The sequence below is a fragment of the Podarcis erhardii genome (genome assembly GCF_964252035.2).
Source record: "Podarcis erhardii genome assembly, chromosome: 7".
Lineage (NCBI taxonomy): Eukaryota > Metazoa > Chordata > Lepidosauria > Squamata > Lacertidae > Podarcis > Podarcis erhardii.
In genome coordinates, this window is record NC_138511.1 from 26119951 (window position 1) to 26244030 (window position 124080).

General features: G+C 44.4%; 4 protein-coding genes, 1 long non-coding RNA gene and 1 pseudogene across 8 annotated transcripts in view; 5 read left to right on the forward strand and 1 right to left on the reverse strand.

Annotated features, from left to right (window-relative positions):
- LOC309347151 (arylacetamide deacetylase-like 3 pseudogene) overlaps positions 1-3825 on the forward strand; it is a 6978-nt pseudogene extending 3153 nt beyond the window's left edge. Inside the window, exon 3 of the transcript XR_014161687.1 lies at positions 3369-3825. The product of XR_014161687.1 is annotated as an arylacetamide deacetylase-like 3 pseudogene (transcript). The remainder of the gene's footprint in view (positions 1-3368) is intronic.
- A 7136-nt stretch (positions 3826-10961) lies between these two features.
- LOC309346882 (arylacetamide deacetylase-like 3) lies at positions 10962-87435 on the forward strand. Of its 3 annotated transcripts, none has more exons than XM_081871199.1 (4): positions 10962-11510; positions 82763-82979; positions 85724-85787; positions 86431-87435. In XM_081871199.1, exons 1-4 carry the CDS (start codon positions 11334-11336, stop codon positions 87200-87202), a joined length of 1230 nt encoding a protein of 409 aa, XP_081727325.1. In that variant the 5' UTR covers positions 10962-11333; the 3' UTR covers positions 87203-87435. The 3 variants fall into 3 exon arrangements, with proteins under 3 accessions (XP_081727325.1, XP_081727323.1, XP_081727324.1); XM_081871197.1 differs by lacking the exons at positions 82763-82979; positions 85724-85787; positions 86431-87435 and adding exons at positions 13438-13654; positions 15003-15066; positions 20300-21280 and having other exon boundaries at positions 11258-11510; XM_081871198.1 differs by lacking the exon at positions 10962-11510 and adding an exon at positions 81282-82012.
- LOC309346885 (arylacetamide deacetylase-like 4) lies at positions 33536-40440 on the forward strand. Its single transcript, XM_081871203.1, has 4 exons — positions 33536-34119; positions 34879-35095; positions 38941-39004; positions 39654-40440. Exons 1-4 carry the CDS (start codon positions 33943-33945, stop codon positions 40426-40428), a joined length of 1233 nt encoding a protein of 410 aa, XP_081727329.1. The 5' UTR covers positions 33536-33942; the 3' UTR covers positions 40429-40440.
- On the forward strand, positions 53841-59350 carry LOC309346883 (arylacetamide deacetylase-like 4). Its single transcript, XM_081871200.1, has 4 exons — positions 53841-54571; positions 55318-55534; positions 57858-57921; positions 58570-59350. Exons 1-4 carry the CDS (start codon positions 54395-54397, stop codon positions 59342-59344), a joined length of 1233 nt encoding a protein of 410 aa, XP_081727326.1. The 5' UTR covers positions 53841-54394; the 3' UTR covers positions 59345-59350.
- Positions 87436-114731: 27296 nt separating the features above from the next.
- Positions 114732-122300, reverse strand: LOC309346868 (arylacetamide deacetylase-like 4). Its single transcript, XM_081871161.1, has 4 exons — positions 121333-122300; positions 118489-118699; positions 117770-117833; positions 114732-115871 (listed from the first exon to the last, which is right to left on the reverse strand). Exons 1-4 carry the CDS (start codon positions 121612-121614, stop codon positions 115100-115102), a joined length of 1329 nt encoding a protein of 442 aa, XP_081727287.1. The 5' UTR covers positions 121615-122300; the 3' UTR covers positions 114732-115099.
- Positions 118714-123124, forward strand: LOC309347078. The gene is made up of 3 exons (XR_014158827.1): positions 118714-119813; positions 119904-120147; positions 122919-123124. It is a non-coding gene; the product is annotated as an uncharacterized lncRNA (long non-coding RNA).
- The last annotated feature ends 956 nt before the right edge of the window (positions 123125-124080 follow it).

Genomic DNA, 124080 nt, shown 5'->3' on the forward strand with positions numbered 1-124080 from the left:
CCATAGGTAAAATATATGTGTGTGTGCTTTGCACCCAGCATGTTGTTGCATTTGTTGGTGGCATCCCTTGCCATATTCTTTGCAGGAGAAAAAGGCTCCCCATGAAAGCTGTCAACATTTTGTTCCATGATTGCAAATCAGAGCTTCATGAACCTCAGAAATGAGGATGGTCACTTCCGTGGGGGGACTATGAGCTGGGCATAAGGCCTTGTTTATTCTCCAGTTACTGCCTGTCTCCTGAGGATTGTTTTATCTGTGCTCTCTTGTGTTTTTATTTTTGTGTGTCTTTATGACCTTTTACTGTGTCAATTAGCTTTTGGTGATCCATCAGCATTGGAAGGGCTGGACTGGATGCACACACCTATGTGAAGCAGGGGGTGGACCCTTCAGAACAAGGGTTCAAATGTCACACACACTCAGTCAGCTGTGCCTTTTGCCCGCGGGACTCACGAATAATAATAATAATAATAATAATAATAATAATAATAATAATAATTTATTTATACCCTGCCCATCTGGGTGGGCTTCCCCAGCCACTCTGGGCGGCTTCCAATGTAGGGACAGGATATCCAAAACCTGTCTGTGAAATCACCCCAGGCTTCAATAATCAACCAGGCATCAAAACTGTCCAAAACTCCTTTTGTCTTCTAAAAATCCAAAACAGCTTTTCTCTGCTCTTCTCTGCTTTTCTCACAAGATGCTGTGGCAAAAGGCAAAATGTTACTTTTAAAGGCTAATGTATAGGCTCTGTCATTGCCAAGAATACTCAGGCCTGAGAAACGAATCTTATCTCATTCGGTTGCAACATCTTGGACATGCTGAACCACCAGGGCTCCTCGACCCACCCCCTCGGCTTCTCATTCCCCCTTTCCTGGGAAGAGTCCAATAGTCCCAAGACAGCTTTCTGTTCATGCTCAGAGGAACTCATGGGGCAGGACTTCTGAGGGAGGAGAAAGGAGGAGGGAACTGGAAAGGGGTATATATGCTTGTGCACAGGACTGTGAACTTTGTGCATGCTTTTGTGGACTATCACACTTGCTCCTTCTACGAGTTCATGGATGGTAGAAATAAAACCTTTTTCTCCGAAACTATTCCTTGAGTGTCTGTTGACTCCCACTTCCCTTTCCCAGGCACAATATTTTCCCCACCCGAGGGCAAAGCCTCATAAGGCTACACCAACAAAACACTAAAATACAATAACCTATTAAACGTTAAGAGCTTCCCTAAACAGGGCTGCCTTCAGATGTCTTCTAAAAGTTTGGTAGATATTTTTCTCTTTGACATCTGGTGGGAGGGCGTTCCGCAGGGCAGGGGCCACTACTGAGAATGCCCTCTGCCTGGTTCCCTGTAACTTGGCTTCTCGTAGCGAGGGAACTGCCAGAGGACCCTCAGCGCTGGACCTTAGTGTCTGGTCAGAATGATGGAGGTGGAGACGCTCCTTCAGGTATACTGGGCTGAGGCCGTTTAGGGCTTTAAAGGTCAGCATCAACACTTTGAATTGTGCTCGGAAACGTACTGGGAGCCAGTGTAGGTCTTTCAAGACTGGTATTATATGGTCTCAGCAGCTGCTCCCAGTCACCAGTCTAGCTGCCGCATTCTGGATTAGTTGTAGTTTCTGGGTCACCTTCAAAGGTAGCCCCACATAAAGTGCATTGCAGTAGTCCAAGCGAGAGATAACTAAAGCATGCACCACTCTGGCGAGACAGTCTGCGGGCAGGTAGGGTCTCAGCCTGCGTACCAGATGGAGCTGATAAACAGCTGCCCTGGACACAGAATTGACCTGCGCCTCCATGGACAGCTGCGAGTCCAAAATGACTCCCAGGCTGCACACCTGGTCCTTAAGGGCACAGTTACCACATTCAGGACCAGGGAGTCCTCCACACCCGCCCGCCTCCTGTCCCCCCAAAACAGTACTTCTGTCTTGTCAGGATTCACCCTCAATCTGTTAGCCGAATGTCATTCTTCCTCCCCTACCCAGGCCACACCCTTCTTTTCTGGGATGTTAGCATCCCAAATTCATATATATGTAAAGGGTTAATTGCAAGAGTTATATAACTCTCTGACGTCATACACCCTGTGGCAGTTATGACAGTTATGGCAGTTGGTATGGCAGTGACAGCTATTAACAGTCTTTTGTGTGAGAGCAGCTGAACTGTTGTTCTGCTGTCTGTCTCAGGGTTAGTTAGTCTGTAACAGTTTAATCTGTGTGGCACACTTTTTAAACGTGCATCATTTTGGGACATTACTGACCCCATTCCAGATCAGGGAGTAGCTCTAATGTAAGATGAATTAGCAATTTAAGAAACATTCACCTGCACTGTATATTTAATCTGCAGCTGGAAGTGTACTAAGTACATACCCTCCAACATTTTGCTGATGAAAATAGGGATATCCCATTCCATAATGATAATTTTATTAGTTATACTCCACAAATCTTACTGGGTTGCCCCAGCCACTTTGGGCAGCTTCCAACAGATAGAAAATATTTTAAAAATATTAAACTTTTTTTTAAAAAAACCTTTCTAATGCAGGACTGCCTTCAGACGGCTCAGGGGTTGGGTAATTCCGTACCCAATCAGCTTCTCTAAAACAGGGATGTCCCTGGAAAATAGGGACACTTAGAGGGTCTGTAAGTAAAAGTTGTTATTTAAACTTTAAAAGAGTGTGTCTTGAGTAGTTTTCATAGGAGGAAAAAGAGAATTAATAAAAGGGTCAAACCAGTAAGGGCTGCCTTCCGCATATTCTGCAAATGGGAACTAGTGTCTAATTTCCACATCACTGACCTTGTCTTGTGACCTCCTCCTTTGACCTTATGTGCCTGGAATGTGTCCTTGACCTGAGGTAATGCCCCTTGAAGAGGATTCCGCATGTGTTTGATGGTACACTATCTGCACAGGGTTTTTTTTAAGGGGGAACTCACAGGAACTCACTTCCAGCCCCTCTCAGGTAGGTTCTGGCACCTCTTAGGTGGGCATCGTTGCCAATCATAGAGAATGAGGGAGGTGTTCATCAAGATTTCTGGACCTTTTATTCCTAGAAAAACAGCACTGGGTGTACATCCCAGTTGGGTTGCACATCCCACATGTACAGTAATGCCTGAGCAAGAATTTGGAGGGCTGTCCATGGATACTCATAGGAATGCTGCTGAAGACCAGTTTCTGGAAGCCACAGGCGGGAAGAGGGCCTTGTGCTTGAGCCCTGCTTGCAGGTGCCTCATAGGAAGTTGCTTGGACCTGGTGAGAACAGAATGCTGTACTAGATGGCCATGAGCCTGATCTAGCAGACTCTTCTGGTGTTCTTATGTGATCATGAAAGTGTTTGGAAAAGATTCTGGAAGCTTACCTCTTTGCTTCTGTTTTATTCTGCAGCTACCGCCTGTCTCCTGAGCATCTTCCTCCCGCTCAGTACAAGGACTGCCTTGCTGCTACCATACACTTAATTCAAAATGCAGATTCCAATGGGGTGGATCCTTCTAAGATCATCGTTAGTGGAGATAGTGCTGGGGGCAATTATGCTACTGTTGTTGCCCAGAAATTGGTGGAGAGAGCAGACCTTCCAAAGCTACGGGCTCAAGTACTGATCTATGGGAAATTCCAGGCTATAGACTTCAACCTGCCTTCCTATCAGCAGAACAGCTCAATGCCCCCCTTGTTCCAGGAAAACGTTGCTTACTTTGGAATGAAGTATATTGGAAAGGACACTTCTTTGGCAGGGCAGCTCCTGAAGGGCTCTTTATATATTTTATTAAGTTTTACAAGAGAAAAACAATACAAAAGAAAAACAATACATATCAAACATACAACAGACATGTGCCAGATTCAATGAGGCTGAAATATGGGAAGTGGGTGAGTCCAGACAACATTCCTGAAAGATTTAAGGGGAGAGGCTACAAACAAGTCCCACTTGCTCCTTATGAACCTGAAGTCTATAGGCAATTATCAGAGACATTAGAAAACGATTTTTCTTGGCTTTTTGCTGAGGACTCTGTCATCCAGAAGCTTCCTGAAACCCTAATTGTGAGCTGTGAGTACGATGTATTACGAGATGACACACTGTTGTACAAGAAACGCCTGGAGGACAGTGGGGTGAAAGTCAGCTGGTTCCATGTTGAGAACGGGTTTCATGGGGTGCTAAACCTCTTTGACGCAGGTGTCTTCACAGTCCCTGCTGCAATTGAATTAATGGACAGAATTGTAGACTTTGTCAAAAACCTATGCGAGGAAATCTCTTGAATTTGTGGGTCATTCATAAGGAGGGGAGAATTTGCCAACTTCAGCTACTGATAGTTTCTCATTTTTCCAATCTTATATTCAGTTCTCCACAATTCTGTTGTAATTTGTGGTTCTTGGGGGCAGCGGGGAATTCCTCATGAAAATTCACCAGCACTTTAGTGTGATTTTTTTGTAATAAATAGTTTTACTTTGTATGCAGTATTGACTAATAAATACATAATTCCAACCAATTTGCTCTAATATAATGCATTTCTATACTGTTTTCAATAATATATGAATTTTGTAAATGGACAATTCACCCTTCTATTCCATTTTAGTACTTATTTGTTGGCTGGAGATCTGCACTGCTAATGCTGTTTTAGGCTGTATCAACAGAAGTATAGTTCCAGATCAAGAGAAGTAACAGTTTCACTCCATTTTTGCCTTGACCAGACCCCACCAGGAGGACTATGCCCAGTTCTGGGTTCCACAATTTAAATAGGATAGTGATGAGCTGGAATGTCTACAGAGGAGGAAGACCAAGATGATCAAGGGTCTGGAAAACAAGCCTTATAAATAATCATTGATGCAGCTGGATATGTTTAGCTTGGAGAAGAGGACAGTGAGGTGATCTAGTACCCATCTTCAAATATATAAAGGGCTGTCTCATGGGAGATGGAGCAAGCTTGTTTTCAACTACTTCAGAGGGTAGGACTTGAACCAAGGGATTCAAATGATAAGCAAGGAGATTCAGACTATACATTAGGAATAACTTGCTAAGGGTTAGAGCTGATTAGCATTGGAATGGATTAGCTTAGAAGGCAGTGGGACCGCCTTCATTGGAAGTTTTTCATCAGAGGTTTAATGGTCACCTGTTAGGGATTTCTGGGTGTGATTCCTGCATTGTAGGTGGATGACCTAGATGACTCCATGGGTCCCTTTTATCTCTTTTCAGGTATCTGTTTTGGTTTATTGTCCCATATCAAATTCATTAGCCCATCCAAGGCACAGTCTAACACTTCCACTGCCTTTCCTAATTTAGATGGAACAGAGTGATGGGTTTTCACCCACATGTAGATTTTCCCTCACCCTATCTCTCCTGATAACAACTCCCAGCAACTTGATAGAGATCTTTAAATACCATGAAACACCAGATTCTAGTTTCAACAATTCTAAAGAGTTGTGGCATAAAACTCTGTATGCCACCTTCCTATACATTCACCAACAAGCATTTACCTTCAATGAAATCATTTTGTCTAAATGACACCCACTATCTGGAAGGCTAACCCCAAGGTGCAATATTGTTGACAGGTGGCAAATGAACTGAATAAATAAATTATGTTAAGCAATTATTTACCCATCTTCATAGAAATACTTGTTACGCAGTTGCCAATGAACCGTGAGCAGTTCAATGTAACAAAATAAGAGGACCCTATCTCATGTGCTATCTCACACAACCAGATGACTCACATTGCTTCAAATTTTTATGTGGTTCCACAAGGCATCTTAAAAATGTGAAAACACTGTAAATCCTTAGCCTTTATTGGATGTCTAGATTCTCCTGTTGCAATGAGAAATGTCTTCCAGCCCAACCCCCAGCCATGCAGGAATCTTTCACCCAACGTGGGGCTCAAATCCACTACCCTGAGATTCAGATTCTCTCTCTCTACTAACTGAGCAATCTCAGCACTGTGAAGGAGGCAGTCTTGCAGGTATTTGGGACCTGAGTCACGTGGGACTGTGAACACCAACCTGAACACCTTCAACTGGGTCCAGAAATGTACTGGAAACTCATGCAGGTGTTTGAAAACAGGAGGAGCTATACAATATCTAAACAGAACTGCAGTCAGTAATCCGGTTGCTGCCTTTTACGTTCCTGGACTTCTAGACTAGGCAGTTACATGTCATCAATGGCTGGTAACCATGAAACCTATACTCTTCTTCTACAGTGGGAGGCAGCAATGCTTCTTTATAGCAGTTGCTGGAAGCAGCAGGATGAGAAATTTTCTTATGCTCAGGTCCTGCTTGCAAGTTTCCCACAGGCATCTGGTTGAATGCTGTGAGAATTGGATGCTGGGCTGAATGGACCATTGGCTGGATCCAAATCACTCTTCTTATCCCCCCACCTCCCCACAAATAATAGGACAGAAGAGATAGCTTTGAATAATAATAATAATAATAATAATAATAATAATAATAATAATAGTTTACACCCCTCCAATCTGGCTGGATTTCCCCAGCCACTCTGGGTGGCTTCCAGCAGAATATTAAAATACAATTATTCCTCAAATATTAAAATCTTCCCTAAACAGGGCTGCCTTCAGATGTCTTCTAAAAGTTTGATAGTTTTTTATTTCTTTGACATCTGATGGAAGGGCATTCCACAGGGCAGGCGCCACTATCGAGAAGGCCCTCTTCCTGTTTCCCTGTAACTTTGCTTCTTGCAGTGAGGGAACCACCAGAAGGCCTTCGGTGCTGGACCTCAGTGTCCAGGCAGAATGATGGGGGTGGAGATGCTCCTTCAGGTATACTGGGCCGAGGCTGTTTAGGGCTTTAAAGGTCAGCACCAACACTTAGAATTGTGCCTGGAAATGTACTGCGAGCCAATGTAGGTCTTTCAGGACTGGTGTTATGTGGTCTCAGTGGCCACTCCCAGTCACCAGTGTAGCTGTTGCATACTGGATTAGTTGTAGTTCCCGGGTCACCTTCAAAAGTAGCCCCACATAAAGCGTGTTGCAGTAGTCCAAGCGGGAGATAACCAGAGCATGCACCACTCTGGCAAGGCAGTCCACTGGCAGGTAGGGTCTCAGCCTGCATACCAGATGGAGCTGGTAGACAGCTACCCTGGACACAGAATTGACCTGCACCTCCATGGACAGCTGTGAGTCCAAAATAACTCCTAGGCTGCACACCTAGTCCTTCAGAGGCACAGTTACCCCATTCAGGACCAGGGTGTCCACCCGCACCCTGTCCCCCAGAAACAGTACTTCTGTCTTGTCAGGATTCAACCTCAATCTGCTAGCCACCATCCATCCTCCAACTGCCTCCAGACACTCACACAGGACCTTCACCGCCTTCACCGGTTCCGACTTAAAAGAGAGGTAGAGCTGGGTATCATCCGCTTACTGATGATAAATGGCCATAGGTTAATTTCTAGGTTGTCTCATCCTGAAAAGGATATTTGGGAGTTGCAGAAGTACCAAAAATGGGCAACCAAAATGACCAAGGGAGTGGAAGAACTCCACTACAAGGAAAGTGGACAATGTTTGAGGGATTTTAGTTTAGAGAAAGAGATAGAAGGGGTATGGCTGATGTGTATAAACTGATGTGTGGTGTGGAGAAAATGGATGGGGAACAGTTTTCCTCCCATAGTATGAGAACTTTGGGAACATCCAGTGGAGATGAATATTGAAAGTTTCAGGTCAGATGGAACAAGTTACTTCTTTTTAAACTTCTTTTTGTTATCCTTGAAGAAAAAGTGGTAATATGTGGGCTAGACAATGTTACTGTTACGTGGATTTGTAGCTGTTTGACTTGCAGAACCCAAAGAGTGCTTTCCAATGGTTCCTCATCATACTGAAAAAAAGTGACAAGCTGGGTGTCACAGGGTTCTATCCTGGGACCATTGTTCTTCAGCGTCTTTGTAAATGACTTAGATGAAGGAATAGATTACATGATTTGCAGGTGAAATGAAACAGGGAGGGGGTAGCTGATATGTAAAAACATTTCACTGAGGTGCTCAGTCATGCACCACTTGTGCCTTAGAGTGGTCATTTGATACCTTTTGGAGACTGAAGACCTGGCAAAGGTTGACAGGGGAGCATCTCAATCAGGTATGTTTACTGACTGCACACAAAACCTACATTGGGGAAAAAGGAAGAATTTGAGAAGGAAGACTAAAAGAAAAAAAGATGCAAAAAGGTGTGTGTGTCGTTAACTTATATAAGAGAATGCTGGAAGGGAAATAGTTAAATAGGTTGCACAGACAGGACCAAGGAGGGTGGAGTCAGTGGGTCAATAAAACTAGTTCTGGGAGGAGTTTGTTGGGAGTTGTTGGTGGGCAGTTGGTTGGTTTTAGTGGGTTGGCTGGTTGGGAAAGGCAGTTGGAGAAGCAGTTGTGAATAGAGACACAGTTAGGGCACTGGGTTCTTGAGTGTGGGGAGGTAGAAGAGATAGAGAGAGGAAAATAAGACTAAAAAAGTAAAGAGCAACAATGTTTGGAATGCTGTAAAAGTTTTGTTTGTGTCTGAAATAAAATACACTCTTCTTTATTAATTGAAAAGCTGACTGAGACTGAAGTGATTTTACCAGGGAGGACCTGGTTGGTGGCAGCGTATTAGTGGTGTACAGGTCAATAGTCTGTGAGATGACTGGGGGCTCCGTACGAACGCCACAGTGTGATCTTTGTAATTTTGCATAATATACTTGTTAACTGCCTGAAAGGTACTCCCTGGTGTTTATTTTATATTTAAGTTCCTAGTTTCCAAATGACTGGAGCTGTTCCACCATCCACTATTTCATGACTTAGCCCAAAACTTCCAAATAAAAACTTTGCAAGCCAAAGGCCAAAAGTATATCGCCTAACAGACTTCTTCACAAATACCAAACCCACACCGATACAAGACAAACTAGAGGACATCCGGCTATTCTGGCTAACACTCTATCAATGACATGCCTTCTTAAATAATTCAATAGTAAAAATTAAGCAGCCGCTAGGCCTTTGATCCCCTTCGAAAACCTCCTCCTGAGAGCAGAGGGACATGGCAAGGGAATGGTATCCACAAGATACAAAATACTGCTCCAGAACCCCACCGACCCCCTCTATGCAATCATAAAACAATGGGAACATGACATAGGCTATGAAACAAACTCTACCCAATGGGCTAAATGATGGTCTAAACCTCCCCTTAAATCCATCTCATCCAAAAGAAGGGGACTCATCTTGAAACTTATCTGTAGATGATACTTAACACCAAATAAGTTGGCACTGATAGGCCCAGGAGGTTGCACATCTACAGGCACATACCTTCACATGTGGTGGGATTGCCCCAAAATTCAACACTTTTGAACATCAGCCCTACAATAAATATGCAAAATAACTAAACAGGTATTAGAAGTCACCCCAGAACTAGTCCTATTGAACATTTCCCAAGACTATTATGCCCACTCAACCTACAAAGAACTTATAACCCACCTACACTCAGGTTCCAGAAGCATCTTAGCTAGACACCAGAAGGGATCTCTCAGGAGTGAACATCGACCACTGGTAGCAAACTGTATGGAAAACACCCTTACTATAAAAACTAACCCACAAACTGAAACTAACACGGGGACAAATAAAAGAGGATGCCTTCACCCCGGTGTGGCTCCCTTTTATTACATACACAGCCCAACAAGATAACAGCAAGAAACCACCAAGAGCATCTGAATTGATATGGCTAACAACCCTTCCTGTACACGCGTAAACAAAACTTACGGCAGTCAACTGAAGGCAACCTACCATGCCCTAGGCCCCCCAACTGTAGTGATCAGGTGGGATTGCTATGAGGAATTATAACAAATATAGAGTAAGCCATCTGTGTCAGCAATGAAAGCATTGCGTTGACTGGGTTTAAACTATTTTGATATAATTCTTGATCAATCCACACCTCTGCATTCCTGTTCCATTTCTCTTTCTTGACCAGTCACGTACACTGCCAGTTGCTTAGCCAGGCATGCATCCTGGGCCATCAAAGATAGTGGGCAAGCTTCTTTGATGTAGCTTTCCCAATATGTTAATCTCAGGATGTTGATCTTATGGCCTGGAAATAGTTTCACAGGAAGATAATAAAGATGCCTATCTCCTTGCCATCCTTCCATCCTCTCTTGTTTACTCCTGTTTGTGATCTCCGGTGTTTCTCTAGTCCCTTTTTATTTACTCTCAGATTATGTATGCATGCTCAGAGTAGTCTTTGTAGTTAAAAGAATTTCTTTTGATCTAACTTTGTCCCCACGTGGGGTGTGTTGAAATGCTCAGAAGAAATCTGATTGGTTCTTACGAACACTCTGTAAAAAGTTCTTTTGTGAATAAAACGACCTGGGCCGAGGGATGGAGGGAGATAGAGATTATTATATGCACCCTTCCCAGAGTCTTGCTGGTTCAAGCCTCTGTGTGTATTCTTATTAATCAGAGTTCAATCCTTCCTTTACTTTGTGAATGCTTCACCCAACCTCTCTCAATGTCAATGAAAACTAATAAAAGAAATGAAATGTATTTGGTTTTGTTGTAAATCTATATTTGAAAAATCAAATAAAAACGATAAAAAGGAAAACTAATATATGAAACGTTGAAATGACACGGATACAAAAACATTACACATACAGTATGTACAAGAATGAAGGTTTACTACTCCCTCTTCCCCTCCTCTTCCCCCGCACTACTCTTCTCCCCCAACCTTATACCGTGTACAAGATTAAGGCTCACATTGAATATAAGCGATCTGTAAAAAGGACATTATGATCAGAAAACGGAGGTGATGTATGTGCTTTTGTAACCCAATAAAATCTTTACTGAAAACATTTTAATGAAAACTTCATCTCAACACGGACTTGCTTTTAGCTATGAGGCCCGTACCTCAGAAGAAGAGCCTATGCTTTGAATATGCAAGGGCTTACGTTTCATCCCTGAGATCTCTGGATAGGAATGAGACTCTTGTCTGAAGCCTTGGAAATCTTGGGCCAGGCAGTGCACACAAGTCCTCCGCCACCTCGAACAAGGACTCCCACCATTCCTGACTACAAGCCTAAGCTGGCTGGGGATGTTGTGAACTTCAGGCAATGAACACCCAGTATGTAAAGCCAAAGAGCTCTGGGACAGATACTATGGAACTGGATTGATCAGTGGCCGGACGTGACATTCCTGAGTAGAACATCACACATGGCACCATTGCCAAGAGCCATGAAATTGCTGTTGATCTTCTGATGGATGAAATATCTGCATGGGAGTATGTGTGCTAATTGGGAATTACTTAATTAACCGGTCTACAGCCTACTTAGTAGCGTAGACACCTCTGGTGGAGCCACACAGTAGAAATTCTTCCAGTGTAGACTCAATGTTTCCATTGCACTCTTTGGAACAGTGAAATGGAGCTCCTTCTGGGCCTCCTGCTTGGGGTGACTGGAGTTATAGGGATTCTTTCCCTGTTGCTTCTCTCCTTTGCAATTTATTATGATCTTTCCAGGAGTAAAATCCCATCTGAATTTGACAGTCCATTAAAGCTTCGGGTCATTCACTGGACTGTCATTATGGTGGTCATTATGGTAAGTTGGGGACCTGTTGAGCCATTATGTGATGCAGCAGGTTATTCTTATGATCTTATGTGAAAGGTGATTAAGAAATGATGATGATGATGCTGATGATGCTGATGACAAGAAGAAGAAGCATCTTTATTTTTTTCTTTATGATTTTCAGTTATATGCATTTCAATAGTTTTACAGTCATTTTAACATTTCAAAACTTGCCATTATGGTGAGTTGGGGGCTGGATGAGCAACAGGTGAAGCATGTGAAGCAACAGGTTCTTATGTTCTTATGTGATTAAGGTGATTAAGAAATGTAATTATTCTTATTCTTATTAGCAATCTTTAATACATCTTTAGGTGTCAGGCAAAAACATTTCTAAGTTCTTTTAAATGTGTTTGAGGGAGGGATGTTTTTGTTTTCTATATATTTTATATATACCAGGTGTTTAAAGGTGTTATTGGTTTGCTTTGCACTTCTTTTTATTATGTATTTTGTGTTTTTATCTAGTATTTTTATTCTGCAAACCACCCTTTGATCTTTGTATGAAGGCCGGTATACAAATTTATTTATTTAATAATAATAGTTTATATATTTCAGTAATTCATATACATACTGCACAATAGAGCATGAAATGCGGAAAATCAATGAGTTTACTCAATGATGATGATGATGGATGAAGATATTATCAAATTTAACAAGGGCTTTATTTTTAACCTGTAGAGGGGCACACATAGAGACAAATATATTATTCACACTAATAATATGGTTTGTTTACATCATGGTTTCTTCAGGAAAACACATATGGTCTCATAGGCAAGCAAAAAGATTGTGGATTGTTTCTCTAAAGCTTATAACTGTGCCCCTGAAGGACCAGGTGCGCAGCCTGGGAGTCATTTTGGACTCACAGCTGTCCATGGAGGCACAGGTCAAATCTGTGTCCAGGGCAGCTGTTTACCAGCTCCATCTGGTACGTAGGCTGAGACCCTATCTTCCTGCGGACTGTCTTGCCAGAATGGTGCATGCTCTGGTTATCTCCCGCTTGGACTACTGCAATGCACTCTACGTGGGGCTACCTTTGAAGGTGACTCGGAAACTACAACTAATCCAGAATGCGGTAGCTAGACTGGTGACTGGGGACGGCCGCCGATACCATATAACACCGGTCTTGAAAGACCTACATTGGCTCCCAGTACGTTTCTGAGCACAATTCAAAGTGTTGGTGCTGACCTTTAAAGCCCTAAACGGCCTCGGTCCAGTATACCTGAAGGAGCGTCTCCACCCCCATCATTCTGCCCGGACGCTGAGGTCCAGCGCCGAGGGCCTTCTGGCGGTTCCCTCATTGTGAGAAGCAAAGCTACAGGGAACCAGGCAGAGGGCCTTCTCGGTAGTGGCGTCTGCACTGTGGAACGCCCTTCCAGCAGATGTCAAAGCGATAAACAACTACCTGACATTCAGAAGACATCTTAAGGCAGCCCTGTTCAGGGAAGTTTTTAACGTGTGATTTTACTGTATTTTTGGTTTCTATGGAAGCCGCCCAGAGTGGCTGGGGAGGCCCAGCCAGATGGGTGGGGTATAAATAAATAAACAAATTATTATTATTATTATTATTATTATTATTATTATTATTATTATTATTATTATTATTATTATTTTGCCTCTGTACCTTGGCTGGTGTTTGGGTGGGGGTGGCCAAATAAACCATGATTTAGGAAAGCTTTTGGGTTTCGACATCAAGCCAAACCACTGGATCGCTTATTGTGATCCAGGGCTGCCTCTAATGATAGTCCCATTCTAAGCAGACAGATTGAAATTAATGGACATGGCTAACATGCACTCATTCATTTCCATGGGTCTACTTTAAATAGGACTTATTTGGATACCACCGCCTGTGAATAGGATGCAAATGTGGGCACTATTTTCATGAGACTGTTCCTTTGCCCAACAGGGGAAGAGTCTTGAACTGCTGGGTATCTGCAGACAGGTTGCCTTTATCCGCTTCCTCCAGATTTTCTGGAATCCAAGAGTGGATCCCAGCCTCTCTGCCAAAGATCTGCATTTTGACGGGGTTCCTGTGAGGGTTTATCAGCCCAAAGCACCATCTGCTGGCCCAAGGAAAGGATTTATGTTCTTTCATGGAGGAGCTGGGATGATTGGAAGCATTGGTAAGAGATTAAGGCTGTCAGCCCGTGAACACTTATCTAGAGGCAAGCGCCATTGAACTCAAGTAAGCCCATGTAGAATCATGGAAAAGGAGAGTTGGGAGGGATCCCAAGGGGTCATGTAGACCAACACCCTGCAATGAAGGAATCACCGCTGAAGAAGCCCTGCCACCTTCCAAGGGAGTCCGTTCCCTGTTGAAAAACTCGTACCATCAGAAAGGTGTTCCTAATGTTTAGCTGGAATTTCCTTTCTGGGTAGAAGTGCTTAAGATTTCAATGTAAGAGAGGTTTACTGGGCTGAGATACAAGTATGTTGGTGGTAGTTCCTGAAGGGACAAGGGGCACACGCGTGCTTTGGATTATTTTTATTTATATGCATATATGCTGAGTTAGGTCAACAAGAAGAAACAAACAAATGGAGGCTCTTGTTATCATGGCTTCCCAGACCCCACATCTCTATTAAGGATATTTCGTAAGGTCTTGAATTTAAGCCGCACTTTAAGTTTTCACAGTCGGAATCTGGAAAGAAAGTGTGGCTTACATTTGGGGCAATACAGCATATAATATTTGCTGCTCCTGATCGCTCTGTTTACTAACCCAGCCGCCCTCCCTCCCCTGGCCACCCCCTCATTTACACCTGACCCTATCCCTCACCTCACCCCACCCCACAGCCACCCCACCCACATTTGCTAAATAGGTCAACAAATCAACAAACTGCACTTGCACCAGCTTTCATTTGCAAGACAAAATGTGATTTCACAAGTTAGCCATTAATACTGACACTCTTGGCTACAGAACACAGTGGCATTGTGTTGCAACAGCTTATAAAGTAGCAACCTAGTAATCCCATTGCACCAGAAGTGGTTTTAGTCATGCTGGTGACATGACCCGTAAAGCTGTCCGTGGACAACCGCCATCTCCCTCAGCCTGAAGAGAGATGAGCACCACACCCCATAGTCACCTTTATCTGGACTTAACCATCCAGGGGTCCTTTACCTTTTTACCTATATAGTAGTAACGTCAGGAGGAAGGAAGGCGAGAATCAAGTGGGGACTCAGGAGAGCTTGCCATTATTAGAGACATTGATATTGTTGTGGTGGTGGGAAAATACTGTTCCCCTCACAGAGCTTGCTTTCTGAAATGCAAGAGCCATGATCCCAGACCTTTTTACCATGCTGACTGGAGAAATGTTTTTTGAGGTGGGCATTTGGGGGGTTTATGCCAGTAAAAATTGCATGTACAAATACATTATATATCGGAAGGCTGCTGTTTAAAAATGTGCTTTTAAAGGCAAGACTGGAGGCAGCAGATAATTACCTCCCTATTTAAAATTTCCCTCTCATCTTGCTAGGGTGCTACCAAGATGTCTGCAGCAAAATCGCCAAGGAGACTGATTCAGTGGTTGTGTCTGTTGAGTAAGTAAATGCAACCACGTATCCTTTCAAATGAAAAATGTGTGTGTGTGCTTTGCACCCAGCATGTTGCTGTATTTTGATGGCATCCCTTGCCATATTCTTTGCAGGAGAGAAAGGCTCTCTGTGAAAGCTGTCAACATTCCAATATTAATTTTTATTAGTTTTCAGTTACAATATAATACTTTATTATACCAATGCCAAATTATAATGCAATTAGTAATACCAATCATTCAGATGCCAAATTATACAATTTAGGTACCCTCCTGTGTGCTAGAATTAACGGCTTCCATTTGTATTGACACATTAAATTATTTATAAACTACAGGTGAAGCATTCAAACACTCTACTGGTTCTTCCTGTGTGTTGCAATTATTCTGTCTGTAATGTTTCTTCCTGTCCTTGCAAAATATTATGTCTATATTTTGCCAGTTGTTGCTGTTCCCCATCATGCCTTGGGCAGAGCTAGTGTCCCATTGTTGTTTCAGAAGTTCTCCATTGCTCCATCCTGTGCTTCATTGTTTTGCAACTTTAGCAGCAGCTGCACACATCACACAGTCCCAATAAATATCCTGTTTTCGCCATTTTTCTCTCATCCTTGGAAGGAGAGTAAGCTGTTGAACTTCAAATAACTCAGTAATGAACCTTATCAACTCCTTGGCAAGCTCACAGATTCCTCTCATCCCTCCGTTCAGCCGAAGTTAAGCAATTACACTTCCAATTTAATTAAATTCCAAGTCCTTTTAGCATTATTCAGTTCAGTCTGAGGATAATAAAGGATAGGGAAGAGTCAGCTCTAAGTTTCCATCACAAACCTTTTGCAAAATAGAGCTTCCCTCCCTTTTTTCCTTTTTGTTTTTTTTTTTACACACACAGTTCCATTTGATGTTATATTCCATAGCTGCTATCCAGTTTTCACCGTCTTCATCTGTACATCCATAATTTGAACTAGCATTTCAAAGGAGAACTGCCAAATCATAAATGTATAGAATAAAACTTTATATAAAGAAGCCGTAGGCTCCCCTCCCCCCGCCGTCTTTTACACCAAATGAAGTCTTCTTTCAAGTTCAAACCTTAATGAACTTGCAGCTGCTTCAATTCTGCAGTATAATCTCATCTCTTCTAGCACGTGTCTGTACATTAGTTGAAATTAAACTCTAATTAACAGAAGAGCCTCTGCTTCTTAATGGCGGCATAGGAGGGTTATTGGGAGGCGAAGTGCTTTTGCACTCAGCGCCTCCCTGCCTCTCGCTTTCCATGCTGGAGCGAGAGCCAGGTACCGAGACAAACTGGAAGTGAAGCCCATCCCCCCCTATCCTGAGGGGGGGGGGATTTGCAAGGATAATTACTCTCAATCATCCTTGTTTGCTTCTTCACCAACAATCTCCTGCTGTTGTGGGAGCTGCCTCCATTGAGGCAGACCGGGAATGGAACCCGGAAGCAATCAACATTCTGTTCTGTGATCTCATGCACCTAAGACATGAAAATACTCAGTTCTGTGGGGAGACTATGAGCTGGGCATAAGGACTCGCACAGCACCCCTAACCAGGGCCTCCAGATCAGCCTCAACTTGGAGACCACCCAACCCAGATCCAGCCTACAATCAATTCAGAGATGGGGCTAATAATGTTCAGTTAGGGCTTTTATAGAGTTGCCATATTTCAAACAGGGAAAATCCGGACAGAAAAGTTGTTGAGCTATTTTTATGGGGAAATGGCAGAAACAGCACTGCTGACATGGACTGCCATATGTTCGGATTTCCCCCGACATTGTTTCTGATTTGGGCCCTGACATGGCTGTATTCTGGATGTGCCTGGGAAAATCTGGACATATGGCAACTAAATCTCTCATTAAATTTAGAGTCAGAAAGGAACAGGTAAATGAGAGGTCATGCCCCTGCATCTAAACAGAAGCGGGAGGGAAAGTTGCAAGTGGCAAATGGTATTGCACCACCTGGATCCAATCCTGAAGGGTTCTGCTTCCCTGGCTCTTTTGCTAGCTGGAAAAGTCAGCTTTTTAAGGGCACGATCCAGCTGACTTTCACATGCATTGTATCTGCTATAACTGATCCAGCAGGCTCTTCTTGGAATCCTATGTGCTCATGGATGTGTTTGGAAAAGATCCTGGAAGCTTAAAACTCTGCTTCTGTTTTATTCACCAGCTACTCTCTGCCTCCTGAGCATTGTTTTATCTGTGCTGTCTTGTTTTGATTTTTTAAATTATTGTTACTAGTATTTTATGACCTTTTACTGTGTCAATCAGCATTTGGTGGTTGGGAGGGCAGGATTCACACCCCTGTGTGAAGCAGGGGGTGGACCCTTCAGAACCAGGGTTCAAATGTCTCTCTCTCACACACCCAGCTGTGCCTCTTGCCCTCAGGTCTCACAAATGCCACTCTCCCCCCCCCCCCGCCAGGCCAAACCCTCCCTTTCTAGGATGTTAGCATCCGAGATTCATATATATGTAAAGGGTTAATTGCAAGAGCTGTAGAATTCTCTGATGTCATACACCCTATGGCAGTTATGGCAGTTATGGCCCTTGGTACAGCAGCTATTAACACTCTTTTGCGTGAGAGCAGCTGAACTGTTGTTCTGCTGTCTGCCTCAGGGTTAGTTAGTCTGTAACAGTTTTATCTATGTGACATACTTTTTAGGTATGCATCATTTCGGGACACAGTAATTCATTCAATTAACCAGAGGTTAAACTAACCCCATTCCAGCTCCAGGAGAAGCTCTAAAATGAATTTGCAATTTAAGAAGCATTCACCTGCATTGTATATTTTAGCTGCAACTGCAAGTGCACTAAGTACATACCCTCCAACATTTCTCTGATGAAAATAGGGACATCCCATTCCATAATGATGATTTTATTTTTTATACCCCACACATCTTACTGGGTTACCCCAGCCACTCTGGGCAGCTTCCAACATATACAAAATATAATAAAACCTTTCCTATACAGGATTGCCTTCAGATAGCTCAGGAGTTAGGTAACTCCAAACCCTCCAACATTTATCCAATGAAAGTATGGATGTCCTAAGGGAAAGCAGCACATTACGAGATCAAATCAGAAACCAGGACAGCCGCTCTATTTGTTTAAAAAAATATTTTAAAATTAATTTTCCAAATTATTACAAATCAGACAAAATTCCTTAAATTTAATACAATTTCTTAAAATCAGGTTTCTCGCTCCTGTTGCAAACATGTGTCGATCATTCCTCCCCATAGCTGCATCTTCTCTTGCTTAATGTTCGGTTGTCATCCTTCACTAGACATTAGTCCATCCTTGCAGCTGACTGGTTTTTCCTCCTTACAGACAGTGCCTCTTTTACATCTTATAAATATATAATCCATTTCATGTGTGTAGTCCTTCTTTTACATTGTTGTTTCAGACCTGGTGAGCTGAGAGAATTAATTACTATCTTCCTTTGTTCTGTTCTTTGCCAGCTTATCTGGGTGGTTCGAGGTCACATTCCATTCCTTTCACTGTTCACCAACTAGCATACTGGCTGCAGCCTAAATAACTCACAGAGTACATAAACAATCTCTGCCATTAACATTCCGCCCTGGAGTTCTTCCTCGGCAAACAGTTAAAGACAAAGTATTTTCTCAAGTTCAGTCTCTTGTCAGATCTATTCAGCAGCCATTCATTCTCCCTGCTCCACACCGCTCCCTCACACTCCTGGTCCAATCCAAATATAATTTTAAATAAAGTCCATTCAACCTCGGTTGAGGGGGGAGGGCATAAAAAAACCCATGTTAAATTCCTGTTAAGCATAAGCCTCCCCCCCCCCTTTTCCAAGGTGACAGAATAACAGAGCCAAGGCTACGCACGTCTCTTTCATTTTACAGGGGAGAACGAGAAAAAGAAGACAATTTAGAAACCATATGAAAGCACAAAGCACCTTGTCCTCCCACTTCCTTTCTTGGCTGTTGTGTGGGTTTTCAAGCTTCAGGGGGGAAAAAATTCAGATACCTTCAAAGAGCCAAGCTCCATTCTTTCGGCAACTGATTGATTGCAGCCCATTATCATATGTTGGTCCAGGAGTGCCTCTAATCAATATTCCAAATTGCCTCTAATCAATACTCCAAATTGAGGAGGAACCAACCATAAATCATGCCCAAAACGGAGGCTCAGCCATGGCAGGGACACACTCCCGGGTCGCACCCTTTCTGCCTTTCAAGTTGGCAGACATAGGCTAAAGTGGCACAGCAGGATGCAGTGAACTCCCCAGACCACACAAGGGACATTGCCAGGTTTTTTGCCTCATAAATATGTGAGGGCAGTGGGGAGCGACCACCATTAACTCGTGTCCCAAGTGGAAACCAGGACAGCTTCTCTAAATCAGGGATGTCCCTGGAAAATAGGAACATTTGGAGGGTCTGGAAGTAAAAGGTATATGTTATTTAATTGTTAAAAGAGTGTGTCTTGTGTAGTTTTTACTACACAAGGTAATCCCTCTTGAAGAGGATTCTGCATGAGTTCAAAGGTTAACCATCTGCAGATGGGGTGTACACAGGACTTTTTCAGGGGGAACTCACAGGAACTCAGTTCCAGCACCACTCAGGTGGGTTCTGGCACCTCTCAGGTGGGCACCATTGCCATTCTAAGAGAATGAGGGAGGTGTTCATGATTCATGGAGATTTCTGGACCATATTTCTGGACTTCTTTTTCTAGAAAAATAGCCCTGGGTGTACATCCCAGTTGGGCTGCACATCCCACATACAGTGGTACCTCAGGTTACATACGCTTCAGGTTACAGACTCCGCTAACCCAGAAATAGTACCTCGGGTTAAGAACATTGCTTCAGGATGAGAACAGAAATTGTGCTCCGGTGGCACAGCAGCAGCAGGAGGCCCCATTGGCTAAAGTGGTGCTTCAGGTTAAGAACAGTTTCAGGTTAAGAACGGACCTCCGGAGCGAATTAAGTACTTAACCCGAGGTACCACTGTATATAGTAATGCCTGAGCAAGAATTTAGAGGGCTGTCCATGGATACTTGCAGGAATGCTGCTGAAGACCAGTTTCTGGAAGCCACAGGCGGGAAGAGGGCCTTGTGCTTGAGCCCTGCTTGCAGGTGCCTCATAGGAAGCTGCTTGGACCTGGTGAGAACAGAATGCTGTGCTAGATGGCCATGAGCCTGATCTAGCAGGCCCTTCTGGTGTTCTTATGTGATCATGAATGTGTTTGGAAAAGATTCTGGAAGCTTACCTCTTTGCTTCTGTTTTATTCTGCAGCTACCGCCTGTCTCCTGAGCATCTTCCTCCCGCTCAGTACAAGGACTGCCTTGCTGCTACCATACACTTAATTCAAAATGCAGCTTCCCATGGGGTGGATCCCTCCAAGATCATTGTTTGTGGGGACAGTGCGGGGGGCAATTATGCTACTGTTGTTGCCCAGAAATTGGTGGAGAGATCAGACCTTCCAAAACTACGGGCTCAAGTGCTGATCTATGGGACTTCCCAGGCTATGGACCTCAACACGCCTTCCTATCAGCAGAATGGCTTAATGCCCCCCTTGTTCCGGGAAAATGTTGCTTACTTTGGAATGAAGTATATTGGAAAAGACACTTCTTTGGCAGAGCAGCTCCTGAAGGGCTCTCATGTGCCAGATTCAATGAGGCTGAAATATGGGAAGTGGGTGAGTCCAGACAACATTCCTGAGAGATTTAAGGGGAGAGGCTACAAACAAGTCCCACTTGCTCCTTATGAACCTGAAGTCTATAGGCAATTATCAGAGACATTAGAAGACGATTTTTCTTGCCTTTTTGTTGAGGACTCTGTCATCCAGAAGCTTCCTGAAACCCTGACTGTGAGCTGTGAGTACGATGTATTACGAGATGACACACTGTTGTACAAGAAACGCCTGGAGGACAATGGGGTGAAAGTCAGCTGGTTCCATGTTGAGAATGGGTTTCATGGGGTGCTAAACCTCTTTGATGCAGGTGTCTTCACAGTCCCCACTGCAATTGAATTAATGGACAGGATTATCGACTTTGTCAAAAACCTATGAGAGGAAATCTCTTGAATTTGTGGGTCATTCATAAGGAAGGGAGAATCTGCCAACTTTAGCTTCTGACATTTTGTCACTTTTCCAGTCATAAATCAGCTCTCCACAATTCTGTAGTTATATGTGGTTCTTGGGTGCAGCGGGAAATTGCTCATGAAAATTCACCAGCACTTTTGTGTGAAATTTTCCTAATAAACACTTTTACTTTGCATGATTAGAACCCATTTGCTCTAATATAATACATTTCTATATTGTTTTCACTAATATATATATATATATGACATTTCCCCTTCCATTTTCATTTTACTACACACTGGTTGGCTGGAGTTCTGCACTCCTAATGCTATTCTAGGCTGAATCAACAGAATTATAGGGTCCAGATCAAGAGAAGTAACAGTTTCACTCCATTTTATCTAAACCAGACCTGACCAGTAGGACTGTGTCCAGTTCTGGGTGCCACAAATTAAGTAGGATATTGATAAACTGGAATCTGTGCAGAGGATGTAGGTCAGGCTGATCAAGGGTCTGGAAACCAAGCCTTATAAGGAATCATTGATGCAGTTGTATTTGTTTAGCTTGGAGAAGAGAACAGTGAGGTGATATAGTAGCCATCTTCAAATAGATAAAGGGCTGTCATATGGGAGATAGAGCAAGCTTGTTTTCTGCTACTTCAGAGGGTAGGACTTGAACCAAGGGATTCAAATGATAAGCAAGGAGATTCAGACTATACATTAGGAATAACTTGCTGAGGGTTAGAGCTGATCAGCATTGGAATGGATTAGCTCAGAAGGTAGTGGGACCGCCTTCATTGGAAGTTTTTCATCAGAAGTTTAATGGCAACCTGTTAGGGATTTTTAGGTGTGATTCCTGGATTGCTGGTGGTTGACCTAGATGACGCAATGCGTCCCTTTCAGCACTATAGATGTATGATTCTATAAGCTTTTTATCAATTCATGGGCTGTATTCAATGGTAGTGCTGCTCAGAGGACTCTATGGCATCAAAAATGTAACAATGTTGGGGCCCAATTAACTTTTAAGGAAGAGAATTCCAAAGAACTGGCATGTGAGTGTTCCAAGCACATGCTCAAGTCCCACCATGTTTTACTGCAGGGATACATGGCACCATCAACAGATCTTCATCCAAAGTACTAAGTAACCAGGGTTGGATGGGAAAGGGAAGAATTGTCCTCTCATACCCTGTCCAGAACCAGAACCATCCTATAAAGTACAGTGCATCTCCCTATTTTGTGGAATTTTGGGCTTGACCTAACCATGCGCACCTCCAAGGCACAGCCAAACACCTTGACTGTCTTTCTTAATTTAGATGCAACGGAGTGATAAAGATGGGTATCACCCACATGTAGATGATACTTCACACCATCTCTCCTGATAACAACTCCCACCAGCTTAATAGAGATGTTCATATAACACGGAGCAGAAATTCCAGTTCTTAAGCCACCAGGCAGTGTCCTCCCATAAGTAGTTTCAAAAAATGGCTTTGATAGTAGGAGTGGAACCATTGACACACAGTGACCCAACCCACACCTCTTTAATATGCTCCAAAAACATACCATGGTCAACAGCAGGACTTTTTTTTTAGCTGCAACTCACAAGAACTCAGGTCCAGCACCTCTCAGGTAGGCCCCATTTCCATTATAAGAGAACAAGGGAGATATTCCTGGTGAATTCCAGCACCTCTTTTTCTAGAAAAACCACACTGGTGAACAGTATCAAAGGTGCTGTGAAATCAATCAGAACAAGGAGGATCACACTCCCTATATCTTTCTTACAACAAATGCCAGGGTCACCAAGGCAGTTTCAGTGCCATGGCTAGGCCTGAAGCCAGACTGGAATGAAGCCAATTAATCTGTTTCTTATGAGGATATGTGGAGCTGCATTGCTACAACCTTCTTTGCCCACAGAGGGGATATTCAGCACTGGTAGCGTTGCTGTTGTCATGTGTCCTCTTTTTCCAGGACACGTCCTCTTTTTCAGGGGTAAAATTTGATACAAGTTGCCTTTATTTGCTTTTAATGGCCGTCACAGCATCCTCTGTTTTGCTCTTCAAAACATGGCAACCCTATGCATTCGACCATAACTATTTATCAAATAGTAAAAATCCTCAAATCTTGGTCTGTAGCAAATTGGCAGCCATGTGGCCCTTAAAATATTCCCGAGAAGGTTCACCACCCCTGATCTCCGAAGCCATTGCAAAGATGGAAAAAGGGATTGGAGGGAGGAGAAAGAAAGCAAACTCATGCACAATCAATTTGTAAGTGAAAAGAACTATGGGAAGAACTTTTTCCAAGATATTTCCTTCTGCAGAGGAATCATTTAGTGTCATTAAGAGTCAAGATGGCTTCAGGATTGCTCTCCTGTACTATTTCAGACATGTGATTTATGTTCTCAAGGGACCCTGAGAATCATCTAGTCCAACCCCCTGCAACGCAGGAGTATGCAGCTGTCCCATATGGGAATCAAACTTGCAACCTTAGCATTATCAGCCCCATGTTCTAACCAACTGAGCTATCCAGGATTATGTTCTTATGTCGCTCAGAACATTTCTGAAACGACTATAAGGACATAAGAGATTTGATTTACCTTTCTAGGTCTTATGGGTGTAACCCGAGCTTTGAAGCAGCCTGCTGAGTAACTTAGAATAACACATTAAGGTAAGAACATAAAAGCAGCCCTGCTGGATCAGATAAAAGGTTTCTCCCAGGAGCAAGAAGAATTCAGCCGCCCCCTTCAGCAGCCCTGCTTGCCTGGGTGGAGAAAGCTGTGTGGGTTGCATGTGTATATTGAAACAGTAGCCTTTTATTGCCAGAACGGCATTTGTTGCGCCAACCACTTTTGACCTTTGTCCTATCTCTGGAAGGGTTGCTCATGCAGCCCTTGAATTGGAAAAGTCTGCCCCCTCCTGGCTTATCAAGACCAATTCCCTGTTTCCTGCAGTAGTAAACCCACAGGTCATAAGTGCAAAGCTTTCTCCCTCTACCACTCCGTAGACACCGATATTCAGAGGATGTTGCCTTTGATCCTGTTGTTGTTTAGTCGTTTAGCCGTGTCCGACTCTTCGTGACCCCATGGACCAGAGCACGCCAGGCACGCCTGTCTTCCACTGCCTCCCGCAGTTTGGTCAGACTCATGTTTGTAGCTTCAAGAACACCGTCCAACCATCTCGTCCTCTGTCGTCCCCTTCTCCTTGTGCCCTCCATCTTTCCCAACATCAGGGTCTTTTCCAGGGAGTCTTCTCTTCTCATGAGGTGGCCAAAGTATTGGAGCCTCAGCTTCACGATCTGTCCTTCAAGTGAGCACTCGGGGCTGATCTCCTTAAGAATGGAGAGGTTGGATCTTCTTGCAGTCCATAGGACTCTCAAGAGTCTCCTAAAGCACCATAATTCAAAAGCATCAATTCTTTGGCGATCAGCCTTCTTGATGGTCCAGCTCTCACTTCCATACATCACTTCTGGGAAAACCATGGCTTTAACTATACAGACCTTTGTTGGTAAGGTGATGTCTCTGCTTTTTAAGATGCTGTCTAGGTTTGCCATTGCCTTTCTCCCAAGGAGCAAGTGTCTTTTAATTTCGTGACTGCTGTCACCATCTGCAGTGATCATAGAGCCCAAGAAAGTAAAATCTCTCACTGCATCCATTTCTTCCCCTTCTATTTGCCAGGAGGTGATGGGACCAGTGGCCATGATCTTCGTTTTTTTGATGTTGAGCTTCAGACCATATTTTGCGCTCTCCTCTTTCACCCTTATTAAAAGGTTCTTTAATTCCTCCTCACTTTCTGCCATCAAGGTTTTGTCATCTGCATATCTGAGGTTGTTGATATTTCTTCTGCCAATCTTAATTCCGGCTTGGGATTCATCCAGCCCAGCCTTTTGCATGATGAATTCTACATATAAGTTAAATAAGCAGGGAGACAATATACAGCCTTGCTGTACTCCTTTCCCAATTTTGAACCAATCAGTTGTTCCATATCCAGTTCTAACTGTAGCTTCTTGTCCCACATAGAGATTTCTCAGGAGACAGATGAGGTGATCAGGCACTCCCATTTCTTTAAGAACTTGCCATAGTTTGCTATGGTCAACACAGTCAAAGGCTTTTGCATAGTCAATGAAGCAGAAGTAGATGTCTTTCTGGAACTCTCTAGCTTTTTCCATAATCCAGCGTATGTTTGCAATTTGGTCTCTGGTTCCTCTGCCCCTTCGAAATTCAGCTTGCACTTCTGGGAGTTCTCGATCCACATACTGCTTAAGCCTGCCTTGTAGAATTTTAAGCATAACCTTGCTAGCGTGTGAAATGAGTGCAATTGTGCGGTAGTTGGAGCATTCTTTGGCACTGCCCTTCTTTGGGATTGGGATGTAGACTGATCATCTCCAATCCTCTGGCCACTGCTGAGTTTTCCAAATTTTCTGACATATTGAGCGTAGCACCTTAACAGCATCATCTTTTAAAATTTTAAATAGTTCAGCTGGAATATCATCACTTCCACTGGCCTTGTTATTAGCAGTGCTTTCTAAGGCCCATTTGACTTCACTCTCCAGGATGTCTGGCTCAAGGTCAGCAACCACACTACCTGGGGTATACAAGACATCCACTTCTTTCTGGTATAGTTCCTCTGTGTATTCTTGCCACCTCTTCTTGATGTCTTCTGCTTCTGTTAGGTCCTTTCCACTTTTGTCTTTTATTATGGAAATCTTTGTACGAAATGTTCCTTTCATATCTCCAATTTTCTTGAACAGATCTCTGGTTTTTCCCATTCTATTTTTTCCCTCTATTTCTTTGCATTGCTCGTTTAAGAAGGCCTTCTTGTCTCTCCTTGCTATTTTTTGGAAATCTGCATTCAATTTCCTGTATCTTTCATTATCTCCCTCGCATTTTGCTTGCCTTCTCTCCCCCGCTATTTGTAAGGCCTCGTTGGACAGCCACTTTGCTTTCTTGCATTTCATTTTCATTGGGATGGTTTTAGTTGCTACCTCCTGTATAATGTTACGAGCCTCCATCCATAGTTCTTCAGGCACTCTGTCCACCAAATCTAAATCCTTAAACCTGTTCCTCACTTCCACTGTGTATTCATAAGGGATTTGACTTAGATTGTATCTTACCGGCCCAGTGGTTTTTCCTACTTTCTTCAGTTTAAGCTTGAATTTTGCTATAAGAAGCTGATGATCTGAGCCACAGTCAGCTCCAGGTCTTGTTTTTGCTGACTGTATAGAGCTTCTCCATCTTTGGCTGCAGAGAATATAATCAATCTGATTTCGATGCTGCCCCTCTGGTGATGTCCATGTGTAGAGTCATCTCTTGTGTTGTTGGAAAAGAGTGTTTGTGATGACCAGCTTGTTCTCTTGGCAGAACTCTATTAGCCTTTGCCCTGCTTTGTTTTGAACTCCAAGGCCAAACTTGCCAGTTGTTCCTTTTATCTCTTGACTCCCTACTTTAGCATTCCAATCCCTTATAATGAGAAGTACATCCTTCTTTGGTGTCATTTCTATAAGGTGTTATAAGTCTTCATAGAATTAGTCCATTTCAGTTTCTTCAGCACCAGTGGTTGGTGCATAAATTTGGATTACTGTGATGTTAAAAGGTCTGCCTTGGATTCGTATCGAGATCATTCTATCATTTTTGAGATTGCATCCCAGTACAGCTTTTGCCACACTTTTGTTGACTATAAGGGCCACTCCATTTCTTTTACGGGATTCTTGCCCACAGTAGTAGATGTGATGGTCATCCAAACTGAATTCTCCCATTCCCGTCCATTTTAGTTCACTGATGCCCAGGATGTCAATATTTATTCTTGCCATCTCATTTTTGAACACATCAAGCTTACCAAGGTTCATGGTTCTTACATTCCAGGTTCCTATGCAATATTTTTCTTTACAGCATTGGACTTTCCTTTTGCTTCCAGGCATATCCGCAACTGAACGTCCTTTCGGCTTTGGCCCAGCCGCTTCATCAGCTCTGAATCTACTTGTACTTGTCCTCCGCTCTTCCCCAGTAGCATGTTGGACACCTTCCGACCTGAGGGGCTCATCTTCCAGCATCATAACTTTTATATGCCTGTTGTCTTTGTCCATGGAGTTTTCTTGGCAGGGATACTGGAGTGGCTTGCCAGTTCCTGCTCCAGGTGGATCACGTTTGGTCAAAACTCTCCACTATGACCTGTCCATCTTGGGTGGCCCTGCACGGCATAACTCATAGCTTCTCTGAGTTATTCAAGCCCCTTCGCCATGGCAAGGCAGTGATCCATGAAGGGGGCCTTTGATCCTAGTGATACTATATATTCTTTGGTGATCACTCGTAACTGAGTAAGATTGTCTTCCATGAATATTGTCTTAGCAGTGTGTCTGTAAGTGACTGTGGAGGCCAATTCTGGATCCGCACATCCTTCCACAGTGGGGACATAGGTTTTTGGGCGGGAGCTGATCACAATGAGGGTTTGCCAAATGTGCCTTCCTCTTAGCACGTTTCTCCCTTTTGTCCTGAGTTAATGCTTCTTCAAAGTCCATGATGCCTTTGGTAGAGACTATTCTCCAGTTGGAGCCCTTGCAGGCCAGTGATTCCCAGTTGTCAGTGTTTATACTATATATTTTTAGATTGGATTTGTGAGTATCTTTAAAGCATTTCGCTTTCCATTCTTAAGTTGGAAATACAGTGGTACCTCAGGTTACATACGCTTCAGGTTACAGACTCCGCTAACCCAGAAATAGTGCTTCAGGTTAAGAACTTTGCTTCAGGATAAGAACAGAAATGGTGCTCCGGCGGCACAGCGGCAGCTGGAGGCCCCATTAGCTAAAGTGGTGCTTCAGGTTAAGAACAGTTTCAGGTTAAGAACAGACCTCCGGAACTAATTAAGTACTTAACCCGAGGTACCACTGTAGGGTAGTTGCTTTGGAAGACGATAATCAGGCATCCAAACAACTTGACCAGTCCAACAAAGTGTTGAAGAATCATTGTTTCAACACAGGTGATCTTTGCATCTTCTAGATACTATCTATCATCTATCTATCTATCTAATCTCCACCACAACAAGTAGCCATTGATAACTCCACTCCCTACAAACTTGTCTAAAGCCATCCAAACTGATGGTCATTACTACCAGTTTTACTACAAGCCCTTTTTTTACTACAAGCCCTTTGTTTTGTAAAGTGATTTTTTTTTGGGGGGGGGGGAGAAGAAGCATCCACACAATGTCACTGGCACCAGAATGCTAGCTTCCATATTCTCCCTGTTTAATCTGAGATTTCCCTTTCCACAGACAATTTACTAAATTGGTAGTAGGGGGGAAATGGTTGCCGACATCCTGTTTGCAATATGTGAATGACCCCGCATCTCCAGGTACCCCAATTCCATATGTAAAGGAAATTCCAGTCAGGTTGCTAGAGCTCAGTGAGGAACATTTCTTCATTTGCCTTCTACCTTGCTTTTCGTTGCTGTGGCCACTAGAGGTCAGAAAGCAAATGTGGATAAAACTCCAACATAGCAGAGGTTTTCAATCTTTTTGAGTCCACAGCTCCCGTAACCAACTACATTCTTTCTGTGACACCCCTGTGGGGCTCAGGAGCCCAGTTATTCCACTCCTTCCTTGCAAAGCTGGCAGCCTCTCACCCTTTTTGAAACACTTGTGGAGTGTTCCCTCAGCCTCCTCTCCCCTCTCCTTGGGAGTCCTCCGGGCAGCTGCTGCTGCTGTCCCTGGTCTCTGAGCTGCCCCCACCACCCCAAAGAGAGGTGCCTCTTAGAGGCACCAATCGCTTGGGGAGCTTGTAGCCAGGGCTGCTGCAATAAACAGCTGTGGAAGACTTTGGGAGGCAGAGACACAAGAGGCCATCAGAGGAGGGAGGGAAGGAAAGAGGGACAGAGGCCAGTGTTGCCCATGGCACCGCTGACCATCAGTCAAGGCACCCCAGGGTGCCATGGTACACTGGTTGAAAATCATTCCTATAGAAGATTAACTCCTATCAATTAGAAACATGATCTGGCTTTGATATGTTTCTGACAAACAACGTGGAAGATATGCGGTTGCTGCCCCAAAACTCAGAAGAATGTTCCTCAAGGATAATATGGTGAAGTGTAATGATCTGATCGTCAATGAAATATAGAAACTTTTGTGTTTTGGTTGTATTTTAAGATACAGTGGTACCTTGGGTTAAGAACTTAATTCGTTCTGGAGGTCTGTTCTTAACCTGAAACTGTTCTTAACCTGAAGCACCACTTTAGCTAATGGGGCCTCCTGCTGCTGCTACACTGCCGGAGCACGATTTCTGTTCTCATCCTGAAGGAAAGTTCTTAACCTGAGGTACTATTTCTGGGTTAGTGGAGTCTGTAACCTGAAGCATCTGTAACCTAAGATACCACTGTATACATGTATGTATAAATTGGCTAACACTGTCTTTTAATGGTGTATCTATGTGAATTCTGCATAGTAATGATAAATATATATGTCTTTGTAGTGATGGTTAAAATGACCACGATGGTTGAAACAACAAAATAAATTGTACTGAGAAAGATGGAGTTGTATCCCATACCCTCTGACATTGCTCAGATGAAAATCGAGACATTCACCGCTTGAGCATTTCTTCCTGCTCAAGTACAAAAGTTATTTTAAGCACAGAAATCTCTGAATTTAAGAATTGCACGTAGGGAAGCCAGAGAGGAAATAGAAAACCCCAAATCAATTATAACTAACCGTAGATGTGTGTGTGTGAAAAGAGGTTTGCTCTTTTCTTGCCGTCAAGCCTCTGTATGAAGTGGATTTTGCTTTGTGGATCAGTCTGTGCATTTGGAACTGTGCAAAAATGAATTCTGGCTACCTTTCTTTATTTCAGGAGTCTTAAATTAGTGAAGAAACTAATTTTTGTTGGTCCTGTTAAACAATTGAAAGTATAAAACGTTTCTTGACAACCAGCCAAATATATACCAGTAGATCTTGATTTGCCTTCCAATTACCCTTGCGTTATAGGGCACAGTTAGGCAGGTCCCTTAGGAACATTTTGAGCTGCAAGATCAGTTTTACATACCCTGCAACCGTCCCAATTTCCCTGGGACCTTCCAAAAATTACAGAAGCCATCCCAGCTTCTGATTAGATCCTTGAATATCAATTCCCCCCACCTCCAGCACTGCCACCACTGAGCTCGGGGAGGAAGATGAGTTTGCAGCCAGCGCTGATGCTTGCAGTGGAGTCACGCTTTCGTGCGAATTGGCTGACTCCCGAGAGAGTGCAACACCAAAAGGTGCGCATCCTGATTTCCTTCAATGGAATGTTGCAGGGTGTCAGGCATGAGGAATTCTCTACCTCCCTCGCTGGCAGCAAGAAGCAGGGAGGAAACAAGAAAGTTGTTAGTTGTTCAGCCATCACGGTGAAAGATGAAGAAATCGCCATCCCTCAATTATGGCATTGCTCGCTCTGAGTTCCTCCCCCTTCCAGGGGCCAAGGAAGGGGAGTGTGATGAGGGCGGGCCGCCCCGGGTATCACCACTGAGGAGGTGACAGAATGCTGGGCAGCACTCACTGTGGGGCCTGCAGTGCACCTGAGTCATGCATCTCTCCTGGGAGTGGTTCACCATGGTTTCCACAAGTTTACATGGGATACAATAATCCACTAAACACTGATTGGAAAAATGTGGTATCACCCATATTTAATCCACTGATATGGCTGCATCCTGTCAATCATATAGAAGTGTGGCAATGATTCCCCATCCACACCCCAATATCCCTGCTGGTGTCCATCTTCCTTCTTCAGTGCCTATGTGTCATTCATTATTTGCCATTAGATAGAATTTCAAAGTAGATATCAAAGCCTCCCATCAAATCTATTTTTCTTCTTATGCAGCATTGCTACATAAGAAAACGGCACCTGCAAGTCTCTACCAATGGTCTCAGCGTAGCATCTGCACAATGAAAGCACACATTGGTCTTGCCTTCACTTACATGCAATTTCAAGTTGTAACAATCCCAAGCCAGAAGGAGCTACTTTTCATTTTGGAGTGTTGGCAGCAATTTACCAACCCAGCCACCCTTCCACCCCCGGCCACCCCCTCGTTTATACCTGACTAAATCCCACACCCACCCACCACACCCACATGTGCTAATTTATCTCCATACATTCAATGCAATATTATCTCATATATTATCTTAAACATCATTGGTTCAAATTTTAATATGGTTCCATTAGACATCTGAAACATGTCCTGACTCTTGCCAAGACATGCACCAGTTGTACTGTAGAGCAGTTATTCAATACCTGGTGGAGAGTAAAGACCTGAATAAGGTCAATGATGACAGTGGAGCACAGACATAGGTTATACTTACAGAGTGTACATGCAAAAGTGCAAAGGAAAGAAAGGAGGAATTTGAGAAAGAAGGTTTTTTTTATTTAAAAAAAGAAAGATAAAAAAGGCATGTTCTTTGTAATTTTGCAAAATATACTCATTAACCACATGAAAGGTGCTCCCTGATGTTAATGTTTTATTTAACTTCCTAGTTTTCAAATGACTGGTGATTTGGATAGATTTTGTTGGCAGGAATCTTTTATATTAGGGATAACTGGAGCAGATATCCCCCCAAACCCAGCTAAATCTATTTCATTACACAACAATGGCAACATGAATATCATATGCACAGAAATGGTGAAATGAGGTAGTACCTACAAAAAAATAAAAGGACAGCTGAAATTGATAGAATATGTTGAATTGGCAAGTTTGACGTGCAAAATCAGAGATCAAAAAGACTGATTTTAAAGAAGATTGGGAAATGTGGGCAGAATACTTAAAAACTCAGTGTAAATTTTAATTATTATTTTTTTGCTGAGCACTTTGGGTCAAAATAAATTTTGGGTTTTTTTGTTAGATCATTTATTAATTTTCCAATAAAAGACATCCAATTAACATATCAAATCTTAATCCAATATAAATAAAAAACTAAAATAAAACAAGAGGTTGAATTATCTTCCGAATTGTAATTTTTAATTTTACGGCTTCCTATAGTCCGAACCTTGAGCATGTCCAAATCTCAGACCTGTCTCTCGTTGATATTTCCATATTTCCACATCTCGATTTTAACTCTCTGAACTTCTTTGTCTCTGGCTCTGCGATCCTCAATCATGTCAGAAATCATTTAACCTTTCATCCCTCGAATGCAGATTTGTTTGTGTAATGTACCTTTTCAACTGTTTTTTTTTACTAGCGTTGCTTCATCTGGCTCCATGTCAATCCGGGGTGTTATCCAACTATCTGAAGTTTAATGTCTTGGCAACTCCCAAATCGTTAATCCTTCCCGTCCAGGCTGTTGTCGAAACCTTCCTTTTAAGATTTAGAAATATAGTACCTTCCACCTTATTGAATTATTCTTCATATTTATTAAGCAGACTGTTTGCTGTATTGCAATATATCAGTCATTTGGCGATTGATCAGCCTTCCTGGAAATCACCCAGTCCCCCCTCCGGGCCCTAGAGAGGGGCTGCTAGACAGCCATTTAGCCTTTTCTCTTGCTCATAATGAAGAAAATCTTTTGCAAACAGCTGCACTGTGTATTGTCCAAAATATTGTCTCAAACCGTTATAGTCAACCAACAATTAATTCCTGTTTCCCTTAAACAAGCATTCCAAGTCTTTTTTTAAAAAAAGACTTGGAATTACAATCCCAGTTGTAAATAAAAGTCCATCTGTACTCATTTTTTTAAAAAAAGCAATTTAAGTTCTTAATGAGGTTTGGCATGAGGAACCAATTGTTGATATTAAGGAGGGAGAAGAAAAAACCCCCACACCAAACACCTCTGCAATCCACACACCATGATGAGAATCTCTTTGAAGTCCGAGTTCATACACCAGAGACTGTATCATTCTGCATTCCAGCTTCTTCGATCCAGGCTATGTCTATTTGTTCTTCAAATCTATTTATTTTCCCAAACAGATGTTCCTGGATATGGGAGTGACATCGGAGAGTGCCAGCCGTGACCGTGCTCTTTTTGACCCAGTGTCCTGCTGTTGTTTAGTCGTTTAGTCGTGTCCAACTCTTCGTGACCCCATGGACCAGAGCACGCCAGTGTCCTGCTAGCTGCACCTTAATGCGTGCCAGCAATCACAGACAATCTGCGGTCTTTAAGACAGTCCTCCCCTACCCTGGGGAGGCTGCAGGGCTAATTACCCCCATATCAGCCCTGAATTATCGGCACAGCTGGGGTCCATTCTTGTGGGAGTCAGCCATTTCCCATCACCGGAAACAGGAAGCCAAAAGAAAGTATTTTAAAACAATTGTTGTTAAGACATATCATTTGGAATCTGCTAGACAGAGCCAGACAGAGGACAATGGCAGGTGGGTGTCCTGTCACCCCAACATAAATCCAGGCTGTGTCCATGCTCAGATATACTTCATGTCAACATGAAGTTGCATTTATGTATGAGGAGCAGAGCCCATGATGTGAATATCCAGGGGCTTAGGTAGGAATGGGACTCGTGTCGGAAGCCTTGGAAATCTTGGGCCAGGAAGCACACACAAGTCCACCTTGGACTAGAGCTCCCACCATTCCTGACTATTGAGTCAAGCTGGGTAGGGATGTTTTGAGCTTCAGTCAACAAACACCCACGGTATGTAAAACTGAAGACCTTTACATGGAGCTGGATGGTTCGGTGGCTGGACTTGAAATTCCTGAATAGGGTACCACTAATTGTGCCAATCTAACCCATGAAATTGCTGTTGGTATTCTAATGGATATCACATCTACATGGAAGTCTGTGTTGTAATTGGTAATTGATGTGTTCATCAACCAACCTACAACCAGCTGTGTATAAATACCACTGGTGGAGTTAAACAGCAGCAAATGCTGACAGTTTAGGCGCAGTGTTTGCTTCTCACTCTTTGGAACGGAGAAATGGAGCTTCTTCAGAGCCTCCTGCTGTTGTTGATTGGAGTTATAGGGATTCCTTTCCTGTCTCTCCTCTCCTGGGCGATTTACTATGATCTTTCCAAGAGTGAAATTCCACCTGGATTTGACAGTCCATTAAAGCTTCGAGGTCTTCACTGTCTTACGATAATGGCATTCACTGCGGTAAGTTGGGGACTGAATGAGCCGTTAGTTGAGCCAGCAGGTCCTTCTTATGTTCTTATGGGAAAGGTGATTAAGAAATGTATTATTATTATTATTATTATTATTATTATTATTATTATTAGATTTAATAATACGTATCTGTTGGCACCAGGCAAAAACATTTCTATATCTTTTAAAGGTGTTATTGGTTTGCTTTGTTCTTGCTTTCATTGTGTATTTTGGGTTTTTATCTTAATTTTTTGCTGTGAACCACCCTGAGATCATTTCATAAAGGGCAGTATATTTAATTAATAATAATAATAGTTTATATATTTAGGTTATTCAAATACTGCTTAATCCAACATGCATAATGAATTCACTTGATGATGATGCGATGAAGATATTATCACATTCAACAAGGGCTTCCTTTCAGCCTATAGAAAGACACACATAGAGAGAAATAAATTATTCACACAAAGCCATGTTTTCTTTACAACATGGTTTCTTCAGCAATATTGCCTCATAGGCAAGCAAGGAGATTGTGGATTGTTTCTCCAAAGCTTAGCTTGTTTCCAAGCTTCTTTTGCCTCTGTACCTTGGCGGGTGTTTAGGTTGGGGTGACCAATTCTAAGCTGACCAATTGAAATTAATGGACTTGGCTAACATGTGCTCATTCATTTCCATGGGTCTACTTTAAATAGGACTTATTTGGATACCACCCCTTGTGAATAGGATGCAAATGTGGGCACTATTTTCATGAGACTTTTCTTTGCCCAACAGGGGAAGTGTCTTGAGCTGCTTGGTGTCTGCAGACAGGTTGCTGTTATCCGCTTCCTCATGAATTTCTGGAATCCAAGAGCGGATCCCAGCCTCTCTTCCAAAGATCTGCATTTCGACGGGGTGCCTGTGAGGGTTTATCAGCCCAAAACACCATCTGCTGGCCCAAGGAAAGGATTTGTGTTCTTCCATGGAGGTGCTGGGATGATTGGAAGCATCGGTAAGAGATTAAAACTGTGAGCCTATGAACACTTATCTAGTGGCAATTCCCACTGAACTCCATAAGCCAATGTAGAATCCTAGAAATGGTGTGAAACCTCTATTGTCAAACCTCCAGTCAAAGAGAGCCCGCTACCTCCCAAGCGAGGCGGTTCCCTCTCAAACAACTCTTACCATCAGAAAGGTGTTCCTAATGTTTAGTTGGAATCTCCTTTCTGGGTAGAAGTGCTTCAGATATCATTGGAAGAGAGGTTTACAGGGCTGAAATACAAGAGTGTTGGTGGAAGTTCCTGAAGAGACAAGGGGCAAACATGTGCTTTGGATTTGCTTATGTTAATTTATAGACATGGACCCACTTGTTGTCATGGCTTCCCAGATCCTACATCTCTATTTGTCAATGGTCAGGGATCTGGGGAGCTGCACTCCAGCAAACAGCCCTTGGGGGAGGGACAGATGCCCCCCACTGCTGATACCGACTCATTCCTTTTATAAATTTCACATAACACTTGATTTCATAGAACCTCAAAGAGGTTCACAAACATGTATATACAGTGGTACCTCAGAGGTCAGTTCTTAACCTGAAACTGTTCTTAACCTGAAGCACCACTTTAGCTAATGGGGACTCCCGCTGCTGCTGCACTGCCGGAGCACAATTTCTGTTCTCATCCTGAAGCAAAGGTCTTAACCTGAAGCACTATTTCTGGGTTAGCGGAGTCTGTAACCTGAAGCGTATGCAACCTGAAGCGTATGTAACCCGAGGTACCACTGTACAGTGGTACCTCGCAAGATGAAATTAATCCGTTCCGCGAGTCTCTTCGTCTTGCTGTTTTTTCGTCTTGCGAAGCACGGCTATTAGCGGCTTAGCGGCTATTAACGGTTTAGCGGCTGAGCAGCTTTAAGAAAAAGGAAACAAACTCACAAGAACTCGCAAGATGTTTCGTCTTGCGAAGCAAGCCCATAGGGAAATTCGTCTTGCGGAAGGACTTAAAAAATGGAAAACTCTTTCATTTTGCGCTTTTTTCGTCTTGCGAGGCATTCGTCTTGCGAGGTACCACTGTAATAGGTTGCTGTTCCTGATTGTTCTGCTTACCAACCCAGCCCTCTTCCCACCATACATAGGTCAACGTTCCGAAACCCGTAACCTGAAACTGGATCTCTGCCAGGTTTCCATCTCACAAAACCAATCACAATTTTACAAGTTGGCAGATAGTAGTGCCACTTTCAGAAACACAAAACAACAAACTTGTTATCAGAATTCCCCAAATCGCCTGCCATCATGCCCGAAATTTCCCCATGCAGGTGAGCAAAGTGCTGTTGCAGACAGGCTCTCTTTGTGGGCTTTCTGCTGACATCTGGTTGGCCTTGGGGAGAACACAAGGCTGGGCTGGCTGGGCCTTTGGCCTAATCCAGAATGGTTCTTGTTAGAGTTCAGAACTTAACTGGTTAAGTGTTCTGAGGTGTGCGTCACTTTCTGACGTCAGCTTTAGAAGCTAAGGAGGAGCTTGTTTCCTGTACTTTCTGTTCTCTCTGTGTTTTATGAGAGAGAGACATGGCTGAAAGAAGCCCCGGTCTTTGATGCTGAAATGTTTCAATAAAGAGCTGTAAATAGACGAACCTGTCTGTGTATGCTTGCATGGAGAAAAGGAGAAAAAGACAGCTTTGCGCCGCTGTATGCTACTCTGCTGAGCCGTGACTGAAGAGACAGCAGAATTGCGCAGCTAGAAGGAAGCGGCTGGATGCTGTAAACGGCTGATTGAGATCGTAAAACAATCAGTGGTCACGGCTAATCGATCGAGCTGGAAGATCGATATCTCCACAGTTCTTTCCTATCTCTCAAGGATAACGATATGAGTGGTTGAGAGAACTGGACTCACACCAGGTTTCATCTCGCAAGACCAATTGCAATGTAATATGTTGGCAATTAACAAGTCACATTCAGTAGCCTTCCATGGCAACAGCCTATGAAGCAGGAACTGCGGGAGGAAGGAAGGCTAGGATCAAGTTACACATGAAGAAATTGGGAGTCAGGAGACTGGTGACACAACCTCCTGCAAGAGCTTGGTATTGCTACAGACATTCATATTTGGGGGAATGGGGGCACCTGTAGCCCTCTAAGATCTTGCTTCCTTGAATACAACTCCCATGCTCCCTCACTTCAACGGCTAGACAGATTTCTTCTAAGGTGGAGATTTGGGAGATTCTTATAACAAGTTTGTTTTTCCTGTCTCTGAAAAGTGAAATATGTTTGCATATATGAATACAAACGATAACATGTTAATTAAATGAAAGCTTGCAACTCGTGGATCTGTGTGTAATGATCTCAGGCAGGCAAACAGCTCTGATAAGAATTAATGAGCCTCTGGAAGATTTATGTACGTTTATTTACAGTTTCTCCTGCTAACCTAGCAGTTTGAAAGCACGTCAAAGTGCAAGTAGATAAATAGGTACCGCTCAGGCGGGAAGGTAAACGGCGTTTCCGTGAGCTGCTCTGGTTCGCCAGAAGCAGCTTAGTCATGCTGGCCACATGACCCGGAAGCTGTCTGCAGAAAAACGCCAGCTCCCTCGGCCAATAAAGCAAGATGAGCGCCGCATCCCAAGAGTCGGCCACGACTGGACCTAATGGTCAGGGGTCCCTTTACCTTTACCTTTTTATTTACAGTTCAAAATCACAGAGCGTGCCAAATGCCTGTCATTCTCCAGTCTGAGTTTTCGTTTCTCAGATAGCACAAAGGGAGACCAGATCTGCTCTTTCCCCTTTCCCCCTTACTTAGCATTTTCACCTTCTCCTCCATCCTGCTGCGAGGAGAATTTGGGCATCCTCCCCCCTCGCTGTCTAGCGAAGATTCCTCTGAGAGCTCTACTCTAGTATCCTCTTCCAGGACACCCCCCCCCAACATTCTGAAGCCGCCAACTCCCTGCCTTTGTTACCCTTCCGGCATCATAAGACTGAGAAGGAAGGGGTGCTAAGTAAACCCACCCCTGCCTTGCCTGAGGCTGTAATGTCTCATTCTCAGAATCAGACCACTCCCAAGCGTCTCACCCTGCTGGATCCCCGACACCATGCCCCATATCTCTTAAGTTGAAGATTTGTTTGTGTCTGGGGAAGGGGGGGGTGGGAGGTTGTAATTTTGTTCAATTTGTTTTTATATGCGAACCTATTTAATCTGCAGTTTGGGAAGCAATTTGTGAAACCAAAGTCAGTCTCTGACGCTTACAATGCAGCTCTCTAGGAATGGGATGTTCACAATGCATAAAAAGGCTTATGTCAGTGAATATCGCATGTACCAATATTGTATGAAAGGGAAGATTACTTTGCAAAAATGGCAAGATTGGAGGCAGCAGTGCTTCTGCTTAGCAGTTGCTAGAAACCCTGGGCGGGTAGAGAACTGAAAGTAAGTGTGACATCCCTGCCTGTGACTCCTGGGAGTTGCAGTCTCACAGCATGTAGAGCAGGGGTAGGCAAACTAAGGCCTGTAGGCTGGATGCGGCCCAATCACCTTCTCAATCCAGTCCGTTGACGGTCTGGGAATCAGCGTGTTTTTACATGAGTAGAAGGTGTCCTTTTATTTAAAATGAATCTCTAGGTTATTTGTGGGGCATACCCACAAATTCATTCCATTCGTTCCTTCATAACCAATCATTCCATTCGTTCAGGTTGCTGACCCCTGATGTAGAGCAATGGAAGCCAAAGGTGTCATTCTTCGGGTTCTGCTGTGACTTATGTCCATGCATTTCAGTGGGTCTTCTGTGAATGCATCACCCCTGGGTTGTGAAACGCTTCCTTTCGTTAGGTATATTTTCCACATAATTGCTTCCCAATTTTGAATTTCCCTCCCAACTTGCTAGCATTCTACGAAGATGTCTGCAGCAAGATTGCCAAGGAGACTGATTCAGTGGTTGTGTCTGTTGGGTATGTAAAGACAACCCCATGGCCTTTCATAGGGAAAGTGTGTAGGGGCCCAGCATGCTGCTGTATTTCAGGCTGGCATCCCTTGCCATATTCCCTACAAGAGAAAGAGGCTCCCCACGAAAGCTGTCAATGTTCCACTCTGTGATTGAAAATCAGAGCTTCATGTGCTTAAGACATGAACACGCTCGCTTCCGTGGGGGGGGGGGACTATGAACTGGGCATAAGGCCTTGCACAGCACCCCTAACCAGGGCCTCCAGATCAGCCTCAACTGATCACCCAACCCAGATCCAGCCTGGAATCAATCCAGGAGTGGGGCTAATGTTCAGTTAGGGCTTTTAAACATATAATCAGGAAGAGACTGGGAAACGCCCCCTGCATCTAAACAGGAGGAGGCAGGAAAGTTGCAAGTGGCAAATGGTCTTCCACCAGCTGGATCCAATCCTGCAGGGTTCTTCTTCCCCAGTGTTCCCTACGCTCTTTTGCTAGCTGGTAAAGTCAGTTTTTTAAGGGCATAAGCCAGCTGACTTTCACCTGCATTGTATCTGCTATAACTGATCCAGCAGGCTCTTCTTGTAATCCTATGTGATCATGAATGTGTTTGGAAAAGATTCTGGAAGTTTACCTCTTTAATTCTGTTTTATTCTGCAGCTACCGCCTGTCTCCTGAGCATCTTCCTCCCGCTCAGTACAAGGACTGCCTTGCTGCTACCATACACTTAATTCAAAATGCAGCTTCCCATGGGGTGGATCCTTCCAAGATCATCGTTGGTGGGGACAGTGCGGGGGGCAATTATGCTTGTGTTGTTGCCCAGAAATTGGTGGAGAGAACAGACCTTCCAAAGCTACGGGCTCAAGTGCTCATCTATCCTTATACACAGGCTATGGACATCAACCTGCCTTCCTATCAGCAGAACAGTTCAATGCCCATCCTGTTCCGGGAAAGTTTTGTTTACTTTGGCCTGAAGTACTTTGGAAAGGACCCTTCTTTGACAGGGCAGGTCCTGAAGGGCTCTCATGTGCCAGATTCAGTGAGGCTGAAATATGGGAAGTGGTTGAGTCCAGACAACCTTCCAGAGAGATTTAAGGGGAGAGGCTACAAACAAGTCCCACTTGCTCCTTATGAACCTGAAGTCTATAGGCAATTATCAGAGACATTGGAACCTGATATTTCTTGCCTTTTTGCTGAGGACTCTGTCATCCAGAAGCTTCCTGAAACCCTAATTGTGAGCTGCGAGTACGATGTATTACGAGATGACTCACTGCTGTACAAGAAACGTCTGGTGGACCATGGAGTGAAAGTCAGCTGGTTCCATGCTGAGAACGGGTTTCATGGGATGATAAACTTCTTCAAAGGATGCATCTTTGCATTCCCCGCTGCAGTTGAATTAATGGTCAGCATCGTAGACTTTGTTAAAAACTTATGAGAGGAAATCTCTAAAGAGGGGAGAATATGCCAATGTCAGCTTCTGATAGTTTCTCATTTTTCCAATCATCTTTTCAGTTCTTTGCAATTCTGTAGAAATATGTGGTTCTTTGGGGCAGTGGGGAATTCCTCATGAAAATTCATCAGCAGTTTAATGTGAAATTTCCCTAAGAAACATGTTTACTTTGTATGGATTACTAGCAATTTGCTCTATTACATTGCATTTCTATATTATATTCACTAATATATGCATTTTATGAACATTTCTCTTCCATTTTCCCTTTAGTACACATTCGTTGGCTGGAGATCTGCACTGCTAATGCTGTTTTAGGCTGAATCAACAGAATTATAGTGTCCAGATCAAGAGAAGTAATACTTCCACTCCATTTTGCCTTGACCAGGAGAACTGTGTCCAGTTCTGGGTGCTACAATTTAATTAGGATAATTGATAAGCTGGAATTTGTGCAGAAGAAGGAGATTGGGCTGATCAAGGGTCTGGAAACCAAGGTGGTAGCAAAGACTACAAAAAACTCAGTAGAGGAAATTAGAATAAGATCTATGATTTGATGAACTTTTGAAGATTCCTCTGCTTAAAAAATATATCAAAGGAAAGCCCATTATTTCACATATTTTATCGATTCTGTCATTTGTATTGATGTAAACCTCCAAAAATGGGCCACCTTGGGTCACCAGAACTGTCTGGTGACTAGTAGCATGGCCTTATGCTGCCCAAAATGGCCGGCTGTGGGGTTGTCATGGAGCTGCCTAAGTATTTTGGCCCTCAATGCCTCTCCTGGTGCATACCGTGCCCCTTTGTAGTACAAGAGCCCTCCTTTTTCCTCAACCCCCCATTTCCCCCCTTTCCATCGCTGAGCTTCCTAATTTAGTCTGAGCAAACTCATCGTGTCTGGTGAGCCCAACCAGATTTTGCTCCCCTACCAGTGCTCCCTCACACGACCATCGGTCTTCTGGGAACATGGGCCTGGCCACAGGAGGTCCTTCCCATTCCATTTTCTGGAAAGTGCATCCGCCCTCACATTCCCCCCCCTCCAGGAACGTATTATATCTCAAAGTGATACTGTGAGAATGTCTGCGACCACTGGACCTGTCTCTGGTTGAGTACACGCACTGTCCGCCAGTATTCCAGGTTCTTGTGGTCCGTTCGGACCTGGATCTGGTGGTGCGCCCCAATCAAAAAGTGTCTCCACTGCCAAAAGGCCACATAATTGGCCAGCAATTCTTTGTCATAAACAGTGTAATGTTGCTCTGACTTGCTCAGTTTCCTGGAAAAAAACACACAATGTCTGCAGGCCTCCCCTGACCCTTGTTGCAACAGCACTGCTCCGATGGCCCGGTCTGAAGCATCTGTCTCCGCTCTCAGTGGCTTCCCAGGATCCACCTGCAGGAGCTGCTCCTCAGAGGCGAAAGCCTTCTTTAACCTTTCAAAGGACTGCTGCACTTCCTTGGTCCATGCAAACTTCTTCTTGCCGCTGAGACAATCCGTTATGGGTGCTGTCAAGTGAGCAAAGTTCTTGATGAACTTCCTGTAGAAGTTGCTGAAACCTAGGAACCTTTGCACATCCTTCTTTGTTTTGAGGCTCTTCCATTCCAGCACTGCTTTCACCTTCTCCGGGTCCATGGCCAGCCCCTTGTCTGACAGTCGGTACCCCAGGAACTCCACCTCTCGAGCATGGAATTGGCATTTCTCCAGCTTGACCTACAAATGATGCTTCTTCAATCTCTCTAGCACCTGCCTGACATCTTTCACGTGCTCTGCTTCATTTTCAGAGAAGATCAAAACGTCCTCCAAAAAGGCCACGTAATTCTTGTACAGCAGGGGCCCCAACACGTGGTGCATAAAGGCTTGAAAGCAGGTGGATCCCAATTGCAAATCCAAATGGCATGATGAGATACTCAAATGCCCTCAGCGGGGTGAACATGGTCGTCTTCCATTCGTCTCGCTCTCTCACTCTAATCAGATTGTACGCTCCCCTTAGGTCCAGTTTGGCAAAAAAAATTCCCCTGCCTCGCACGCGTCAAAACATTGTCAATTCTGGGCATGGCGAAGGCTACGGGTTCAGTTACCTTGTTCAAGAGGCGATAATCCACTACAAAGCGATGCTGATTCATCGTTTTCTTGTCCACAAAGAATACTGGGCTCCCCCCTACTGCCTTCTATTCCCTTATGAACCCCCTCTTTAAGTTCTTGTCAATAAACTGCTTCAACTCTTGCATCTCCTGGTCAGACATGGAAAACAACTTACCCACCGGCAACTGGGCCCCCGGAAGCAGGATGATTTGGCAGTGTAATGATTATAGGGGTTGCTCGTGCATAAGTTGTCGACAACCCTGGCTAGGTTGCCTGGTTAAACCTTTCCTGTCTGGACAGCTCTTCACCCCGTAGCTGTTCAGTCGCTAGCAGAATCCGTCAGTGGGCATTTTTTGAACTTCTTCCAGCATAGAAGCTCTTTGACGCCAAGTCTCCACCTACTCTCCCTGCGCGGAAGTCTTCTGCGCAGGGTGGGTGTGGGCAGTGGAGGACCCGTGCTCTCCCCGCTCGTCTCCGGCAAGGAGTCCTGGAGCCCACTTGCCGATTCCCCCATCTGCCCCCCTTTATCCCTGGTGTTACGCTGATTTCCTTCCCCAGCCGATGAGCTGCCCCTCTCCCTGCTGGGCCCTTCTCCTGCATCGCTTTTGAGCCTTGCCTCCGCCTCTGGCTCCGATGGCAGTTCCCTGACATCCACCTCCCCCCCAGGACCCCCACCACCCCCGGCCCAACCTTTTGATCCAACTTCGTCCCTTTCCTCGGCCGACGATGCAGGGAATCCCTGGAAGGAGCTGCCGCCATCCTCTGAGGATTCAAAACCCGCTTCCCACCTGCTCCGATCTCTTCCCACGGGGTGGGCCTCCCAGTCTGATTCTTCTCACTCTGACGCTTCTCCTCCCTCCTCTTCGGACGCAGGAAAACCCACAAAGTCGTCTTTGTCGTCTGTGGTTCCAAATTGCTCCTCCCAGAATCTTGCTAGTGGTTTTCGTTTATCTGGGAACAGGCTGTGGAACTCCTCCACAAGATACCCGTCATTGATTGCCTCCGCGGGAACCCACGTGTTTTCTGACCTGGGTTCTCCCTCCCAAGCTACCAAGTACTCCACCTTGCGCCCTCGCCACCTTGAATTGAGTATTTCCGTGGCCTGGTTGTGGTGTTCCCTCTCCTCTACCTGTGGGTGTGTGGTGACATCTCCCTCCCGCCTCGGGAATTTCCGCCCCTCCCTGTACGGTGAGAGTAGGGACCTATGGAACACCGGGTGTATTTTCATGCTGTCAGGAAACTTGAGCTTGAATGCCACTGGGTTCACCTGCTGTGTTACCTCAAAAGGTCCCAGCCGCCTCGGCTGCAACTTCTTGCACCCTCCCTTAAAGGGTAACCCTTGGGTTGACAACCACACCCGGTCTCCCACCCGTATGGCTTCCCCCTCCCGACGGTGCTTGTCTGCCTGCCTCTTGTAAATTTCCTTGGCCCGCTCCAAGTTCATCTTGAGTTGCTGGTGCAAGGCCTCCATTTCTTCCACAAACTGCTCTGCTGCAGGTACACTCCATCCTTCCTCCCCCCTCCCCAGGAAGGCCCTGGGGTGACACCCATAACTGGCCATGAACGGGCTCATTCCCGTGGACACATGTTCTGCGTTATTGTACGCAAATTCAACCAGCGCTAGTTTCTCTACCCAATCGTTCTGTCTCTCGCTGACGTAGCAGCGTAGGTATTGCTGGAGTATACTGTTCGCTCTTTCTGCTTGCCCGTTGGTTTCCGGGTGTCTCGCTGTTGAGAAGCCCACCTCGACCTGCAGCAAGCTCATGAGCTTCCTCCAGAAACAGGAAGTAAATTGTTTCCTGCGATCTGAGATGACCCTCGAGGGAGCCCCATGCAGCCGGAAGATGTGATCCACAAACAACCTGGCTGTTTCCTCTGCCGTCACCGCATGTGAGCAAGCTATGAAATGGCACATTTTTGTCAGTAGATCAACTACTACCATGACTGCTGACTTCCCCTTGACTTTGGCAAATCTGTCATAAAATCAATGGACACCACCTCCCAGGGTCTTCCCGGCGTGGGTAAGGGTTCCAGTAACCCTGCGGGGGCAGCTCTCTCCCCCTTTGCCTTCTGGCAGCAGTCGCACCCCCATACATATTCCCTTACCCTTGGCCACCAGAACTGCCTGGTGACAAGCAGCATGGTCTTGTGCTGACCAAAGTGCCCCGCTGTTGGGTTGTCGTGGAGTTGTTTGAGCACCCTTCCCCTCAAGTCCTCCCCCGGTACGTACAGCGCCCCCTTATAGTACAGTAGCCCTTCCTTTTCCTCAAACTCTCCATGGTTTTCCCTTCCTTCCCGGAGTTCCCTGATTTTAGTTTGAGCGAACTCGTCGTTTCTAGTAAGCCCGGCCAGTTCTCGTTCCCCAACCAACACTCCCCCCCACACCCATCGGTTCTCAGGGAACACGTGTCGTACTTCTGGCGGTCCCTCTCCTTCCATCTGCTCTAACGTTTTCCTCTCCCGGCACATACCGGATCTGAAAGGAAAACTTGGAGAACTCCTGTGCCCATTGAATCTGTCTCTGGTTGAGTACTCGCGCAGTCCTCCAGTATTCCAAGTTCTTGTGATCCGTACAAAGCTGGATCTTGTGCTGCACCCCTATTAGCAGATGCCTCCATCGGCGAAACGCTGCATAGATTGCAAGCAGTTCACGGTCATACACCATGTAGTTTTGCTCCGACTTGCTCAGCTTCCTCGAGAAAAAGGTGCACGGCTTCCAGCCCTGCTGGGCCCCTGGCTGCAAAAGTACCACTCCGATGGCTCAGTCGGATGCGTCAGTCTCCAGCCTCATGGGCTTCTCCAGATCCACGTGCAGGAGCTGCTCTTCCGAAGCAAACACCTTCTTCAGTCTTTCAAAGGATTGCTGGGCCCTTTCTGTCCAGACGAACTTCTTTTTGCTACTGAGACAATCTGTGATGGGCACTGTCAAGTGGGCGAAGTTATTGATGAACTTCCTGTAGAAGTTGCTGAACCCTAGGAACCTCTGCACGTCCTTCCGGGTTTTGGGGGCCTTCCATTCCAGTACCGCCTGCACCTTGCTGGGGTCCATAGCTAGGCCCTTGTCTGACAACTTGTACCCCAGAAACTTGACCTCTCTTGCATGAAATTGGCATTTTTCCAGCTTGACCCACAATTGGTGCTTCTGCAGTCTTTTTAGCACTTCCCTGACGTCTCTGACATGTTGCTTCTCATTGTCAGAATAGATTAAGATGTCGTCCAAGAAGGCCACACAGTTCTTGTACAGCAAGGACCCCAACACGTGGTGCATGAATGCTTGAAAGCAGGCGGAGCCCAACTGTAATCCAAATGGCATAACTAAGTACTCAAAGGCCCCCAGGGGGGTGAACATGGTGGTTTTCCATTCGTCCCCCTCCCTCATCCTAATCAAATTGTACGCTCCCCTGAGGTCCAGCTTGGTAAAGATTTTCCCCTGCCTCACCCATGTTAAAATGTCGTCAATCCTAGGCATTGGGAAGGTCACGGGTTCTGACACAAGGTTCAAGGCCCGGTAATCTATGACCAATCTAGGCTGATTAGTATCCTTTTTGTCCACAAAGAACACCGGACTGCCCCCCACCGCCTTCGATTCTCTTATGAAACCTCTCTTCTGGTTCTTGTCAATAAATTGCCGCAACTCCTGCATTTCCCTGTCGGACATGGCGTACAGCTTGTCAGCATCGCCCTTGAGCCAGTGTCACCAACTGGACTCATCCACTTCAGCCCCGACTGGGCTAGGCTAGCTGGGTAGCACTTCCAGAGACCACCTTCTGCACAGGAACAGGTCAAAGTGCTGTGGACTCACAGCTTAGAGTTGTGAGCACCGGATTCACTTCCACAATACAGTCGTTGCACAGCAGAGTATAGCAGAGTCTAGCAGTGTATAAACGACTCAGAGAGCAGCTCTGTAAAATATCTTCTTTTATTCTATAACTACAACTATAATACAAAACTATATACAGAGCTAAATAGGTCTAAGCATAAATGAATGCTGCACTGAGTGTCTGCAACTGCTCTTAGCAGCAACCTTATCTCTACACACGATCTCTAACACTCAGTGTCTCTCTCTCTCTCTGACACACTGACTCACTCACTCACTCACTCACTCTGACTGACTGACTGATGTGGTGCTGGAGCTGAATAAATAGAAAGCAGAACACTGCTCCTCTCTGGAGAATCAGCAGACTCGTCAGGAGATTCTTGGATATGGGAGGGGTGAAATCTCCTCATCTTCCCCCATTTCATCCGACCATTTCAAGAATCTTTAATATAACTGCAACCACTCTGTGTCCATTAGGAAAGAGTTAAAACATAAACCTCAACCTGTAACTCACACAAAATACACATTGTGAATACACAAATGAATAAGCAGCTTCTAGAAAAATCTTCACACACATTTCTTCCAGTAGCTCGTGACAGTCAGAGACCCCTGTTTGCAACTCAGCAGCTCCCTTCGTGTCACACTTCTTTCCACCTCGCTGGAGAACATAGCATCCATCGCCTGATAAAATTTCTTCAGGTCTTTCAAAGCATCGTCCCCTACTGCTATGGGCGGCCTAATCCATTCTCTAGCCCCGCCCTCAAGGTGTCCGATTAAAAATGCAACTTTCTCTTGGTCGCTAGCAAGCTCCCCTTCTTGTAATTCCAACACGTATTGTATATCTGTCCGGAATGTGTTGTAATCTTGGGGCTTTCCTCCAAACTTATTCACTAGCCCTGGGACCTTCCTTCCAATCGGGGTGGCTCTGGCCTGACCATCCTGTGCTTGCCTCTCCTCCAGCCAGGCTGACAGCGGAGCAATGTGCACCTCAAGGTCTCGGTTCCTCTCAATTAGCCCTTGCACCATAGCTTCCTGCTCCATCTCCGCGGCTGGTCCGGTCTGGCTCATCACGGCTACCCTCAAGCAACGTCAGGGACTCTCAGATTGCTGTTTCACAAATTGCTTCCCAAACTGCAAATTAAATAGGTTCACATATAAAAACAAATTGAACAAAATTACAACCTCCCACCACCCTCCCCCAGATAAAAACAAATCTTCAGTTTAAGAGATATGGGGCATGGTGTCGGGGATCCAGCAGGGTGAGACGCTTGGGAGTGGTCTGATTCTGAGAATGAGGCTGATTCTGAGAATGAGAGATTGCAGCCTCAGGCAAGGCAAGGGTGGGTTTACTTAGCCCCCCTTCCTTCTGAGGGATCAAGATTGAAGGAGCAAGCATGTGTTTGAGTACTGAAAGTGGTTTGTTCAAATCTGCCTAATTAGAAATGTCAATTTGTATCTGAGAGGAAGAAATGTGTGTAAGGGAAGATTGCTGTAAGGGTATCAGTTGGTTGCTCGAGAGCAATCAGGCAAATACCTCCCTCGTCTGTTGTAAAGCCTTGTTACTGGTGCCAAACCCCCCCCCCAAAAAAAAACCTTCACCATGCAGAGCACCACTATTCCATAGCTCGCTCATTCACTGGCAGATTCTGAGAGTGGGCGGTCCTTAAACCTTCCCAAACAGAGTAGTTTTTTGACGCCCAGTCTGCGCTTCCCCTCTCTGTGCGGAATCCTACTGCGCAAGGAGGGCATGGTAACGGAGGACCTCTCTCCTCCCCGCTTTGTTCAGGCAAGGTGTCCTGGCACCACCTCACCTCCTGCGAGCCCTGCAGCTCTTCTCCACTAGAGGCGTGGCTACTCTCCTCCTCTGATCTTTGGGGGCTCTCTGTAATCCATCCGGCTTTTCACCTCCGGCCCCTGAGCTGATGGCAGTTCCCTGACAGCATCAAACCACTGGGTTTGTTCCTCAGCCAGTGTGGTGTAGTGGTTAAGAGCGGTAGATTCGTAATCTGGGGAACCGGGTTCGCATCTCCGCTCCTCCACATGCGGCTGCTGGGTGACCTTGGGCTAGTCACACTTCTCTGAAGTCTCTCAGCCCCACTCACCTCACAGAGTGTTTGATGTGGGGGAGGAAGGGAAAGGAGAATGTTAGCCGCTTTGAGACTCCTTCGGGTTGTGATAAAGCGGGATATCAAATCCAAACTACTACTACTACTACTACTACTACTACTCTTCTTCTTCTTCTTCTTCTTCTTCTTCTTCTTCTTCTTCTTCTTCTTCTTCTTCCTAGAAGGTATTTTCAGAACTTGAGCAAAATCCTGTGGCTCTGTACAATTAACATGACACACTTTTGTTGCACCAAAAGTCAATTTATCAGGGGGAATACCCTTGGTAGTCCGTGTGGACCTTCTAGGAATAACCACTGGGCTTTCCTTCTCTTGTTGCTCCTCCAGTTCATCATTTTGTTGTTCCTCTGATTCACTCCTTGTGGCACTTTGCAAAGTGTCAGTGTCTGAGGGCAAATTTCCCCACTTTCTAACCTTTCCTCAGCAGCTGCCTGCCTAAGAGGCTCCTGTGGCTGTACTGAGAAAGGAATTAAAATACTAGGATTGGCATGAACCTGTTCCCACCTATCCAGTTCAGCAAATTCAGCATTTTGTGAAATGACTACTCACCCATGTCCCAAAGCAAAACGATAATGCCTGCTAGAATAGCCCTGATAGCCCTGATAGCCAATGAAATGTAGCTTTCTGGTTTTAGGCTCACCTTTGCGTCTCATAGACTTGGGGATATGAACAAAAGCCCAACTCCCCCACACATGTAAACCTGCACAATCCGGTTCCTTCCCTAAAAGCATTCTGTAGGGAATATCACCCGTGGCAGTAGTGAAAGTACGGTTCACTAAAAAATTGGCAGTCAAGACAGCTTCTCCCCAGAGCTTTGCATCATTTTGCAATCCAGCATCAGTTAACAACTGTCCTTTACAATTTGTATGACACCCACACGTCTCTCTGCAACTCCATTTTGCCAGGGACTATTTGGAAATGTGAGACGATGCATTATTCCATGGCATTTAAGCCATGCCTGGAAATGATTACTTAAATATTCGCCTCCTCGGTCGGTTAGCAGTTTAAAATGTGGCCTTTGAAAATGTCTTTCTGTCCATACCTTCCAGGACTTAAAAGCATCAGCACATTCTGATTTGTTTCTCAATAGATATAGCCATGAATACCTTGTTTTATCATCCACAATAATTAGGCCATATCTAGATCCTTCCTCACTCTCTGGAAAAAAACCAATTAAGTCAGAATGTACAAGTTGCAAAACATGTATAGAAATTCTATCACTTTTACCTGGTATTGGTTGCAACTTTGAGTTTGCTTGCTTGCAAATAGCACAATCAAGGTATGTGCTGAACTGGTTAACATTTAAATCTTTACATACTTTTTGCATGTTCTCTAGATATTTGAAACTTGCATGCCCCATTTTTCTGTGCAAAGCATGGATGCAGTTTTTATGTGGGCAATTAGAGTTTTGCTGACATAGTTCAGTTATTAACACATCCTTTTTTCCAGCTTTAGGTCCCTCTGTGACCCCATCACTTGGCGGAGAATGCTGTAAAGGGTACAAGCCATGCACCATTTTTGTAGAAGCAATTACCTTGCCCTGCTTCTTAATCAAACATTCATCACCCCCTAAAATAAATTCAAAACCAACATTGGTAAGGCACGAAATTGACAATAAAGAAAATTCTAGTACTTCAACAAACAATACATCCCTCAATTCTGCATCTAGGCATGGCAAATAACACGTACCTATACCTGATAATGGACAATGCCGTCCATCAGCAAGACAAATGCTGTCCTTGCCTTTTGGCAATTTGCTGAGTGTTGCAAAGCAGTCAGGGCTGTTCATTATGATTCTGGCAGAGCCAGAGTCCAAAATGTAGCTGTCTGGAGAAATTTTTCTTTTCTTGCGGCTCCCGAGACGAAATCTGTCCGCTTTTCTGTCTCATGTGGATTGCTCGCTTTTCCTGGGTTTTTCACACAGCAGTCTTTCCTCATGTGCCCGAGCTTGCCACACTGATAGCATTTCTTTGCCAACATGGCACGATCTGTGGAGCATTCTTCGATCCCATCTCTTCCTGAGAATCTGGGTTTCTGGTTAGCAGGGCGACTCAAACTCCTCTGGTCTGCCTTCTCACTCAACTTTTCCACACACTTTTCAGTTTCCTCCTGTAGATGGGTTGTTACATACGCCATCGATAAATCTTCTTGCCTCATGCTTTCAAGAGAGGCTATAACAATATTAAAGCTTGGTGGGAGACTGGATAGCAGGATATAGACTTGACCCAGGTCTGGAAATCTTTTACCTCTCCTTTGCAACTGGAGGAATAACATGCGCAAAGTCTGAAGATGTGTGGTTAAACATCCACCTTGAGGTAGCACAGTTCTGTACAGTCTCCTAGTTAGTCCAATTATTGAACCAGCACTGTCAGACAGGCGTATCTGACATAGACGATCCCAATATTCTTTGGCAGAGTCCAAATCTGCAATGTGCAGGACCTATGGTTCCTCTAGAGCCAACAAAATGTGCGCTCTGGCTCTATCATCCTCTTCACGTTCCTGCTCAGAAGGTTGTGGATTCAAACAAGTTTCCACACAGTGCCAAATTCTATCACGTTTTAGAACCAGTTCAAGCTTGAGAGCCCAAGTCAGGTAGTTATTACCATTCAGACATTCCATCTGGGCAGTGTTGCCAAGATTAACAATAAACCGCGCAGGTTGCTGAGCTGACATGGCTTCTGCTCCTTGCTGCACCGGGTTTGCTTTTTCGGTACGCAGCCTCACCACTGGACCTTCAGTCCCTTCGAGGTCCTCACCAACAGCACCCTGATTCTCCAGCTTTAGCCATTCACCATCCATAAAACACTGGGTCCCATAACCTGACGTGCAGTGTAAATTAATAATGCAGAGTTTTAAAGAATAAAAGCTTTACTGAGTTAAAATAAACTTCTTCATAAACAACATAGTTCCAAACAGTTTGATTGAGATTACATACTGACTCTGTTCACAGCTGAAGCAGACAGACTCTCACTGAAATATTACAAAGAGCACAAAAAAGAAACTGGCTGCTGAGTCACATGTCAGAGTGACTCATCAGTTAGCAGTTAGGCCTGAATAACCTTAGTAGGCCCAAATGATTGTGCAGTCCCAGCACTTTCCAGTCTGCTTTGCTGCTTCTGCTCTCATGAGTCTTTGTCACATGACAGTTAACTACACAGCTTTTAGAAGTCATCTGAAGGCTTCCCCGTATAGGGAAGCTTTTAATGGTTAATGTTTTGTTGTGTGTGTGTGTGTGTGTGTGTGTGTTGAAAGCCACCAAGATTGGCTGGATCCATCCATTCAAATGGATGGAGTTCAAATAATAAAATTATCATTATCATTATTGTTGTTATTATTATTATTAACATTAAGCAATTTAATGTAAGAAAATAAGAGTACTCTATTGAGGCATCTAATCATAGCCTGCATTTTAAATCAAGGCTTATATTTTTTGATCAAGGTTGTATCTTAAAAATGAGCTCAAATTCACAAATGTTTTATGCCAGGCAGAAGACCAGCTGCCTAAGTACTTTGGCAAGATGTTTATCCTCCTGGACAAGGGGCCCCCCTGATTTATAGCAGAAAACAATTCTCAAAGTCGTAAAAAGGGAATTACAGGCTTAGAGCAAAGGTTACACTGACCCTACATATTACAGAATATAAAAAAGCTGAGAAAAAAACATAATTAAGAGTTGGTAAATAGTAAAATAAAACCATGTGCCTCCCATTAAACTTGAGCCATATTTTCCTAAGGTTAAAGGGCAAGAGCAAATGGAAAAAGCAGCTGGCTGGAGAAGGGGGGTGTAAACAGAAGAAAAGGCTTCTTCCTATTTTATTATGAGGCTGTAAACTGTTCCTTCCTTTTTACTTTGAGAAAGTTTATTCTTCTAAAAAACTATCTATGATAATGTATTAAATATATTGGCTTAAATGTAATTATGCAAAGGATTTAAGAAATGTTGCATTCTTTTTTTTATATAGTTGTAAGAGTTGTAACTATCCTGAAATTAAGTCAGCCATCAGCCCAGCCCCCTGTCAGGCAGGAAAACACCATCAGAGCACTCTAGACATGTGGTTGTCAGGCTTTTGTTTAAAGGAACCTCCAAAGAAGGAGATCTTTCATTGATGATGCATGAGAATGTGAACCCAAGATCTCTGACATCTGTTTAAGATAAAAATTTAAAACTATTAACCATCTGTTTTGGAAGGCAATAGGGCAAGGAGGGCAAGAGGTGAGCTGGTAATTAAGGTTCCTTGTTGAGACAAATGTAAGATATATGACTACTTATTTGTCATTTATAGATAGAAGAATATATAGCTTTTTGTTTCCCATAAAAGGCAAAAGGAAATGGGTGTATCTTTTGTGATTGGTTCTAGCAAACAGCCAATAGGAATTTCAACCAGGCTGATTGGACAGAGGCAGCCACAGGAGGAGCAAGGGGGCTGGATTAAGGAAATATAAGTGCTGGCCATAATGGCAGGAGGCCAGGCCAGAGCTTGGTAACCATATACCACTGTGCCTCTCATTTATTTGTCTGACAAATAAATTATTATTTTAATTTCTCTATTGCTGCGTTGAATATTTCATTCCAGCTAAGCGTTAACCACAAGCAGGGTGCTACACTATCTCATATATTATTTTAAGCATCATGATTGCTCACATCAGTTCACATTTTAATATGGTTCCATTAGACATCTTAAATATGTCCTGACTCTTGCCAAGTAATGCACCAGTTGTACTGTAGAGCAGTTATTCAATACCTGGTGGAGAGTAAAGACCTGGATAAGGTCGATGATGACAGTGAAGCACAGACATAGGTTATACTTACGGAGTGTGCACGCAAAAGTGCATAGGGAAGAAAGGAGGAATGTGAGAAAGAATGAGTTTTTTATTTAAGAAAGAAAGATAAAAAGGCATGTTCTTTGTAATTTTGCAAAATATACTCATTAATCACATGAATCTCTGATGTTAATGTTTTATTGTCCTTCTTAGTTTTCAAATGACTGATGATTTGGGTAGATTTTGTTAACGGGAAGCTTTTATACTAGGGATAACTGGAGCAGATATGCCCCCCAAACCCAGTTAAATCTTATGCAACAATGGCAGAATGAAAATCACATGCACAGAAATGGTGATATGAGGTAGTAACTACCAAAAAATAAAAGGGCAGCTGAAATTGATAGAATATGTTGAATTGGCAAGTTTAACGTGCAAAATCAGAGATCAGAAAGACCAATTTTAAAGAAGACTGGGAAATGTGTGCAGAATACTCAGTGTAATTTATTTATTAATTTTTTGCTGAGTACTTTGGGTCAAAAGGAAGTATTTTAAAACAACTGCTGTTGAGACGTATCATTTGGAATCTGCTAGACAGAGCCAGACAGAGGACGATGGCAGGTGGGTGTCCTGTCACCCCAACAGAAATCCTGGCTGTGTCCATGCTCAGATATACTTCATGTCAACATGAAGTTGCATTTATTTATGAGGAGCAGAGCCCATGATGTGAATATCCAGGGGCTTAGGTAGGAATGGGACTCGTGTCGGAAGCCTTGGAAATCTTGGGCCAGGAAGCACACACAAGTCCTCTTCCACCTTGGACTAGAACTCCCACTATTCCTGACTATTGAGTTAAGCTGGCTGGGGATGTTTGGAACTTCAGTCAACAAACACATGGGGGTATGTAAAACTGAAGAGCTTTACATGGAGCTGGATGGTTCGGTGGCTGGACTTGAAATTCCCAAATAGGGCACCACTAATTGTGCAACCATCAAGACCCATAAAATTGTTGTTCGTATTCTGATGGATATCACATCTACTTGGAAGTCTGTGTTGTAATTGTGAAATAGTTAATCAACCAACCTACAACCAGCTGTGTATAGATACCACTGGTGGAGTTAAACAGCAACAAATGCTGACAGTTTAGCTCAGTGTTTGCTTCTCACTCTTTGGAACGGAGAAATGGAGCTTCTTCAGAGCCTCCTGCTGGGGTTGATTGGAGTTATAGGGATTCCTTTCCTGTCTCTCCTCTCCTGGGCGATTTACTATGATCTTTCCAGGAGTGAAATTCCGCCTGGATTTGACAGTCCATTAAAGCTTCGAGGTCTTCACTGTCTGGCCATAATGGCATTCACTGCGGTAAGTTGGGGACTGAATGAGCCATTAGTTGAGCCAACAGGTCCTTCTTATGTTCTTATGGGAAAGGTGATTAAGAAATGTATGATGATGATGATGATGATGATTTTAGTTAAAAATATGTATCTGTAGGAACCAGGCAAAAACATTTCTATATCTTTTAAAGCTGTTATTGGTATGCTTTGTTCTTGCTTTCATTGTGTATTTTGGGTTTTTATCTTGTAATTTTTTGCTGTGAACCACCCTGAGATCATTTCATAAAGGGCAGTATATTTAATTAATAATAATAACAGTTTATATATTTAGGTTATTCAAATACTGCTTAATCCAACATGCATAATGAATTCACTTGATGATGATGCAATGAAGATATTATCACATTCAACAAGGGCTTCTTTTCAGCCTATAGAAAGACACACATAGAGAGAAATAAATTATTCACACAAAGCCATGTTTTCTTTACAACATGGTTTCTTCAGCAATATTGCCACATAGGCAAGCAAGGAGATTGTGGATTTTTTCTCCAAAGCTTAGCTTGTTTCCCAGCTTCTTTTGCCTCTGTACCTTGGTGGGTGTTTAGGTTGGGGTGACCAATTCTAAGCTGACCAATTGAAATTAATGGACTTGGCTAACATGTGCTCATTCATTTCCATGGGTCTACTTTAAATAGGACTTATTTGGATACCATCCCTTGTGAATAGGATGCAAATGTGGGCACTATTTTCATGAGACTTTTCTTTGCCCAACAGGGGAAGTGTCTTGAGCTGCTTGGTGTCTGCAGACAGGTTGCTGTTATCCGCTTCCTCATGAATTTCTGGAATCCAAGAGCGGATCCCAGCCTCTCTTCCAAAGATCTGCATTTCGACGGGGTGCCTGTGAGGGTTTATCAGCCCAAAACACCATCTGCTGGCCCAAGGAAAGGATTTGTGTTCTTTCATGGAGGTGCTGGGATGATTGGAAGCATCGGTAAGAGATTAAAGCTGTGAACCTATGAACACTTACCTAGAGGCAAGCCCCATTGAACTCAAGTAAGCCCATGTAGAATCCTATAAATGGTGTGAAACCTCTATTGTCAAACCTCCAGTCAAAGACAGCTCGCTACCTCCCAAGGGAGGTGGTTCCCTGTTGAACAACTCTTACCATCAGAAAGGTGTTCCTAATGCTTAGTTGGAATCTGCTTTCTGGGTAGAAGTGCTTCAGATATAATTGGAAGCGAAGTTTTACAGGGCTGTAATACAAGAGTGTTGGTGGAAGTTCCTGAAGGGACAAGGGGCACACGTGTGCTTTGGATTTGCTTAAGTTAATTTATAGACATGGACCCTCTTGTTGTCATGGCTTCCCAGATCCTACGTCTCTAGTTGTCAATGGTCAGGGTTCCGGGGAGCTGCACTCCAGCAAGCAGCCCCTGGGGGAAGGACAGATGCCCCCCACTGCTGATACTGACTCATTCATTTCCTAAAACACTTGATTTCATAGAACCTCAAAGAGGTTCACAAACATGTATCTCATAGGTTGCTATTCCTGATTGCTCTGCTTACCAACCCAGCCACTATCCCACCCCCAGCCACCCGTTCATGTGCACCCGACCAAATCCCACACTCACCCACCACACCAACATGTGCTAATTTATCTGCATACATAGGTCAGCTTTCCGAAACCCGTAACCCGAAACTGGACCTCCGCCAGGTTTCCATCTCACAAAACCAATCACAATTTTACAAGTTGGCAAATAGCAGTGCCACTTTCAGATACACAAAACAACAAACTTGTTATCAGAGTTCCCCATATCTCTTGCCATCACACCTGAAATTTCCCCATGCAGGTGAGCAAAGTGCTGTTGTAGACAGGCTCGGTTTGTGGGCTCCTGCTGACATCTGGTTGGCCTTGGGAAGAACACACCAATGGGCTGGCTGGGCCTTTGGGCTAATCCAGAATGGCTCTTTCCTATCTCTCAAGGATAACGATATGAGTGGTTGAGAGAACTGGACTCACACCAGGTTTCATCAAAGAAGACCAACTGCTATGTAAAATATTGGCAATTAACAAGTCCCATTCAGTAGCCTTCCATTGCAACAGCCTATGAAGCAGGAACTGCGGGAGGAAGGAAGGCTAGGATCAAGTTACACATGAAGAAATTGGGAATCAGGAGTCTGATGACACAACCTCCTGCAAGAGCTTGGTATTGCTACAGACATTCATATTTGGGGGGATGGGGGGCACCTTTGCCCCTCCAAGATCTTGCTTCCTGGAATACAACTCCCATGCTCCCTCACTTCAACAGCTAGGCAGATTTCTTCTAAGGTGGAGATTTGGGAGGTTCTTATAACAAGTTTGTTTTTCCTATCTCTGAAAATTGAAATAGGTTTGCATGTATGAATACAAAAAATAACATATTAATTCAATGAAAGCTTGCAACTCATGGATCTCTCTGTAATGATCTCAGGCAGGCAAACAACTCTGATAAAAATTAATGAGCCTCTGGAAGATTTATGTACGTTTATTTACAGTTGAAAATCACAGAGTGTGGCAAACGGCTGTCATTCTCTGATACGAAGTGCTCAGTCTGAGTTTCTGTTTCTTAGATAGCACAAAGGGAGACAAGATGCGATCCTTCCCCTTTCCCCCTTACTTAGCATTTTCACCTTCCACTCCAACCTGCTGAGAGGAGAATTTGGGCATCCTCCCTCCTCACTGTCCAGCGTAGATTCCTCTGAGAGCTCTACTCTGGTATCCTCTTCCAGGACACCCCCCCCCAACATTCTGAAGCCGCAAACTCCCTGTCTTTGTTGCTCTGCCGGCTTCATAAGACTGAGAAGGAAGGGGGGCTAAGTAAACCCACCCTTGCCTTGCCTTGCCTGAGGCTGCGACCTCTCATTCTCAGAATCAGCTTCATTCTCAGAATCAGACCACTCCCAAGCGTCTCACCCTGCTGGATCCCCGACACCATGCCCCATATCTCTTAAGCTGAAGATTTGTTTTTGTCTGGGGGAGGGTGGTGGGAGGTTGTAATTTTGTTCAATTTGTTTTTATATGTGAACAAATTTAATTTGCGGCTTAGGAAGCAATTTGTGAAACCAAAGTCAGTCTCTGACGCTTACAATGCAGCTCTCTAGGAATGGGATGTTCACAATGCATAAAAAGGCTTATGTCAGTGAATATCGCATGTACTAATATTGTATGAAAGGGAAGATTACTTTGCAAAACAGCTGTTGTGAAACAGCTTCCTTTCGTTAGGTATATTTTCCACATAATTGCTTCCCAATTTTGAATTTCCCTCCCAACTTGCTAGCATTCTACGAAGATGTCTGCAGCAAGATTGCCAAGGAGACTGATTCAGTGGTTGTGTCTGTTGGGTATGTAAAGACAACCCCATGGCCTTTCATAGGGAAAGTGTGTAGGGGCCCAGCATGCTGCTGTATTTCAGGCTGGCATCCCTTGCCATATTCCCTACAAGAGAAAGAGGCTCCCCACGAAAGCTGTCAATGTTCCACTCTGTGATTGAAAATCAGAGCTTCATGTGCTTAAGACATGAACACGCTCGCTTCCGGGGGGGGGGGGGCTATGAACTGGGCATAAGGCCTTGCACAGCACCCCTAACCAGGGCCTCCAGATCAGCCTCAACTGATCACCCAACCCAGATCCAGCCTGGAATCAATCCAGGAGTGGGGCTAATGTTCAGTTAGGGCTTTTAAATGTATAATCAGGAAGAGCCTGGGAAACGCCCCCTGCATCTATACAGGAGGAGGCGGGAAAGTTGCAAGTGGCAAATGGTCTTCCACCAGCTGGATCCAATCCTGCAGGGTTCTTCTTCCCCAGTGTTCCCTACGCTCTTTTGCTAGCTGGTAAAGTCAGTTTTTTAAGGGCATAAGCCAGCTGACTTTCACCTGCATTGTATCTGCTATAACTGATCCAGCAGGCTCTTCTTGTAATCCTATGTGATCATGAATGTGTTTGGAAAAGATTCTGGAAGTTTACCTCTTTAATTCTGTTTTATTCTGCAGCTACCGCCTGTCTCCTGAGCATCTTCCTCCCGCTCAGTACAAGGACTGCCTTGCTGCTACCATACACTTAATTCAAAATGCAGCTTCCCATGGGGTGGATCCTTCCAAGATCATCGTTGGTGGGGACAGTGCGGGGGGCAATTATGCTTGTGTTGTTGCCCAGAAATTGGTGGAGAGAACAGACCTTCCAAAGCTACGGGCTCAAGTGCTCATCTATCCTTATACACAGGCTATGGACATCAACCTGCCTTCCTATCAGCAGAACAGTTCAATGCCCATCCTGTTCCGGGAAAGTTTTGTTTACTTTGGCCTGAAGTACTTTGGAAAGGACCCTTCTTTGACAGGGCAGGTCCTGAAGGGCTCTCATGTGCCAGATTCAGTGAGGCTGAAATATGGGAAGTGGTTGAGTCCAGACAACCTTCCAGAGAGATTTAAGGGGAGAGGCTACAAACAAGTCCCACTTGCTCCTTATGAACCTGAAGTCTATAGGCAATTATCAGAGACATTGGAACCTGATATTTCTTGCCTTTTTGCTGAGGACTCTGTCATCCAGAAGCTTCCTGAAACCCTAATTGTGAGCTGCGAGTACGATGTATTACGAGATGACTCACTGCTGTACAAGAAACGTCTGGTGGACCATGGAGTGAAAGTCAGCTGGTTCCATGTTGAGAACGGGTTTCATGGGATGATAAACTTCTTCAAAGGATGCATCTTTGCATTCCCCGCTGCAGTTGAATTAATGGTCAGCATCGTAGACTTTGTTAAAAACTTATGAGAGGAAATCTCTAAAGAGGGGAGAATATGCCAATGTCAGCTTCTGATAGTTTCTCATTTTTCCAATCATCTTTTCAGTTCTTTGCAATTCTGTAGAAATATGTGGTTCTTTGGGGCAGTGGGGAATTCCTCATGAAAATTCATCAGCAGTTTAATGTGAAATTTCCCTAAGAAACATGTTTACTTTGTATGGATTACTAGCAATTTGCTCTATTACATTGCATTTCTATATTATATTCACTAATATATGCATTTTATGAACATTTCTCTTCCATTTTCCCTTTAGTACACATTCGTTGGCTGGAGATCTGCACTGCTAATGCTGTTTTAGGCTGAATCAACAGAATTATAGTGTCCAGATCAAGAGAAGTAATACTTCCACTCCATTTTGCCTTGACCAGGAGAACTGTGTCCAGTTCTGGGTGCTACAATTTAATTAGGATAATTGATAAGCTGGAATTTGTGCAGAACAAGGAGATTGGGCTGATCAAGGGTCTGGAAACCAAGGTGGTAGCAAAGACTACAAAAAACTCAGTAGAGGAAATTAGAATAAGATCTATGATTTGATGAACTTTTGAAGATTCCTCTGCTTAAAAAATATATCAAAGGAAAGCCCATTATTTCACATATTTTATCGATTCTGTCATTTGTATTGATGTAAACCTCCAAAAATGGGCCACCTTGGGTCACCAGAACTGTCTGGTGACTAGTAGCATGTCCTTATGCTGCCCAAAATGGCCGGCTGTGGGGTTGTCATGGAGCTGCCTAAGTATTTTGGCCCTCAATGCCTCTCCTGGTGCATACCGTGCCCCTTTGTAGTACAAGAGCCCTCCTTTTTCCTCAACCCCCCATTTCCCCCCTTTCCATCGCTGAGCTTCCTAATTTAGTCTGAGCAAACTCATCGTGTCTGGTGAGCCCAACCAGATTTTGCTCCTCTACCAGTGCTCCCTCACACGACCATCGGTCTTCTGGGAACATGGGCCTGGCCACAGGAGGTCCTTCCCATTCCATTTTCTGGAAAGTGCATCCGCCCTCACATTCCCCCCCCTCCAGGAACGTATTGTATCTCAAAGTGATACTGTGAGAATGTCTGCGACCACTGGACCTGTCTCTGGTTGAGTACACGCACTGTCCGCCAGTATTCCAGGTTCTTGTGGTCCGTTCGGACCTGGATCTGGTGGTGCGCCCCAATCAAAAAGTGTCTCCACTGCCAAAAGGCCACATAATTGGCCAGTAATTCTTTGTCATAAACAGTGTAATGTTGCTCTGACTTGCTCAGTTTCCTGGAAAAAACCACACAATGTCTGCAGGCCTCCCCTGACCCTTGTTGCAACAGCACTGCTCCGATGGCCCGGTCTGAAGCATCTGTCTCCGCTCTCAGTGGCTTCCCAGGATCCACCTGCAGGAGCTGCTCCTCAGAGGCGAAAGCCTTCTTTAACCTTTCAAAGGACTGCTGCACTTCCTTGGTCCATGCAAACTTCTTCTTGCCGCTGAGACAATCCGTTATGGGTGCTGTCAAGTGAGCAAAGTTCTTGATGAACTTCCTGTAGAAGTTGCTGAAACCTAGGAACCTTTGCACATCCTTCTTTGTTTTGGGGCTCTTCCATTCCAGCACTGCTTTCACCTTCTCCGGGTCCAAGGCCAGCCCCTTGTCTGACAGTCGGTACCCCAGGAACTCCACCTCTCGAGCATGGAATTGGCATTTCTCCAGCTTGACCTACAAATGATGCTTCTTCAATCTCTCTAGCACCTGCCTGACATCTTTCACGTGCTCTGCTTCATTTTCAGAGAAGATCAAAACGTCCTCCAAAAAGGCCACGTAATTCTTGTACAGCAGGGGCCCCAACACGTGGTGTGAAAGCAGGTGGATCCCAATTGCAAATCCAAATGGCATGATGAGATACTCAAACGCCCTCAGCGGGGTGAACATGGTCGTCTTCCATTCGTCTCGCTCTCTCACTCTAATCAGATTGTACGCTCCCCTTAGGTCCAGTTTGGCAAAAAAAATTCCCCTGCCTCGCACGCGTCAAAACATTGTCAATTCTGGGCATGGCGAAGGCTACGGGTTCAGTTACCTTGTTCAAGAGGCGATAATCCACTACAAAGCGATGCTGATTCGTCGTTTTCTTGTCCACAAAGAATACTGGGCTCCCCCCTACTGCCTTCTATTCCCTTATGAACCCCCTCTTTAAGTTCTTGTCAATAAACTGCTTCAACTCTTGCATCTCCTGGTCAGACATGGAAAACAACTTACCCACCGGCAACTGGGCCCCCGGAAGCAGGATGATTTGGCAGTGTAATGATTATAGGGGTTGCTCGTGCATAAGTTGTCGACAACCCTGGCTAGGTTGCCTGGTTAAACCTTTCCTGTCTGGACAGCTCTTCACCCCGTAGCTGTTCAGTAGCTAGCAGAATCCGTCAGTGGGCATTTTTTGAACTTCTTCCAGCATAGAAGCTCTTTGACGCCAAGTCTCCACCTACTCTCCCTGCGCGGAAGTCTTCTGCGCAGGGTGGGTGTGGGCAGTGGAGGACCCGTGCTCTCCCCGCTCGTCTCCGGCAAGGAGTCCTGGAGCCCACTTGCCGATTCCCCCATCTGCCCCCCTTTATCCCTGGTGTTACGCTGATTTCCTTCCCCAGCCGATGAGCTGCCCCTCTCCCTGCTGGGCCCTTCTCCTGCATCGCTTTTGAGCCTTGCCTCCGCCTCTGGCTCCGATGGCAGTTCCCTGACATCCACCTCCCCCCCAGGACCCCCTCCACCCCCGGCCCAACCTTTTGATCCAACTTCGTCCCTTTCCTCGGCCGACGATGCAGGGAATCCCTGGAAGGAGCTGCCGCCATCCTCTGAGGATTCAAAGCCCGCTTCCCACCTGCTCCGATCTCTTCCCACGGGGTGGGCCTCCCAGTCTGATTCTTCTCACTCTGACGCTTCTCCTCCCTCCTCTTTGGACGCAGGAAAACCCACAAAGTCCTCTTTGTCGTCTGTGGTTCCAAATTGCTCCTCCCAGAATCTTGCTAGTGGTTTTCGTTTATCTGGGAACAGGCTGTGGAACTCCTCCACAAGATACCCGTCATTGATTGCCTCCGCGGGAACCCACGTGTTTTCTGACCTGGGTTCTCCCTCCCAAGCTACCAAGTACTCCACCTTGCGCCCTCGCCACCTTGAATTGAGTATTTCCGTGGCCTGGTTGTGGTGTTCCCTCTCCTCTACCTGTGGGTGTGTGGTGACATCTCCCTCCCGCCTCGGGAATTTCCGCCCCTCCCTGTACGGTGAGAGTAGGGACCTATGGAACACCGGGTGTATTTTCATGCTGTCAGGAAACTTGAGCTTGAATGCCACTGGGTTCACCTGCTGTGTTACCTCAAAAGGTCCCAGCCGCCTCGGCTGCAACTTCTTGCACCCTCCCTTAAAGGGTAACCCTTGGGTTGACAACCACACCCGGTCTCCCACCTGTATGGCTTCCCCCTCCCGACGGTGCTTGTCTGCCTGCCTCTTGTAAATTTCCTTGGCCCGCTCCAAGTTCATCTTGAGTTGCTGGTGCAAGGCCTCCATTTCTTCCACAAACTGCTCTGCTGCAGGTACACTCCATCCTTCCTCCCCCCTCCCCAGGAAGGCCCTGGGGTGACACCCATAACTGGCCATGAACGGGCTCATTCCCGTGGACACATGTTCTGCGTTATTGTACGCAAATTCAGCCAGCGCTAGTTTCTCTACCCAATCGTTCTGTCTCTCGCTGACGTAGCAGCGTAGGTATTGCTGGAGTATACTGTTCGCTCTTTCTGCTTGCCCGTTGGTTTCCGGGTGTCTCGCTGTTGAGAAGCCCACCTCGACCTGCAGCAAGCTCATGAGCTTCCTCCAGAAACAGGAAGTAAATTGTTTCCTGCGATCTGAGATGACCCTCGAGGGAGCCCCATGCAGCCGGAAGATGTGATCCACAAACAACCTGGCTGTTTCCTCTGCCGTCACCGCATGTGAGCAAGCTATGAAATGGCACATTTTTGTCAGTAGATCAACTACTACCATGACTGCTGACTTCCCCCTTGACTTTGGCAAATCTGTCATAAAATCAATGGACACCACCTCCCAGGGTCTTCCCGGCGTGGGTAAGGGTTCCAGTAACCCTGCGGGGGCAGCTCTCTCCCCCTTTGCCTTCTGGCAGCGGTCGCACCCCCGTACATATTCCCTTACCCTTGGCCACCAGAACTGCCTGGTGACAAGCAGCATGGTCTTGTGCTGACCAAAGTGCCCCGCTGTTGGGTTGTCGTGGAGTTGTTTGAGCACCCTTCCCCTCAAGTCCTCCCCCGGTACGTACAGCGCCCCCTTATAGTACAGTAGCCCTTCCTTTTCCTCAAACTCTCCATGGTTTTCCCTTCCTTCCCGGAGTTCCCTGATTTTAGTTTGAGCGAACTCGTCGTTTCTAGTAAGCCCAGCCAGTTCTCGTTCCCCAACCAACACTCCCCCCCACACCCATCGGTTCTCAGGGAACACGTGTCGTACTTCTGGCGGTCCCTCTCCTTCCATCCGCTCTAACGTTTTCCTCTCCCGGCACATACCGGATCTCAAAGAAAACTTGGAGAACTCCTGTGCCCATTGAATCTGTCTCTGGTTGAGTACTCGCGCAGTCCTCCAGTATTCCAAGTTCTTGTGATCCGTACAAAGCTGGATCTTGTGCTGCACCCCTATTAGCAGATGCCTCCATCGGCGAAACGCTGCATAGATTGCAAGCAGTTCGCGGTCATACACCATGTAGTTTTGCTCCGACTTGCTCAGCTTCCTCGAGAAAAAGGTGCACGGCTTCCAGCCCTGCTGGGCCCCTGGCTGCAAAAGTACCACTCCGATGGCTCAGTCGGATGCGTCAGTCTCCAGCCTCATGGGCTTCTCCAGATCCACGTGCAGGAGCTGCTCTTCCGAAGCAAACACCTTCTTCAGTCTTTCAAAGGATTGCTGGGTCCTTTCTGTCCAGACGAACTTCTTTTTGCTACTGAGACAATCTGTGATGGGCACTGTCAAGTGGGCGAAGTTATTGATGAACTTCCTGTAGAAGTTGCTGAACCCTAGGAACCTCTGCACATCCTTCCGGGTTTTGGGGGCCTTCCATTCCAGTACCGCCTGCACCTTGCTGGGGTCCATAGCTAGGCCCTTGTCTGACAACTTGTACCCCAGAAACTTGACCTCTCTTGCATGAAATTGGCATTTTTCCAGCTTGACCCACAATTGGTGCTTCTGCAGTCTTTTTAGCACTTCCCTGACGTCTCTGACATGTTGCTTCTCATTGTCAGAATAGATTAAGATGTCGTCCAAGAAGGCCACACAGTTCTTGTACAGCAAGGACCCCAACACGTGGTGCATGAATGCTTGAAAGCAGGCGGAGCCCAACTGTAATCCAAATGGCATAACTAAGTACTCAAAGGCCCCCAGGGGGGTGAACATGGTGGTTTTCCATTCGTCCCCCTCCCTCATCCTAATCAAATTGTACGCTCCCCTGAGGTCCAGCTTGGTAAAGATTTTCCCCTGCCTCACCCATGTTAAAATGTCGTCAATCCTAGGCATTGGGAAGGTCACGGGTTCTGACACAAGGTTCAAGGCCCGGTAATCTATGACCAATCTAGGCTGATTAGTATCCTTTTTGTCCACAAAGAACACCGGACTGCCCCCCACCGCCTTCGATTCTCTTATGAAACCTCTCTTCTGGTTCTTGTCAATAAATTGCCGCAACTCCTGCATTTCCCTGTCGGACATGGCGTACAGCTTGTCAGCATCGCCCTTGAGCCAGTGTCACCAACTGGACTCATCCACTTCAGCCCCGACTGGGCTAGGCTAGCTGGGTAGCACTTCCAGAGACCACCTTCTGCACAGGAACAGGTCAAAGTGCTGTGGACTCACAGCTTAGAGTTGTGAGCACCGGATTCACTTCCACAATACAGTCGTTGCACAGCAGAGTATAGCAGAGTCTAGCAGTGTATAAACGACTCAGAGAGCAGCTCTGTAAAATATCTTCTTTTATTCTATAACTACAACTATAATACAAAACTATATACAGAGCTAAATAGGTCTAAGCATAAATGAATGCTGCACTGAGTGTCTGCAGCTGCTCTTAGCAGCAACCTTATCTCTACACATGATCTCTAACACTCAGTGTCTCTCTCTCTCTCTCTGACACACTGACTGACTCACTCACTCACTCACTCACTCACTCTGACTGACTGACTGATGTGGTGCTGGAGCTGAATAAATAGAAAGCAGAACACTGCTCCTCTCTGGAGAATCAGCAGACTCGTCAGGAGATTCTTGGATATGGGAGGGGTGAAATCTCCTCATCTTCCCCCATTTCATCCGACCATTTCAAGAATCTTTAATATAACTGCAACCACTCTGTGTCCATTAGGAAAGAGTTAAAACATAAACCTCAACCTGTAACTCACACAAAATACACATTGTGAATACACAAATGAATAAGCAGCTTCTAGAAAAATCTTCACACACATTTCTTCCAGTAGCTCGTGACAGTCAGAGACCCCTGTTTGCAACTCAGCAGCTCCCTTCGTGTCACACTTCTTTCCACCTCGCTGGAGAACATAGCATCCATCGCCTGATAAAATTTCTTCAGGTCTTTCAAAGCATCGTCCCCTACTGCTATGGGCGGCCTAATCCATTCTCTAGCCCCGCCCTCAAGGTGTCCGATTAAAAACGCAACTTTCTCTTGGTCGCTAGCAAGCTCCCCTTCTTGTAATTCCAACACGTATTGTATATCTGTCCGGAATGTGTTGTAATCTTGGGGCTTTCCTCCAAACTTATTCACTAGCCCTGGGACCTTCCTTCCAATCGGGGTGGCTCTGTCCTGACCATCCTGTGCTTGCCTCTCCTCCAGCCAGGCTGACAGCGGAGCAATGTGCACCTCAAGGTCTCGGTTCCTCTCAATTAGCCCTTGCACCATAGCTTCCTGCTCCATCTCCGCGGCTGGTCCGGTCTGGTTCATCACGGCTACCCTCAAGCAACGTCAGGGACTCTCAGATTGCTGTTTCACAAATTGCTTCCCAAACTGCAAATTAAATAGGTTCACATATAAAAACAAATTGAACAAAATTACAACCTCCCACCACCCTCCCCCAGATAAAAACAAATCTTCAGTTTAAGAGATATGGGGCATGGTGTCGGGGATCCAGCAGGGTGAGACGCTTGGGAGTGGTCTGATTCTGAGAATGAGGCTGATTCTGAGAATGAGAGATTGCAGCCTCAGGCAAGGCAAGGGTGGGTTTACTTAGCCCCCCTTCCTTCTGAGGGATCAAGATTGAAGGAGCAAGCATGTGTTTGAGTACTGAAAGTGGTTTGTTCAAATCTGCCTAATTAGAAATGTCAATTTGTATCTGAGAGGAAGAAATGTGTGTAAGGGAAGATTGCTGTAAGGGTATCAGTTGGTTGCTCGAGAGCAATCAGGCAAATACCTCCCTGGTCTGTTGTAAAGCCTTGTTACTGGTGCCAAAACCCCCCCCAAAAAAACCTTCACCATGCAGAGCACCACTATTCCATAGCTCGCTCATTCACTGGCAGATTCTGAGAGTGGGCGGTCCTTAAACCTTCCCAAACAGAGTAGTTTTTTGACGCCCAGTCTGCGCTTCCCCTCTCTGTGCGGAATCCTACTGCGCAAGGAGGGCATGGTAACGGAGGACCTCTCTCCTCCCCGCTTTGTTCAGGCAAGGTGTCCTGGCACCACCTCACCTCCTGCGAGCCCTGCAGCTCTTCTCCACTAGAGGCGTGGCTACTCTCCTCCTCTGATCTTTGGGGGCTCTCTGTAATCCATCCGGCTTTTCACCTCCGGCCCCTGAGCTGATGGCAGTTCCCTGACAGCATCAAACCACTGGGTTTGTTCCTCAGCCAGTGTGGTGTAGTGGTTAAGAGCGGTAGATTCGTAATCTGGGGAACCGGGTTCGCATCTCCGCTCCTCCACATGCAACTGCTGGGTGACCTTGGGCTAGTCACACTTCTCTGAAGTCTCTCAGCCCCACTCACCTCACAGAGTGTTTGATGTGGGGGAGGAAGGGAAAGGAGAATGTTAGCCGCTTTGAGACTCCTTCGGGTAGTGATAAAGCGGGATATCAAATCCAAACTACTCTTCTTCTTCTTCTTCTTCTTCTTCTTCTTCTTCTTCTTCTTCTTCTTCTTCTTCCTAGAAGGTATTTTCAGAACTTGAGCAAAATCCTGTGGCTCTGTACAATTAACATGACACACTTTTGTTGCACCAAAAGTCAATTTATCAGGGGGAATACCCTTGGTAGTCCGTGTGGACCTTCTAGGAATAACCACTGGGCTTTCCTTCTCTTGTTGCTCCTCCAGTTCATCATTTTGTTGTTCCTCTGATTCACTCCTTGTGGCACTTTGCAAAGTGTCAGTGTCTGAGGGCAAATTTCCCCACTTTCTAACCTTTCCTCAGCAGCTGCCTGCCTAAGAGGCTCCTGTGGCTGTACTGAGAGAGGAATTAAAATACTAGGATTGGCATGAACCTGTTCCCACCTATCCAGTTCAGCAAATTCAGCATTTTGTGAAATGACTACTCACCCATGTCCCAAAGCAAAACGATAATGCCTGCTAGAATAGCCCTGATAGCCCTGATAGCCAATGAAATGTAGCTTTCTGGTTTTAGGCTCACCTTTGCGTCTCATAGACTTGGGGATATGAACAAAAGCCCAACTCCCCCACACATGTAAACCTGCACAATCCGGTTCCTTCCCTAAAAGCATTCTGTAGGGAATATCACCCGTGGCAGTAGTGAAAGTACGGTTCACTAAAAAATTGGCAGTCAAGACAGCTTCTCCCCAGAGCTTTGCATCATTTTGCAATCCAGCATCAGTTAACAACTGTCCTTTACAATTTGTATGACACCCACACGTCTCTGCAACTCCATTTTGCCAGGGACTATTTGGAAATGTGAGACGATGCATTATTCCATGGCATTTAAGCCATGCCTGGAAATGATTACTTAAATATTCGCCTCCTCGGTCGGTTAGCAGTTTAAAATGTGGCCTTTGAAAATGTCTTTCTGTCCATACCTTCCAGGACTTAAAAGCATCAGCACATTCTGATTTGTTTCTCAATAGATATAGCCATGAATACCTTGTTTTATCATCCACAATAATTAGGCCATATCTAGATCCTTCCTCACTCTCTGGAAAAGGACCAATTAAGTCAGAATGTACAAGTTGCAAAACATGTATAGAAATTCTATCACTTTTACCTGGTATTGGTTGCAACTTTGAGTTTGCTTGCTTGCAAATAGCACAATCAAGGTATGTGCTGCACTGGTTAACATTTAAATCTTTACATACTTTTTGCATGTTCTCTAGATATTTGAAACTTGCATGCCCCATTTTTCTGTGCAAAGCATGGATGCAGTTTTTATGTGGGCAATTAGAGTTTTGCTGACATAGTTCAGTTATTAACACATCCTTTTTTCCAGCTTTAGGTCCCTCTGTGACCCCACCACTTGGCGGAGAATGCTGTAAAGGGTACAAGCCATGCACCATTTTTGTAGAAGCAATTACCTTGCCCTGCTTCTTAATCAAACATTCATCACCCCCTAAAATAAATTCAAAACCAACATTGGTAAGGCACGAAATTGACAATAAAGAAAATTCTAGTTCTTCAACAAACAATACATCCCTCAATTCTGCATCTGGGCACAGCAAATAACACGTACCTATACCTGATAATGGACAATGCCATCCATCAGCAAGACAAATGCTGTTCTTGACTTTTGGCAATTTGCTGAGTGCTGCAAAGCAGTCAGTGCTGTTCATTATGATTCTGGCAGAGCCAGAGTCCAAAATGTAGCTGTCTGGAGAAATTTTTCTTTTCTTGCGGCTGCCGAGACGAAATGCGTCCGCTTTTCTTTCTCATGTGGATCGCTCGCTTTTCCTGGGTTTTTCACACAGCAGTCTTTCCTCATGTGCCTGAGCTTGCCACACTGATAGCATTTCTTTGCCAACATGGCACGATCCGTGGAGCATTCTTCGGTCCCATCTCTTCCTGACAATCTGGGCTTCTGGTTAGCAGGGCGACTCAAACTCCTCTGGTCTGCCTTCTCACTCAACTTTTCCACACACTTTTCAGTTTCCTCCTGTAGACAGGTTGTTACATACACCATCGATAAATCTTCTTGCCTCATGCTTTCAAGAGAGGGTATCACAATATTAAAGCTTGGTGGGAGACTGGATAGCAGGATATAGACTTGATCCAGGTCTGGAAATCTTTTACCTCTCCTTTGCAACTGGAGGAATAACATGCGCAAAGTCTGAAGGTGTGTGGTTAAATATCCACCTTGAGGTAGCACAGTTCTGTACAGCCTCCTAGTTAGTCCAATTATTGAACCAGCACTGTCAGACGGGTGTATCTGACGTAGACGATCCCAATATTCTTTGGCAGGGTCCAAATCTGCAAAGAGCAGGACCTGTGGTTCCTCTAGAGCCAACAAAATGTGCACTCTGGCTCTATCATCCTCTTCACGTTCCTGCTCAGAAGGTTGTGGATTCAAACAAGTTTCCACACAATGCCAAATTCTATCACGTTTTAGAACCAGTTCAAGTTTGAGAGCCCAAGTCAGGTAGTTCTTACCATTCAGACATTCCATCTGGGCAGTGTTGCCAAGATTAACAATAAACCGCGCAGGTTGCTGAGCTGACATGGCTTCTGCTCCTTGCTGCACCGGGTTTGCTTTTTCGGTACGCGGCCTCACCACTGGACCTTCAGTCCCTTCGAGGTCCTCACCAACAGCACCCTGATTCTCCAGCTTTAGCAATTCACCATCCATAAAACACTGGGTCCCATAACCTGACATGCAGCGTAAATTAATAATGCAGAGTTTTAAAGAATAAAAGCTTTACTGAGTTAAAATAAACTTCTTCATAAACAACATGGTTCCAAACAGTTTGATTGAGATTACATACTGACTCTGTTCACAGCTGAAGCAGACAGACTCTCACTGAAATCTTACAAAGAGCACAAAAAAGAAACTGGCTGCTGAGTCACATGTCAGAGTGACTCATCAGTTAGCAGTTAGGCCTGAATAACCTTAGTAGGCCCAAATGATTGTGCAGTCCCAGCACTTCCCAGCCTGCTTTGCTGCTTCTGCTCTCATGAGTCTTTGTCACATGACAGTTAACTACACAGCTTTTAGAAGTCATCTGAAGGCTTTCCCTGACCGGACAGCCCTTACTTCGTGGCTGTCTTAATCACTGGCAGAATCCGTCAGTGGGCGTTTCCTGAACTTTTTCCAACATAAGAGCTCCTTGACAGAAAGTCTCCACCTGGATTCCCTGCGCGACAGCTTTCTGCGCAGAGTGGGCGTCCCCAGGGGAGGTCCTGAGCTCTCCCCACTGGTCTCGCTGGAAGCGTCCCTGAGCCTTCCCTCTGACTCCTCCTCCTTCCCTTCTTCCTCAGCGGACGCTCTCCCTCTTTCCCTGCTGGTTCTCTCCCCAGCATCCGAGAGCCTCTCCACCCCCCTGAGCTCCGATGGCAGTTCCCTGACATCCACCTCCCCTCCAGGACCCCCCTCACCCTCGGTCCGCCCCGTTTCTTCGGCCGGTGATGCTGGGAACCCCCAGAAGGAATCTTCCCCATCTTCTGAAGACTCGAACACTGCTCTCCACCTACTACTATCTCTTTCCACTGGAGAATCTTCCCAATCCGATTCCACCCCTTCAGACACTTCTGCTTCCTCCTGCCCAGAGGCTGGAAAACCCGCAAAATCCTCTTCATCATCTGTGGTGCCAAATTGCTCCTCCCAGAATCTTGCTAAGGGTCTGGGCCTCCTTGGGAACCTGCGGTGAAACTCTTCCAGGAGACACTCATCCTTGATGGTTTCCGCTGGCACCCATGATTTTCCGACTCAGGCTCCCCCTCCCAAGCCACTAGATACTCCACCTGTCTTCCCTTCCACCTTGAATCTAGTATCTCCGATATGTGACTGCTGCGCTCCCTCTCCTCTACCTGTGGGTGTACGGGAACCTCTCCTTCTCGTCCCTGAAATTCCCACCCTTCCCGGTATGGTGAGAGTAATAACCTATGGAATACCGGGTGTAGTTTCATGTTGTCAGGCAGTTTGAGCCTAAAGGCCACCGGGTTCACCTGTGTTACCTCGAAGGGTCCCAGTTGCTTAGGCCTTAATTTCTTGCAACCTCCCTTGAACGGTAACCCTTGAGTTGACAACCACACCCGGTCCCCCACCCTTATGGTCTCTCCTTCCCTCCTGCTCCTTTTTGCCTGCCTTTTGTACACTTCCTTAGCCCTCTCCAAGTTCATCTTAAGCTGTTGGTGCAGGGCTTCCATCTCTTCCACAAACTGTTCAGCTGCGGGTACACTCCATCTCTCCTCCCCTTCCCCTGGGAAGGCCCTGGGGTGACACCCATAATTGGCCATGAACGGGCTCATCCCCGTGGACACATGCTCCGTGTTATTGTAGGCAAATTCGGCCAAGGCCAATTTCTCTACCCAGTCATTCTCCCTCTCGCTGACGTAGCACCGTAAGTATTGTTGGGAGTATACTGTTCGCTCTTTCCACCTGCCCGTTGGTCTCCGGGTGCCTGGCCGTCGAGAAATTGACCTCTACGTGTAGTAGGCTCATGAGCTTCCTCCAGAACCTGGAAGTGAATTGTTTCCCTCGGTCTGATAAAACCCTCAAGGGGGCGCCATGCAGCCTGAAAATGTGTTCCACAAACAGCTTGGCGGTTTCCTCCGCCGTCACCGCATGCAAGCAAGCGATGAAATGGCACATCTTAGTTAACAAGTCGACTACTACCATGACGGCAGTTTTGCCCCTTGACATGGGCAAATCAGTCATAAAATCTATGGACACTGCCTCCCATGGTCTTTCTGGTATGGGTAATGGTTCCAGTAACCCCGCGGGTGCCGCCCTCTCCCCTTTGGCTCTCTGGCAGCAGTTGCACCCCCTTATATATTCTCGTACATCTTCCCTCACCTTTGGCCACCAGAACTGCCTGGTGACTAACAACATGGTTTTGTGTTGCCCAAAATGTCCTGCCGTGGGGCTGTCGTGCAGTTGTCTGAGCACTCTATTCCTTAAGTCCCCCTCTGGTATATACAATGCCCCCCTGTAATACAGTGCCCCATCCTTTTCCTCAACCCCCCCGGGTTTCCTCCTGCCCCCCTGAGTTCCCTGATCTTGCTTTGGGCGTACTCGTCGTCTGCCGTTCCCTCTGCAAGCTCCCGTCGCCCTACCAACACTCCCACACACACCCATCGGTCCTCGGGTATCACATGTCGTTCTTCCAGCGCTCCCTCTCCTTCCAGGTACTCTGGCTTTCGGGAGAGGGCGTCTGCTCTGACGTTTTCCTCCCCCGATATGTAACGAATCTCAAAATGGAACTTGGAAAACTCCTGCGCCCACCGCACCTGTCTCTGATTGAGTACCCTCGCCGTTCTCCAGTATTCCAGGTTCTTATGGTCCGTGCACACCTGGATCTTGTGCTGCACCCCTATCAGCAAATGTCTCCACCGTTGAAACGCTTCATAAATAGCCAGCAGCTCCCGGTCATACTGCTCCGACTTGTTCAACTTCCTGGAAAAAAAGGCACACGGTCTCCAGTCGGACTGGTTCCCCCCCCCAGCTGAAGCAGTACGGCCCCCACCGCTCTGTCCGAAGCATCGGTCTCCAGCCTCATTGGCTTCTGCAGATCCACGTGCAAGAGCTGCTCTTCCGAAGCGAACGCCTTCTTTAGCCTTTCAAAAGATTGCTGCGCCTCCTCCATCCAGACGAACTTCTTCTTGCTACTGAGGCAATCTGTGATGGGTGCCGTTAATTGGGCAAAGTTTTTGATGAACTTCCGATAGAAGTTTCCAAACCCCAGTAACCGCTGCATGTCCTTCCTGGTCTTGGGTGTCTTCCATTCCAGTACCGCTTGTACCTTGCCCGGATCCATAGCTAGGCCCTTGTCTGACAACCGGTACCCCAGGAACTCGACCTCTCAGGTGTGGAACTGGCACTTCTCCAGTTTGACCCACAGCTGGTGCGCCTGTAACCTCTTAAGCACTTCCCAGACATCTCTGACGTGTTGCTCCTCGTCCTCCGAATAGATTAACACGTCATCTAGAAAGGCCACGCAATTCTTGTACAGCAAGGCTCCCAGAACGTGATGCATGAAAGATTGGAAACATGCTGAACCCGCTTGTATTCCGAAGGGCATAACGAGATACTCGAAGGCCCCCAGAGGGGTGAACATGGTGGTTTTCCATTCATCTCCCTCCCTCATCCTGATCAGATTGTATGCCCCTCTTAGGTCCAGCTTGGTGAAAATCTTCCCTTTCCTCACCCTGGTCAAAATGTCGTCAATCCTGGGCATAGGGAAGGTCACGGGTTCCGACACCGAATTCACGGCCCGAAAGTCCACTACCAGCCTGGGTTTATTAGTGTCCTTCTTGTCCACAAAAAACACTGGACTGCCCCCCACCGCCCTTGATTCCCTTATGAAACCTCTTTTTAGGTTCTTGTCTATAAATTCCCTCAACTCCTGCATCTCCCTGTCCAACATGGCGTACAGTTTGCCCACTGGCAGCTGGGCTCCTGGGAGTAGGTTGATTTGGCAGTCAAAGGGCCTATGAGGAGGCAGTCTATCCGCTTCTTTCTCACTGAAGACATCTTGCAAGTCAGCGTACTGTGGTGGTACCTGCCCCTTCTCTCCCACCGCCATCCCTGCCACTCTGGCTATTGCCATCCTCGGGGTTTCCCCCCCATGGCAGTGTTCCAAGCAGTGAGCTGACCCGAATGAGACCGTCCGCTGGTGCCATCCCACTAACGGATCATGTAGCGCCAGCCAGCTCATTCCCAGTATAATTGGCGGTCCTGCCAGGGTGGATACGTGAAAGGCAATAATTTCAGTGTGCCTGGCAATCCTCATTCTCATGGGGGGCGTCTGGTGTGTTACCTCCCCTCCCAGGAGTTCCCTCCCATCGATCGTCGTGACTTGTAAGGGACTCCCTAGTGGCAGAGTCTGCAGCTGGTGCTCTAACGCAAATTCTTTGCTAAGAAAATTGCAAGAATTGCCTGAGTCCAACAGCGCCTTTATCTTGAGTGGGTGGCCGTTGGGGAGCTCTAGCACCACTTCTATGGCGATGGCTGCTCGGGGGGGCTCTGGCTTGGGCACATTTACTGGTTGTTTGCCTGGCTGCTGGGCCCTATCGGCAGCCAAGCGTTGGCTTTTCCCTGCTCCTTAAGCCCCTCCTCCTCACTCCCGGCCGCCCCCACCATTCCTTGCCATGCTTTTCTTTGAGGGCAGACCCTGGCAAAATGCCCTGGCTGTTGGCAGAGGAAACACTTCTTGGCCGTTTTCCCCTCCTTCTTCCGAACTTCGCCAGAGTTTGAACCCCCCCCCCCCGCACGCGCCTCTGATCTCCATTGGCTCCACTGGTGGGGAAGGTTGCTCTGGTATTTCAGGAATGCGGAAGTCATTCCAACGCTCTCCTCTGCCTTCCCGCTTCTCTAGAGCCCGTGCTTCCTGCCGCGCTCCAATGGCAAGCACAGCCTTGGTCAGCTGATCCATCGACTGCGGGCGGGGCGCACGGGAAAGTTCGTCTTTTACTGCGGGGCTAGGCCTTCTTCAAATAACATCTGAATCGGTTCTGAAGTCAAATCCCACCCAAGTCGGTGTATGAGCATGGCAAATCGCGACCATTACTCTCTGACTGATTGTTTCCCTTGTTTGCACGCCATCAACTGCCTGCATACAATGCTCTGCTCAATCTGGCTGGAAAACATCAGATCCATGGCTGCAAAGAACTTCCTCAAGTCTTTTAGGGCATCATTATCAGATGCCATCAGTGGTCTAACCCACTCTCTGGCCCCAGCCTCCATGTGTCCGACAACGAAGGCTACTCTCGCCCCCTCGTCCACAAAGTCATCATATTGCAGATCCAGTGCATACTGCACCTCTGTCTTAAAAGCCTAGTAGTCCCTCGGATCGCCCCCAAACTTATGCACCAGTCCCGGTACCTTCCTTGAAATGGGGGTGGGTTAGGGGGTGGGTTATGTTGCTCATAATGCCCCCTCCACACAAACAACGTCGGTGACTGACGGATTGCTGTAATGGGATTAGGGGTTGCTTGTGCGTAAGCGCCGAACCGCTCCAAGCTGAGTAGTTGGCTAAAACTTTCCCTGACTGGACAGCCCTTACTTTGTGGCTGTCTTAATCACTGGCAGAATCCGTCAGTGGGCGTTTCCTGAACTTTTTCCAACATAAGAGCTCCTTGACAGAAAGTCTCCGCCTGGATTCCCTGCGCGACAGCTTTCTGCACAGAGTGGGCATCCCCAGGGGAGGTCCTGAGCTCTCTCCACTGGTCTCGCTGGAAGCGTCCCTGAGCCTTCCCTCCTCCTCCTCCTCCTTCCCTTCTTCCTCAGCGGAAGCTCTCCCTCTTTCCCTGCTGGTTCCCTCCCCAGCATCCGAGAGCCTCTCCACCCCCCCCCCGAGCTCCGATGGCAGTTCCCTGACAATATATATATATATATATATATATATATGTATGTATGTATGTTGGAAGCCACCAAGATTGGCTGGATCCATCCATTCAAATGGATGGAGTTCAAATAATAAAATTATCATTATCATTATTGTTGTTGTTATTATTATTAACATTAAGCAATTTAATGCAAGAAAATAAGAATACTCTATCTCATATATTATCTTAAGCATCATGATTGCTCACATCAGTTCACATTTTAATATGGTTCCATTAGACATCTTAAACATGTCCTGACTGTTGCCAAGACAGGCGCCAGTTGTACTGTAGAGCAGTTATTCAATACCTGGTGGAGAGTAAAGACCTGGATAAGGTCAATGATGACAGTGGAGCACAGACATAGGTTATACTTACGGAGTGTGCACGCAAAAGTGCATGGGAAAGAAAGGAGGAATGTGAGAAAGAAGGAGTTTTTTATTTAAGAAAGAAAGATAAAAAGGCATGTTCTTTGTAATTTTGCAAAATATACTCATTAATCACATGAATCTCTGATGTTAATGTTTTATTGTCCTTCCTAGTTTTCAAATGACTGACGATTTGGGTAGATTTTGTTGGCGGGAAGCTTTTATACTAGGGATAACTGGAGCAGATATCCCCCCCCCCTCCAAAACCCAGGTAAATCTACAGTATTTCCTTATGCAACAATGGCAGAATGAAAATCATATGCAGAGAAATGGTGATATGAGGTAGTACCTACCAAAAAATAAAAGGGCAGCTGAAATTGATAGAATATGTTGAATTGGCAAGTTTGATGTGCAAAATCAGAGATCAGAAAGACCAATTTTAAAGAAGATTGGGAAATTTGTGCAGAATACTCAGTGTAATTTATTTATTAATATTTTTGCTGAGCACTTTGGGTCAAAAGGAAGTATTTTAAAGCAACTGCTGTTGAGACGTCTCATTTGGAATCTGATAGACAGAGCCAGTCAGAGGACGATTTCATTCTTCTTATTGATCTATCCATTTCAGTGGAGATTGCCTCATTGTAGTCTCGCAACAATATAGTATTATAGTCTATGTAGTCAATATTTCCTCTAATGTATTTCCTCTATGTAATTTCCTCTATGTAATGTAATGTAATTTCCTCTATGTAATCAATATTTCCTGTAATTTTTTGTAAAGGTCTGCTTTCTTTTTGTTTTGGTGCATATATGCCGACTATGATTATTTTTTCTCCTTCTATTTGTACTTGTATTCCTACTATTCTTCCTTCATTATCTTTAAATATTTGTTGTGTACTATATTATTTTTGACATATATAACAACTCCTCTCTTCTTTTCCATATCTGAGGAAATGAATTTTTTATTCTTTAAAACTCTATTGTGTTTCCATGTTACGTGTATTTCTTGTAAACAGATTATGTCTATGCTTTTTTAAAATAACTCATATTCATTTTTTTTGCTTTATTATTCATGCCATTAACATTCCATGATATAATTTTAATTGTCATTTTGATTTATTTAATTAAATACAATTTTATTTTATTGTTTACACTTAAATATCTGCCTCTTCTCCCTCTTGTTCTTGTTTATCCTCTTCACTTTCCTGTTCCCCTCCCTCCATCTTCCCCAACTCCTTATATCTTCTCTCAAATTTCTGCATTTCTTGTACTGTCTTAATTTTAAATTTTTTGACTTTAGAATAAAAGGACACACACCTTCTGGATGCTCCCATTGGAACTTTATTTTGTTAGCTGTTTTTTTCCCAATTCTTTGTAAACATTTCTCTTGCGTAAAAAACGATTGGGAATATCCTTAAACACCACAATTGTTTTCCTATCTATAATCAATTGTTTTTCTCGGCTCTTCCTCAGAATAGTATTCCTCACTTCTGGTGAGTTAAAGATTGCTAAACAATCTCCAGGGTATTTTTTTTTTTTTTGTCTTGCTTGGACCAAGGTGACTTTTATTCTGAAAAACATTAGTCACCATGTAATCTAGCAATTTCTGTGATCAGTCTTTCTCTCACATTCTCCCCATCTTTCTCTGGAAGTCCGCGAGATTTCAAGTTCTGTGCTTTTTGGTTCATTTCAAGAAAGGCTAGATTGTCTAATGTATTTTCTTGTGTTTTTGAAAGTTCTTCTATTTGCCCTTTCATTCTTTCCTCTTCTTCTTTTGTTTTCCCTCACTTCTATTTGCATTTTTTTCCGATTGTTCCTCTACTGTTTGTATTTTTACTTTCAATTCCTTCATTTGTCCTGATAAAACTGAAGCCACTTCCAATAACTTTTCCCCAATATTTTTTTTCACTTTCCTTTACTTCTCTCTTGATTTCTCTTATTTCTGCCAATATTTCTGCAAAATCTCCCTCCCCTTCTATCTCAGCTTTTGATGTCCTTCTCTCTCCTGTTGTTATTTTTGCTGTCTTACTCATGTTTCTTTAATGAATAATTTCCCCCCAAGATGCAGTTCCACTAACTTCCACTGGGGGCTTTTTTATTATTAATTTTTTAAGAAAAATTTTCTTTTACAAATTATATAAACACACTCATATTCAATATAATACAAATTTTTTAGACTTCCCCCGCTTCCTCCGCAATCCTCATACTTTTATATTTATTCCACATTTCCTTTATAACTGTATTGCCAGTTTATAAATCTTTACAGCTCTTTTCCCTTTTACAATACCCTTTCTCATTCACAAAGCCTCTTTAAATCCAACTAGCGTTGTCTGCTCATCACAAATATTTTCCAGATAAGTCGTTAACTTTCTCCAGTCCTGAGTGAACTTGTGGTCTTTTTGGTATCTGATTTTTCCTGTCAATTTGTCTAGTTCAGCAAAGTCTATCAGTTTCCGTCTCCATTCTTCCAATGTCGGTAGTTCTTCTTGTTTCCATTTTTGGGCCATTAAGATTCTTGCCGCAGTCACTGCATATTGAAAGAGTTTATAGTCACTTCTATTAATTTCTCTTCCTGTGATTCCTAACAAAAAGGCTTCTGGTTTCTTCACAAACGTATATTTAAACATCTTTTTCAACTCATTATATATCATTTCCCAGAAACGTTTTACTTTCTTACACTCCCACCACATATGGTAGAACGACCCTTCCCTTTCCTTACATTTCCAACATTTATTACATGTTTTATACATTTTTGCTAGTTTAACGGGAGTGATATACCATCTATATACCATTTTCATAATGTTTTCCTTTATCGTCATACATGCAGTGAATTTCATATTTTCCTTCCATACTTTCTCCCAATCTGCTAACTGTATATTATAACCAAAGTCCCTGGCCCAATCACTGGGGGCTTATTTTACCCTGTTTGCCGAGACACTTATTTTCTCTGCTATTCCCTCATTCACTACAGGGTATCTCTATCCCTCCTACTTCCTCTTTTATCACACAGTCGTACACAATGATAGTCCAAATTTCCTCTCTTAATAAGCAACTTAACTCAAACAAGTATACAATCAAATACCTCATATAGTCAATATCTGTCAGAATGCATTCCATTTATATCAACACCTTGTGTTTCCCCAGACCTCAGTCCCCCTCCTATTCAGTTCACAATGTTAACGGAAAAATCCGAGGGCTCCCTTGGACAAAAACAAAGACACTAACCAGGATTACTTTGAGCAAGACAGCAGCCTGTAGGCTTGGCCTTTATTGATCTGTTGCAACAGGGTGCTCCCCTCACCTGCAGGAGAGAGGAGGGACCCACAAAAATGGTGTGCAAGGCCTTTTAAAGACTTTTGAAATTGCCACCCTGTAGATCAAGACCACCCCTAGAAACATCATACATACATCACAGAAGGGGTGTAACCTAAGACCACCCCTCAGATACATCACACCTACATTACAGAAAAGGCAGTCTAAAACAGAAATTTGAATATTGTTTTTCTCCTGTTGTTTATCTCCTGTCTGGCAGGTTATTTGATTGGATTGCCTGGGGAGCCTGGCCACTCTTTTGTAGTGATAAATATTTAGTTCCTGGGCCATGTCACAGGCTCACACCCTATTCAAACACAGACGTACCCTTAAGACAGGATTTGTGAAGGAAAAGACAATGGGGAGTTTGACCTTGAAGAGAAAACATTTGCTCAGTTTAGGAATCAAAATGGTTCCAGGTTGGCCTTCCTGTGCTGATCTATGTATGTGCTTGGTTGGTACGCTTATGAACATTGCCATATATCTAAGACCATAAAATTCCTATCACAACAATCAGCTCCGTCGTTCTGCACAGCATCACATAGTTGCAAACAATAGGAAAGAAGAAGTAGCAGTTCTATTTCCTCCTCTGTTCCCACGTAGGGAAGGTTGCAAAATGTTTCAAATTGCTCAAGTCCCATACTTGTAAACATTGAGAAGTAAAGTGCAAACGATGTCTCTAAACTCTCTCCAATCCAAAACCTCCAGTAACATCCAGTAGCCATGTTGTTACAATGTTGTTACAGTATTACAATGGGCCTTTACGTTCGATAGTGTTTCCAACCTGGTATTCCCAAAAGCGCCTTAACGGTACATACAAAGTTCTGAGTGCCATGTGACAAAGACACATGAGAGCAGAAGCAGCAAAGCAGGCTGGGAAGTGCTGGGTCTGCACAATCATTTGGGCCTACTAAAGTTATTCAGGCCTAACTGCTAACTGTTGAGTCACTCTGACATGTGACTTAGTAGCGGATTCTCTTTTGTGCTCTCTGTAAGATGTGAGAGTCTTTCTGCTTCAGTTATGAACAGAGTCTGTATATAATCTTAGTCAAACTGTTTGGAACCATGTTGTTTATGAAGAAGTTTATTTTAATTCAGTAAAGCTTTTATTCTTTAAAACTCTACATTATTAATTTACGCTGCGTGTCACTGAGTTCCTCACAAATGTACTGAGTTTCACGGGTATTTGAAACACTGTCCTATATCTCCTAATTAAATATATTTGTTTAGCTTTTTTTTTTGTCTCTTTAGCCCTTCTAGGAGCTGAGACTCTTTTCCTTCTTGTTACTCAGCAGACGTTCTTTTTAAAACGCTGACTCACGCATACTGATTTTTTTCCCTTGCCAAAACAAAATAAAAAAATTCCTTCCAGTAGCACCTTAAAGACCAACTAAGTTGTTCTAGGTATGAGCTTTCGTGTGCATGCACACTTCTTCAGATACACATTTTTCCCTTGCGTCATTTTCTCCACCAGCATCAGGAAGGATTTCCTTAGCTCCCAAATTGTTATAACTCTCCCCCGTACCTCCTTATTCTTTTGCTTCTGTTCTGCTTTTTCTTTTGTATTGGGGTGTGGGGGTTTAATCTTCAGCCTCGGAATGCTTTACTGCTTCGCCTTTCGGAGCCTGTGGCATCGCTTTGCAGGTCAGAATGGATCCTAGCATTTGTATCTTCAATCCTGCGTCCTTGCTGAACCTTGACAGGTCCAGTATGCACACAGGAGAGACGCCTCTGAACACAGCCAGCCCCAAGGATTTAACTCCTCGGGTTATAAGGTTCACTGTTGCCCTAGCGTAATCTCTTTTTGCCTCTCAAAACTCAGGGCCTCTCCGGAGAGTTGATCCTGCACTCCTTCAAATGGTGGTGGTAAAACTGGAAGTCCAGAGCCCATGATTTGAATAACCTGGGTCTTAGGTAGGAATAGGACTCATGTCAGAAGCCTTGGAAATCTTGGGCCAGGAAGTGCACACAGCTCCCTCCATTCCTGACTATTGGGTTAAGCTGTGTGGTGATGTTTTGAACTTCAGTCAACAAACACATGGGGTATGTAAAAGTGAAGAGCCTTACATGGAGCTGGATGCTTTGGTGGCTGGACTTGAAATTCCTGAATAGGGCACCACTAATTGTGCCAACCTAACCCATAAAATTGTTCTTGGTGTTCTGATAGATATCACATCTACATGGAAGTCTGCGTTCTAATTGTGAAACAGTTCATCAACCAACCTACAACTGGCTGTGTATAGATACCACTGGTGGAGTTAAACAGCAGCAAATGCTGACAGTTTAGGCGCAGTGTTTGCTTCTCACTCTTTGGAACGGAGAAATGGAGCTTCTTCAGAGCCTCCTGCTGGGGTTGATTGGAGTTATAGGGATTCCTTCCCTGTCTCTCCTCTCCTGGGCGATTTACTATGATCTTTCCAGGAGTGAAATTCCACCTGGATTTGACAGTCCATTAAAGCTTCGAGGTCTTCACTGTCTTACGATAATGGCATTCACTGCGGTAAGTTGGGGACTGAATGAGCCGTTAGTTGAGCCAGCAGGTCCTTCTTATGTTCTTATGGGAAAGGTGATTAAGAAATGTATTATTATTATTATTAGAGTTAATAATACTTATCTGTAGGCACCAGGCAAAAACATTTGTATATATCTCATAAAGGTGTTATTGGTTTGCTTTGTTCTTTCATTGTGTATTTTGGGTTTTTATCTTGCCTTTTTTTTTGCTGTGAACCACCCTGAGATCCTTTCATGAAGGGCAGTATATTTATTTAATTAAAAATAATAAATAACAGTTTATATATTTAAGTAATTCATATACTGCTTAATCCAACATGCATAATGAAATCAGTAAAATCAATGAATTCACTTGAATATATATATATATATTATCACATTCAACAAGGGCTTCCTTTCAGCCTATAGAAGGACACACATAGAGAGAAAAAGTCATATTTTCTTTACATCATGGTTTCTTCAGGAAAGCACATATTGCCTCATAGGCAAGCAAGGAGATTGTGGATTGTTTCTCCAAAGCTTAGCTTGTTTCCCAGCTTCTTTTGCCTCTGTATCTTGGTGGATGTTTGGGTTGGGGTGACCAATTCTAAGCTGACCAATTGAAATTAATGGTCTTGGCTAACATGGGCTCATTCATTTCCATGGGTCTACTTAAATAGGACTTATTTGGATACCACCCACTGTGAATAGGTTGCAAATGTCGGCACTATTTTCATGAGACTGTTCCTTTGCCCAACAGGGGAAGTGTCTTGAACTGCTGGGTGTCTGCAGACAGGTTGCCGTTATCCGCTTCCTCCAAAGTTTTTGGAATCCAAGAGCGGATCCCAGCCTCTCTTCCAAAGATCTGCTTTTCGACGGGGTGCCTGTGAGGGTTTATCAGCCCAAAACACCATCTGCTGGCCCAAGGAAAGGATTTGTGTTCTTCCATGGAGGTGCTGGGATGGTTGGGAGCATTGGTAAGAGATTAAAGCTGTGAACCTATGGACACTTATCTAGTGGCAATTCCCATTGAACTCAAGTAAGCCAATGTAGAATCCTAGAAATGGTGTGAAACCTCTATTGTCAAACCTCCAGCCAAAGAGAGGTCGCCACCTCCCAAGCAAGGCAGTTCCCTGTCAAACAACTCTTACCATCAGAAAGGTGTTCCTAATGTTTAGTTGGAATCTCCTTTCTGGGTAGAAGTGCTTCAGTCATCATTGGAAGAGAGGTTTACAGGGCTGAAATACAAGAGTGTTGGTGGTAGTTCCTGAAGAGACAAGGGGCACACGTGTGCTTTGGATTTGCATGTATTAATTTATACACATGGACCCTCTTGTTCTCATGGCTTCCCAGATCCCACCTCTATAGTGGTCAATGGTCAGGGAACCGGGGAGCTGCACTCCAGCAAGCAGCCCCTGGGGGAAGGACAGATGCCCCCCACTGCTGATACTGACTCATTCCTTTCATAAAATTCATATAACACTTGATTTCATAGAACCTCAAAAAGGTTCACAAATATGTATCTAATAGGTTGCTATTCCTGATTGCTCTGCTTACCAACCCAGCCACTATCCCACCCCCAGCCACCCACTCATTTACACCTGACCAAATCCCACACTCACCCACCACACCCACATGTGTGAATTTATACATAGTGATAATTAATACATAGGTCAACTTTCCGAAACCCATAACCCGAAACTGGACCTCCGCCAGGTTTCCATCTCACAAAACCAATCACAATTTTACAAGTTGGCAAATAGCAGTGCCACTTTCAGGAACACAAAGCAACAAACTTCTTATCAGAGTTCCCCAAATCGCCTCCGATCACGCCTGAAATTTCCCCATGCAGGTGAGCAGAGTGCTGTTGCAGCCAGGCTCTCTTTGTGGGCTTCCTGCTGACATTTGGTTGGCCTTGGGGGGAACACAAGGCTGGGCTGGCTGGGCCTTTGGCCTAATCCAGAATGGCTCTTTCCCATCTCTTAGGGACAATATGAGTGGTTGAGAGAACTGGACTTGCACCAGGTTTCATCTCACAAGACCAATTGCAATGTAATATGTTGGCAATTAACAAGTCCCATTCAGTAGCCTTCCATTGCAACAGCCTATGAAGCAGGAACTGTGGGAGGAAGGAAGGCTAGGATCAAGTTGCACATGAAGAAATTGGGAGTCAGGAGACTGGTGACACAACCTCCTGCAAGAGCTTGCTATTGCTACAGACATTCATATTTGGGGGAATGGGGGCACCTTTGCCCCTCCAAGATCTTGCTTCCTGGAATACAACTCCCATGCTCCCTCACTTCAACAGCTAGGCAGTTTTCTTCTAAGGTGGAATTTGGGAGTTTCTTACAACAAGTTTGTTTTTCCTGTTTTTCCTGGCTCTGAAAATTGCAATAGGTTTGCATATATGAATACAAATGATAACATGTTAATTAAATGAAAGCCTGCAACTCATGGATCTGTGTGTAATGATCTCAGGCAGACAAATAGCTCCGGTAAGAATTAATGAGGCTCTGGAAGATTTATGTACGTTTATTTACAGTTCAAAATCACAGGATGTGGCTAACGCCTGTCATTCTTGGATATGACGTGCTCAGTCTGAGTTTCCGTTTCTCAGACAGCACAAAGGGAGACAAGATGTGATCCTTCCCCTTTCCCCCTTACTTAGCATTTTCACCTTCCACTCCAACCTGCTGCGAGGAGAATTTGGGCATCCCCCCCCTCGCTGTCCAGCAAAGATTCCTCTGAGAGCTCTACTCTAGTAACCTCTTCAGGGCATCTCCCCCCACATTCTGAAGCAGCAAACTGCCTGCCTTTGTTACTCTGCCAGGTGGAGATATTTTTTTGGGGGGGGGGGAAGAGGTTGTAATTTGATTCATTTTGTTTTTATATGGGAACCTATTTATTTTGCATCTTGTGAAGCAATATGTGAACCCAAAGTCAGTCTCTGACACTTACAACGCAGCACTCTAGCAATGGGATGTGCACGATGCATATAAAGGCTTATGTCAGTGAATATTGCATGTACCAATATCTTATGTAAGGGAATATTTCTTTGCAAAAATGTGCTTTTTAAGGCAAGTTTGGAGGGAGCAGTGCTTCTGCCTAGCAGTTGCTGGAACCCTGGGCAGGTAGAGAATGGAAGGTAAGTGTGGAAAAATGAGAAAGGATTCATTCATTCCTGCCTGTGACTCCTGGGAGTTGCAGTCTCACAGCATGTAGAGCAGGGGTAGCCAACCTAAGGCCTGTGGGCTGGATGTGGCCCAATCACCTTCTCAATCCGGCCCACTGATGGTCTGGGAATAAGCGTGTTTTTACATGAGTAGAATGTGTCCTTTTATTTAAAATGCATCTCTGGGTAATTTGAGGGGTCTGCCTGGTGTTTTTACAAGAGTAGGATGTGTGCTTTTATTTAAAATGCATCTCTGGGTTATTTGTGGGGCATAGGAATTCATTCATCCTCCCTCCCAGATAGTCTGGCCCACCACATGGTCTGAGGGATGGTGGACTGGCCCACAGCTGAAAAAGGTTGCTGATCCCTGATGTAGAGCAATGGAAGCCAAAGGTGTCATTCTTCGGGTTCTGCTGTGACTTATGTCCATGCATTTCAGTGGGACTTCTGTGAATGCATCATCCCTGGGTTGTGAAACAGCTTCCTTTCTTTAGGTATATCTGCCACATAATTGTTTCCCAATTTTGAATTTCCCTCCCAACTTGCTAGCATTCTACGAAGATGTCTGCAGCAAGATTGCCAAGGAGACTGATTCAGTGGTTGTGTCTGTTGGGTAAGTAAACACAACCACATGGCCTTTCGTAAGGAAAGTGTGTAGGGGCCCAGCATGCTGCTGTATTTCAGGCTGGCATCCCTTGCCATATTCCCTACAAGAGAAAGAGGCTCCCCATGAAAGCTGTCAATGTTCCACTCTGTGATTGAAAATCAGTGCTTCATGTGCTTAAGACATGAACACGCTCGCTTCCATGGGGGGACTATGAACTGGGCATAAGGCCTTGCACAGCACCTCTAACCAGGGCCTCCAGATCAGCCTCAACTGATCACCCAACCCAGATCCAGCCTGGAATCAATCCAGGAGTGGGGCTAATGTTCAGTTAGGGCTTTTAAATGTATAATCAGGAAGAGACTGGGAAACGCCCCCTGCATCTAAACAGGAGGAGGCGGGAAAGTTGCAAGTGGCAAATGGTCTTCCACCAGCTGGATCCAATCCTGCACGGTTCTGCTTCCCCAGCGTTCCCTACACTCTTTTGCTAGCTGGAAAGTCGGTTTTTTAAGGGCATAAGCCAGCTGACTTTCACCTGCATTGTATCTGCTATAACGGATCCAGCAGGCTCTTCTTGTAATCCTATGTGATCATGAAAGTGTTTGGAAAAGATTCTGGAAGCTTACCTCTTTGCTTCTGTTTTATTCTGCAGCTACCGCCTGTCTCCTGAGCATCTTCCTCCCGCTCAGTACAAGGACTGCCTTGCTGCTACCATACACTTAATTCAAAATGCAGCTTCCCATGGGGTGGATCCCTCCAAGATCATCGTTGGTGGGGACAGTGCTGGGGGCAATTATGCTTGTGTTGTTGCCCAGAAATTGGTGGAGAGATCAGACCTTCCAAAGCTACGGGCTCAAGTGCTCATCTATCCGAAAACACAGGCTATGGACTACAACCTGCCTTCCTATCAGCAGAACAGTTCAATGCCCATCCTGTTCCGGGAAAACGCTGCTTACTTTGGATTGAAGTATATTGGAAAGGACACTTCTTTGTTAGGCCAGCTCCTGAAGGGCTCTCATGTGCCAGATTCAGTGAGGCTGAAATATGGGAAGTGGGTGAGTCCAGACAACCTTCCAGAGAGATTTAAGGGGAGAGGCTACAAACAAGTCCCACTTGCTCCTTATGAACCTGATGTCTATAGGCAATTGGCAGAGGCTATACTAGGCTATTCTTGCCTTTTTGCTGAGGACTCTGTCATCCAGAAGCTTCCTGAAACCCTAATTGTGAGCTGCGAGTACGACGTAGTACGAGACGATGTACTGCTGTACAAGAAACGTCTGGAGGACCATGGAGTGAAAGTCAGTTGGTTCCATGTTGAGAATGGGTTTCATGGGATTATAAATTTCTTCAAAGGATGCATCTTTGCATTCCCCGCTGCAGTTGAATTAATGGACAGCATCATAGACTTTGTTAAAAACTTATGAGAGGAAATCCCTTGAATTTGTGAGCCATTCATAAAGAGGGGAGAATCTGCCAATGTCAGCTTCTGATAGTTTCTCATTTTTCCAATCTTCTTTTCAGTTCTTCACAATTCTGTAGAAATATGTGGTTCTTTGGGGCAGCGGGGAATTCCTCATGAAAATTCACCAACACTTTAGTGTGAATTTTCACCAAGAAACATGATTAGTTCATATGGATTACAAACAATTTGCTCTAATATATGTCATTTCTATATTGTTTTCACTAATATATGCATTTTATGGACATTTCCTCTTCCATTTTCCTTTTAATACACATTAGTTGGCTGGAGATCTGCACTGCTAATGCTGTTCTAGGCTGAATCAACAGAATTATAGTGTCCGGCGAAACGGCAATGGCGGTCCTCTTCACGCTGTGAAGAGGGGCTCCGCGGAAAAGGGTCGTCCGCTGCGGCAAAGCGGAGACCCATCAAGAAAAACCGCAGGCAGAGTGAGCCTGCGGCCGTGGGACTCGGCGGGTGCCAGAAGCCCCCCCAGAAGTGCAGAAGGGACCCCGTAAGGGGCTCCGGAACGTGAAAGGGGAAGCGGCACTGTGAGTTCATCGCTCTTTCCGTGGATGCAAAGCCGCGCAGCTGCTGCCGATGAGCACCGACCTTTCTTCCTGAAAAACATCGGATTGGCTGTAATTTACCCGTGAGTAAGGGGTATTAAAATCTGGATCTAAAATTTAAAACTTGGAAATTCGGCCGAAAACGGGAGGCGAGTAACAGGAAGTCCGTCTCCCGATCTTGCTAAACAGATCAAAGCAAAGACTCTGAGCAATGCTGAGGAGTTAAAAGGAGATCGTAAAAGTGGAACTATTGTGCATTTACAGACTTAGTTAAAGGATAAAGGAGAAATTATTCTTAAACCTGTGGGATCTGTTTTTGGAACTTTCTTCTTGTTTTTCCTTTGTTTTTGGATTTAAAAGGGACAACCAAGCCGCCGGGCTGCCAGCGCGCAAGAAAGCTGTCAAACTGCGGATTACTGTTGCAAGAGTTTAAACTGTTACACGCATTGAGGTCTCAACACTTAAACATTGTTGCTGTCACCTTTCTTGTTACCTTGTGGCTTTCCTTTAAGAAATAGAAGGCTTTTGGGAACTTTCCTTTTGTCTCGGAACTATAAGGATTTAACATAGGGAACATAGGAACTTTAATGGCGGAAAAATTATTCCCTTCCTTGAAACTGTGAGATACCCCCCCTAGTGGATTGTGGAGATATAGAGGCCTGGGAACTACACTTTGTTTGGACTTTCTGAGGTTAAATTGTTTACATTCTGGACTTGTCTATCCCATGGAATAAAAGATAATTTGACCTTGAACAGAGGCAGGTGGGGAATGAGTGGCACAGGGAAAACAAGAGCAGCTAAAGCTAAAGAAAAAGAAAAAAAAGCTGTGCAACTCGTTCAAACAACTTTAACTCATCAACGGAGATCATCTGTCCCAACTGTGCTGATAGCACAGGAGGTGGAAGCTGAACAGCCTGCTGCAGAAGATATGGCAACAGGAGGCTCTGAAGCAGTTTTGAAACAAATTTTGGAGCAATTAGCAATTTTGAACCAAAAGGTGGACAATCAATCAACAAAAATTGACCAAGCAACATCCTCTATTAGTAAACTGTCTGAAAAGGTTTCCCAGCATACCCAAGCAATTGAGAATTTGCAAGGAGCAACAGCTGAAAATCATAAATTAGCTGAGGAAGCCTTTCAAAAAGCAGAGCAAGCGAATAAAAAGGTTGATGAGATCAAGGGAGAAGTTAGGCCTCTGCAAAGACAGGTAGGGGAACAGCAAGCCTACCTGTCAATGGTTGAACTGAAAAATAAGGAGAATAACCTCAGGCTGAGGGCCATCCCAGAATCGGAGGAAGGTAATTTGGAGGGATTTCTGACACTTTTATTTTCCAAGTTCTGGGGAATAGAAGAAGATAAAGACTTTAAAATTGTGACGGCATTCAGACTGGGTAGATCGGTAAAGAAAGACAAGGCCAGAGACTGTTTGGTCATCTTGAGATCAAGAGAAGAAAGAGACAAGATACTAGGCCTACATTTTAAAAAATCTTTGGAGATACAAGGTAAAAAGGCTGAAATTTACAGAGATATACCCAAACAGCTTTTGGATCTTAGAGCCTCATATTTAGAACTGACAAAATTGTTGAGATACAACGCAATCCCTTATAGGTGGGAGTTTCCGCAAGGACTATCATTTACCTACAAAGGAAGGAAAGTAAGAATTAAAACACCAGAGGACCAGCAGAAGTTCCTACACGACCACGGGGAAGACCTCCAAAAAGGGGCAGTAGCTTCTTGGCCACCGCCACTACCGGAACCTACACCTGGAGTTGGACCAGTATTACCACCACTGGGAGTGGAGGAAAATCAAGACACCCCATTGTAAGACTTACGAATTGATCCAGGATGTCTCTGCAACTGCTTAGTTGGAACATAAATGGCGGAAACTCCCCGGAAAAAAGAAGAAAAGTGTTTCATATCTTGAAAAAAGAACAATTGGACATTATTTGCCTGCAAGAAACCCATGTGACAAGGCTCCATAGGAAAGTGTTAATTAACAAAAGGTTAGGCCAGGAATTCATTTCTTCGGATAAAGTCAAGAAAAGAGGAGTGGTGATATATGCAAAGGAGAGCCTGTCACCGAAATTTTTATTTAAAGATGAACTAGGCAGAATTTTGGCGATTGAAATTCAAACACAAGGAGAAAAATTTTTGATATTAGGAATTTATGCACCAAAGGATGGAAAATCGGAATTTTTTAAGAAGTTGCATGAGACCTTACTGGACTATCTAGATTACAACAACATCATCATGTTGGGAGATATGAATGGGGTGGTGTCTGTACATATGGATAAGTCGCAAAGTGCAAACATAACGAAAGATGGCAGACTACCTAAGACCTTTTTTGAAATGACTGACAATATGGACCTGATTGACATATGGAGGGTTAAGAACCCCCTAGGAAAAGAAGGAACTTTCTTTTCTGAAGCTCATCTGTCATGGACACGAATTGACCAAATATGGATAACTAAAGGACTGGCACCTAAGACTAGAAAAGTGGAAATCTGCCCAAGAACCTGCTCCGACCATAATGCCTTGAAAGTGGAATTGAGATTAAATACAACCAGATCCTTCAGATGGAAAATGAATGACACATTACTAAGAGATCAGGAGATTGTTAAGAAGGCCCAAAAAACTCTAAAGGACTATTTTGAGATAAACTTAAACACTACGGTGGAAAAAAGAACAATCTGGGACGCAAGCAAAGCAGTCATGAGAGGGTTTCTAATACAACAAAATACGATAAAGAAAAGACTCTGGAATGAAAAGAAGGAGAAGGTATTGGAGAAAATAAGAGAAGGAGAGAAAAAATTAAGATCTAGGCCTAAGTCGAAGGAAGTGCTGAGAGAAGTGAAATTTTTCCAAGCACAATATTCGAAATTGATAAACCAAGAAGTGGAATGGAAAATTAAGCAAATGAAACAAAGATCTTTTGAATCAGCTAACAAGTGTGGGAAACTGCTAGCATGGCAGTTGAAAAAAAGACAAAAATTAAATACAGTTACAAATCTAGAGATTGAAGGGAGAATTGTTCAGAAACCCGAGGAAATTAGAAAATGTTTCCAGAGATATTTCAAAGAACTTTATGCACAAGGGCCGCAGAAAGAGTTTGAGGTGGATCAATATGTCAAAACCAATGGATTACAAAAAATACCCCAGGAAATGAGAACAATCCTGAATGGTAAAATTACACGGCAGGAAATCGAAAGTGTCATACAGAACCTCCAACTAGGCAAATCTCCAGGCCCTGATGGACTTACCTCCAAATATTACAAGGTTTTGAAGGACTACTTGATACAACCCTTGATGGAGGTCTGTAATCAGATTATGGAGGGGAGGAAGGCACCGGAAACGTGGAAAGAAGCTTTCATCACATTGATACCTAAACTAGAAACTGAAAAGACCCAACTTAAGAACTACCGTCCCATCTCACTCCTAAATGTGGATTATAAAATCTTTGCGGACATTTTGGCAAATAGATTTAAAAAAGCCCTTAATGAAGTGATCCATAAGGACCAGGCAGGCTTTCTCCCTGGTAGGCATTTGTTTGATAACACAAGAAACATCATCGACATTTTGGAACTTTTACAAACAAATCTTAACACTAGAGCGGTGTTAATATTTATTGATGCGGAGAAAGCCTTTGACAACATTTCTTGGATGTTTATGAAGAAAAATTTGGAAGGGATGGGAGTGGGACGGGGGTTTGAAAATGGAATAGAAGCAATTTATTCAGAGCAAAAAGCTAAATTGATTGTTAACAATGTGGTGACAGAGGAGTTCAAAATAGAAAAAGGGACACGACAGGGGTGCCCCCTATCACCTCTATTATTTATTTCAGTCCTGGAGGTGCTATTGAACATGATCAGAAAGGACCGGTTGGTACAAGGAATCGAAGTCGGAGTGAAACAATACAAACTGAAAGCATTTGCAGATGACTTGGTATTAACATTACAGGAGCCAGTCTCTAGTTCTAAAAGAGTTTTAGAATTAATTTCTGATTTTGGTCGAGTGGCGGGATTCAAGTTGAACAAGCAAAAGACTAAGGTTTTAGCAAAAAATTTGACATCTACAGAAACAGATGAGTTCCTGAAAGAGACAGAATTAAATGTGGTTAAAAAAGTGAAATACCTAGGGGTGTATCTGACCTCCAAAAATTTGAATTTGTTTAAAGATAATTATGAGAAATGTTGGTCAGAAATTAAACGAGACATGGAAATTTGGTCAAGATTGAAACTTTCCTTGTTAGGTCGAATAGCAGCTATAAAGATGAATGTATTGCCGAAAATGTTATTTTTGTTTCAGGCCCTACAGATCGTGGACAAGGTGGAATGTTTTGGAAAGTGGCAGAAGGATATTTCTAAGTTTGTTTGGCAGGGCAAAAAGCCCCGAATAAAGTTTAAAATTTTAACTGATGCGAAAGAAAGAGGGGGATTTGCCCTGCCAGACTTGAGGTTATATTATGAATCTGCAGCCCTCTGCTGGATGAAAGATTGGATTTTGCTGGAGAACGCTGATGTCCTAGATCTGGAAGGGTTTGATAATGCTTTTGGGTGGCATGCATATTTGTGGTATGACAAGGTTAAAGTTCATAAACTGTTTAAAAATCATATTGTTAGAAGAGCAATTTTTATGGTCTGGATAAAATACAAAGACTTATTGGAAAGTAAGACCCCGAGGTGGCTTTCACCGGTGGAGGCCAAGGCACATAAGAGACTCAATATGGAGGCCTATTGGCCAAAATACTGGGAAATAATTGAAAAAATTGGAGACAATTGGAGGTTACAGAGCTTGGAAAAATTAAAAAACAAGGTGCGAGATTGGTTGCATTATGCCCAAATTCAGGAGGTTTTTAAAGTGGACAAAAAGGTGGGATTCCAGGTGGAAAAATCGAAATTAGAGAATTTCGAAATTAGAGAAATGGTGCATTTTCTTAGCATTCATACAACTTATAATGTTTTTGTAGATAGTCCTTAAATTTTTTCCAGTCCTCTTCCATTGCTTCTTCTCCCAAGTCTCGGATTCTGCCAGTCATTTCAGCCAATTCCATATAGTCCATCAACTGCGTCTGCCATTCCTCCAGCGTGGGTAAATCTTGTGTCTTCCAATGCTTTGCGATGAGAATTCTTGCTGCAGTAGTAGCATACATAAAAAAGGTTCTATCCTTCTTTTGTAAAGGAAATTGCAAACAGGCTGCTGTAGCTCAACGAGCAACATGTCCTCACCCTCCTTTTACCTTATGTAAAATCACAATGCTTGCTTTTCTTTGCTGCTGTCACTAGAAGTCAGAAAGGAAATGTTGATTAAACCCAGGGCTTTTTCTTCTTCTTTTTTCCTTTTTGCAGTCATTGCTCACCTGAGCTCAGCTCTGGCACCTGTCAGGTGGGCACCACTGCCATTCTAAAAGAACAAGGGAGAAGTTCGTGATGATCTCTGGCACCCCCTTTTCCTAGAAAAATACCATTGATTAAACCCACATTAAATCCTAACTTTCTGATTTAAGGCACCAAACATTTTAGATCAGAAGGAACATGGAATTTTAAGAAAGTGCTGTAGGTGCCAGTCACAAAATGAATGCCATGGATGCGTAGCCAAATAACAATAACAGTTTACCACATTTAAATGAACAGAAAATATAGAGTTGTATCCCATACCTTCTGTCAGGGAACTGCCATCGGAGCCAGAGGCGGAGGGAAGGCTCCAGAGGGATGCCGGAGAGGGTCCCAGCAGGGAGAGAAGCAGCCCAGCTGCTGGGGAAGGAAATCAGCGTAACACCAGGGGTGAGGGGGGGCAGATGGGGGAATCGGAGAAAAGGCTCCAGGACTCTTCACCCGAGACCAGTGGGGAGAGCATGGGTACTCCGCTGCCCACACCCTCCCTGCGCAGAAGACTTCCGCGCAGGGAGAGTAATAATAATAATAATAAATTTTATTTATATCCCGCCCTCCCCAGCCGAAGCCGGGCTCAGGGTGGCTAACAACACTAAAACAGTACAACATTATAAAAACATTATAAAAATTAATTAAAATCAAAATTGATGGCAACCATAAACTAAAGTTTTGTAAAGATTGCCAAAGGCGGGAGTCAGGCTGCGCCCTGACCAAAGGCCAGGTGGAACAGCTCTGTCTTGCAGGCCCTGCGGAAAGATGTCAAGTCCTGCAGGGCCCTTGTCTCTTGTGACAGCGCGTTCCACCAGGTTGGAGCCGCAGCCGAAAAAGCCCTGGCTCTAGTTGAGGCCAGCCTAACCTCTCTGTGGCCTGGGACCTTCAAGGTGTTTTTATTTGAAGACCGTAAGTTCCTCTGTGGGGCATACCAGGAGAGGCGGTCCCGTAGGTAGGGAGGAGACTTGGCGTCAAAGAACTTCTTTGCTGGAAGAAGTTTAAGAAATGCCCACTGACGGATTCTGCCAGCGACTGAGACAGCCACGAGTGCAAGGCTGTCCAGAGAGAAAGGGTTCAACTAGGCAACCTAGCCAGGAGTGGCGGCAACTTTCGCACGAGCAACCCCCTTAGAACCATTACACCTTCCAACATTGCTCAGTTGAAAACAAAAGCTTTCTATTCTACAACAGTATCACCGCCTGAGCATTTCCTCCTGGTAAAGTACAAAAGTCATTGCGTGGACAGGTGGAGTCCCCCAAACCCTGGGCGGCCCCTGTATGGAATAATGACTCAAGACAATGTGCTATGGGATTAAAATTGGCCGCAACTTTATTATATTTCAGATGTGGGTAGACCTTGGCTCAGCCATTGGGCGTTTATCCCTCCCAGTCCCCCGCCGGGGATCTGAGGAACATCAGGGCTATCCAGTGGGGGGGGGGCTGGCTCTGGAGAACATATGTTCAAGCAGAGAGAGCCCACCCCCGTTACGCCGCCGTCCCAGGGGAGAGCAATGATGACCTCTAGGCATACGGTCAAAGCCTCCTCTCAAAAAACCCCTTTAACGGGGAATCCTGGCATTGCCGCCACAAAGAGGAAGGGGGCGTGGGTCACCGCTGCACGCCCCCCTCATTCAGGGAAGATAGATTAAAGGATTCTGCCCAAGGCCTGATACCGCCAAAGTTGTGACAGGAAAGGCAAACCTGCCAATGCAGGGGAATTCCTTTCCGGCCCTCCAACAGCGACCCTGATGTAGCAGTGCCTGTTGCAGGGTATGGTTTTCTAGGCTTTCATATGCCCTTCTTTTGTCCAAGCTTTTCACAAAAGGTTTCCACAATTTAACAGGAGACAGAATATTCCATCAAACACTGATTAGAAAAACGTTGCACCACCCAAATTTAATCCTTTGATATGATGGCATATGGCTATTATGGCATAAATGAATGTTTCCTTTTTTATAGTAATTTTTATTGAGTTTTCCATTTAACAATCCAATCATATCACATTAATTATTCCAAGTTATACCAATACAAATCATAAAATCCAAATATTTTGCCAAATTATTAATTTTTGTTGTGGTTCCCATGCTTCGAGTTCAGTAGGGTTCAATCATCTCATATTTGTGCTGCTTTTAGTGTTCACCAGTCCCATCTTCCAGTCTTCTTAATGTTATCCCTTTTCTTCTTAATAGCCTCTGAGTTGTTTCCACAGGCGAGTTAAAGTAAACAATATTATACTTCTGTGTGAACTTTGTAAGGCTCTCCCTTTTAAAAAAACTGGTAAGTCTTTTGTTTGCAGTAAATCTTAACACGATGATCCAAAAGTCCTCCTCGGGTGGCACACGCCATTTTTTTCAGTTCCAACGAAATAAAATCTAGGCATTTGCTCATTAATTTTCCCAGACAAGTTGCACCATAAATTCGCCTTTCCAGGGGAGATGTGCCTGGAAACTTAGAGTACAAACATGATAACAGAGTAAAGGCTTGCCTCCCCCTATGGCTATTAATCTCGCAACAGTGTGTGTCTCATAATGGCGGATCCCGATTAAAAACTGCGTCACAGGAGAGCCTTTTATTTTCTTCCCAGATATTTCAACAAACAAAGGCTTTAGTTGATATTTTTATTTCCACACAGTTTATTTTCCAATCTCACTTGCTCTAGGTCGTTTTGACAGTTCTTCTGGGGGGGTGGTTGTTAGGTAATATTGTAATAAGAAAAGTCTCCCCCCCCTTTCCGTTCCATTTCAACATACCGGCATAGATGTTATTCTTTGATGTTATCTTCTTTCCAGTCCACTCCATCGCTCTTAACTTCTTAGTGGCAGATTTAATTAGCAGCTAAAGTACCCTTTTCTTCGCTCAAAGATTGTGCGATGATTCTTATTTCCAGTTTTTTATCTTAAAAAACGCAACTTGGGTCGCACTCAGAGACAGCGTCCGGGAGATCCGAACTCGCTCGAGGGCTTTCCGTCCAGTGCCCTCACCCCCTCCTTCTTTCGAACTCGGGGGTGATTTATGGGCAACCGTGGATGAAGCTGCATCTCCCCTTACACAGGGGAGAAAAACGGGAGGCTGATTTACTTCCATTTCAGCCCCTTAATTACCTCGAGTGAGCTGGAGAGATGGTATTGTCGGCCATCTTCCAAGGCTCCCCTAGTGGATGTTTCCTAATATCTATTCAAGTTGGCACAACTGCTATATGCATATTAGAATGTGATTTTATTGAAGGATTATATATGCAGATCCATCATCTGCTTGACATCTTCAACCAAAGTGATCAAGTCACTAATCCTAAAGACACTTTGTATAAATAAATCCCATAATTAATAAAGGGGGCATTAGTCCACTTCACATATTAGAACGTAAGGCTGCAGTCACATGAGGAACCAGGAACAGCAATTGTTTTCTGTAATATCTGAACATGATAAAAACTCTATATGACCATTTTCTACCCGTTCACCAACACACATTTACTTTCAGTGAAATCATTTGATCTAAATGACACCTGCTATCTGGAAGGCTAACCCCAAGGCACAATATTTTTGGCAGGTGGTAAATGAATTGAATAAATTCACCCTATCTCTCCTGACAACACCTCCCAGCAGCTTGATTTTGTTGTTGTTTAGTCGTGTCTGACTCTTCGTGACCCCATGAGCATGCCAGGCACTCCTGTCTTCCACTGCCTCCCACAGTTTGGTCAGACTCATGTTTGTGGCTTCGAGAACACTGTCCAACCATCTCGTCCTCTGTCGTCTCATAGAATCATAGAATCATAGAATCATAGAGTTGGAAGAGACCACAAGGGCCATCGAGTCCAACCCCCTGCCAAGCAGGAAACACCATCAGAGTACTCCTGACATATGGTCGTCAAGCCTCTGCTTAAAGACCTCCAAAGAAGGAGACTCCACCACACTCCTTGGCAGCAAATTCCACTGTCGAACAGCTCTCACTGTCAGGAAGTTCCTCCTAATGTTTAGGTGGAATCTTTTTTCTTGTAGTTTGGAACCATTGCTCCATGTCCGCTTCTCTGGAGTAGCAGAAAACAACCTTTCTCCCTCCTCTATGTGACATCCTTTTATATATTTGAACATGGCTATCATATCACCCCTTAACCTCCTCTTCTCCAGGCTAAACATGCCCAGCTCCTTTAGCCGTTCCTCATAAGGCATCGTTTCCAGGCCTTTGACCATTTTGGTTGCCCTCCTCTGGACACGTTCCAGTTTGTCAGTGTCCTTCTTGAACTGTGGTGCCCAGAACTGGACACAGTACTCCAGGTGAGGTCTGACCAGAGCAGAATACAGTGGCACTATTACTTCCCTTGATCTAGATGCTATACTCCTATTGATGCAGCCCAGAATTGCATTGGCTTTTTTAGCTGCCGCGTCACACTGTTGGCTCATGTCAAGTTTGTGGTCAACCAAGACTCCTAGATCCTTTTCACATGTACTGCTCTCAAGCCAGGTGTCACCCATCTTGTATTTGTGCCTCTCATTTTTTTTGCCCAAGTGCAATACTTTACATTTCTCCCTGTTAAAATTCATCTTGTTTGTTTTGGTCTCCTTCTCCTTGTACCCTCCATCTTTCCCAACATCAGGGTCTTTTCCAGGGAGTCTTCTCTTCTCATGAGGTGGCCAAAGTATTGGAGCCTCAGCTTCACGATCTGTCCTTCCAGTGAGCACTCAGGTCTGATTTCCTTAAGAATGGATGTGTTTGATCTTCTTGCATTCTATGGGACTCTCAAGAGTCTCCTCCAGCACCATAATTCAAAAGCATCAATTCTTTGGCGATCAGCCTTCTTTATGGTCCAGCTCTCACTTTCCATACAGCCTTCTTTATGGTCCAGCTCTCACTTTCCATACATGGAAAACCATGGCTTTAATAGAGCAGCTTGATAGAGATGTTTAAATAGCATGAAACACCAAATTCCAGTTTCAGCAATTGTAAACAATTGTGTCATAAATCTCTATATGGCACATTCTTATCCATTCACCAACAAGCATTTATCTCCAATGAAATTATGTTATCTAAACTACACCCACTACCTGGAAGGCTAACCCCAAGGTGCAATATTGTTGACAGGTGGCAAATGAATTGAATACATAAATTATTTTTTGAGCAGTTATTTTTCCAATCTTCATCCAAATATTTGTTATACAGTTGCCAATAATCTGTAAATAGCTCAATGGAACAAAATGAGAGTGCGCTATCTCATACATCCTGATGACTCACGTTGCTTCAGTTGTTTGTGTGGTACCACAATACTACTACTACTACTAATTTACTACTTATACCCCACCCATCTGGCTAGGTTCACCCAGCCACTCTGGGCAGCTTCCAACAGAATATTAAAATACAATAGTCTATTAAACATTAAAAGCTTTCCTAAACAGGGCTGCCTTCAGATGTCTTCTAAAAGTCTGGTAGTTGTTTTTCTCTTTGACATCAGAAATGTGCGAAAACATTGCAAATCCATAGACTGTATTGCAGACTGTCTATCTTCTGCTATTACACTGAGAAACATTTTTTGCCCTGTCAAGTGAATAACATAGGTTTAACCTGGTTAAAGGTAAAGGGACACCTGACCATTAGGTCCAGTCGTGTCCGACTCTGGGGTTGCGGTGCTTTATTGGCCAAGGGAGCCGGCGTTTGACTGCAGACAGCTTCCGGCTCATGTGGCCAGCATGACTAAGCCTCTTCTGCCAAACCAGAGCAGTGCATGGAAATGCCGTTTACCTTCCCGCCGGAGCGGTACTTATTTTTCTACTTGTACTTTGAGGTGCTTTCGAACTGCTTGGTTGGCAGGAGCTGGGACCGAGCAACAAGAGCTCACCCCGTCGCGGGGATTCAAACCTCCGACCTTCTGATCAGCAAGTCCTAGGCTCTGTGGTTTAACCCACAGCGCCACCCGCGTCCACCTCCTGTAATTAGCCATTTAGTCATTAAGTAAATTAAATGGATGAAACCATTCATTAGGATCACAACTTGAATGTCATAATTACCCTTCACAATGCCGGTTAGGGCACTTATGCCTTCAGCACATTTGCAGTCTGACCCAGCTTTCTGCTCCAGAATGATGCACAGTATTAAAAACAGGTTATTGTTGTTGTTGCTTTTAAAAAAATAGCTTTTATTAAGTTTTCAATTTTACATCTTAAAAGAAACATTTTACATACTGTTAAATATCCAACGACTTCCCTCCTTCTCTTTCCTTGGTTCGTTTTATGAATCTTTCATTCTTGCATATTTTGCTACAACCATATTAGTCGACTCTCCACTTTTACATCACTCCAACATTACACTGTTGATTTTATCTTCTTCTTTTTTAGGTTACAGCTTTGAAATTTATTAACACCTTGTCAGTTTCTTTTTTTTTATTTTTTTAATTAAAATTTTCCATAAAATCTCCAATCATACAAATTTCCACATCAATAACTATACATAGCTGGAAATGCTGGCAGTATTAAGATAAAATCAACAACACTGTTGATTTTATCTTAATACTGCCAGCATTTCCAGCTATGTATAGTTATTTTCCATATACTCAGTAAATATTTTCCACTCTTCTTTGAATATATGTTCTTATTGCTCTCTTATTCTATATGTTAAACCTGCAAGCGTTGCATATTCTTCCATCTTAAGTTGCCAGTCCTCTTTGCCTGGGACCTCCCTCACTTTCCATTTTGAGGCTAACAAAACTCCAGGTCACCGTTGTTGCATACATAAATAAATTTTGTTGACACTTAGGAATTTCAGTCTGCATTATTCCCAACAAAAATGGACTCTGGTCTTTTTGGGAAAGTTATTTTAAACTTTTTTTTCAATGCATTATAGATCATTTCCCAATATTCTTTTACCTTTATTATTATTATTTATAATAATATTTATTATTTTTTCATACATAAACATAACGAAAAAAGAAAAAGTTGACAATAATAAAGGAAAAAGAATGAAACAGAAAAAAAGAAAAAGAAAAAAGAATATGAAACATACAACAGATCATCGCTTGACTATCACTTAATTAATTAATTAAAATCCATATTCATAAACATATTTTTTGGCCTCCTCAAATCTCTTCCATCTGAATTTCTTAGTAATTATATATAGCAGTTTCCAATATCATTATTTCATAAACCATATCACAGTCTATTCTTTTCCCTTTTTACATGTCCACCACATGTGAAAAAATGTTCCCTTCATTTCTTTACATTTCCAACACATATCTGATTCTGCTTTATACATCTGAGCCAATCAACACAGGGTTAAATACTATCTGTGAATCATTTTCATATAATTCTCCTTCAATGAGTAACATGCAGTAAATTACAAATCATTTTTCCAAAGTTTCTCCCAGAGGTTTAAATCTATGTTGTGTCCTATATCTATTGCCCAATGTGTCGCTTAGGCTTTAACTAGCTCGTCTTTTGTTTCTCATTCTAATAAAAAGTTATACATTTTGGACAATAGCTTGTCCTTATTCTGTAATACTTGTCTTTCAAATTATAAGCTTTGGTCCAGGAATCCGTGTTTTTAAAATTGAACTTAAACACATCACATAATCGATGATACTGTTAAGTTGTGGGTGAACATATCAGATGACACAGTGATTCTTCAAACAGCTCTTGTTTATTCACAGCCCCAGAACAGAACTGGGCTGAAGGGTTCAGCCAACCAGCTCAACTACAAAGCAACAGTAACAACTTTCTGTAACTATCCAATCACTGAATGTCACTTTCAATTCCTTATTTGCATATGTGGACCTGAGTGAAAACTATCTACAGTATCCCCCTGCTGGCCCAGGGTGAGAACTTCAGTACATAACAGATACTGTAACCAATTGGTAACTTGGCTCCTTATATCTTCCATTGGTTTCAGTCAGGATTTCCTCCCTGTAATCTCCAACAAGTATTAAAAACAGGTTAAAACAATTGACAATCTCAGAAATAAAGTGGGGCTCAAAAAATATACATCTGAAGTATGAAAAGCCAAGGTAAAGAGGCGCATCTTCAACATTAACCTGAGTTTTCTATTGAAGGTGCCAGATGCACTTCTGCAGGGAGAAAGTTTCACAACCTAGGGGCTACCACGGAGGATGCCCTCCTCAAGCCTCCTGAGCTTTTGAGGGCAGTGGAGCTACCAAGAGAGCCCCCCTTGCCCACCTTAGCACCTGAAAGGGCCTGTAGGGAATTGTAGAGTTGGAAGGGACCATGAGGGTAATCTAGTTCAACCCCCTGCCATGCAGGAACCTTTCACCCAACATGGGGCTTTAACCCACCACAACATTTGATATTTTCATTCACATATGTTCATTCAAAATAAGATGGGGTGTGTACTCTTTTTCATTACTGTTTGTATTACAGTTTATAATTTTTGTAAAGTGATATGTCATGCAGGTCATCGTCTGTAAAATTTTATTTTCAGTTTATGAAACAATTCTGTATTTTCCCACCATGCTGATGAAGATCTACAAAACAGCAGTCAATATCCGGAATCTCTGTTCAGTGTTGGACATTATATTTAAAGATTTTCAGAGACTTTGAGACTAGCCCACAACTTAAGCCAAGCACAACTGGGATTTTTAGTAGCAATTTACAATGAAGACTAGAGGCCATCATGAAGCAACACAAAGAAGGCATCATCAACCGCTGGGATGCAAGAGAAATACAGATACAAGATTAAGGGAAATTGAAATATGTTCAGTATGTTATCATAACCCAAAGCTTAACTTACAGAGGGAAACTCCCATTAATCACACACCACATAGCAAAGATAGACAAGCATTTGCTTTTGATCTAAACAACTTCAGGCAACACCTAGCTGGGGGAGTTAGTTATGTGATGCAGCCCATAATGGCCAGCTTAACCAGGTAGGGCACAGGGGCTTAAGTGACAACCCTCGCTTGAGGGAGCAGTGGCAGAGCTGGCACAGGGCTTTGAGCTCTAGGCTCTGGTAGGGTCCTAGAGCCTTCCCTTCATCTTTCCAATCCTGGGAAAGCACTTACAAGGCTTTGAGAAGGGCCAGGAGGATTCTAGGATCATGGTACTCTGGAGGTAAGGTCACTTCCACTTCAGAGGAACTCAGCAAGTCAACATGCTCTTAGCTGCTTTTCTTTGGGGTGGTTGGCTCAGTTTTAGAGCTGTATGTTTTGGGGAAGGAGGCAGAAGGTCTCTAGGTCGCTGTCAGAGCCTCATGGTTTGAGTATCTGCTGTGCAGCAATGCCAAATCCCTGGTGCAATCCTCTGCTGCTATGTAAAGTGGCTCTAAACGCATTACCCAAGGGCGTTGTAAAATGCCAAGGGCAATTAATCCCAACAAAGCTTGATCTCCACTTTTGATCAGCGCATCATACTCAGAACTGTGTTAGTTTCTGTTTGCCACTGAGCAGCTGCTTAGAGTCACAGGACTCTTTTTACATTCCAGAGACCTTCCAGGCTGTTGGAAGTCTCACGGAGGCAGGAGATGGATGTGATGTTTACTGGTTGCCTGTTTCCTTTGTTCCTTTGTTTCAGTTGCTCTCTGCTTTCATAAAGAGAGGTTGTCTGTTCTGTCTGCGTAACCTAGAAATAAAACTGCACACTACACTATATAGAAGTGTGCTAGGCAAACTAAATTTCATCACCAGATGTTCAAGACCGGACATTGCAGTTAGCTGTAATTTGCTAAGCAGGCAAGTCAACAATCCTACTGTTAAGGATTGGAAAGTTCTGAAATGCATAGCACACTATTTGAAAGCACAGACTGAGATTTAACAATCAGAAGTCTGGTGCTCTTGAGATATTTGCTGATGCGAGTTTTGGAAGTGACACTACAGACAGGAAAAGCTCATCTGGAGTTTGCTACATGTACAACCAGGGTTTATTTGATTGATCGTGCAAGAAGCAAACAACAGTTAGCTTAAGTACTTGTGAAGCTGAACTGAATGCACTGTCTTGTGGATTGTGAATGGTTGTTGCAATTGTGTAAAGACATGAGAATTCCTGTAAAATGTCTAATCCAGGTTTATCAGGATAATAAAGCATGTTTGGCTTTGCTGACTTCTGAGGGATGTAAGCAAAGCACGAAGCACTTGCAATTGAAGCTGCAACATGCTAGAGAATGTGTTCAGAAAGGACTCGTAACAGTGTCCTACATGCCAGGTAATGAAATTCCTGCTGATTTATTGTCCAAGGTTGTTCCGAAGGATCAACACTGTACCTATGTACAGAAATTGGGTTTGTACTGAGATTGTACTGACACGCTGCCCAGAAGTGTTCACAGAAAGGGGGAGGATGTTAGTTTCTGTTTGCCACTGAGCAGCTGCTTAGAGTCACAGGACTCTTTTTACATTCCAGAGACCTTCCAGGCTGTTGGAAGTCTCATGGAGGCAGGAGATGGATGTGATGTTTACTGGTTTCCTGTTTCCTTTGTTCCTTTGTTTCAGTTGCTCTCTGCTTTCATAGAGAGAGGTTGTCTTTTCTGTCTGCATAGCTTAGAAATAAAACTCTTTGCAATGTAGCCATAAATCTCATCACTTCCCTGTACTGGATTCTCTGCTGAATGAGAACGTGCCTTGGAGCCTCATCAAAGGCTCGAGGTCATTAATTATTTGTCGGGAGGGCAATTCCGGAGACTTGGCCGGAAGATGAGCTTTAGCAGCTTGGCCGAGTGGAGATTCCGACAAACAGTGTGCACCTTAATTAGTTTTATCATATTTCCAATATTTTGTTGAAAGCTGCCCAGCCAGATTGGGGGGGGGGGGATGAATAAATAAATAAATAAATAAATAAATAAATAAATAATAAAATTATTACTTGCAGTCACGCTTCCTTTGTTACCATAACAGCCCATAATTACGTGGCATTAATTCACAAAGAAGCTGGCCTGGCTATTCCAACAATTGAATTCTTGCTGGATCCGGCAATTAGAAGGGGGCTCAGGCATGCAGCCAAGCTCCACTCCCAACTCACAATGATATATTAAAAGTCAAGTTCAAATCCAAAACAGGGGTTGTATTCAATGTTAGTGCTACTGTGAGGAGACCCATTGAAGTTAATGGACATGACTTGCATAGCTTCTTTGATTTTAGGGTGCATTGATTTCAGGGTCTATTCTGGGTGTAACTTAATTGGACACAACTCACAGACTGGGGTAAGAATGAGGTGTTAGGCTAATTGTTGGAAAGCTGTGCAGTAGGACTACGTTTCAGTGCAAGCTAGACTGAAGGCATGGTAGGAAGACATTTTGACTCTGGGGAGCAGTTCAAATGGAAGGTGTAATGCCTACAGCAAGTAATTGCTTAGACAGAGAAATGATGGTGCAATTGGATAAGCTAATTATAAAGAGCGGGAATCAGGGTAGAAATGATACTTGGAAATCAAAACACCTTACAACACCGAACTCTGTTTTGCAACTGACCGTCTGCTTAAGCTCATCTGCAAAAAGAGCATTCAGTTCATTTGGACTTCTCAAGGAAGAAGATCGATCTCTCCATTGTCCTGCTGACTTGTTTTCTAACTAACCTGGTGGTGTTAATTTCTTATGATATCTGAAGAACAAATTTCCTTCCTGGTATCTGCGAACCTGCCAGATTCCTGTTGTTCGTGGTAATTTCACAGGCGGTTTTTTTGTGTGGTAAATTGATTGGGCTTTAAACCCGGAGACAATGAAAGATTGAACCAAGAACATACAGGGATCAATTTTTTTATTCAATATTGTGGGGATTGGGGGGCAGTTGCCTAGCCCCTTTTAATCTGAAAGGGATTAAGCAGAGTTTAACATTGCAGCTTTTGCCACCACCCTGTGTGTGTGTCAAAATGTTTTAGGAGGTGCAACCCCACTATCCCAATAAATCAATCAATAAAAGCGGTACCCTTCATGGTGGATGACACTCTGCCCCAAAGTCTCTCCAAATTTTCCATCCTTTTTGTCTACAACAACAAAATTTTGGTGGAGTGAAGCAGCACCAATTTCTCCAGTGGGGAGGAACAATTGCCCATTTTTTCCATATCATTTAGCATTGAGTCATTTCTCAGGTTCAATGCTAGCTGTGGCAGTAGCACAACTCTCCCCCAAATTCACCAACAATGGCATAGGGTAGGTCCTGAAAACACATATTGTGGGTGTCAGCAGGCTAAAGAGGTGCAACCAAATGATGCAGTGAAAAAAGGCAGAATATGCAACAAGGGGTGTGTGTGTGTGTGTGTGTGTGTGTGTGTGTGTTTGGGCTTCTTCACTGCAACAGCCATCTAGGCAGTGTAAAAAACACACACACAAAAACCCCTCTGGAATAGTGTTTTTAAGATAACATAAGATAACACCCTGGTTACAACTTGCAATACACTCTGAAATCAGCTCTCTTCTGCTATCTGAGTTTGGACGTGAGTCTTAATGGACTTAGAAGTGATGGCAACTCTTCAAGTCACAGCTAGAATCTGCATCACTAAAGTGTGATGGATCCTTTTCATCAGCTATTGGAATGAAAGGATTGGAGATAACATTGCTCCATGACCCATTTTAAACTCTCTTTCCTCTGTATCTCTCTCTCTTCCTCTCCAAATTTTCCACCCATTGTTAAAATGACAGAAGGGAAGGTTATCCTTAGCAAAGACTTGTTTTTTGCTGTCTGATGCAGAGAATATCTAAATATTCAGAATATCTAAATTTCTTGTTAAGGCTCTACATATCCATGCTATTAAACATAAAGGGGGGCATGAAAAATGATTTATTCTTTAACAGTTATGGAGCAGAAATGTAAATCTCTATTATTTATTATTATCTTTATCATTTTCATTTTCATGTGTAAAATGGCTGTCTGCTAAAACTTGACTTGACAAACACACACACATATTTCCCCTTTCTCTTGCGCTCACTTTTCTTTCTCCCTCCCCTCTCATCTTTCTGTGATGTCCTCTCTTATGTACCCTAACTTGCTCAATACTGTTATTGCTATTGGTTTTATTTCAATTCACCTCTACTAATTTCCTTCATGTATGTCATACCCTCCAACTGTCCCGAAAATGCTGGCATCACCCCAAAAACCCTCTTGCTATCACGGCTTCCAACGATGTCACAAAGAGTCCTGAATTCCTAAGTCAGAGTGGTCCAACACGAGGCCCTTTGCTAAGTTCCAAAGTCCTGAAAATCTTGTAGCCAATTAAAACTCTATTTATCCAGAGTTGTCACTAATTATTTCTTTACCACCTTTACATCACAACTTTATTCCAAGGAGCTCAAGGTGATGTGCATGGCTCTCCCTTTCCACATGAGATAGATTAGGCAGAGAGAGAGATTTGTTTGGACTGCTGATAATACAGCAGGTTATGGAAGGACTTTCATTTTCCTAGTATATCTGTATATCTGCCACTCCCCTGGTGTGCTGCCTGATGTGGTCATTTGACTCTGCTTACTAATGATATGGCCAGCCCTCCCACAGGGTGCTTCTGAGCATGTGCAAACCGTGATTTAGCGCTTGAAGCGTCTGTAACCCGGGGTATTTGCATTAGCTACAGCCACCCAGCAATGCAGAAAATCTAAACTCAAATAAGGAATTTACAGGGACCTACAACAACAACAAAAAAACAAAATAAAAAAATTCCTTCCAGTAGCACCTTAAAGACCAACTGAGTTAGTTCTAGGTATGAGCTTTCGTGTGCATGCACACTTCTTCAGATACATGCACACGAAAGCTCATACCTAGAACTAACTCAGTTGGTCTTTAAGGTGCTACTGGAAGGAATTTTTTTATTTTGTTTTGACCATGGCAGACCAACACGGCTACCTATCTGTAACTGGAACAAAAAAACATACCACAGAATAAGACTGAGCATCAAATTTAAATTGCAGTGGTAACATGCAGGGGCGCTGACCCCCCCTTATTCATTTTCCATAATTTTAAACAAATTACCACCAAATTCATACAAATTGATGCAAATTTAATGCAAATTTAGAAGTTGACTGCCTCCGCCATACTGATGTTCTCTCTATTTTCCTCCCTCCTTTGCTACTTCCAGTACAATAACTTTTCCAACTTTTCCAACTATCATTTTAAAATACATTCACCCCTTCTCCCTACACATCGCCTGTTCGATTTACCAATCTCTGCTAGGACTTTTATACGTCGTTATAACTTTTCCTCAAAATAGTCGGGTAGAGGAAATCCTCTTCTATCTATCTATAATAACCATTAATCAATTTTGAAACATACACCCCTCCGATACCTCTTAAGTAACACTTTGCCAGAGAAAAACAGTGGTTGGATTCTGGTGAGATCACAGCTTTGGGTCCTCTTCACATTTTTCCTCAATGTTTAATTGCCTCAGTTTGTGGAATATGTGGCCACAATCTCACCTCTCACGCACAGCCCAGGGAATGCTGCATCCTCAGATTCATTCCCTTAAAGAATAAAGGGGAGGTGGACGGCCTTTCCTCAAAGCGGGAAACCACTACTGCAATGGATGGTCAAGGCAAAGCAAAGTTTGATGGTACAATACAGGCAGAATTCCACCAGAGTGATATACCGTACTTTTCGGACCATAACACGCAGATTCCCCCCCCCCTAAAAGATAAAGGGAAATGTGTGTGCGTGTTATGGAGCGAATGCAGGCAAGGAGCGCAGCGTGTCTGCCTGTTTACCTGCTCTATGGCTTTCCGGCGAGGTGGGAGAAGAGAGGCAGCTCGGAAGCCGGCAACAGCTGAGCGCGTGTAAAAGCCAAGTTCGGAGAAGGAAGACAGCCTCTCTTTCTCAGTGTCTGCCTGCTCTATGGTTCTCCCTTACACACATGTAAGCAGCTCTTACTCTGCTTTCTTTACAATGAGCCGGAAGGAGGGACAAAGAGGGCATCCCCTTCCGTCCATCCCCCAGCACCTCACCGGTAAATTCAAACAAAGCGGCTTACAAGGCTCGTGTCCCTGCGTCTCCTCCTCTTTCTGCTCTCATTCGAGGCAATGCAGCTGCACAAATGTGAGTTCCCCCTCTCTCTTCCTTTCCTCCCTCCCTCCCTCTTCCAACTTCAAACAATATTGGGGGGCAGCCAGGTAAGCCCCACCTCACATACCACAATGGGGAGTGGGGGATGACTCCCTCAAATATTTAATGGGGGGGGGAGGCAGCTAGGCCCATAGGAATTGGCTGCTTTGCCTAGGACAAATGTGAGCTCTCCCTCCCTCTTCCAACTTCAATAAAATATGGGGGGGCAGGTACAGGTAAGCCCCATCTCACAGACTGCAATGATTTCAAGACTGATGAGTTCTTGGGGTTCGCAGAAGACTAAAAGAGTACTCGAACCTAAAATTCTCTCTTCATTTGTTAATGACAGTGATGATGGTTCTTAATGCCACTGTTGACTGCTGTTCACTTTACATGGTTGTAATATGATTCTGATATACCGGTTGTTTAATAAATAGTTTAGTACAACATTTGATTCAGAATATCTTTTTTCTTGTTTTCCTCCTCTAAAAACTACGTGCGTGTTATGGTCAGGTGCGTGTTATAGAGCGAAAAATACGGTAGCTCTCAATATGCTGAGCTAGAGCTTCCGTCTGATTGGTACAGCTAGCTAGAAGCAGGTGAAGACATGACTCTGAGCGGGAAAAGGGAGAGAAAGTTTTGGTTCCTGGCATTCAGCTTGGTAACAGCATAAACTCTGAGCCCAGAGGGAAGATTTACACTCAGAGAAGGCAGTCTCTGGGCTGGCGATTAGCCTGAAATACATGGTTATTGTCTTTCAAGGGTATACAGACATGAAAGAACTGGGAAGTTGGATTTTGGGTGAGGAGAAGTGGAGTTGTGAGGGAATGTTCTACTTACATCCCAGCTCAATAGGAAAGAGATATCTCTCTCTAGTGAGAGAAGAATAATCCTAAACCAGTTAAAATAGGAGTGTGTGCTGATCCTCTACTCTGACAGACAGGGTCTAATAGAGGAGCCTCAGGTGTGAAATTTCTAAAGGTTGGGAATATGAAGGATATTAGGCTGGTTAGTACTTGCCTGTTTTGTAACCTACAAATTGTTGAAACCTAAGATCTAACTCCTCTGTGATAAGCTTAAGTAGCTGAAGTAAACCTAAGCTGTAAATTGATGATTTTAGCATCTTATTAAAAAGCTTGTGATATCTACTGAATTCAATATACCATATTTTTTCCCCTATAGGACGCACATTTTCCCCTCCAAAAATGAAGGGGAAATGCGTGTGCGTCCTATGGGGCGAATGCAGGCTTCAGGAGAGCCGCAGTGCCATTCCCACAAGGTCGGGGGACAGCGGGGAGGCGGAACGCCGCCATCCCGCTGTCTCCCGATGTGGTTTGGGGGCTGACGGCGGGGAGACGCGTGCTTCTCCCCGCTGCCGGCCCCACAAGCGCCTGGGGGGAAAATAATTTTTTTCTTTATTTCCCCCCCAAAAAAACTTGGTGCGTCCTATGGGCCGGTGCGTCCTATGGGGCGAAAAATACGGTATATAGTTTACTGATTCTTTAAAGATTTCCAACTCCTCTTTTCACCTTTCTTGTTGTGAAATAAAGAATGCCGCGGCAAGACTCCTCAGGGGGTCATCGCTGTGGGAGCACATTCATCTGGTGCTATACCAGCTGCACTGGCTCCTGGGGGAGTACAGGATCAGGTTTAAGGTGCTGGTTTTAACCTTTACAGTCCTATACGGCCTAGGACCCTCGTACCTATGGGACTGCCTCTCCTGGTATGCCCCACAGAGGACCTTAAGGTCTGCAAATAATAACACTCTGAAGATCCCAGGGAGATTAGACTGGCCTCGACCAGAGCCAGGGCCTTTTTGGCCGTAGCCCCAGCCTGGTGGAACGCTCTCTCACAAGAGACCAGGGCCCTGCAGGATTTGACATCTTTCTGCAGGGCCTGCAAGATGGAACTGTTCCGCCAGGCCTTTGGTCAGGGTTCAGTCTGATTCTTTCCTTTCTATATAAGAACAAGCATTAAAGAGACTTTCTAGCCCGCTCACAGGTCCTTTATAAAACCAGTGGTAACATTTGGCCAAATTTATTTAAGATAGGAATTTATTTAAGATAGGAAGAATTTATTTAAGATAGATAGAATTTATTTAAGATAGGAAGAAACAGGAAAGATTCTGTAACCCAATGCAAAATATATAATTTATTTTAAAATCAATCATATTAGAGGTTCAGGAACATTTGAATCCCAGCACCAGAACACAATAAAACAAGGAAGATTTTACTAGCCATTATAATACACTTTTCTCATAAACCTCAACCCACTCCTGAAGTGAGATGGGCTTGGTGCATCACTGCCTGAAAAAGCCAGCAGAAGCAGATTTGTAGGAGAACTGAGTGGACAAAAAACCCACCAAGTTAAAGAATGTTTTATACATTTCCCTGAGACACAACTCTCAATGGCCCTAACCCTTTCAAGAGGACAAGAGGCTAGACTCATTTTGAACTTTAGCATGAAACATCCCTGTGACAAGTCCTGCTGCCAAATGTTACATTAAAGAGATGGACTGCAGGTAGGGCATCCTTGAGCTTTGTGATACCAGCCTCAGGTGACAAGGTAGCTGTAAATTTCTAGGCAGGAAGCAGTTACTTATATGAGACTAAGTTCTCATATAACTCCTAGTGGTCTTAAAGTTTCCCCATAAACCCCAGCTGCCAATGAACAAAAGTTTGGCTCAGTACTGTCCCCAAGTTCCCAAATACAGGCTAAGGAGTAAATGCTACACAAATCTGGAGTGGCATCCCTAAGATGGCTCCTTCTATACCTCTTTCCAGCAACCCTTGCAGCTAAGCTGGTGACAAATGTATTGCTCTGCTTTCCTTTGGCCCACATCAGTGAGGCTGAGAGGGAGGTCTTGTCATCTAGGCGATCCAGGAGCTCCACATGCATCGCCCAGGCTTGCGCCCCAGAGAGATCACTTTGGTTTGACTTCATCCTCGGAGGTGCACTCCTTTGTCTCTCAAGACAGATGCCAACAACTCTGCTTAGGACAAACATTTTATATATAACACTCTGAGATTAGGCCAAATGTAACATACTATATCGGCAGACCGGTTCCAACACACAAGCAATCACAAATAAGGAATCCTTTTCAGAATTATGAGCATGTGTGTTGAGTCCCCTGCTCCATACTCTCTATACGTATGATTGTACAGCCATTTATTCCAGCAACAAAATCATCAAGTTTGCTGATGACACTACGGTGGTGGGGCTCATTTCAGGAGGGGATGAGTCCGCCTATCGGGACGAGGTGGAGCGGCTTTGTGCTTGGTGTGGAGAGAACAATCTGGCTCTTAATACGGCTAAGACCAAGGAATTGGTGGTGGATTACAGGAAAAAAAAGGCGGACATTCAGCCCTTGTATATCAACGGGGAACGGGTGGAGAGGGTGGCGGAATTCAGGTTTTGGGGAGTGACTATCGATCAGGGCATGACTTGGAGCGCAAATACCACTGCTCTGGTGAAGAAGGCCCAGCAGAGAATTTATTTCCTCAGACTTTTAAAGAAGAACAATCTGAGTGAGAGACTGCTGGTGTCCTTCTACCGAGGTTTCATAGAGAGCGTTCTTACATACTGTATTTGTGCCTGGTTCTCCAGTTGTACAGCTAGGAAGAGGAAGGTGCTCCAGAAGGTCATAACCACAGCCCAAAGGATTATTGGTCATCCCCTCCCATCTTTGGAAGAACTGTACGGTTCCCGTTGTCTTAGGAAAGCAAACAATATCCTGCAGGATGTATCTCACCCGGGATACAGTCTGTTTGTACTACTGCCTTCTGGCAGGAGATACAGAAACATCAAGTCAAGGACAAACAGACTGAAAAATAGTTTCTACCCAAGAGCTGTGGCCTTCTTAAATGCTGTAACTCGATAGTGTGACCTGGGAGTTTGATGAGTGTGGGTGTGGGTGTGGCTGGAATGTGGTTTGTTTGGTTGTTGTTGTTGTTTTGCTTTTGTTGTTTTTAAGGGATGGCATCCAATTTCGTTGCACTTGTGCAATGTTGCACTTGTGTAATGACAATAAAGAATCTATCTATCTATTCTACAGCCCTAAATGAGGCACCCTAAAGTTGGATGAGAGGTATATTATTATTATTATTATTATTATTATTATTATTATTATTATTCCATTTAATGTTATACATTCACATCGTCATTATCCACTATACTGCCTTGGCTCTTTCTTTCTCTCCCGCCGCATGGCTTTCGAAATTAACCTTTATATCACAGCAATTTATGTTTTTCAATTCTAATTCTAATTAGACTTATTACAGAATGTCTCAAAATTTAAATAAAAATAGAAAGGTAGAAAAATTCTCATTACAAGTCATCGGACAACCCTGTTAGTCATCTGCCACTCTTTTTTCGTTGGTACTTCTTGCTTCTTGCTGTTTCCATTTATGGTGCTAAAAGAATTCTTTTTCTTTTTTCAAATAATATTTATTACTTTTAAAGTTTACAAAGAAGGAAAAGGAAAAGGAAAAGACAAAAGAGAAAAACAAAAGAAAACAAAAAAAAAACAATACAATACATAATATAAACAATACACAACACAACCTTAACACATTAAGCTAAGCAAATTAAGCTAAACAAAACCCTATCCCTAACCCTAACCCCAAACTGAACAAAACAAAAACAATTTAAAAACATAGATCACACCTTTTCCACACTCTATTTTCATTCCCTTGTTTCATCGACCTCCTCTCACCTCCCTTTTCGTATTCCACTTCTATTAATTGTTTCAGCAAATCCTTTCCACCTTTCTCTGTTTTCTGTCATACTATAGATATCTTAACATATTTTTAACCTTATTTTCCATTAAAACTAGAATACTTATATATGCTTAACTCCTTATAACATTTCCACTAAGGCCATAAAATTTCATTCCAGCATTTTTCTATCATTCATTAATTCATTAATTCATTAATTTTACAGTATTTCTATAAATAAACTTTAATTTTCCCAATCTTGTTCCACCATCTCCTCTCCCTGGTCTAGGATTCTGCCAGTCCTTTCCGTCAATTCCATATAGTCCATCAACCTGGAGATCTTATGTCCGAGGCTCTTAACTCTTTTCCAAGTCCCTTCTGCGGATCTTCTTCATGTTCTTTAATGCTAGAAAGCAGATCTCGGGGAGACTTCAACCTAACAATGCTTTTATTCCTTCAAATTTCCATGGCTAAAATTAAGATCCAAACAGTATTTCAGAACATGTTTCAAGCTTCTTCCAAGTCCAAAGGCCCTCAGAGCTTCAATCTCCTCCTGACCCAAGTCCATATCCCAAAAGTCCATTAATCCCTGCATAGAGGTATCTTTCCAACTTTCCTTCTCCAATCCAAGCCGGGCTCCAATCCTCAAAATCTGACTTTTCCTAAATTCAATCATAAAAGACCTCAACTTATAATCGTCAGTTTGCTTCTGTGAGGCTGAGGATCCCGCTTGTATTACTTTAGGTACGGCAACAACAGCTTTCTCCTTCTCCTCCACACTTTGTCCTGCCAAAGTAGATTCCTGAACCAAATCCTGAATACTTTCTGTATTGGTGCTCACTTTTTGTCCCACATTAATCGCTTTTTGTCCCAAGTTGTCAATTTTAATAGTCATGTCATCCGTCTTTTTATGAAGCTGTTCCAGCAAATAGCTTATCTTACATAATGCAGTTACTATGGCTTCTCCTGTCAACATTTTTTTTAAAGTCCAAGGTCAATCTCTGGTTCTCACAATTCCTTATCTTGCAGCTGGAGCTTTCCCAGTTACACTCCTGTAACAGTTTCAAAAGCTCCCTCTAGAGGGAAACAGTCTCCACTTGTATCAGTCCTTTCAAGCACAACTCAAGCAATAAAGATAGTTTCAATTTTCAGTTACTTTTCCTCCTTTTTAAACGCAGAAGAGGACAATGGAAACAGGATCTTTCTCTTATTTAGCTAGCTGTCAAATACGTTCTGTTCATAGTCAATGAACACTCCCAAAACATCACTTTTTCTGACAGCCCTTTTCCAGGTTCAGAGCAGTGGTAATTTGATTTTTTTACTCTCTCCTGCAGGCTTGCTAGGTCCAGAATTTCCCCCCTCTTCTCCTGCTTCCAAGGGGGGTTTTGTAATCTTAACCAATGGAAATTTAATCCTTTACCAAGGGCTTTCCAAGACTTTAGCTTGTAGCGTCTTTGCTTCAATCTATTTACAAAAAAGGAAGGCGGACTTCCTGTTTAAAACCTTCCCGTTTCGATGCCAAATTAAGGTATTTGAAGATCCAATTTTCCGTTCTACTCACGGGTAGTTGTTTAAAGTCCAATTGTCCACAGGAAAAAGTCAGCACTCTCTGACAACAGCAATGCGGCTTCACTCCATGAAAGAAGCAGTCAATTCAAAGCACTGCGCCACTCACCCCACATCGCTCTGGATCCCCAAAACAGGATTTCCCCGCGAGTAAGGGAGGCGCAAAAGGTACCAGCCGAATCCCAGGTTCACAAGCTTCTCCTGCCTGTGATTTCAGTGGGTCTCCAACTTCGCCGTGGCGGTCAGACCCTGCTTTCCACGGAGCAAGTTCCTCCCGATCGGAGGAGCTCCGCCATTGCCGGAGGTGCCAACCCGGAAGTCGGGGGGGGGCTAAAAGAATTCTTGCTACGGTTGTTGCATACATAAACAGTCTTTTATCTTCCCTTAGTATCTCTTCACCCACTACACCCAGTAAAAAAGGCTTCTGGGTTTTTTTAACAAAAGGTATTTTTAAACATTTTCTTTAACTCATTATATGCCATTTCCCAGAAAGCCTTTACCTTCACCACATGTAGTAAAAGATACCTCCCCTTCCCTTACATTTCCAACACTCGTTAGTTCTTGTCTTGTACATTTTAGCCAATTTAGCTGGTGTTAATTACAATCTGTATATCATTTTCATAACATTTTCTTCGAGTGCACTGCATGCAGTAAAATGAAAGGTCTTTATGCGGGATAGAGAACAGATTTTTGATCAGAATCGTTTTATAAAGCTTGTTACATGCTCTGCTGCCACCCTTCCACATGGCCATTCAAAGAACCAATCAACTGAACTTACAATCCCATGGAATCCTTCCTTTGCATGGTGCCAAGTTACGGGCACACCGTTGTCCTCCAACCGTTTTTTGTATAGCAGTCCATCATCCCTAAGCACATCATACTCGCAGGTTAACATAAAGGTCTCGGGGAGCTGACACACAATGTCATCTTCCACTAGAAGAGCACAGTGCTTGGGATCAAAAGAAAGCTTCATCATTTCATGCAACTCCTTTGAAAACGGGACTGGCGGGGGTGGTTTGTAGCCCCTGACTTTAAACTCATCCGGGATATGATCTGCATGGATCCATTTCTTGTATTTCATCTTCATTTCTTCAGAAACATGGGCCCCCTTCAGAAATTGATCCAAATATGCTAGCTTCACATTCATAAACCTGAGTTCAAATTCGGCAGACCATTTTGTGAACAGGAGGGGGACATTTCGGTTTTGCTGATAAGATGGCAAGTTGTAGTCCAGTGTTTGAATATTTGGATAGAGCAGGATCTGGGCTCTGGCTTTTGGGAGATCCTTTCTTGTTAACAGATGTTGACAGACAAGGGGAACAATTCCAGCCCCAGTGCTGTCACCAGCAATGACAATACGATTAGGGTCTACCCCATAATCACTTGCATTTTTCAAAAAGTATTCAGTGGCGGTGATGCAGTCCATGATTTGTGTAGGACAGCGGTGCTTAGGAGCCAAACGTTGCCTAGAAGATGATGGAGAGAAGGGGCAGGGGAGAAAGTCAATCCTATTCTTAGTTAAAGACAAACCAGTCTAGTTCACACTTTCTAAAACAATATGTGAAATGAAACATAGTCAGCGTTTGGAATCTGCCCTTCTCCAACTTTGGTACGACTGTTCCCCATCCAAGTGACATGTAGAAAAATGCATGGAGTAATGTCTGCACTAATGGCTCAGGCTATGGGACATTCTAGACCAGCACCCAGTTTTCACAGTGGCCAACCAGATGTTTATGGGAAGCCTTAATGAACTTCCAAAAGGTCAACAACTTCACAATGTAATTTAATTTTAAATTTCAGTAAGCACTGCTGTGGTTCTAGCGCTGCTGTGGTACACAAGTCATAAACCAAAAGAGGCTCGCTGAATTAAAATTTACTATCCTGAGCAAATGATTTTTACACCCTGGGCAATTACACAGCGGACATGATGTCTGCCTTAGAGCATGGGATTCTTTCATAAAATATTCAATATGTCAGATACATGTTTCCACCATATAATTGTAGCAGTGAGTTGCCATAGAAATAGACTAGGTGTAACAGGGTGAAAAACCTAGACTGTAATTGTCCGTTACTGTTTCAGGAACAGGTGCAGAAGAAGAAAAACCAGAAACATCAATTTACTTTGTTTTGCTGATTAATAAAGCTGATGATATTGTCAAAGCACTTTATATATAGGGTATCTTTTTCAATATTGCGTTGACACTTGGAGATCTCAAAGCCTGCAAACAGTTTGAGACAAGGAGGCAAATGGCTGGTTCCTTTTTCTTTATTTTTATTTTCTAGAATATTCATTGGTCTTATAATAAGATGACATTGATCAACTCCAACAATACCCGTGTTACATGAGTTCACCAGTCACATATAAGAAGGAAGCTTGAGCATGGGCACTGCCACGGAACTGAATCACTGAAGCATTGCAAAGGCTTCATCTATATGTGGCACAGTCTCTTCATAAATCAGTATGTGTGCCTGGTGGTCTGCCCCTGACATCTGTTCACACAGCTGATCTACACCTTGTCAAAAGGGTCATGTTTAGTTTGGCCTCTCAGCACCCTTCTGTGCTATGTAAGATGTTTGAAGAGAGCCAAACCTCAGACTTCTCCTTGCCATCCCATCATAGATGGACCTTTGAGACCTTTCCATTGGGAAATGGCCAGCAGTTTATGTATAATGAGAGCATCAAGATCAGGATCTAGTGGCAAGATCAGGATCTAGTGGCAAAGGGCCAGAGCAGGGTTTGCGTTCAGGGATAGACCAAGATGAGAAACAACATCAAAAGTAATTTGCCCAAACCCAGTAAGCTTGTCACACTGCCACCATCAATGTATGGGAGTCCCTCCCTTGCTTGCAGCCCCACCAGCATTGTGGTGAACTCGCAGTGGTGATGGGAGCAAGCTTGACTGGAGCCCAGACTTCAGCCTAGCCTTCTGGACCTTGGGTTCCTTTGCCACAGTTTCTTATTCCCTTGCCTTCAGAGGATTATTCTGCCCTGGTGCAATTCTGTGCCTTGGCTGCTGTTAGAAGAACTGTCAAGAAGTCAGCTTTCCCACACACCTGTTAGAAAATTGTCATAACAGACGTATCATGAAGAAACTGCCTTTAATACAGAGGTAGCAATCGTGGCGCCCTGCAGATGTAGTTGGACGACAACTCTCATAAGCCCAGACCATAAATCATGCTGTCTGGGGTTGATGGGACTTGACATTTAACAACACCCAGAGGACACTGCATTGGCTAACTGTACCATCTAGTGGCAAATTCCCCCAGTGCTTTTGGGAGTAACTTGGGGGGGGGGAGTCACCTGCTTCCACACTTATCAGCTGTTCAGGATATCCAGGATGAATGCAGGAATAAGTAGACTTACCCAACACACACAAGCACTGATTCACTTTCTCTGGAAAGGTAGCGGCACAGCTTCCGATAAGCTTCTGGATAGTAAAAAGACCTTCAGTGTATTCATTCTTTACACAATGGCATGCACATTTCTCCATTAATTTGGGTTGGGATGACGAGTATGATGAAACCCCAAGTCTTCTTTGTGGCTCTGTTTGTATCTGAGCCAGAGGAGAATCCCCATCTTTCCTATTTACCCAGCCTTCCACCCATCTAGATCCCAAGGCCCCAAAGTCAAACTAATACCCTCGTTGTCAAAGATTATTTCCCTCCCCTAGGCATTTCCTGCATGTGCCTCTTCTTTCTTCCTACTATACGACAAACCAATAGATCTGGCTTCTGACTCTCTGAGCCAGGGGTTGCCCTTCAGATTATTATTATTATTATTACCGTATTTTTTGCCCTATAGGACGCACTTTTCCCCCTCCAAAAATGAAGGGGAAATGTGTGTGTGTCCTATGGGGTGAATGCAGGCTTTCGCTGAAGCCTGGAGAGCGAGAGGCGTTGGTGCGCACCGACACCTCTCGCTCTCCAGGCTCCAGGAAGCTATCTGCAAGCCTTGCGTGCCCGGGGGAACTCCCCCTGGGCGCGCATGGCTTGCGGGCGGCAGCCGGCAGCGAGGAGCATGGGGCGCCCTCCGGAGGCCCCACACCGATCACACTGTTTGTAAGTGAAATTAGAATGACTCACTTATGCTCCCGAATAAGCCAGCTCCTCCATACAGGTAGATAATTCCTCTCTGTCCTGTGGATAGGCCCTTTGGCTGATAAATCCTCACAGTCACATTGTCAAATTTTGTGTCGATAGTGTATCTGGGCTCGCTCCCTGCTGGCATCGCAGAGGAACTCCATTTAAGGTATGTCGGTTTTGTACAGATTCCCAACTTCTCCAAAATAGATCCCTGTTTGGGAAAAAAACAAAAAAGCAACAGAAGCTAGTATCAAGCATAGTTAGCTTTCAGTTTAATAAGGTTTTCACAAGGTCTGTTTGTAGGAGTAGTGTGGGGTGAGAAATGCTTCATTGATTCATTCAAATTTCATTTCCATTGATTTCATTTCCATTTGTTCCAATTGCATTCATTAAATGTTCTCTTTGTTTTCATTCCCCCCCCCCTTAGTTTTCATTTTCCCTTTGGTTTCAATGGGAGACTCAGACAGCTTTATGCAGTCTGTAATGTCTTCTGTGACATTTTGAGGCGACTTTAACATTCCTCCCCTACCAGGTCCACCAAACCTCCTACATAATGGACATAGAGTCACAGTTTTATAAGCCATTAAACACACACACACACACACACACACACACACACACACACACACACACGTTCTATAAGCTTCTTATTGTGTCCTCTGGGAGAATCTGCTTGTAAGTTCACTGTTTTCCATCCAAATAGCATTGGTATGAAAATATTATTATTACATTCTTGAGTTCCACCACCCACACCCCACAGGCATCAGACAGGTTACCAGTAGGTCCTAATTTAACAGGTGCAATTTTATCAATGAAGAACCAATCTCCGAACTTGCTTCCTCCCTCTGCCTCTTTTACCTTTTGTGTCATTCCATTTTGGTTGCAAGTCTGAGGACAGGGATCTTTCTCATCACTGACAACTGTTGAGAAACTCCAGGAGAGTTTTTGGGAGGAAGGAGGGGGTCATGCAATCTGAATGCCCCTATCACTCTAATATGTCAACGGAATGGGACGGATTGGGGCTCATTTGTTTTGTTCCCCATTCAGTTTAAAAATGAATGAATAGTAACCTCCGGCGGATGCTCTTGGCTTTACACCTGCGCGGAATAATCTCCACGAGGGCATTGCAACACTCCATCGGCGTTGCTTTATTTAAACGACTTACCTTCTTCCAAGATCTCTGCGTGGTGTTGCAATGGTATTGCTGCATCCGCAGCAACTGCTGCCTCCAGGTGACCTCCCACACACCTCTAATCAGAGGTGAGACAAATTTTTCTCAGAGTATCGTTCTTGCTCGCCCCGCCCGAAGATTCTCCATCATTTGTGTGCGTGACTCGAGGTTTGTGTCATTGCGGATGATGTTTACCAGGCTGCAGCACAGACATAGGCATAGAGGGGTGGTGTGTGCCAGGGAGCCGTTGCCCCGGGCGCACAATATGGGTGGGGGGCGCAAACCAGGCACGCCCCTTGCAAAGATCCCTGCCTGGAGGATCCAGCGGCCAGCCACCGCAACGCGAGAGTCCACCCGGCGGCGGTGAGGGCTAAGAGTGAAGAGCCAGTGGAGCCGGCTGGGACGCTGGCCACTCGCCACGCAACCTTGTCTGGTGGGGCGTTGGAAGCTCCCAAGGCGCCACGGGCAGGCAGATGAGCTGCAAGCAGGTGGGTCCCGCGTCGGAGGGAGCCTCAGTATGACAAGATAACGGGGCAGCGTCTCTATCTCGGCAACCCCTACCTTTTGGGGGGCGGGAGGGAAGGGCAAGAGGAGGGAGAACTCGAGAGGGCGCTTCCCCTGTTCAGTTCACCGCGCGCAAAGACGCACCGAGCACCCCGGGTGAGACAAAGGCAAAACCTTTGGATAGTGTGGGGAAAGTGGGAAATGACTGCTTTCTAGGCAATGGACAAGCAGAAAGGTGGGTGAGCCCCAAGATAGAACTGCATGACTGGTGGCATAACGTGGGGTGAGGCCACAGGTGCGGTTGCCCTGGGTGCAAAATTTCAACACCCGGTTCTGCCTAAATACAGCTGCATACTTCTGTCACTGGGCTCTGTTGAAAATGGCTTCTCTGTGTGACTTTCCAGATAGCAGAGAGAATCTTCTTCTCTTGTTTCTGAGGCTGTGATCTCTTGGGTGATGCGGACACTGTTAGGCAGCTCCATAGTCCCCACCTCACCCCACACATGGCCCCAGATGCTCGCAACCCACGCTATGCCACTGTGTAGGACAGTCTTTGCCAGCATGGTCCTGCTAGCTGGGGATGCTAGAAGTCATAGCACAAAGCATCCTCCAGAAGTCACATTGATGATCAGCACTGTATTTGAACTGTGGAGGAGAGAGATGTCCCGCCACAAACAAGCGCTCACAAATAGAACTGGAAATTTGGGAGAAGGTTTTTTGCACAGATGTCTAGTTATAATACATGAATCCTTTAGGCTGGCTAGCTCAGTAGATAGAGCATGAGATTCTTAATCCTAGGGTCCTGGGTTCGAGTTCCACATTTGGTGAAAGATTCCTGTATTGCAGAGTGGTGCTTGGGCTTGTGGTCCCTTCCAACTCTACAATTCCATTTTTCTATGATGGGGTGGGTGGGGTTGCACCTCCCAAAACATGTTGCCTGTTTAAACCATTCCTGGCTGGCCAGCCCGCATGCAACTAAAAAAAAAGCAGAATCATAGAATTTGCAGAACTGGAAGGGACCACAAGGGCCATCTAGTCCAACCCCCTGCAATGCAGGAATATTTTGCCCAACGTGGGGCTCGAGCAGATAACCTTGGGATTAAGAGTCTCATGCTCTAGCGACTGAGCTGCCCCACAGAAACTCCAGGTTCAAAGTCCATCCAACTTACCATACGCAAGGATAAGTGTGCCATAATGGAAATTAGGAGGAGTTTGAAAGGTCCATCGATTCCTGGAGGGAGATCTGTTCTTCGGACATCACGATAAATCAGCACCACCTGGGAAAGGAGGAAGCAGATCACAAATGTCAGCATCACTGTGGAGAGATCCATCTTCCTTCCTGAGAAGCCTTGGAGGGACTGAATAACCGGCTGATTCCTGGCAAGTATTTTCTCTGCTGTCATGCAATTCCAACTTCTGCTGTCGCTATTCCCCATATGAGACAAGTGCATATTCCAGCACTGAAGGGTTGGGCTAGATGATCCTCACGGTCCCTTCCAAGTCCATGATTTTATGAATTCTATGAATGAAGACCTTCTCCTTTCAACCAGATTTTGAAGTGGAGATTCTGTGAGATTCTGGTCTGTGAGTTGTATCCAATTAATCTATACTCATAATAGCCCCACAGAAATTGATGCAGCCAAGCAAAGTCATGTTCATTAATGTCAATGGGCTTCCTCTGAGTTAATGTTGGCTACAATTCCTGATCCATACAGAATTTGAAATGGACATTCATGATATAGTTGTGAGTTTGGGGGCGGAGTTTGGCTGTATGGCAGAGTCCCTTCTAATCAGCAAGGATTATATTGTTGGAATAGCTAAGCCAGCTTCTTGGTGAATTAACGTCACATAATTATGGGCTGCATAATTCCATCAAAGGTTGTTATGGAAGCAAAGGACTGCAAGAACTCAGGGTTCCATTTTCAAATTGTTTGCAGCTTTCTATAGGACTGTCTAAACTCTTTTTTTAAAAAAAACCCACATGTAAAATAATTGCTTGACCTCATAATATGGTATGTCCCAAACCTTCATTCCCCTTGTTGCTTTTCCTATGCAAGATATTTCATCTGATTCTGCAAATATTTTAACTGAGTTAGATTATCACAGGGCAGTGACATGTATGCAGGAACAAAAAGAGCCTACAATACTTAGCCTCCTGTAGTGATTAGGGTTTAGCAATGAAGACCATTGTCAGCAATAGTAGCCTTCTTCACTATGATCTAAAGGTATCCTGGCCCTCGTGCATCCTTCCACACATGTAGGGTCTTAGAAGGCAGTGGCGTAGCGTGGCGGGTGCAGGGGGGGCCGGCCGCACCGGGCGCAACATCTGGGGTTAGGGCAAATCCACGGGTTAGGGGGCGCAAATTACTTGCCTTGCCCCAGGTGCTGACAACCCACGCTACGCCACTGTTAGAAGGGCAGCGTAAAGAGAATCTGCTGGCAGAGGTGGTTATAAGGCAGCGTAACTGGTTCAGCTGCACTGGGAGTGCAGGAGGCAGGCGGCGCCGAATTTTACCATTGCACACTGTGCCACTGAAATTTGAGAGTCCCAAATCTGCCACTGCTGCTAGCACAAGATACCAGGCCTGTTTCAAATGGCCTACCTAAGGATTTACACCATTCTGAGCACCGTGTGCTGACCAAAAGCGGAGATCAAGCTTTTTGGGGGAAACATTGTCCTTGGCCATATTTGTGTTTCTATGCAAATAAATTTTGTCATCTTTGGAACCTAAGTTGTGCTGCCTTTCTTTTCTAGCTTCTGCTTGGAAAATCTGTGAGAATGTTATTTGCCCCCAAAATGGAAAGATGATGGAACCCCGACCAAAGAAGAATGTATACAAAAACTTATGGACTATGCAGGAATGGAAAAACTTACCGTAAGAATATGAAATCAGGATAGTAAACATTTTATAAAGGAATGGAAATGGTATATTGAATATTTGCAAACAAATTGAAAACAGAAAAAAAAAACATTGGCAGGACTACTGTGACAAGTTGCAGTTTGAAAAAAAAAATACAGTGGTACTTCCAGTTGTGCACAGGATACGTTCCGGAGCTCCAGCCGGATCCCGAGGAATTCACAACCGGCGGTACTGTTTCTGTGTATGCGCACGGTGCAGTTGCGCACTGTAGAGCACTTCTGCACATGCGCGCGTGGTGAAACTCAGAAAAATACTTCTGGGTTTGCCGCGTTCGCATCCTGAAGGATACGCAACCAGAGGTGTGCGTATCCAGAGGTACCACTGTATAGATATATGAAAATGACCGCTCCCACATCAAATGGGGGCGCCTTTTGCGTGGTCGCACGCAGCCCCCTGGATCCCAGTGTGACTCCTGGTAGTTTAGGCTGCTTTCGTACTCCCCAGGCTGGATACCTGGAGGTCTCCTCCTACCTCAGCCAATCGCCCAAGCCCACCTGGGGAGGCATTGCCAGGGGATTGGCCAGGTCAGGGGAGGGACCGTCCTGCCCACACAATAGAAGGTGAATCTTACCGGCGAAGCGGAAGTTGGCTCCACAGCTTCTCCCACCCTCCCCTCCCTCAGTTAAGTCTTCTTTCGCAGGTTGACCTCTTCTCCACAGGTACGCAGGCACTGCTACATCAGGGTCACTGTTGAAGGGCTGGAAAGGAATTTTCCTGCCTTGGCAGGTTTTGCCTTCCCCATAGCAAAACGTCACAACTTTGGTGGTTTCAGGCCTTGGGTGGAATCCTTTAGTCTATCTTCCTAAATGGGGGGGGCATGAAGGGGGGCACCCCCCTTGTGGTGGTGATACCAGTGTTCCCCGTTAAAGGGGTCTTGAGGGGGAGGCATTGGCCATATGCCGAGAGTTTGTCATTGCTCTCCCCTCCAAAGGCAGTGAAACGGGGATGGGGGCTCTCTCTGCTTGAACATATGTTCTCCAGAGCCAGCCCAATCCC

Excerpts from the sequence above, each read along its gene's own strand:
- LOC309346883 (XM_081871200.1), top strand. The coding sequence starts at position 54,395 with ATGGAGCTTCTTCAGAGCCTCCTGCTGGGGTTGATTGGAGTTATAGGG. Across the intron at positions 54,572-55,317 it reads CCATAATGGCATTCACTGCG|GGGAAGTGTCTTGAGCTGCT; the intron begins GTAAGTTGGGGA and ends TTTGCCCAACAG. Across the intron at positions 57,922-58,569 it reads TCAGTGGTTGTGTCTGTTGG|CTACCGCCTGTCTCCTGAGC; the intron begins GTATGTAAAGAC and ends TTTATTCTGCAG.
- LOC309346882 (XM_081871197.1), top strand. The coding sequence starts at position 11,334 with ATGGAGCTCCTTCTGGGCCTCCTGCTTGGGGTGACTGGAGTTATAGGG. Across the intron at positions 11,511-13,437 it reads TCATTATGGTGGTCATTATG|GGGAAGAGTCTTGAACTGCT; the intron begins GTAAGTTGGGGA and ends TTTGCCCAACAG. Across the intron at positions 15,067-20,299 it reads TCAGTGGTTGTGTCTGTTGA|CTACCGCCTGTCTCCTGAGC; the intron begins GTAAGTAAATGC and ends TTTATTCTGCAG.
- LOC309346868 (XM_081871161.1), bottom strand. The coding sequence starts at position 121,614 with ATGCACTTGTCTCATATGGGGAATAGCGACAGCAGAAGTTGGAATTGC. Across the intron at positions 117,834-118,488 it reads TGGCTTATTCGGGAGCATAA|AAGCTTATCGGAAGCTGTGC; the intron begins GTGAGTCATTCT and ends TTTACTATCCAG. Across the intron at positions 115,872-117,769 it reads TCAGTGCTTGTGTGTGTTGG|GCAACGTTTGGCTCCTAAGC; the intron begins GTAAGTCTACTT and ends ATCATCTTCTAG.
- LOC309346885 (XM_081871203.1), top strand. The coding sequence starts at position 33,943 with ATGGAGCTTCTTCAGAGCCTCCTGCTGTTGTTGATTGGAGTTATAGGG. Across the intron at positions 35,096-38,940 it reads TGGGATGATTGGAAGCATCG|CATTCTACGAAGATGTCTGC; the intron begins GTAAGAGATTAA and ends CCAACTTGCTAG. Across the intron at positions 39,005-39,653 it reads TCAGTGGTTGTGTCTGTTGG|CTACCGCCTGTCTCCTGAGC; the intron begins GTATGTAAAGAC and ends TTTATTCTGCAG.